A 126,892-nucleotide genomic window follows, 5' to 3' on the forward strand; every position below is an offset into this window, starting at 1 on the left:
CTGGGAAGGGAGTGGGATCTTTTGCCGAAGACACGATGAATGGGTGGAGGTAGAGAGGGGGCATGTTTGGGTCTCTCACTAACTGGGGTGATCCCCAAAAGCCCCAAAGTGGCCAGATCTCTCCCTCCCACCCCAACTGGGATAGTTCTGCAGTCATTTCATTGAAAGAGAGTGTGGGTGGGTGGGGTTTTTTTCCCACAGGGCCACCGGCACCGTTGGAAAGGAGGGGTGAGGAGTGCCGGCTGGGGGCAGACGGAGGTGGCGATAATTTTATATTGGACACTTTTTTCAGTATTTCAGGTTATTAAAGTGCAGAATTGCTCATGTCACCCTTTATAGTGTTTGCTGTTTGTTTCAGAAAAGTGGGCTGGGGGCGGGGAATTGGTGAAGGGGCACTGTGATGTGACTCCTTCATGTGACTTTTAAAACAAGCTCCTGATGGAATGTGGAAGGATCAAAAGCCGCTCAGCTCACACACCCACTGCAAGGCAAAAGTGGGCGTAGCTCCCGTGCCCCTCCCTAGGCCGACGCACGCATGGGAACTGAAACATGCCCTTGCCCGTCCAACCTGGGGGAGCTTCTTCCCTCCCCAAACTGCAACTGGGTCCTCTCCCAAGCGTTGGCTGCCCAAATCCACAGAATCTTCTTGAGAAAGACACTTTTCAGCCATGCAGGAGCTCCATCTTGGGTCCTCAAATCCACGACTGCTCTCCAGCCCCACCCAAGGACTGACTGCATCCCCGTGCTGGCGAAGAAGGGAGGGATTCTGGCATCAACAGCTGGGTATGTATGCCCATGCCACAGAAGAGTGAGAAGGCCTATTGTTCTGCACCTTCTGCCTCCCCCCCCCCCTGCAGGATCATAGTGTTCCCGCAGGATTGGGACAAACAGTGCCACTGGGCAGCCCCCACCTCCCCCAGCTGGTATGAAAGGCACCCTGTTTGGTGTGCTTTGGGTCACTCAGAGCACCCATACGTTTCCCCGCTCCCTGCAAGATGTGACCCTGACTGCGCATCTGGCACCAGGGCCTATCCTGAGCCGATGCCACGGGACGGCACGTTAGCATCACAGCCACTGAAGTGAGGAGCAACTGCACCCTGCCACTGCGAGCATGCCCCCTTCCTCTCCCCAAAATGGCCATGGATGCCACTATGGTGAGAATCACAGCATCCCATTAGAAGCCTCCGTCGAGGAAAACAACTCCAGGCAACTCAGCCGAACGAGTCAGGCCAGCCGTTGGCTGCCAGGCTGAATGGCCCATCCGACACAGAAGAAAATCCCTGCCTCACTCCGAATATGGCAATGAATGAGTGAGCGGGCCCCACCTGTTCCGAGTCTGGCCGAGGAAATGTGGTCAGGAAGATCCTGGGCTGCCCAGCTTGGGACCTCTGCAGACAACGCAGGCAGAATCCCAGCCAGCCTGGCGGTGCCCGCTTGCCAAGAGGATCTCGAGCATTTAAGACTGACAGATCTGCGCTGGAGACTTGGGCCCACAATACTTGGACCCTGGGGCTGCTCTTCTGCTGTGGGCCCATCTTCCACTGGGGCATGGAAGCTTCAAGTGCGTCTCCGGCAACCGCATCCTAGCAACCACCGACCTGCTCTGCATGCAGGTGGACATCATGGAGCTGTGGGGTTTCTCTCTGCTCTTGCTGGCGACAGTCTCAATGAATCAAGCCCAGCTGAAGCGGCAGAGGTTCAGGGAGGTGCTGCCCTTCCCTGGCTCTCCTGGGGCTGGAGAGCCCCAGTTTGCCAGTTGGGACCGGGACTGCCCCTTCCCGCTGCCGCTGTGGGCCCTCCTTGCGGGCCTCTCTGGCTCTGTGGCCCTTTATGTGCTGCGCTTCAGAGGGCGAAGGGTAAGCAAGACCAACGACCTGGCTGGGCCCAGTTCGTTCTCTCCAGCCGTTCATTCCCTCATGCTGACCCCTCCCTGGCTTGCCTCTCAAGCCAGTGACTGCGCTTCTTGCTTAGGCTCTGGATGTGTTTAATGTAGTCTCTTATAAACTATTTATACTGGCAGCCGCCACAACATCCCAAGGCAATGCAGCCTGTGGGTTAATTTACTTTGTCTAGAGAAGTGCTTCTCTTTATTTGTCTTTAAACCGCTGCATGCCAGTCTGAGTGGGTGACCCAACTGGTGTGTGGTTAGAGGCGGGCCGGAGACATTTGCAGGCTTCTTCCGTCTTCTGCCATGTCCTCCAGCAGACAAACCAAGCCAGGCACAAGTGTGTAAGCCTTTTTCCATAAGGAAGGGGGTCTTCATCTACCCCTACCCACCCACCCCGGCCTGATTATTTCCAGCATCCTTGCCTGAACCTTGCCTGGTTCTACCAGGTATTTTGTGGAGGCTAAAGTGTTTGGGTGTGAGAAGGGGGGGGAGTTAAAGACGAGGTCCCCTGCTTGCTTGTTTTGTCTTACACACCTGAAGAAACCTCTGCACCAGTCAGAATGGGGGCAGAGCCCCTGCTCACTGGGAGTTTAGGACTGCAACTTGTACAGGAAAACCTGGGAGGCGGAGATTGGCTAGAAAGGTCTTGCTCAAGTCTACCTGAAAAAGATTTTCCTCTGAATGTACTAGGTATGGCTGCTCAGTGCAGAAGGAAAGGCACTCTACACATGCTCAGGGGAACTCCCTTTGACGTGCCAGGACTGGTTCCTTACACTGGAGAATATGTTCTATGGCTGGACTTTGGCTCGGGTTCTCCCTTAGTGGGAAGGCAGAGGCACTCTGCAGCCGTTAAGTGATACAATCTCCTTTATCATTTCACGCATTCCTTGCATTTCTGACCCCCGGCTCAAAGACGTGCTTTTTGGGGCCCAAAGGTCTTTTCTGCCCACTGATCCCTGTACAACTCGTGACCCTGCTGCCCCCCGTGAACATTTTGTGGATGTTTGTGCTTCCGCTCGCAGGCAACGGCCCATGGCTCGGAGCCAGAGGCCCAGCTGGAAGAGGCCTTTCTGCGCGAAGTCTTCACAGTTCTCAGCATCATCCGAGACCGGCTGTCGCAGATAGTGCAGGACAGAAGGAAACGCCAGGTGTCTCCACACAAAAGCAGCGCAGAAGGCTCTTGAGATGTATCGTCCAGGCCTCTGGGCCAGAAATGTGGAGAGAAGGGAGCTGTGTGGGGAGAAGGTTCATGCTGATGGCGAATAAATGGAACTCAGAGCAAAACTGTCACGGCCTTTTATACAATGTGTGTGTGTTAGTGGCCTGAACACCCGCCCCCTACACACACACACACATAGTTGCTTGTGTTTCCTCCACCTGAGCATCCCTGGAGGCGTCACAGGCTATGTGGTGTGTTCTGGGAAGAATTCAAGATGATGTTTTTAACAAGCAGAGCCTCACCTGGCACCACTGTACTGAAGAAACGGCTCTTTGACCATGACCAGATGCATCATTACCTTCTCCCAGAAATATTTCACAGAGATTACATTGTACAGTGAATACCAGAAGGAAGGAACCCTTCTGCCTCTCTGGGCCAAGGTTTCTCCACATCACATTTCACCCCTTCTGCTGGGTTTTCTTCTATGGCACGCAGGTGGGCCACATGTTCGCCACAGGCCCTTGTTGTACACATGCCCCCGTCTTGTTTCTGCTGCCCATAGGAGAGGCCCTCTTTGGGTTGCAGCCCTTGGGACAGTCTCCTTTGCTTGACCGGGTCCTCCACGTGGGAGGTGGGGCCAGCTGCATTGGGCTTTCCCTCTGGGTGTCCCCCGCCCGTGCCTTTTTCTTCCCAAGATGCTAAAGAAGAAGCAGCAGAGTTGGTTTTTATATGCCAACTTTCTCTACCACCTAAGGGAGACTCAAACTGGCTTACAATCACCCTCCCTTCCACACAAGGAAGGGAAGATGCCCTGTGAAGTAGGTGGGGCAGACAGAGCTCCAAGAGAGCTGAGACTAGCCCAAGGTCACCCAGCTGGCTTCGTGTGGAGGAGTGGAAACAAATCCAGTCCCAAACCAGAGGCAAAAATGGATCAGATGCAAGGAAGCCCATTACTCCACCATGTTTCTACTTTGCGTATTTTGCACATATTTTAAAGTTGGGCCATCTATAAGTGTGCTGGTTTTTGGCCATAGGCAGCTGTGCTGCTTTTCAAAACATGGTAGATTTCAAGCCAAAGATAGGGAAGCCAGGCATGCTGCTGGAGAGGAGGGGGGAAGGGACAGCCCCCAAGTCAAATTGGGCAGCCGTCTCCACCTTGCAGCTGTGCGGCCTGGCTATTGGGGGCAAACAATACTCTCCGTGGCTGGCCCTGCTGTGGCTACCTTGGGTGGGTGGGGTTCCCACCAGAGTTTTGGTTTCCTCTCCTGTTTTAACCCTGCCTTCTGTTTTGTTAGCTGCCTGGAAAGCAGGGAGGCAGGCCAATGAATATTGTGGAACTCCCTACCCCAGGATGTGGTGATGGCTGCCAACTTGGAAGGCTTTAAGAGGGGAGTGGACATGTTCAGGGAGGATAGAGCTATCCACTGCTACTAGCCAAAACAGATGCTAGCCATGATACATGCCTATTCTCTCCAGGATTGGAGGAGGATGCCTGTTATATTAGGTGCTGTGGAACCCAGGCAGGATGGTGCTGCTGCTGTCGTCTTGTTTGTGGGCTTTCTAGAGGCACCTTGTTGGCCAGTGTGAACAGACTGCTGGACTTGATGGGCCTCCTGGGTATGATCCAGCAGGGCCTTTCTTGTGCTCTTATAGAGGATGGGGCTATCCATGGCTACTAGTCCAAATGGATACTAGTCATGATGCATAGCTATTCTCTCCAGTATGAGAGGAGCATGCCTATTATCTTAGGTGCTGTGGAATGCAGGCAGGATGGTGCTGCTGCAGTGACCTTGTTTGGGGGCTTCCTAGAGGCATCTGGCTGGCTGCTGTGTGCACAGACTGCTGGACTGGGTGGGCCTGGGTCTGACCCAGCAGGACTTTTCTTATGTTCTTATGTCCCTTCTCAGCAAAGGCGGAGGGAAGAAGCAGCCCTTTTTTTTGCAGAGATGAAGCTGGATGAGCAAATGAATCTGGGGGGTGGAGGTGGTCATTTGAGAGCTCCCCCCGCTCCCAGAAGGACAAGATGCGGCCATCTGGTTTTCACACAGGACCCCTCCTTCTAGCCAGGCAATTATTGCCACCTCTTCATTTGGATAATGTGGCTATTATTTTATTGTCACCTATTATGGATTATTGCTTTCATATTAATTGCCATTATTATAACGAGGTTAGTGTTATGATTGTTGTATAGGGATATATATTATTCCGCCATAATGATGTGAATCAGTGGTGGACTGGCCAGGGTGCCAGCTTGCCCGATGGGAAGTGGGCCTTGTGGGCCCCTGATGAAATGGGGGCCCTTAAACATTAGACAATATGTTTAAAATGTTAATGACCTTTTAGTAGCTTGAATCATAGAGTTGGGAGGGACCACCAGGGGTCATCTAGTCCAACCCCCTGCACAATGCAGGAAATTCACAACTACCCTCCCCCCCACAGACCCCCAGTGACCCCCGCCACTCCCTGCCCAGAAGACGGCCAAGGTGCCATAAAAGAAGTTCCAAAATATTACTGTATGCAACCTTTTTTCCACGTATGTGTTTTTTGAAAATTTTATCTATTTCTTATAAAAATTAAATGATAGCCTTATAGTTGTGGGTGGGCCCCTGGCAACCAATAGTTTTAGACCCAGTCCGCCACTGATGTGAATCCTAACCACATCAGCCCCTCCCTCAGCCCCTCAGGTGAGCCGCTTGAGGGGAAGGACTACATTTCCCATCACACCCCGCGCGGCCGGCTCTGCGCGGGAGGGCCTCTGAGCCGAGCTCGAAGAAGCGGCGCGTGCGCCCCGACGCCCTCTCGCGCCCCTTTCCCGGCAGCCCTCGGGAGGAATCCGTCTGACCGGGAAGAGCTGCGCGCTCTCGCCTGCCAACTGCCGCCGCGAGAGGACGGGGCCCGCGCGCCCGCCCGCCTGCCGCCATCCCCCCCCCTTAGAAGCCGTTCTCTTCGCCCCCCCTGCCCGCCCGTCTGTCTGTCTGTCTCCGCCTCTGGAAGACGCGCTTCTCGCCCCGCCCCTTTCTGCGAACCCCCCCTCCCCGCGCCGGGAGATGTGATGAGGGACCCAGAGCGGGTGAGTCACGGGCGAGGGGCGGGGCTTGGTGGCCTTTTTCCTGTCACGTGAGACCGATGATGCGTGGTGTGTCACCTGGGAGTAAACGGGGGGGGCGGTGGGCTGGTAGAGGCGGAGATGCCTTGTGGGGGTAGCGTGGACTGTACCACCTGCCTGTGTTGTTTTTTTAAACGTGTCACTGCTTGCAAGTAGAAAAGTAGCTCACAAGGGAGAAAGGATGAGTCCTTTTTATCCTAGCATGAGAATTTGAGGACTGGAGGCCATTTCGTCCTATGCATGAGAGCCAGTGTGGTGTAGTGGTTAGAGTGTAGAATTAGGATCTGGGAGACCCAGGTTCGAATCTCTGCTTCTGGCATGGAAGTTCACAGAGTGATCTTGGGCCAGTCACACACTCAGCCTAATCTACCTCACAGGGTTGTTGTGAGGACAAAATGGAGGAGAGGAGAATGATTTAAGCAGCTTTGGATCCCGATTGGGGAGAAAGATGGGGTATAAATGAAATAAATAACATAAATGAAATGTGTCATCATGACCCAACAGTTGCTTGCAGCCTTATGGAGCCAAAATCCAAAAACAAAGCTCAATTCACATAAGACCTTTAATTGGGACCAGCTACAGTGACCCAAAAGAGCGTGCAAACTTTTGAGCTTACACCTCTTCTTCAAGTTGGATGTCAACATGAATGATAAAAATAAGAACGGGGGAGAGACGAAGTTATTCCAGGCCTTGGCTTTAGAGGCCATCTGTCAATGACATATCTGGGCACGTGGATACACACTGATGCCTTTGACGCAAGATTGCATGTTAATTCCTCTGAGCAAGAGAGAGGGAAACGCAGTGATTCTTCCTGGAATTACAAAGGCCAGCAGCTTCCTTTGATCTTTCACACATATGCGCTTATATGAGCTAGGAGGAAAAAGCTCTTATTCAGGACACCTTTTAATTTCTTGCCTGTGTAGATTATACCACTTTGTGGAGCAAGAGGGTGCTTACAGTGCTGAGGGAAGGTTGCTGTTGCTTGCATGAATGTGGGGTAGGGTCCCAGCATGTCATGTTCTGCACATTTACCCAAAGAGAGGCTCTTGGTTCAAGTAGCAACACTTTACCTCAAGTATATTGCTTTAGAAGGAGGGGTTTGTAAGGGAACACCGAAGCATATTCCCCCCAAAAAATGTTATTGCACAAAGGAAAATAGCTCAGGTGAATACTCAGATGAGAAGCTCTGTTTCTTGAGGGTCAGAAGTCCACGATGTTCACATTCATATGTTCCTCCAAACCTGAAAAATGGCCCTCCATCCTTCCCTGTTTCATATTTGTAGCTGCTTGAATAGATCAGAACCACTACTTCACCTTCAAGCATGCCTTGAAAAGGTGGTGAAATAGTCAGCTCCCTGGCAACTGGTAAGCTGTCCGTCCCCCACTCAACCAGAGCAAAGAGGTAACTCTGCTTAGTTCTGAGTGGCTGAATGAGGTTCGTGGAGGCCTTTGCTCCGAGCGGTTGAAGCTGGAGGCTGGCCCTGATCCTGCCTTCTGGACAAGCCCCCCCACTTCTGCTTACTCACTGCTGCCCCCCTGCTATTCTTTCTCAGCATGTGTGACCCAATGCAGAATCTCCAGTTGTCTCCTTATTGTCCAAATGTTGCAACGGCTGCATTGAATTTTGCCTATCTGAGGGAAAGAGGCACAAACAGTACACGGTCTTTGTGCCCCAGCCCTGCACTCCAGGTTGCCCGTCTTCTTGGGCGGGCTGGAGCAGGATGGGGCAGGATGAGGCTCTTGTCTCCATCTGTGCGTGCCCCATCTCCACCTGGGAAGGTGCACAGGAACGTGCAGCAATAAATCAGGGTTTAATGGCTGGGCTGGGTCTCCGCAGATGTATTCGGCTGCCCTGGCAGGATGGGAGCAGCACGGTTTGCAAAAAAAGGCTCTTCTTACCCCTGAGGGCTGGACCACACAGCTGCCGAGGCTCCACCCCTCACAGAGCCTAGGATGTTCTCAGCCGCGCAGAAGTCAGTGAGGATTTTGACATGCTCTCGCTTGGTCTTAGGAGTGGTACATCAGAATTCCCAGGGAGGGCCGAGTCAGTCGGGGAGAATTTCATTTGCTAGTGTTCTGGACTGAGGCATGACACAGGCCAGATGTTTGTGGAGATGCGGGTCTCCCCAGAACATTCCTTGCAGGTTGCCCCGGAGTCGTCTTTGGGCTTGCCTCCTTCGAGCCTGAACAGGCCCCATGGTGTCTCAGTTGGGAAGGTCTGCCCAGGGCAGGAATACACCATCTTTCTTTCTTTTTGTCCCAGAACTTTCTGTAATTGTCATCTTTTCCTGGATTGTGCAGGGCACGGCAGAAAAGAACTCCTGGGAATCCAACCTAGCGGTTCAGGCTCCTGCCCAAACCTGCTAAGCCCCACCTTGCTTCTGAAGAACCCAGGAATCCCCACACTCAGCCCAGCCTGCTCTAACGCCCTGAGAACCCAGGTGTCCTGGCACTGGAAGAGAGGCTGGTTAGCTAAGCTCAGAGACCCGATGGGCTTCCCGCACCCAGCCCAAGCAAACTGCTGAAACTTTGCCCTGGAGGAAAACCGTTGGGGTGTAGATGAATGATAGCCCTTTGCCATTCCTGTGAGCAGGCTTCACCTGCTGGGTGGCTGGGTGGGTGGGGGTGAAACAGTTCCCCTCCGGGTAGAGGTGGGGAGCTTCCTCTGTGGTTCCTGTCCATATGTTGTTTGGGCTCAGTGAGTGCCCTTGGGGACACGAAGAAGGAGCAGGGCCTTTGCAAAGGAAGGAAAAAACCTCCTCGGATAGAGATGACTCCCTTCTCCCTCTCCCAGTTTGAGAACAGTGGGCAGGAGTCGAACCCCCACTGTTTCTGCCACGTGTCTTGGAGGAAAGGGCTCTGTGGTGAACCAACCACTGGTCTGGCTGGAGGGGCTGTTGGTAGGCAGCCTTGGGCATATCTTTAAGGATGGGGTTAGGAAAAAAGCCCTGGCATCTGATTGTCTAGGTCCTTGAAAAAACGTTAAGAATTTTTAAAGCTCTTCCAGCCCCATAGACACAAAATATTTGGGAGTTCTGGCTCTGCCTCCCCCGCTTCCCAAACCTTAGCGCTTACCCCAGGGGTCTAACTTTCCCAGCCCTGAGCAAGGCCAGGATCTAGGCACTGGAATGGTTTCTTCTCCAGTGGAACCAGTTCAACCTTCCTCCCCTCCTTCCCCAGGACTCCAGGGTCATTATGTTCCCCGGCTCCATCCAACCGACATCAGGCATTCTGACAACCAGCTTCCCCTCCCTGCCCCAGAGGCCATCTTGGCCCGGCTGCCCTGTCTCTGGCCTGTCCCTTCAAAGCCCCTCCTCTCCCCCTCTTGTCCATGGCGCAGGGATCTGGCCATCGAAATCAAGTCCATGTATGCAGAGAGCTTTCTGATGTGCTGGGAAATGCTCAGTGTTGCCTTGGACTTAGAGAAAAGGAGGTGCCTGTTTGTAAACTTTCCTCCTGGCAGCTGTAGGGAGTGGGATACAGCGGCTAGAGTAGGCTGGTTATAGGCTGAGCGAGAGCCAGGGAAGGGCTGGAAGCCAGGACACGTGCGCATTGTGTGTGTGTGTCCCCCCCCCCATGCACACACAGTTCCTTGCCACAACTTCAGGAAGCTTGAAACTGGATTGAGGGTTTTATTTGTTAAACAAACAAACAACTGATTAAACCTGCTCCTCTGGAAATATGAGTGCTACATCTCTCCCCCCACCCCCCAAAATGCATAAGCGTGAAATCCTTGGTTACTCACCTGGCCAGGAAGGGGGGGAGAATCACCAGGTGTGAGCACAGGTGAGGAGAAATGCAGCACATACAGATCTGCTTACTCTCGCCTTCAGGGTGTTGGGCAGGGCAGGGCCAGATCTGTAAGTTTGCTTTCTTGAGGGCCCGTGTTTACAGCAAACACCTTTCTTTTATTTACGCAAATAGATATACCCTGCATTTCTATCTTATATAGGCCTCCAAGAGGCTTATAAACAACCCATTACAATAAAAAAAGATTTTAGAAACCTGAGACTGGCAGCCAACAATAAAGAAACCACATATTTAAAGCAACGATCAGACGCCACCTAAGGATAGTTTTAAAATGTTTTCAGTTGTAACCTGAAGGTGAATAGAGTTGGACCCTGGAGAGATCCTTCCAGAGCCTGAGAGCATCCCAGTATAAAGTCCCTGCCTCCAGTGGCGCTTTGCCTGGCTCTGCACTTGGAGCTGGGCATCAGTGAAGGATTGGGATGCCTGAACAGATTTGAAGGGGGTCAGGCAGTCCCAAGAGCCCCGTGGCACAGAGTGGTAAGCTGTAGTACTGCAGTCAAAAGCTCTGCTCATGACCTGAGTTCGATCCCAACAGAAGTCGGTTTCAGGCAGCCGGCTCAAGGTCGACTCAGCCTTCCATCCTTCCGAGGTCAGTAAAATGAGTAGTCAGCTTGCTGGGGGTAAAGGGAAAGGCACTGGCAAACCACCTTGTAAACATAGTCTGCCTAGTAAATGTCGAGATGTGACGTCACCCCATGGGTCAGGAATAACCCGGTGCTTACACAGGGGACTGCCTGTACCTTTACCAGGCAGTCGTGGTTGTTTTAGGGCTTTGTAAGGCAGAACCTAGTCCAGCTTCCTGTCTCACACAGCAACCTCTGCAGGGTCAGCAACTGGGTGCGGAGGCCGAGGCCTTCCCCTGATGCTGCCTCCCAGCACTGGGATTCAGCGGTTCGCTGCCTCTGAATGAGGAAGTTCCCTTTAGTCACCATGGCTAGTAGCCACTGATAGATCTCTCTTCCATGACTTGCCTAACCCCCTTTTAAAGCCATCTGTGCTTGAAGTCCTGGTTCAACGTGGTACCCACCACACCGCAGTGACTCCTTGCATCTGCTGGGGCACCCATGGCAGCTTCAGTCTCTAGGGGTTGCCAGAAGAAGATCCAGGCCTGTGGGCAAGGCTAGAAGGGGCTGAGAGAGGCTGCCAGAGGCCTTTGGAGTGTGCTCGAGAATGCTGGAGCTGAGCTGACCGAATACGGGACCTCTCTCCTTGTATGACTGCTGCTGCCCAGACTTGAGACCTTTCTCTTCTGTTCCCTGCCTGCTGATGCTCACTGGCACACCTGGAAACTGGCAAGAGGACTTTTGGCTCCCTTGAGAAGAGGCTTGGCCGTCTCCTCGCTTCTCTCTGTCTCAGTTCTAAGCCTCTCCCCTTTTCTGTCTCTTCCCTCAGTTCCTGAGGAGGCTGCCCACCTCTCCGTCCTGGATGTGGCCGGTGGATCCAGGACCCTACAGCTGACACAGTGACAAAGTTTGCCGTAAGTTTGCTGCCAGGAGCAGCTCTGGATTCTCTCTGGGCACAGCTGACTCTGCAAGCAAAGCCCCCGCTGTCCTGTCCCGCCCCCCCTCCCAGGGCTGTTGCCTTAGCAAGGCCTTTGTGCGTGCAGCCACAGACTTGTGGTCGGGAGGCAGAAACCACACGGCGGAGGGGGCAACAGGGGATGGCATTCACAGCTGAAAATAGCTGCTCTCAAGGCAGCGGCTGAGGCTTGGTCGGCGCGTGGAGACGGACAGGCTGGGAGGGCTGTTTATCCTGGGGTGGGGGTGCTTCATGGGGGATGGGTAGGGAGGGGACACTTGTGCCACCCGAGAGGTGGCTGTTTTTGGCTGCGCTGACCCTGAATCCAGGGGAGAGTGTGTTGCCTTTCTGCCAGGAGGGGCCCAAGCATTTCCCCCTGGTGTGGCTGGGGGCACAGCAGACCACCCGCTGGAGCCAGGCGGTGCCCCTTAACACAGGCCTTTGCTCTCCCTTTCTCCTTTAGGAGCGTGGAGGTGGGGTAGGTGCGTAACCCACAGGAAGGAGACATGGAGAGAACGGCCGAGACGTACGTGAACCGCAACGAGGAAGATGAGATGGTCAGTTGGACTCAGGGCTCGGCATCTCCTTTCTAGACCCTGCTGCGGCCTGCGCTAGATGGGCTATTGGTCAGAGCTCAGTGGTAGCTGGGGAAGGGCCGTGGCCCAGTGGCAGAGCCCCTGCTTGGCATGCAGATGGTCTCAAGTTCAATCCCCAGCAACTCCCGTTAAAAGGACCAGGCAGCAGGTCACGTGAAAGACCTTTGTCTGCCTGAGACCCTGGAGAGCCGCTGCCAGTAGACAATATTTACTTTGATGGACCAAGGGTCTGACTCTGTATAAGGCAGCTTCGTGTGTCCCATGCGGCTCTTCATGTGAACCTGGGGCATGCCCCGTTGGCTGCTTGCTGACATTTTCCCTGTGTGCTTCACAGGAGGCTGTCAGCATGGAGCGGCCGGGATGGGGAAGCCCTTGGGGTTTGGGTCTGTGCTCTTCCTGAGCGGTCCCAGGCTGGGGCCCTGGAACTCCCGTGATATTCTTCTTTCTTGGGGCCTGACTCCCTCTGTTCCCCCATACAGGAGATCTCTGGCTACAGCCCCTGCTGCTGGAAACTGGTGCTGGTCTTGCTCGGCACAATCTGCAGCGGGGGCTTCCTCCTCCTCTTCCTCTACTGGCTGCCAGAGCTGAGTGTGAAGTGGACCTGTCGTGCTGTGCCGCTGCGGGATGCCCGGGTCGTGCTGCTGCAGACCACGGTAGGGACCCCGCAAAAATTTTAAAAGGCGCATGTTTCTCAGGTTGCCCAGCAGGGTCAGCGCCTCTCTCTCTCTCTCTCTCTCTCTCTCTCTGTCTCTCTCTCACACACACCCCTCAGCTCCCCCCCCACCTGCATAAGCAGTAGGTATAGTGCTTTCCCGCACCCCATTCTGCAAGCACATAGTCCAGAATTTTTGCTGATCAAGGGGAGAGAAGGAAGAACAGATGACAAGAAAAAGGAAAATAATGTTCCTCTTCATTTCCTCTTCCTTTGCTTGTGATGTGTTTTGAAGAGACCACCTGGCTTGTTTTGCAGCACAAAACGCCCAGCTGCACAGCTGGATCAGGAGTGCTCCTCCTGCTCTTTCCCAGCACCACCTCCCCCCCAGCAGTTACACTCACACAGAGGCTGGCAGGCCAGCCGGCCTTGGGTGCTCCCACAGCAGCTGTTCGGTAGGAAAGCCCAGACTTGAGCGGGATGGTCAGCCCTGGAGTGGCAGCCGTTCCTTCGTTCAGGGCCCAGCCTCTCCTCTGAAGACCCTTTGGGAAAAGACGCTGCCGGGGCCAGCCTCGATGGCCTGGCGCCAGAGACGGCGGTGACATTTGCTCCCTGCTGAGCTGCTGTGACTTCCGGCTGCTTCCTTCTCCTCCTCCAGGACGAGTTCCAGACTTGGTCCTGGGTCCGGGTGCGTTCCCTCTTTGCTCCCGGATCCCAGCCCCTGGGCTTCCCACAGCTGTCGGAGAGCAAGAGGCCCTTGTGCCAGGCCAGCCAGCTGGAGGACTGGGAGGGCCAGGAGGGGCTTCTTTCCCAGCTGGCCAGTGGAGAGCTGGCAGAGGTGAGCTGGCTTGGGAGAAGGGTGCAGAAGAGGGAGGGGCTGTGGCTCAGAGGGAGGGGCTGTGGCTTGGCATGCAGAAGGTCCCAGGCTCAACCCCAGGCATCTCCATTTAAAGAGAACAGGTGGTGGGCGATGTAAAAGACCTCTCTCTGCCTGAGACCCCAGAGAGCCGCTGCCGGTCTGAGTAGAAAGTACTGCCCTTGATGAACCAGTGGTCTGATTCACGCGTTCATGTGTGTAGAGGAGCGTCCGTGCATGCCGTGAGGGTATTCACAAAGAATATCCCTCCCCTTCAGATCCGCTTCTTCGTCCACCACCACATGCGCTACCTCTGGAGTGCCGAGTCCCAGTCTTTCCAGCGGCTGACAGCCCTGGATCTGGGGCTGCCCTGTGCCTCCTTGCACACCCTCCATGGGGCCGGTCTCCCGCGGAGCACCCAGGACTACAGGTGCGTACCGGCAGGTGGAAGGTTCTTGCGCTGAGGGGAGCGTCTGAGGTGAAAGGAACAGAAGGGAGGCTGATGCTGAGCCAGGACCCCTTCTGTGTGCCCAGAGTGGCTGTGGCTCCGTAGTTGGACACGTGGGTTGTGTTCAGGGTGGCTCTGGTTACGTCCCCGGTGGCATCTCTGGTTGCAGGAAGGACCTCTCAGCTTTAGTTGTTGGGAAAGGCCTGTCTCTGGCTGAGACCCTGGAGAGTCCCAGCCAGTGGGGATGGGACTACCATGGCTGCACGGTGCGCTGACTCTGCAGGCATCTGCTTCACATGGGCAGGAATCCCATGACTGGATGGGCACAGTGGAGAGGATGCATCCTCTGGGCATCCCTTCTGAGCACATGCACTCACACACCCTTTCTTCCTGCAGGAGGCTTTTTTATGGAGCCAACCAAATCGACGTGCAAGTGCCTTCCGTCCCCAAGCTCCTCATCAAGGAAGTAAGTTTGCCGGGGGGCCAGATGCCAGCAGCTGCCCTCCTTGGGCCGGCCCCCAGCAGTCTCCCCAAATGGGCCTTTGTCTCCTCCAGGTGCTGAACCCCTTCTACATTTTCCAAGTCTTCAGCATGGTGCTGTGGTCCCTCGACGATTATTACTTGTACGCCTCGGCCATCCTCTTCATGTCTCTTGTGTCCATTAGCTGCTCCCTCTACACTCTCCGGAAGGTATGGGGTGGGGGTGGGATGGGGGCAGCCCAAGAGGCTAGACTGAGCAGCTACCTGGAGGGGGAAGGGGCAGCCTGAAAGGGGCTCTGGGGTCTCTCGTGCCTGAAGGGTTTAAGGACATGGCTCGGGTCCGTGTTCCCTGTCTCCTGCAGCAATACATCCTTCTGCACGACATGGTTGCCGCTCACAACATCATCCGTGTGACCGTGTATCGGGGGCCCCATGGTGAGTGACCACGAGGATGAAGGGGACGGGGCATCTGGAGACCACCAGGCTTGCTTTCAGGAGGCAGAGAGAGAGAGGAGTGGGGAAAGGACCTGGGAGTCGCTGGGAGCCCTTCTGAGCTCCTCCACCAAGCAGACACCCTTTCGCTCTGAAATGCCCCCAAAAAGTGTTGTTGCTCTAAAACTGCCCCCAAAACCCCCAACCCGTGAAAAGCAACCCCCAGGCAGGGGGTCCACAGCCAGAGTCCTACTCAGGCCAGGCTGAGGTCACTGAACTTGGGCTAGTCATATCTGACCTTGTCTCATGGCAGAGCCAGCATGGTGTAGTGGTTAGAGCATTTGACTTGGAGTGTCACTCAGCCTCGCCCACCTGACAGGAAGACAGTTTTGGAGGGTATTCGTGTTGGTCTACCGTAGAACAGCTAGAATCGAGTCTCTAAGGTGCTACTGGCCTCGAATCTAGCTATTTTATCTCACAGGGTATCCTTGTGAGGATAAAATGCAGGCGGGGTGGTAGGCAGCTCTGAGGAAATGCCAATAGAATAGTGAGATAAAACAGGAGCGAACCGAGGCCATGTTGGAAACGGGTCGTGCTCGTGAGCTCATTACGTGTGCAGACCCAAGTTGGCTCCACCGCCAGTGCTCCAGGCCTGCTGGAGCTTGTGGAAGGAACCAGGAGTCTCTGGGAATCGGTGCCCCCGCAGAACACTTGAAGCTGGAAACTCTTGGGCGGTGTGGTGCAGGCCGTGTGATGCATGCTCCGCTCTTGCGCGGCTCCTTGTTTCCCTTACAGAGACGGAGGAGATCTTCTCCACAGAGCTGGTGCCAGGGGACGTGCTGCTGGTGCCTCCGGGAGGGCTCATGCTCCCGTGTGATGCGGTGCTTCTGAACGGCACAGCCATCGTCAACGAGAGCATGCTCACTGGTACGGGCAGGGCTGAGGGGCGCGTGGGTGGGTAGGTGGGACTCAAGGGTGGCCCTTCGGAGCTGAGCCCTTTCTTGCCCACAGGTGAGAGCGTCCCGGTCACCAAGACAGCTCTGCCGAAAACAACCCAAAGCGCCAACGGGCTACTCCGGGATCCGGTGTACAGTCCAGAAGAGCACAAGCGGCACACACTCTTCTGCGGCACTTGCGTCATCCAGACGCGGTACTACTCTGGGGAAGCGGTGCGGGCTCTGGTCATCCGGACAGGTAACAGCAGCCCCAGAATACAAAACAGGGGCCCCCGTTGCTCTCCAGGGGGAAGAAGGCAACCACTGTGGCTTCTTCTCTCCTCCAGGTTTCTCCAGTTCAAAGGGGCAGCTGGTTTGCTCTATCTTGTTCCCAAAGCCGACCGATTTCCGCCTGTACAGGGATGCCTGCAGGTTCCTCCTCTGCCTGGTGGGAGTCGCTGGGCTTGGAATGTTGTACTCGGTGATCCGCAGCATTCAGCAGGGGGTGAGTGTTCTTGGGAAGGGGGGTAGAAGTTGTGGAATGGAAGCTTTCAAGGAGTGGACTGGGCAGGGCCCTGACCCCCAAGGAACCCCTTCCTGGACCCGGAGCCAGCCCGGTTTGAGGGCTTCTGGGGACGGATTCCATACTGGCACGCTAGATTCAAGTCCAGGAGCACCTTAGAAACCGATGAGATTTTCATGGTCTGAACTTTCAAGAGTCAAGTTTCCCTTCGTCGGATACGCTTGGAAGTTCTGACTCAAGAACGTGTGCCCCCAAAGTTTTGTTGGTCTCTAAGCCCTGCTGGGCTCAAATCTGGCTGTTCTACTACAGTCTTAAGACAGCGACCTCCGAAGCAGATGGGCACAGAATTCTGAACTGGCATTTTAACGTATTCTGGGAGCAGGGCAGGCAGGTGAGGGTCAGGTGTGAGTCTTCCCATTCCCACCCGCCCTTTCTTGCCTCCTCTGGATCCAGGAGAGAGTGGGCCGCATCATCCTGGAATCCCTTGACATTTTAACCATCACTGTGCCGCCAGCGCTACCCGCAGCCATGACAGCAGGGGTGGTGTACGCCCAGCGGCGCCTACGCGGGAAGCAGATCTTCTCTATTAGCCCTCAGCGCATCAACATTTGTGGCCAGCTGAACTTGATGTGCTTTGATAAGGTACCTGCTCTCCTCCGTTCTTCCCACTCCACACGCACTCTAAAGAGAGGCCGGCCTTGTGTGTTCAAACTCGCACTCTGGTTTGCTTCTTGCAGACGGGGACCCTGACCGAGGATGGGCTGGACCTCTGGGGTTTTGTACAAGCACAGAATGGCAGGTGAGTGGGGATCTGCCCCCCCTTTCTTTCCCGCAGGCCACCAGAGCCTCCGGCTAGGAGATGCCGCTGTTATTTGTGTAGTTGTAGCAGAATTGCACTGTGTGCTAATGGCTTTTCTCAAGTGAGGGTCTCCCCCCTCGGATGTGGGCTTCTGCTGGGAAGTATGTTCTCTGTAGGGGCATAACCCTTCCGCAGTTTTTGGGGAGAGACAAGTGGAGAGGAGGGGCCATAGCTCAGTGGTAGAGCATCTGCCTGGCATGCAGAAGGTCTCAGGTTCAGTCCCCTGTCAAAACCAGTTAAAAGGACCAGGCAACAGGTGATATGAAAGACCCCCACCTGAGACCTTGGAGAGTTGCTTCTAGTTTGAGTAGACAGTTACTGACCTTGATGGACTGGGGGGCGGGGTCTGATTCACTATAAGGCAGCCTCATAGCTTCGTGTGACATTGCATTGCATGTTGAGAGACCCCCCCTCAGGTCCTGAATCCTTCGGCAGAGCATGGCCGTAAGGTTTGGAGAACCATTGAGGCCAGCACCATTACGCTCTAGGGCGTGGATGCACGGCAGCCCCTAGGGACTAATCTCTTTCCTCCAGACTGCTAGTTTTCCTTCCAAGCTGTAGGCCATCCCTTCCTGCAGCCAACCCTTCCTCCTCTTTCAGCTTCCTCCCAGTAGGGCAGGACGTCCGTGCCCCTGGTCTGTCCGGCTCTCCCTTGGTTGCTGCCATGGCTTCCTGCCACTCTCTCACCACTATTGGAGGGCGTCTCTCAGGGGACCCCCTCGACCTCAAGATGTTTGAAGCCACTGGATGGGTAAGGCATTGGGGACAGATGAGGGGAAGCAGGTGGGGTTGGGCAGGGTGTATAAGGGCCCATTTCTCATGCCTGCTGAAGCCAAGAGAGTCTCTGACCAGTTCTCCCCCAGTATTTCTTGGACTATATTGAGAAGGCCATTTTGCTGGTCTTACTGTCTCCTGGTCCCCTCTGATTTTTTTTAATCTCCTGCTGCTGGTTGTCACAGTTTTTTTATGGGATGTGTGTACCAATGGCTTGGGGCATCAGCAGCCACTGGCAGCTGGGAGCATTTGAAGAAGAAGAAAAGTTGGTTTTTATATGCGGACTTTCTCTACCACTTAAGGAAGAATCAAACTGGCTTACAATCACCTTCCCTTCCCCTCCCCACAACAGACACCCTGTGAGGTAGGTGGGGCTGAGAGAGCTCTGAGAGCTGTGACTAGCCCAAGGTCACCCAGCTAGCTTCATGTGGGGGAGTGGGGAAACCAACCCAGTTCACCAGATTAGAGTCCACCACTCCAAACCACCGCTCTTAACCAGTACACCATGCTGGCTTTGGTACTGGCGGCTGTCTGTCTTGGAGGGAGATGATGCCCGTGCCGCATTCTAGCCATGTCCCTGGCTTGATCTTCTCATCCTTGAACAGGTGTTGGAAGAGCCCACTCAGGAAGAGACAGCTCTGCATGACCAAATCCAGCCCACCGTTGTCCACCCTCCTGACCAGACCCCTCCAGAAATCCCGGAGGGAGCATCTGAGGATGAGGTGAGTGGAAGATATGGAACCTGGGAGCTCGAATTCTCCCATCTTCCCCTTGGACACCTGAAGCCCAGTTCCTGTCTGCTGCTGGAGCATCAGACCAACAAGGGTCCATCTTAAAATGTGGAATTTTTTCTCCCTCTCCCATAATACTAGAACACGGGGTCATCTGCTAAAGCTGGAGGGTGAGAGATTCAAAACAGATAAAAGGAAGTATTTTTTCACACAACACATAGTTAAATTGTGGAACTCCCTTCCCCAGGATGTGGTGATGGCTGCCAGCTTGGAGGGCTTTAAGAGGGGAGTGGATACATTCATGGAGGAGAGGGGTATTCATGGCTGTTAGTTAGAATGGATACTAGTCATGCTGCATACCTATTCTCTCTAGTATCAGAGGAGCATGCCTATTATTTTGGGTGCGGTGGAACACAGGCAGGATGGTGCTGCTGCACTTGTCTTGTTTGGGGGCTTCCTAGAGGCCCCTGGTTGGCCACTGTGTGAATGCTGGACTTAATGGGCCTTGGTCTGATCCAGCAGGGCCTTTCTTATGTTCTTATGAATTCGCTGCTGGAGGCTGTACCGATGGCCACAGGCAGAGATGGCCTTAAAAGGGGGTTAGGTGGTTTCATGGAGGGCAGGTCTGTCAGTGGGTTCTGGCATGGTGACTAAAGGGAACCTCCACATTCAGGGGCAGTCAACCTCTGAATATCGGTTCCAGGAGGCAACATCAAGGGGAGGCCTTGGACTCTGTGTTGGACAGGATGGTGGACTAGATGGACCCTCACTGGTCTGATCCAGCAGGGTTCTTCTGATGTTCTCACGTTCATCTAGTAGTCCAGCATCCTCTTTCACACTGCGGCCAACTAATTGCCCTGCAGGGCCAACCAACTGGGCTTCAAGACCAAGGCCTCCTCCTGGCTCTGACTCCGAGCACCGGGATGCAGAGATTTCCCCTTAGCACGGAAAGTCCGCATGGCTAACTCAAGTGGTGATGTGTGCTGAGAGGCATGACGATGGCTCTTTCTCTCTCTCTCTCTCTCTCTCTCTCTCTCTCTCTCTCTCTCTCTCTCTCTTTCTCAGGAGCTCATGGAATTGATGGTGAGTGGAGCCAGTCCGCCCCCAACTGGCCCCTGTTCCACCATTTGGAAAGCTCAGGCAGCCTGACCCAGCCCGCTTGTTGCCCTGCAGAAACTCTACCAGATTGGCATCTTGATGCAGTTCCCCTTCTCCTCGAGCTTGCAGCGCATGAGCGTTGTGACGCGTACCCTGGGGGAGAAGAAGCTGGTAGCCTATATGAAGGGGGCTCCAGAGACTGTGGGCAGCCTCTGCCGCAAGGAGACGGGTAAGGGGCTGGCGGGGATCACCCTTGACTGGAGGGTCATGGTGTGTGTATATGTGTCTGGTCTTGAGACTACAACCCCCAGCAGGCACTGCAAGGAAGGCAGTTGCTGTCTTGGGTAGGATTGTGAGCTAAAGCTACTAAAGTGAAAAAGGAAAGCCTTACATATTCAGCTAAGATGTGAAATCGTTGTGTTCCCAAATGCCCCAGGCCACTGCTTGCTGGGACAGGAGATAAAAGCTCTCTGTTAAAAGTCTTGCCTGTGTTTCACCCAATTGGTTACTTAAGTTTAATCATTCCTCTCCTGCAGTTTCAGCCAGACGGGCTACCCAGGTTTAACTGAGGCCCTTTTCTTTCTCATCTCATGGAGAGAGGTGTTTCATCAATGCATCTGTCGGGGGAGGGGAGGCTTCAAGGAGAGCCTACTCTGTTCCTCCTTGATTTGGGAGGGGCTGTTTGCTCCCTGGGAGCAGCCCAGCCACTTGATTAAGTGGAAAAGAGCTTTGGCAGATTCTCATATGATGATTCTTCCTCTTGTGTTGCGGGAACTGCCCTTCTCAACCAGAGAGTGCCTGTGAATCATGACTGAGAGTACAGCAATGCGCTTGCACATAACTCCTGTCGGGAACTGTCCCGCTTCTCTGTGATCGTGGCCTCGGTGTGAGGAGAAAGGGTGCAGGGACAGCCCAAGGGGTGGGTGAGGTGACACCGGGGCGAGGGAAGCCCGTCTTTCTAAGGCTTGCCGGGGCACAGCCTCCACCCTAACCCCCCCTCCTCCTGGCAGTTCCAGACAATTTCTCGGTTGTGCTGGAGTCGTACGCCCAGCAGGGCCTGAGGGTCATCGCCCTGGCGAGCCGGCGGCTGGAGAACAAGCATACCTGGCACAAGGTCCAGCATGTGAGCAGGCAAGTCTTCCACCTGTCTCTTCCCCCCACCACAACCACCTCCCGCCCCCCAGTGCCTCTGACTGCCTTTCCCCCCGCAGGGACATCATTGAGTGCCACATGGAGTTCTTGGGGCTTGTCATGCTGCAGAATAAGCTGAAGGCAGAGACGGTGCCCGTCTTGGCGGAGCTGCGCAGGGCGTGCATTCGTCCAGTCATGGTGACAGGTGGGCTGATCTGGGGGGGCTAGGGGGCTGTATTCTGTTGTGGGGAGGGAGGAGGCTAGCGTGAAGCTTTCCTGGGGAGGAGAAGGCAGCCAAGCCCATGAAGGGCTCTGTCTGGTTCAGCAACCGTCTCCTCCCCTCCTGTTTGCGGCCCAGGAGACAACTTGCTGACTGCTGTCTCTGTGGGCCGGGAGTGCGGCATCATCCCAGCCAAGGGGAAGGTGATTTTGACTGAAGCCCTGCCCCCCAGGGATGGGCAGCCAGCCACCATCAACTGGCAATACGCAGATGAGCTGCCTGCGGCCGAAGTCATGGAGAAGGCAAGCAAGGAGGTGAGGGCTGCCCTTTTGGAGGGGGGAGGGGCAAATGGTCCAGGCCTCCTTCTCCCCAGATTCATTCCCTTTTCTGTCTCTGCCTTCCAGGAGATCAAACTCATGCTGGATGAGGAAGAACCTCCCCCGGCAACCCGGCAAAATATTGCAGATACCAGTTACCACTTTGCTATTGGTGGGAAATCCTTTGCGGTCATCTTGGATCACTTCCCTGATCTGTTATCCAAGGTGGGTGTCCTGGGATGGGAGCCCCTTGGGGAGAGGTTTGGAGGTCTGTGGGTCAGAAGGTGGGGAGGCCTGGGAAACCAGGCGCCTTGTGTCCCGTGGCTGGCATGTGGCTGCAGTCACTGCCGCCCCTTGGCCTCTCTTGGGCGGGGCCGGGAAGCTTGACCTCTGGAGCCTTGCTGTCCTCTCTGTCTCCCTCAGCTGCTGCTTTGTGGCACAGTGTACGCCCGCATGGCCCCGGACCAAAAGACGCAGCTCATAGAAGCCCTGCAGCAGATGGAGTAAGTGTGCCCAGGCAGCTCAGGTGGGGACTGGCGGGCCGGCCCCCGCCCCTCCTGCCTATAACTCTGCTTCTGTCTTCCAGCTACTATGTGGGCATGTGTGGGGATGGAGCCAATGACTGTGGGGTAAGTTGGTCTCTCCCTGCCTGGTTACCACAACACCCCCCAAAGAAGTGGAGGCAGTGGGGAGGGGGGGGGGAGAAAAAAAGAGACATTTGGCTGCCAGTTGTGGAGTTGGGCTCCTCTGTGAAGGCCAAAGTGTGCTTGCTTTGTGGACTAGGAAGTTCCCTCGAAGCTTGGCCTCTGCTGGCCACGTAGCAGTGTGGCGTGGCACTGAGTCACGAGAGAGAGAAGCAAAGGATTCTGGGAGTGGCATCCAACACCTTTTAGGAGAGAGACCCAGGATTGACCAGGAGCGCATCAGTGCCTCTGATCTCTCTCTGTCTCTGTGTCTCTCCACCAGGCTTTGAAACGGGCTCATGCCGGCATCTCCCTTTCTGAGCTGGAGGCTTCCGTGGCTTCTCCCTTCACCTCAAAGACACCAAACATATCTTGCGTCCCAGACCTCATCCGGTAGGGATCTGGGCGTGCCGTCTGGAGTAAGCCTCCAGCTCCAGCGCCTGCCGGGCATCTCAGGGTTGGGGAAATCCCTGCTTGGATTCGAAGGCCAGGCAGTCACTGTTGTGGTACGGTTGCTGTTTCCCCAGGGAAGGCCGTGCCGCCCTCGTGACCTCCTTCTGCGTCTTCAAGTTTATGGCTCTGTACAGCATCATCCAGTATCTCAGCGTCCTTCTTCTCTACTCTGTGAGTGTTGGGGCAGGCTGGTCTGTGGACGTGCCTTTGGGGGTGGGTGGCGGCTGGGGCGTCAGGAGAGCCCCTGTGCTGATGGGGGTCGTGGGCCTCCTCTCCCCTCTGCCAGATTATGAGCAACCTGGGAGACGTGCAGTACCTCTTCATTGACGTGGCCATCATCCTGTCTCTGGCTTTCACCAGTAAGTCGACTGTGCACCAGATGTGTGCTGGGGCGAGAGGTCATGGGAAGGCTGTGTGTGCTGGAGGAGGGCAGATGATCAAGAGCAGGGCCTAAGAAGCCCCCAGAGAGAAGGAGCTACAGAAGTGTGGCGGGGTGGGCAGTGTGCAGCCCGGGAAAGGGAGCTGGCGTTTGCCTAGGTGGACCCTCACTGGTCCGCTCCAGCAGGGCTCTTCTGGTGTTCTGACGTTTTCTCAGCTGGCCTTTGGTTTGGGCTCCCTAGTTCACAAATGTACTATCCCAGCCCCAGGGGTCTCTCTGGAATGCAGAACGCCCCCCGCACCTTCTGTGTTCTTTGTTTCCATAGTGAGTCTGAACAGCGCCTGGCCTGAACTGGTCCCCCAGCGGCCGCCCACCGGCCTAGTGTCTCCTCAGCTCCTGCTCTCTGTGCTCACCCAGATCCTTCTGTCGATGGGCTTCCAGGTGGGGGCTTTTCTCCTCGTCCAGGGACAGCCATGGTACCGCCACAAGGAGGACTGGTAAGTGTGAGAGTGGGGTGCTGCTTCTGCGTGCTCCACGGTTGGCAAGCACGACAGGCAGGAGGACTGGGACTCGATTGCCCTGAATGTGGGGCTTCCCTCCTGCAGGCACTGCGGCCTCGTGGCCAACCTCACACTGGATTCCAACAGCACGCCCCCCAGGAATGTCACGGCAGGGCTGGATCCCGAGGAGGAAGGGGACGACGCCACCTCCGTGCGCAGCTTTGAGAACACCACCCTCTTCTACGTCTCCTGCTTCCAGTACGTGGCGGTGGCGCTGGCCTTTGCCAAGGGTCGGCCCTTCCGACAGCCCACTCATACCAATGGTGAGTGACCCCCCCCAGCTGTCCTGCAGGAGTCCAGATGTGTCCTGCCCTTGCTGCTTCTGCACACGCTCACTTTGCTTCAGCTCTGTGTACAGAGTGAGGGAAAGGTGGGGTGTAAATAAGTCAGAGGTTGACTGCGTCTGAACATGGAGGATCCCTTCAGTCCCCAGGGCTAGTAGCCACTAATAGACCTCTCTTCCATGGATCTGTCTAGTCCTCTTCTAAAGCCGTCTCTGCCTGTGGCCGTCACTCCATCCTCCAGTGGTGAATTCCACATTTTAATCACTCATTGTGTGAAGAAGGATTTTCTTTGGTCCGTCCTGAATCTTCTGCCCATCAGCTTCATTGGATGCCCTCCAGTGGAGTCCAGTCCTTGGTCCATCTCCCCTTGTTTGGCTGCCTCCACTTGGCAGTGGCTCTCCAGACTCTTCCCCACCAGCTGCCACCCAAGATCCCCCTGATGAGTCTGAAGCTGCCTGCAAAGCGGGGGTGTGAGTGTGGGGGGGCCCTCCTGTGCTCCCTCAAGCTCCTCTCTTCTTGCAGGTTTATTTCTGGCCTCCCTGGTGGCCATTTCCAGCTTCCTGTTGCTGCTTCTGCTGTGGCCGATCCCTGCCCTGGATGAGTTCCTGGAGGTACGTCGCCTGGCCCCGCCTTCTGCCGGGGTGCTTTTGGGCTTCAGGTGGCAAGAGAGGGCCAGTGGCCTCCTCTGAGCCAGCCTCTGCTTGGCGAGACGGGGGGGAGGAGCGGCTGTTGATGAGCCCCTTGCTTAGGAGATGCAGGTTCCAGCCCCTGCCTGGAGCTGGCCCTCTCTCTTGAGGCCTCCTTTTGGGGGCTGTACAGGTGGTAGGGAGCAGTCGCAGAGGGAAGGCTCTGGAGCCCTCAGCCGAGGCCCACCAAGCTGGGCCTGGTCGCTTCCAGCGGGCAGCGACTCTTCAGGGCGGTGGGCAGAGAAAGGTCCTTCCCAGCAGAACCTGTGAGCAGAGATCCTTTTGGGGAGAGCCGCTGCCGTGGGGTGAGCCTGGGCCCTTTGGCATAGCTGCCCCACGTCCGGTTCAGGGCCTGCTCCAGCTAAGAGTGGGACAAGCATCCCCTTTGGATTTCTTGCTGGGCTGTGTGCAGCTGTTGCCTGTGCCTCGCTGGAGAAGGCCAAAGGAGCAGGGAACGGAACTCCCTTTGTGGAAGCCTGCCCAGCCCCACTTCTCGGCTTCTCCACCCACAGGCCCTTCTCCACCCACAGGCCCTTCCCCGCCCACAGGCCCTTCTCCGCCCGCACTCCTTAGAAATCTCGGAGTACTTTGGGGGAAGGGGCCCTGCTCCGTGAAGGGTTGGGCTGGAGCACAACAGGTGATGCCGGTGGGGAGTGTGGTGGTAGAACCCTGGTGCAGTCTCAGAGGTTGCCCATTGGCCCGAGAGCGGCAGTCTTGTTTGGAAGGGTGTGGGGAGAGCTGCTTGGGAGACCCTTCGAAGGAGGCCTGAGAAACGCGCCCTGCTCTTTCCCCAGCTGGACTGCATCCCTTACGAGTGGAGACTGATACTGCTGGTTTTGACGCTGAGCAACCTGCTGCTCTCCCTGTCCCTGGAGGTGAGGCTCCCCGCCTGGGATTGCTGGGCCAGGGCTGGGGAGGGGGTGTCAGCTCCCCCTCCTTCGTCCAGGCGGCTGGGATACCCATCTTTCTGGGATGGGGGCTTTTGTCTTTGTGCATTCCCCCTGTGGTGCCAAAGCCCTTTCTCTCCCTCCCCAGAACTTTGTCTGCGACTGTGACATCCTGTGGCAACGGGTCTGCTACACGCAGCGGAAGTACGAACACCCGAACCAGGCCCCTTACCCTCAGGTAGCAGCAGAGCATTGCTGTGTGTGGGGTGGGGGGCTTCGAAAGCGGGAGAGCGTGCGGGAGAGCGTGCGGTGAGGCAGTGCGCAAGGGGGGGGATGCTGCCACACCCAGGGCCTTGCAGTAGGATGCTGACGGAGCGGTGGGGGGGGGGCAGATCTCCTGAACGCCTGAAGCCTTCCAGAGTGATGGCTTCGAAAGGAGGCATCCAGGAGGAGGAGGGTGCAGCGGTCAGAGAGGCAAAGCCAGGGTTCATGCCCTGAGTTCTGGGGGAGACAAGTTTCGCCCGGCTGCTGTTTGCTGTGGATTCTGCAATCTCGGCTCCTTCCTGCCCAGCTCCGTCAGCCATGGTTGGCCACTGTGTGAACAGACTGCTGGACTTGATGGGCCTTGGTCTGATCCAGCAGGGCCTTTCTTATAGTTCCAGAAGGTCCTCAGGATGCACAAGCAGCCAGTGACTCCACTCACAGCCCCTCGGCAAGCAGCCCTCAAGCTGGGGCTGGCCAGTCCACTGGCCATCAGGGCAGTGCAAGGCCGGTCTTTGCATGCCTGTGACCAGGAGAGCGGCCCTGGGGGCAGCTTCCTGTGCCAAGCAAGGGCAGCCGGAGGAATGAAGAGCGTAGCGCTGGGGAGAAGACAAGGCGGCCAGCAGTGAGGGGCTGCCCTCCAGTCAGGCCCTTGGTTACTGTAGAATATTGGCATGGGGTGGGGTGGGGGCTCATGTGGTCCCGTTCCTTGAGGCTTTGTGGAAGAGGGTCTGCAGAAGAGGCCCAGGCTGCCCAGAGTCCTGCCCTGGAAAGAGAGAATGAGGGAGGTTTAGGGCCGGTTAGTTCCACGGCGTAAAACCGAAACTGCTGCCGTTCCTCTTTCCCTGCAGCTGCAGCTGGATGAAATGGCCCCCGGCTACTCCTGCCGCCTGCACCCTCGCCCCCAGGCTAAGTACAAGCGCCTGGCCCAGGAGCTTCTCTTTGACCCCGACTGGCCTCCTCAGCCCAAGACCAGCACCAAGGCCCAGCTGCCCCCTGCTGAGAGCACCGCCTAGAGGCAGGCCCAGGCCCACGCTGCCCCAGGAAGGCTGCAGAAGTTGGAATAACGGCCGGAAACGCTCTTGCTCCTAGCAGGGGCCGCAGTCAGGAAGCAGAGAGCATCGTGGGACAACCCTGGTTTGCGCTGAGTCCAGCGGTGGGCAGCAGGGCCTCTCCCCCTCCTGCCACTCTTAGTCTTCTCCTTGACCGCATTCATCAATACCTTGGGAGGAGAAGTCAGTGAATTCCATTTCGCCGAAGATCCAGCGGTGTGGCAAGCTGTGCCCGGCGGATCTCTCCCACCTTGTTTGTACGAAGAAGAATCTGCCAGGAGGAGGATCTTGTCTCTTCCTGAGTTGAGGACCAGCAAGGGTGGTTATCAGTCTGCACAGGGCTTTTTACCCTTCTGGTTTGTCAACGACGAAAGATCATTCTAAGACTCTTTTAAATTATTGGCAGTTGTGGGAGCAGAAACACAAGCGGCTAGCTGCTTCTCCGCGCCCTTTCCCTTTGGTTTATCCTTCCTGTGTCTTCCTCAAATGTTTCCATCGCTCCATTCCAAGGTCCCCATCTGCAAGATCCTCTTCTGGTGTCCCCCCCCCCCGGAATATAATTAAATTCTTTCTATAATTATGGCTTGACAAATGCCCGTATGCATGCATGGACTCTGCTGGGCCTCATCCCAATAACGGTGGTAAGGTGAAGATGCACATCTCTCGTAGCCTTGCAAATTGTGATGGAATTAATAGTGTCAAACTAGGCTTAACAGAACCCATGTGGCTGGGGGGGCGGCTTTGGATACACCATGTGGGGGAGTGGTCCTGCTCTCTTGTGGGGTCTGCGGGTGCTGGTAGGAATGAGAGGAGAATGGGATTCACTGCTAGAGTGGGGCCCAGCCTAGTTGTTTGAGGGGGGGAATGTCTGAGCGTTCCATTAGAGGTTGGAGCCTGCCATCCCTTCCCAGAGCAAGGGGGACCGCTGTTGTGTCCCACACTTGCGAGAGACTCTGCATGCTCAAAGAGTGTGGGTTCCACACCTGAGCCTGGGCTGTGATGGGGACATTGTTCTCACTAGCCATATTGAAAGTGCCACTAAAGACCAGGGGGCCGTCAGCAGCCCTTCCTTTAATCTGGAGCTGCTTGCAAAAACTGGATTTTAGAAGCGCTACGGTAAGAACACGCAGCGCTACGGTAAGAACTACAGTAAGAACGCTGACATGTTCACTGTTATACCAAGGTTTAATGCCACAATCTCTTCCAACATACTTTGACTCCCTGAAAATTATTAATTCTAGATTGTTTATACAGATAGATTATCTATATCTATATATTTTCTTTTAGTCTTAGTGTGACACTGTTTAGAGCCAAATTGGCTGCATGAGCAGTATCATTATAGTAAAGAAAGCTGCCATTGCCTTGCGGTAGGGGGAGTCATGGGGGTTGCTTGGGGCAGAATTGTGGGGTAGGCAGAGAGGAAGTGGAGGGGGGTGGGTTGGAATTGTCCCAGAGCAGCCACAGCTAATGTAGTTTTAAAGGACGCAAAGCCCAGAGCAGCCTGGCAGGGCTTGTGGTTTGCAGGGGGTTGTCACTGCCGGGGGACTGGAGGACGGAGGAGCTGCCCACCTGCTTCAGCCGCAAGGGCCTTGTGCAAGGGCCCCTTGACTCCAACAACCCCCCCCACCTCTCTTCACAGCCATACACCTGGGCGGTGGGCAAAGCAAAGTGTCTCCCCTGCAGCTGCCTACCGAGGGGAGCCAGAAGGCAGAGAGAAGCGCTTCCAGTCCAGCTGAATCGCGAGCTCTCGACGCTCTTGCAGCAATGGTTTGCGAGTGGATTTTGCTCTTTCACACCGTCACAAGTGGGTTGGGAGCGTGCGATTCAAAGATGCCCTCCTCCTCCAGGTCCAGGGGGAGCTGCCTGAGGCTCAGCTGCACCTGGGATGGCTCCAAAGTAGGTGATGTGAAATACCTCTGCCTGAGACCAGGGAGAGCCGCTGCCGGTTGATACTGACTTTGATGGACCAAGGGTCTGATTCAGTATAAGGCAGCTTCATGTGTTGAGACAATCCAAAATGAAAAAAAGATGTAGTGCTGGAAGATGAGACCCCCAGGTCAGATGGCACTCAATCTGCTACTGGGGTAGAGCAGAGGACAAGGACAAGTAGCGCTGTTCTTAATGATGGGATTGGACTAAAGCCAAAAGGACGTTCAGTGGTTGACATGAATCGATGCAAAAGGAAAGTCCGAAGCTGAGATTGATTCAATAAAGGAAGCCACAGCCTTCAATTTGCAAGACCTGAGCAAGGCTGTCAAAGATAGGATATTTTGGAGGACTTTCATTCATAGGGTCGCCATGAGTTGGAAGTGACTTGACAGCACTTAACACACACACACACGCATGTGTTGGGGAGGGGCTGTGGCTCAGTGGCAGAGCCTCTGCTTGGCATGCAGGAGGTCCCAGGTTCAATCCCCAGGAGCATCTCCAGTAAAAGGGACCAGGCAAGTAGGTGATGGGAAAGACCCTGGAGAGCCGCTGCCGGTCTGAGTAGACAAGGCTGACGCGGCTGGACCAGGCTGCAGGAGGCGGCCTCGTGTGTTCCTGCGAAGAGCCTCCTCGTCCTGCGTTCTCAAGCGATGAGTGACGCGCACGGGGCTCTTCCGGCTGGATGAATGGCTCGCTGCGGCTCTCGCCGCCGGACCCGCGGCCCCCGCAGGGGAGCGGGAGGCCCGCGGCGCCGCTGGCCTTAGGAGACCCCTCCGCGCCTCCCGCTTCTCCGCCCCCTGCCGGGAAGGGCCGGAACTGCGCTGGGGGGGAGGCGAGGGCGCTGTGGGCAGAGGCCGGTATGGCGGCCTGCTAAGGAGCGTCGGAGAACTGGCGAGGCGACTGCGCCTGCGCGAGGAGCGAGCGGAGCCACGACACACCCCCTCCCCTCCCCTCCTGCGCGCCATGTCTGGGGTGCAGCGCATGAAAGCGGCCAACGAGCGGCGCAGCAAGGGCATCACGCGGGGGGGGGGGCTCCATCGGGCCCCGGTAGGGGAGGGGGGCATGGGGGGAGCTCTCGGGGGGGTGGGGGGAGGAAGTGTGTGTGTGTTAAGTGCCGTCAAGTCGCTTCCGACTCATGGCGACCCTATGAATGAAAGTCCTCCAAAATGTCCTATCTTTGAAAGCCTTGCTCAGGTCTTGCAAACTGAGGGCTGGGGCTTCCTTTATTGAGTCAGTCCGTCTCTTGTTGGGTCTTCCTCTTTTCCTGCTGCCCTCAACTTTTCCTAACGACGGTCTTTCCCAGTGACTCTTGTCGTCTCATGACGTGACCAAAATACGACAGCCTCAGTTTAGTCATTTTAGCTTCTAGGGTCAGTTCAGGCTTGATTTGATCTAGAACCCACTGATTTGTTTTTGTGGCAGTCCACGGAATCCGTAACACTCTCCTCCAACACCACGTTTCAAAGGAATCGATTTTCTTCCTATCAGCTTTCTTCACTGTCCAGCTTTCACACCCATCCATAGTAATAGGGAATACAATGGCATGAATTAATCTAGTCTTGGTGGCCAGTGACACATCCTTACACTTCAAAATCTTTTCTAGCTCCTTCATGGCTGCCCTTCCCAGTCTCAATCTCCTTCTGATTTCTTGGCTGCAGTCTCCCTTTTGGTTGATGGTGGAGCCAAGGAATAGAAAGTCTTCAACAATTTCAGTTTCCTCATTGTGGAAGGAAATTGTGGGGGAGGAAGAGGGTCTGACAAATGTAGTTGCATAACTAGTACATAAGTAGAGGTAAAAGCCATCCGCCCCCCCCATCGAACCCCCTTGCCCCCCCCGGTAAGGGCTTATTTTTTAATAAAAGGGCCACGTCTCTTGTAATAGGAAGCATTTTCTGACAGAGCGGTTCCTCAGTGGAACGAGGCTTACTCGGGAGGTGGTAAGCGCTCCTTCCCTGGAGGTTTTTAAGCAGAGTCTAGATGGCCATCTGTCAGCAAGGCTTATTCTATATCCTTAGGCAGATGATGAGAGGGAGGGCATCTTCTGGGCATGGACTAGGGGTCACTGGGGGTGTGGGGGGAGGCAGTTGTGAATTTCCTGCATTGTGCAGGGGGGTTGGACTAGATGACCCTGGTGGTCCCTTCCAACTCTATGATTCTATGAATTGAGGAGGACCAGCGTGGTGTAGTGGTTAGGAGTGGTGGTTTGGAGCAGTGGACTCTAATCTGGAGAACTGGGTTTGATTCCCCACTCCCCCATGTAAGCGACAAAGGCTAGTCTGGTGAACCAGGTTGGTTTCCCCACTCCTACACACAAAGCCAGCTGGGTGACCTTGGGCTAGTCACAGCTCTTGTAGAGTTCTCAGCCCCACCTACCTCACAGGGTGTCTTTTGTGGGGAGAGGAAGGGAAGGCAATTGTAAGCCGGTTTGAGTCTCCCTTAAGTGGTAGAGAAAGTTGGCGCATGAAAACCGACTCTTCTTCAAATAAATTTGCAGTCTAGTTCTATTTAGAGGGTTTTGGATGGCTCAGGCTGGCCGGATCTCATCAGATCTCAGAAGCTAAGAAGGGTCGGCCCTGGCTACTATTTGGATGGGAGAGCTCCAAGGAACACCAGAGTAGTGACGCGGAGGCAGGCAATGGCGAAGCACCTCTGAACATCCCTTGCCTAGAAAACCCTATGGGATCATCAGGTGTGATTTGATGGCAAAAATATATATCAAAATGCGGCATCCTGGAGGAGGGCGGCTTCGAGAACCACCTGGCTCTGCTGCTCCTTCCTGCCTGCACTTTGGGGATGTGGAAGGAAGCCACGTCGGAGGAAGGAGATCAACCTCTAGTTCTCTCCTTCTCCCCTTTAGACACCCCAGGAGGAAAAAGCCCCTGTCGGGCCTTGGCTCTTGGCTCTTTTCGTCTTTGTGGTCTGCGGATCAGGTAGGAGGAGGCAAAGCTCATGATGGGTCAGGATCATGGAGGGCCCAGGCCTAGGCCAGCGTCCTGCTTCCCAGGGTTGCCCAGCTCCTGGAATTCCAACTGGTCTCCGGATGATGGAGACTGGTTCCCCTGGAGAAAATGGCTGCCTTGGAGGGAGGACTATATGGCATTACACCCTGCTGAGGCCTTTCCCCATCTCAAACCACACCCTCCCCAGGCTCCACTCCCCAAACCTCCTTTAATTTCCAAGCCCGGAGTTGGCAAACCCTTATGTTTCCCACCGAACACAACCCAGATTCTCCCAGAAGGCCTACAAGTCTCCCTTGCTACTGCCCTTCAACAACTGATATTCAGGGGTACACTACTTCTGGCAATGGAGGTTCCATCTTGCCATCAGTGGGCCTATCTTCTTGTGAATTTGCCTACTCGCCTTTTAAAGCTACCTAAATCTGTGGCAGTGAGTTCCGCAAATCAGTTATAGATTTTATGAAGTAGGACTCTTCCCTTTGTCTTGTCCCAAATCTGCGGCCCACCATGTCCCATGAACACATGAAGCTGCATCATACTGAGTCAGACCCTCAGTCCATCGAGGACAGTATTGTCTACACAGACTGGCAGCCGCTCTCCAGGGTCTCAGGCTAAGGTCTTCCACATTATCTAGTCTAGTGGCTGGTCCTTTTAACTGGAGATGCTGCCAGGGATTGAACCTGGGACCTTCTGCATGCCAAGCAGAGGCTCTGCCACTGAGCCACAGCTCCTCCCCAGTCTTGCTTTTCTAAGGCTACTGGCCAGTATCTCATGGGGAAAGCAGGGGGGGGGCCTGCACAGAGACTGGGAGGGGGCATAATGGGGAGGGAGGGGAAGTATCTGATATGAACGGGTTGGATCCAGCTTTTCCACTCACTCAACCTTGCCCAATTCTGCTCCTTATTCCAGCTCCCATGCCCCATGGCTTTGTGTGTGCAGGGTCCCCAGCATAACCTTTGGCCACCCGTCTCTCTCTCTTCCCTTTTCACCAGCAGAAAAGCTGGTTGCATCCAACTGAATAGTTAGTATTTTGGGGTTGTTACACCCAGTATATTGTGGTCTGCACTACCACCCTGTCAGGTAGGCCAGTATTGTCCCCATTGTGGAGAGGAGAGACAGTGGCTGGCCTGAGGCTGCTGAGTGAGAGCTGGCAGAGACCAGACTGACGGGGGGGGGAGGAGCTTCATCGCTCGGCCCCTTGACCACCCCAGCTCCTGCCATCGAGGGGGTAGGCAGTGTAGCTGGCGGTTCTCCCTTCTGACACCTGAGATTCTCCTTCTGTTCTTTTCCCAGCCATCTTCCAGCTTATTCAGAGCATCCGACTTAGAGGCTGATGGGGGAAAGGAATAGGTTACCCCCCCCCCCACGCCTCCTCCTCTTCTCAAGAAACCATGGACTATTTTTGGTCCTCCCAGGGCCCCTCCGGGAGGCACTGACGACACTCTCTCTGTGTGTGCTGCCAAAGACTGACTGACTTCCCCCTCCGTGCTGCTGAAGCTGTGGTCTGTTCCTGTGGGTTCTGCACTGAAGAGGGAGTGAGGGCGGAGGCCTCCTCTCTGAGCCGGTCGACTGGGGCGGAGAGGATTGCAGCTTGGGGCTGTTTCCCAGTGTTAAGTCCGCGTGGGGAACACACAACGTCGGAGACGGCGTTCCAACAGCAACCGCTTTATTGTAGGAACAAGAACAGAACTACAGTGACCAGACCCCTGCTTATATGCCCTCTTGGCCACCTGCGGCCACTCCCCCCATAACTGTGATTGGGGGGGGGGGAACCCGTAGCCAATGGGAGCATACAGTGCAGGAGCCTTGGGGAACTCCAAGCTGCCCAGGGTTTCCCCTGATGCAATTACAAGGAGCTTCATTCCCTTGATTCAATCACAAACACCCAGGGGCCGTACAAAATGCTGAATTAGTACCGGCAGGCTTTGGGGAGTCCGTGAAATGGGCAGTTTGTTGTGCTCAACTCTCTTCTACAGCCCATCACAAGATTAAAAAATTTCCCTTTGCAAGATCCCAGGTCAGTCTGAATTCCTCTCAGCTGTGACGACTTGTCTCCTGCTGGGCAGGCCTCTGCTGTTGGTTGAGCAAAAGTAACACTTTTAGAGATGCGCTCCACAGGCCCAGAACACAACCCGCACGATAGACCTTTTGGAAGGAACAACCTAAGGGCACGTGAAAATATGCAAGTTTGGGCAGTCTTTTGGTCAGGCGGGATATTAAAAATAAAACAAAGAAGGCTCAGGGCATGATCCCGGCGTAGTCTGCGTTGCGCGCAGATGCCAGCCGCAGAGCTGGTGCTGGAATCGGGGGACACCCGGCCGTCTGCACGTGGCGCTCTGCCTCGCCCGAGCGACACCCTCCCTTCGGCACGTGGCCGCCGCCGCACGAGCGTTGGAGACAAACTTAAGACGTTGCGCGAGGTGTGACGTCACGTCAACCCAGCTCATGCAGCGTCGCCTCGTCGCGATCTCGCCTGGGGGAACCGGGTTGCCAACCTCCAGGTGCGACCTGGAGATCTCCCGGAGTCACCACGAGAGAAAATGGCTGCTTTGGCGAGTGGGTTCGATGGCATCCCATTCCCCCTTCCCCAGGCTCCGCCCCCAAAACCCCCCAGGAATTTGCCAGCCCAGACGTGACCCCCTCCCGGGGCTGCCCCCTCCCACAAAATGGGCCCCAACCCCGCCGCCCGAGGCTGACTCCCGCAGAAGCCGCTCTGCGCTTCATTTCTCTATGGTATTCCAGAGGCGGGCGCGCGGGAGGAAGCTTCCGGCCGGAAGCGCCTTTGTCTCGCCGGCGCCCCTCATCCGGGTCCTCGCAACTCCTCTCCGCCTGATTGGCGCTCCGAGCGGCGGGACGTGACGGCGGAGTGGAAACGCGACTTCCGGCGTGGGGAGAGCGCGAGCGGCGAAGGTGGGCTGCGAGGCCGCGCGCGATCCGCGCCGTGGGGAGGGGGCGGCTGGTGGGCCCCCATCCAGGCCCCGCTTCAGGTTGGGGGGGGTCGTGGAGGCGCCGAGGGGCAGGGGGCGGCCGAGTCGGGTCCCGCCGGGCCCCTCCTGCGTGTGGAGGAGTCGGGCGCTGCGGGTGGGGGCGGAGGTCCCGAACCCCCCCCTCCGCACTGCACATTAGGGTTGCCAACTCTGGGTTGTGAAATTCCTGGAGACGTTGAGGGTGGACCCTGGGGAGGGCGGGCCTTGGGGAGGGGCCTCCTCAGCAGGAATGTCACACCCCCGGGCAGGGGTCTCGAACTCATTTGTGAAGAGAGCCGGATAGGGCATAAATGTCACTTGGCCGGGCCGGGCCATGGGTAATATGACATTTAATGCCAGGGGCCAGAGGTACAAACTTTATAGAAGACACAGGCAGAGCCAATTAATTATATTTTTTACTTTAAAAAGCGAACGCGATTAAAACAACAACACTCTTACAGTATTTTCTTTTATTTAACACTCTTTTATCTTTGGCACCTTGGGACTAGGAGGGTGGCTGCCTTGGCTGGCTCAAGAGCCGGATAAGAGCTCTCAGGGGGCCCGATTGGGCCCCCTGGCTGCATGTTTGACACCCCTGCCCTAGAGCTCTCCCTTCAAAGCTGGCCTTTTCTCCAGGGGGACTGGACTCTGTAGTCTGAAGATCAGCGGTAGTTCCAGGAGATCTCCAGGCCCTACCTGGAGGTTGGTAATTCTACCTACCGACCCCTTAGAAAATCTAAAAAAAATCATCTAGTAGCCCTCTTTTTCTCTCCCCACCCCCATAAAGTAGGTCATACAAGATTTCCAAGCCTCCGTTCTGCCCTATTGCTAACTCTGGGTTGGAAAATCTGGGAGATAGTGGGATTTCCTACCTGCAGAGGGTGGGATTTCAGAGTGGGAGGGAGCTCAGCAGAGTCCACCTTCCAAAGCAGTCACTTTTCCCTGGGGAGCTGCCCTCTAGTCTGGAGATCAGTTGTAGTTCCTGGAGAGCTCCAGGCCCCACCTAGAGGCTGGCAAGCCTACTACTTATTTGTTTGAGCATGGTTTTGTTTTTAAATTATAAATCATTTATACCCCATCTTTCCTCGTGGTTCATCTCCTTATTTGCTGAGTTCCTCGGTGGGGCTGAGGTGTGTGACTCCTTGGTGGAGCGCAGGCTGTGCAGGCCCTGGTTCTGTCCCTGCCATTTTCCCTCGTATCAAGGAGAAATAAAAGGGCCAGTTGCAGGAGATAAAAAAGAGGCCAAGGCCAATGGTGCAAAATACAGTAAAAATATGTTATTACTCAGCTAAAATTCCCTACGTGTTTTGCCAAGATGATTCTTTAGGGGAATCTGTTAGTCTTGCGGTGATTTTCAAAAAAGAGTAGAAGATCAGTACTCAGAATTTTAACTGAGTAATACAATATATTTTTACATTATTTTGCACTGTCGGCCTTGGCCTTATATTTTGTCTCCGGCCATTTTATCCGCCATTTCAGTTCAGAGTGTTTTACTTTTTGTCTGTTTCTCTGCTTCTTGGTATGATGGGATCCTTGTTCCAGCAACTTGCCTCATAGGTGGTTGCATTGGATTAACTCTTTTTCTCTCATCTGCTTTGCAGTAGGTATCTTCTTGCCTCAATGGCAGACAGTGATGATGAATACGACCGCAGGCGCAGGGACAAATTCCGACGGGAGCGGAGCGACTATGACCGCTCTCGCGAACGCGATGACAGACGGCGAGATGACTGGAGTGACAGGTGGGCTTTAAGGATCAGGGCTGGTAATCAAGGAGAGGGGGGCTGAGTGAGCTGAAGAGAAGACTGAGAGGTGATATGATAACCATCTTCAAGTACTTGAAGGGCTGTCATATAAAGGTTGGTGCCTAGTGGTTTTCTGTTGCCCCAGAAGGTCGGACCAGAACCAATGGGTTGAAATTAAATCAAAAGAGTTTCCGTCTAGACATTAGGAAGAATTTTGTAACAGTTCCACTAGCGGTTTCCTCAGTGGGACAGGCTTCCTCGGGAGGTGGTGAGCTCTCCTTCCCTGGAGGGTTTTAAGCAGAGGCTAGATGGCCACCTGTCAGCAATGCTGATTCTATGGCCTTAGGCAGATGATGAGAGGGAGGGCATTTTGGCCATCTTCTGGGCATGGAGTAGGGGACGCTGGGTGTGGGGGGGGAGGTAGTTGTGAGTTTCCTGCATTGTGCAGGGGGTTGGACTAGATGACCCTGGTGTACCCTTCCAACTCTATGATTCTATGTTCTTTGTCTTGGGGGACCATTCCTGTGCTGTAGATTTACTCTGCAGCTGTGGGTAAGTCCTTTGTTCAGTTTTGGGGTCCTCATCTCTGTAATCAGCATGAGGGGCAATCTTGCAATTGTGGCTTGGGAGCATCAGCAGAATTAGAGCCATAAGAACCAAATAATTGCTGGAGTTGCTTTTTCACAGAGGGTAGAGAAAAAGAAGAGGTGGCCTGACAGGTTGTGCTTCGTATGATCTGTGTACCTCTTACTCTCAGGGAGTGGGATAGGGGCCGAGAGCGCCGGAGCAGAGGAGAGTACCGTGATTATGACCGGAACCGACGAGAGAGGTTCTCTCCCCCTCGCCATGATCTGAGCCCTCCGCAGAAGCGTATGCGGCGTGACTGGTAGGTGGCTCTGCCTCTCCACACCTTCCTTTCACCTGCATTAGGTGGCCCCAAATGGGAATTTCTCTGAAACAAGGAGGCAAAAGAAATGCTGCTTTGACATAGCCTAAAGGACCATGTAGTCTAGCAAGTGTGTGTGTGAGCCTGACAGCACTTGGACATCTGACCTTGACACACCCACGTGCAGAGCATGAGAGGAATATCTGTCCCTTGCTGTTGCCAATCAGAAACATACGTGTGCATGCTGCCTGTCAGCGGGGAGGTTCTGTTTTTCGGCAACTCTTGCTAGTTTACATTAACATTTTTTCAAGCCATGTGTCATTGTGGTCAGTTGTAACCTGTGCCAACAAATTCTGGAAGCTAATTATGTGCAGCACGAAGAAGGGCTTCCCAGCTCGTCCTAAAAACAGCAACAGCACACTATCAGTATCCTGGTTCTCTCCCAGTCCTCTTGAGGATGTTTTTCTGCCCCCTCCCCCAATTTCCACAGGGATGAGCACACAGCCGACCCTTATCACAGTGGCTACGAGATGCCCTATAGTGGGGTCTCCACTGGCCCCACCTATGGACCTCCCCAACCTTGGGCCCACCCTGAAATGCACGTGACACAGCATCACATCTTGCCTATCCAAGCCAGGTAAGCCAATTCCTCTCAGCCTGTTCCACGCAGTCTCCTGAGTATAATCCACCCAAAAGATTTGAGGCTGTGGTGTTGAGCCGCAAATGACATTGTGTTTGAAGGGTGGCAGTAGGCCACCTAAGAGCTCCAAATGGATGCATTTACAGGAGGGCCCCCGGGCTGTTGGCTCAATGGTTAAGCAGAAAAAATGTGTCTATGAGTGTATTTTCTCATTTGTTTGGTCTCCTGCTTAAGAGTTTCTGTTTTTAAAGAGCAGCTTATGTTACTTAGTGGTATATTGTTATTTATACGATTAGCATGCTAAGGCTTTAGGAGATAGCTGTCATAGGGTTTTAGTCCATAATATTTGCAATCTTATGACAATAACTTAAAGTTTCCAGATTACTTGGCTGGGCAAGGAGGGCTAAATTGTATATTAAACAGGGAGAGAAAGAGCAAGAGGCTGCAGTTATTTCACTTTTGAAGTCTTCGGGAGTGAGGAAAGCCACGTGATATAATACAAACAGCCAGGTTGATAGTCTGTGCTTCATAAAATCTCAGTTTTTCTGCTTTGTAGCTCCGTGCCAGGTGCCGACAACTCCTCCCCTCCATGCCCAAATAGAAAGTTCTCTCAAGCTTCAGTGTTGGCGGTTCCGCTGTTGTGCTTTCAGGGCCTTGGTCTTGGTCAGGGGAGGTGATTGTGAGGGGTTTTTTTGCTGGCATATCTCTAGCTGATTCCTGAGCACTTGGAAAGCAGCTGCAGAATTTTATTTGGAAGAAAAACTGCTTCCTCTTAAGAGGCATTGAAGGCTGAGCACATGTCTGCACTGTTCTCTTCCCAGGCTGGGGAACATCGCAGAGGTGGACCTGGGCATTGCCCCGCCTGTCATGAAGAGTTTCAAGGAGTTCCTCCTTTCCCTGGACGATTCTGTTGACGAGACGGAAGCTGTAAAGCGCTACAACGACTACAAACTGGACTTCCGGCGCCAGCAGATGCAAGACTTCTTCTTGGCCCACAAGGACGAAGAGTGGTACGTCTCCCGTGGGCTGGGCCTTCTGCTTTTGTGGAGGGAAGGGGCATGGAACTAGGGGAGGAGGGTGGGTTGGCGCCGCCTGTGCTGGTAGCTGAGCAGCTGGAAGTAGTGAAGCCCTCGGAGCAGAGGAGGTTTACAAACAGGTTGGTTGGTTTCTCATGGAACGAGCGCATGGCTGCCCCCTTCTCATCTTGAAATGGCGCTGCTGCTGCTGAGAACTTGAAAGATTGTGAGTTCTCTCTTGAAGTGAAAATGCCGCCCTCCAGCATGGCCAGAGGTTTCTGGCTTGGTTCATAATTGCAGGAAAAGTTTCTGTCTTTCCTTGTGTGGTTTGGGGCTCCTTGAAATTTCTGTGACTGGTAGATAACAGACATTGTGGAAGTAAGTGGAAATAATGGGGCACACGGAGGCTGTGATCCTGTGCATGCTTACAGGAGATTAAATCCCACAGTGCACAAAGGGGGCTAATTTCTGAGTAAATATACATGGAATTGCACTGTGAATTACATAAGCTAAATTACATAATTCTGGCATCCTCTGCTTGCTGGACCAGTATGTTGACATAATTCAGTTGTCTATGAGGTGACAAGCATGGGAATCCAATTCCCCTCACAAGCACAGCGCAATGTCTGACCACAACGGCTGTTGGAGGGCCACTCACGGATTGGATGGGGGTGGGAAATCATGTCAGAGATGTCATAGAGCAGGTCCATCCCCATTTTGAAAGATGGATCTTTACTAAATACGATCGCCTGCTCCTGTAGTTTGAGGCTTACCTTTGACCAGTCAACATACAGTGTCTGCATCTGTCTTATCAGATGTATATCCTCACAACTGCCCCATGATGTTAGAGACTGTCCAGCTGTTGCCTGGTAGACTTTAATGGCTGAATGGAGATGTGAAGCCCCATCTCTTCACTCCTAGCCCCACGTGGTAAGGACTGACCCTTCCCAAAATTATCAGCTCTTCCTAAATATTGGATCAGACTGACATTTCCGCGGGCGCGAGTATTGTCACTCATGGAGTGTGATTTCCCCCCCCCTTTCTGCATTGGCCTGGAATGCCTCCTGAAATTTTGTTCCTGGGGGGATCCCCTTCTCCACGATCTGGATCGCAGGAGGCATTTCAGGCTGCAGTGGGGGAGGTGGGAAAGGAGCTCACTGTGAGTGGAAATCCTTTGTGTCCATAGAAACATCTTGTCTGGCTCCAGCCTGGAAATTCCCAGAACAAAATTGTCCCATTCTCAGTTCTCCTCTCTTATCTGTCCTTCATCGTGATGCCCTTGAGCCATTCATTGCAAAAGCAACCCCTGCCTGCCAAGCTCACAGGTTTCTTTGGGGAGGGGCCTCTCCATATGTTTCAGAATCCAGTTGTGCAAACAGTGTGTTTAGAACTGTGAGTGTCACCTGTCTGGCTGCCATCATCATCACTGCAAACGTGCCCAGAACTTACGCTTCCTCCCCCACCCCCAAAAAAATTCTGACTAGCTCTCCTCCTATGTACCTTGATGGGTCACTTGAGTTACACAGCCAGCTGTGAGGGGCAGAAAGGAACAACTCCCTCTTCCTCTGCCTGGTTGTCTAGAGATGGTTCTTGCTTGCTCCAGGTGAGTGGCCTTTGACCCCCCCCCCCCGCCTCAACACAGAATATGACTGTTCAGCCATGTGGGTTGCTTCATAGGGGGCCCAAACTGCTTGCGGGGGAACTCGAGGGATCTCGGAGAGGACCTAAGATGAGAATACTAGTCAATGTATCTTATTCCCAGGCGGTCTTATTAATGGTATCCTAGATGCCATACAGATACTGTGGTGGGTGTGTTTTGAAGTGCTAGAACATGTGGATTGAGGTTCTAAAGGCAAAGCAGACTTGCCAGATGGGTTTCACATCCCATTGAATTTGAATTCTCCTTTCCCCACCACGCAGACTCTGAAACTGATTAGGTCTTAGGAGAGAAAGGGAGGGTGGGAGGCTGGAGAGGCATGGGTGGGAGCGCTCTGGGGGGTGCATTGGAGAAGAGAGGCGGACGGACCCTGAGAATGAAGGATAGCTGCTCAGCCTTCCTCTGCAGAGGAGCTGCTTTCCCTGAAGCTCTTAGTTTCTCCGGTTGCTGCCGTTTGAGTAGCTCTGTGGTTGAGTAAGCTGAAGTTCAGTCCTCTGCCTTGCCTGCTGGGAGGGAGCTGCTTGTGTGGACACTCCTTGGCAAGGGCAGTTGTGCTCAGCACCCCTGCAAAGCCCAGTCTTGTTTTCTTGGCTCCAACTGGACCAGGGCAGCTTGTTTCCCCTTTCTGCATGCCCTGAAAGACACAAGGCAGGCAATTGGTTCTCACATGAACAAGACGGGGGAGCCCATGTTCTCATACCAGTTGCCCCCTGGTCTGAGAGAGGGAGAAGGAGCCAGAGCATGACACCCTTCAAGGGACCCAGGTTGGCAGGCTCCCTGCATCGAGAAACCCAGCTTCCTTGCTGGCAGATGTGAAGGGGGGAAATCTGGGGTTGGGGGGGAACAGAACAACACAAGTCTTAGAAAAACTGGCAGTTCTGAGGAGCCCTCAAAAGAAGATTCCTGAAACAGTTTCTTTTTTGGGAGGAGGGAAACGCTTTTTAAGACAAGGTTGTACTCGTTCAGCATGTTTAGTACGAAGGTTGTCTTACATTAAAAAATCTGCACCATTCTTCTCGCAGCACATTTTAAGATATATTTAAATGTGACTGTTTTGTTTACAATGAATGTGAGTGTATAATATGAAGATATCGTCTGGCAGAGTTTTCAGTGTGTGTTTTTTCTTACCTGCCAGATAGCAAAAACTAAGATGTTCGTTCTTAGGTATTCCAGGGTGCAGCAGTTTGCAGCTCTCTTTCCTGTTGCCTGTGATTGTGTTTGGGCAAACAAAAGCATTTATACTTCTCTAAGTTTCCTAAATGTGTCCAGCACTAGAATAAGCTAAGCTATACATGATGCATTTTATGCTTTTATAGGAGTAAAATAAGCTTGAGCTTAATAAAGTATTGCATGTGTTTCCACGTTTGAGAAAATTCCTGTTTTTTCGCCATGACTTCAAAATTTCTGGAAACGTTACCTTTTTCCCACCTCACCTGCCCCAGGTCCCTGACAGCCAGGTACTTATATCTGAGAAAAACTGTTCACTGGGTATTTGTCATCCTTTCTGTCACAGCCTCAAGGCCTGATTTTGGCACCTGGGAAATGAGAGTTTTTCCCCTGCCCCAGGAAGGGGAACCTGGGTCACTCCTGCCTGTCAGAATGGGGTTCTCCCCTTCCTCAAAGTTTGGGGTGCCAAGGTGAAGGTTGCCAACCATGGAAGGGCGGGGTCCATTGGAAAAGGTTCCGGGGAAGGCAGGTTCTCCACGGCAGTGTGTGTCCCTGGGACTGAGGGGCTTTGGTGGGGGTCCCCCCTCTGGCAAGTGTTCTTGAGGCTACCGGGAGGGCTGATGCAGCTGTCACAATTTTTAACCATTTTGTTTTCCTTTTCTCGTTTTGTTTTGTTCTGGATGTTAACTGAAATAACGTGGCCTTTTCTCCCCTCCTCCCAAGAGCCTGTCACAGGAGACTCCAAAACTCAGCCGTCCTCAGCCTGGAGAATCCATAAATAAGCCAAACAAACCCGAGAGCCTTGGCTTCTTTTTTCCTTCCTCTCTCTGCTGGCGGTGACTTTTTGTTTTTCCTCCGGAGTTCAGGCAGCCAGGGCGTTCACTGTGCACAATGCAGTGACTAGCTGAATGTGTCTCGTCAGGAGGTAGCCAGGGCAGGGATGCCGCGGGCCCGCTTCCTTCTCTTTTGCCAGCCCTGCGGCCCAGCGGGAGAGAGAGGCCAGGCTTGGTAAATCTTTTTTTTTATTTTTTTCTTAAATACCCACTGAAGAAAACTCTTCGCTTGGAAGGCTTGGAGTGTGATCCCCCTCAGTGTATGTATGCCGTGTTCTGTCTTCTTAAATCAGAGCTGAGAAAAAAAAAAGAAATTCTAAACACGTATCTTGTGTTTTGCAAGATGAAATGGTGGAAGGCGTGTTTTGGCTTTTGTTGTGTTCATTCCCTTCCCTCTCAGAGCTGCTTTTACACCACCACCATCCCTGACATCTGCTGACACCCCCCCTCCTCCCGGGATCATGCAGGCCCTGTGGTATAGCTGGAAGGCTGCCCCCCCCTTGCCAGGAAACTGCCTGACTCCCCACCGTGTGTGACCTCTATGGGGTCAGTGACTCCAGGGGAACACGTCCCATCAGCCCACGGTTCTTGAGGCCCCGTGCTTGCACACACCCCTCGCAGAGTGGCCAGGCGGGTGCCAGGCCTGCCAGGCCTGCCTGCCTTACAGACAGGAGGGGTGTGCAACACAGCTGTGGCATGGGAGGCTTCTCGTCTCTACCAGGCAGAGGAGTCCTGGGAGGGGAGGCTAACAGAGGCTGGAGCAGCTCTGGAAAGCAGCCTGGCCTGGAGTCTCTGGAGGGCAGAGAGCAGGATGGGGTGAGGGGGCAAGGGAAGGCTTGCAGGTGATGCAGAGAGGGCATGAGCAAAAGAGGGGTCCAGCAGTGGGGTGTGGTTGGAGAACGGAGGGGGTCAGCCCTCCCCCTCCCAGTGTGCTCCTTACATTTCTCAGGTGGTCTCTCCCTTCCTGAATGGCATAGCCACCCCACCCCCGAATCAGGAGAAAAAGCTAAAAGGGAAGAGCTGCTGTGAAATGTCCCCTCCCCCCATTGACACCCCTAAGACCAGCCGCCCCTTTGGGCTGAGCGGGCAGAGCTCAGAAGGGCCTGGGGCCAGCCAGCCTTCTGACTGCTCCACTTCCGCCCGCCCGGCCAACAATACTCTTCTTCAGGCACGCCCCCTGGCCCATCTCCACAGAAGAAAGTGGAACCGGGGGTGTCTCCCCACCCCCCACCTCCCCGCTTTGCATGTGCGGATTTTCCACGGAGAGATCTGGACCTTCTGCTCTGTTTTGGGCTCACACCTCTCTTCCCTTCCTTTTTTTTGTGTGTTTCTCCCTCGCTCTCCCCACCCCGCCCTGGTTAATTTGGATTCCCTCCAGGTTCCGGTCCAAGTATCACCCAGACGAAGCCGGCAGGAGGAAGCAGGAAGCCCGCAACGGCCTCCAGAACCGGCTGAACGTCTTCCTGTATCTCATGGACAACGGCTGGTGTGAGAACTTGCAGCTGGACATCGACAAAGCCAGCGCCATCATCAAAGTCCTGGATGCTGGTAGGTGCTTGGCCCAGCCCTCTTTGGCCAACAAGGAGCCAACGTGCTCAGTGGTCCATCAAAGTCAGTATTGTCTACTCAGACCGGCAGCGGCTCTCCAGGGTCTCAGACAGAGGTCTTTCACCTACTTACCTGGTTCCTTTAACTGGAGATGCCACTGGAGATTGAACCTGGGACCTTCTGCATGCCAAGCAGATGCTCTAGCACTGAGCCACGGCCCCTCCCAATCGATGGGCTTAGGCGCAGACTGCTTCTGGTGCTGCTGGTGTGATTCTGCTGCCTTTGGCTGCTCAGCTCAGGGCCTCCTGCCACAGCTGCTGCTTGCCACGCAAAAAAGCCTTGGGGTGCTTTGAAGCAGTGCCGAGGGAGCAGCCAAGGTGCCCAGAGAGTCGCCCTGAGGCAAAGAGCCTGGTGTGGCATTGCCAAAATTCCCCGCTCAAGGGCTCGTAACTGCCAGGGAATCTCCATGGGAGCTAGGAATAGTACATTTTTGATTCAGGGGCTTCTGGCTGTCCCTGCTGGTGGTTCTTTGAGGTACCTGTTTATGAGCACGCCTGAAGCTGCCTTGTACTGAGCCCTCGAGGGTCAGTCTTGTCTTCTCAAGACTGGCAGCTGCACTCCTGGGGTATCAGGCCAGAGGTCTTCCACATCACCTCCTGCCTGGTCCTTTTGACTGGAGGTGCTGCCGGGGATCGAACCTGGGATCTTCTTCATGCAAAGCAGAGCTCTACCACTGAGCCACCGCCCCCTCCCAAGGGGACAAACAGGCGCGCTTCCCCTGGCCCTTTTCCTGCCTGCAGCCCCCAAGGGATCAGCCCCTAAGGGTGCCGGTCTTGTCTTGCCACAGCGGTCATTAAGATGGAAGGCGGGACAGAGACTGACCTGAAGATCCTGGATCAGGAGGAGGAGGAGGAGCGCCAGGAGAAGGCAGAGCCTGGGAAGAAGGAAGATGGCCGGCCGCCAGACCCCGAGCGCAAAGGGGCCGAGAAAGACGACAAGGAGGAGACCAAGAAGGTGCAGGCTGGGGGAAGGCGTGGGTGGGGGGCGGCAGAGCCTCCCCAGGCTTGCACCTTTCTTGTCGCAGCACTGAGAACTCTGCAAGCTACACCTCCTGGGGTGGGGGACTGTCAGGCGTTTGGCTCTCTTCCCATCATCCACCCTCTGCCTTGCCACTCTTCCAGGCGAGTGATGAAGAGGTCACGGAAGACAAAGCCAAGAAGTCCTCGGAAGAGGAGGAGAAAAAGACAGAGAAGAAAGAGGAGCCGGACAAAGAAGCCAAGAAGGTCTGCTTTGAGCCAGTCACCCTCTGGCTGGGCCTGGCCAGTGGGGCTCTGGGTGGGATTATGAGGGCGGAAAGAGCTGAAGGGGTCAGCTGCAGCTCTCCTGGCCAGACCCCATCGCTGAAATCAGTTCGGCAAAGTAAGCAAATATATATGCGTATCTGCTACTTATTTTGCGGGGTAGGAACTGATGGCATCCTGGGGGCCTCTTGTCGAGCGAGCGAGGGTATGCCCCGGCATCTGTCAGTCCTGAGAGGGGGCAGCGGGTGCTGTGGGTGGCTCTTGGCCAAGCCCTGCCACATTGCCAACCTTCCCTCTGCCAAAAACTTGCAGCTTAGCTGAGAGCATCCCTTGGGCCAAGTGGAAATCTGTCTGAGAGAGCGCACGCACTGCGCCAACGCAGCCAGTCCAGCCTAGTTGGCTGTGCCTGTAGTGGCTGGGCGCGGCAGGGAGGGTGAGGCTGACCCGACAGTCATTTCAGCCCCATGGGAAGTCCAGCAGGAAGGCAAGGGCCCTGCGTGCCAGTTGGGACAACGTGGTTCTCAGAGGGTGCTCAGAGAGGGCTTGGCTCTGGTGTGTGTGAAGGAGCTTCCTTGGCCCCCGCCTGGGAAAGCAGCCCGGCTTGTGTGACAGGAGCCCTTTGCTTCACAGACCAGCCACAAGCGGAAGCGGAAGCACAGCGGAGACGACAGCTACGACGAGGGCAGCGTCTCCGAGTCAGACACCGAGTCGGAGGGCCGGCACCCAGGAGAGGAGGACAAGGAGGGTGAGACGGGGAGGCGAGAGCCAGCTCGGGGAGGGGGGAGGCTTGTGCGGAGGCGGACCTACCCAGACGCCTTTTGCTGCCCGCAGATGAGAAGCCCAAGGAAGAGAAGGCCATCAAGGAAGGCGAGGAGTCCCCCAAGACCAAGGAGAAGGAGGGGGAGCCCAAGCCCCGCCCCTTGCACAAGACCTGCTCCCTCTTCATGCGCAACATCGCCCCCAACATCTCCCAGGCTGAGATCGTGGCGGTGAGTGGGGGAGGGGCGCTGGGGCTTCATCCGAGGCCAAGGGGCTGCCCAGGGGTGTGCATCCGGGCGTCCGGCTTTGTTGCACCATCCTGCTAATTGAGGGCTGCGTTCCCCACCCCTCAGCTGCCTGCGGGTTTCCTGCTTTCATTATGGCCAGCCACCAAGCGGTGATCTGGGAGCCCAGGTCGGTGGTCGTCTTCTGCCCGGCTGGCTTTGTGTCCAGTGGGTGTGTGTGTGACCTGGCCAATGCTGAGCTTGTTCTCTTTCCTCCCCAGCTGTGCAAAAGGTACCCTGGCTTCATGCGCGTGGCTCTCTCAGATCCCCAGCCAGAAAGAAGGTAACTGGGAGTCCATCTCCCCTCCCCCCCCTTGGTTGTAAGCCTTCCACACACGATGAGGCAGCCATGCTGGTTGCTGGCCCTTAGCCTACCCTTCTGCTTGGCTGCCCTTTGGCGGAGGCCCTCGGGGGCTGTCCAGGACCCAATTGGGTGTTGTTCATGATGCTCTCAGTGGCTGGCCACAGCATGGGGGGCATCCGTGATCATGGATAGGCCCTTGAGACAGGCAGATTGAAATCCATCCTGTCGTACATGGGAGTAGGCAGAAAAACTCAAATTTCATGTCCAGCACCATCTCTGGTCAGTTATTTGGCAGTCACTAAAGCAAGTTGACGTAGCCTACCTTGCAAGATTGTTGCGATGGTAAAATGAGAGAAGCTTCCATGAGCTGTGTCAGGGGCACGTGTGGCAGAAAACGGCCACGAGGAGCCCCACCTGATATCCGTCTCCAGCCTGGCAGCAGGAAGCCTAACTGGAGCCATTCCTGTTTCAGGTTTTTCCGAAGAGGATGGGTGACGTTTGATCGAAGTGTCAACATCAAGGAAATCTGCTGGAACCTCCAGAACATCAGGGTAAATCCTAGTGGAAAAACATACCTTTTCGCCCAATCCATTGAGACATTTGGCTAATGCTGTTAGAAACAACTTAAATACTAAAGGAACTCAAGTCCAGAAAATCAGTTTATTTGCAGATGAAACAATGCTATATCTAACAACTGAATTGTTACAGGGTTTGCAAAGTCTTGCAGGAATATGGGGGGAAATCTCAATGTGTAAATAAAAAGAAACAGGAGGTTCCAACCTCTATTCAAAGAGAAGCTGAATGCAAAAACATTACCAATTTTCAGTACAAATTAACCACCTGCAAATGGAAACATTCAGGGATTAATAATAACCACTATTCTTGAAGACTTAATAACAATTAATTTGAGCAGTTTAAAATAGGTAATTGAAAAATCTCACTGTTTGGAGTAAGATGAAATGCTGCCTAAATCGCTGTCTTTTTTTCCCAGAAGTTACTACTTCCCTTATCCCCTAAGTATACCACAGAATGGCAGAGGCTTCTAGATCATTTCATTTGCAACCAAAAGAAAGCCACTTTTCTTACATCTTTGGATATCCCCCAAAAGGGGAAGGTCGGGGGTTCCAAACCTATATGTTGCTCAGCATCTCATCTTAGAAATAGCCAGCGTGGTGTAGTGGTTAAGAGCGGTGGTTTAGAGTGGTGGAGTCTGATCTGGAGAACCGGGTTTGATTCCCCACTCCTCCACATGAGCGGCGGACGCTAATCTGGTAAACTGGATTTGTTTCCTCACTCCTACACACGAAGCCAGCTGGGTGACCTTGGGCTAATCACAGCTCTCTCAGTCCCGCCTACCTCACAGGGTGTCTGTTGTGGGGAGGGGAAGGGAAGGTGATTGTAAGCCATTTTGATTCTCCCTTAAGTGGCAGAGAAAGTCGGCATATAAAAACCAACTCTTCTGCTTCTTTCTATATGTTTCTGGGAACTGGTAAATCATGGCTTAATATTGAAGAATCATATTGCAGCCAGTATACTTTAGAAGAGATTTACCTGGATGCAATATAAGTACCCTCTCAATGTTAAATAATCCTTTTCTAACTGAAGCTCTGAAAAAAGCAGGGCTCTAAATTGCTCCAGGAATTTCTCCAATACAAGCATTTCTAGGACGAGAATTATTCCATCCAGGAAGAGACCAAAGTTCCTTTCCAGTCTGGAGAACAATTTACAAAGGTTAAACAATATATTTAAAAAGCGACTATTGGTGCCAAAACAGAACTGTCTAATACTTGGGTTTCAGCACCCCCAGGTTCAACGTTGGATGAATACCCCAGGCATTGTACGGCAGCAAGAGAACTCCCCTAATTTGAGAATTTTGTTGTTTTTATATCATGTTGCTGAAATTATGGCAGTTGACTTTCCTAAATTGTGACAGATCTGGCATATTATTTCAACACAGCCCATAATTAACCCGTTGAAATAAAATTTTGTAATAAGGGGTAAAAGCCCCTCCGAGCCCAGTCTTGGCTGGGGCGAGCCGGATATAAGCTTGAAAATAAATAAATAAATACACATTTTAAAATCCTGGCAGGGAAGAGGTGGCTGTCACCTGAGGGGCAGGAATTTGTTTCTCCTCCCAAATGTGTCCTGAGCCTGATTCAGTTGTAGTACCTGAGGGGAGGGGAGATCCGTTGGAATCAGTTCCCTTGGTCTTGTCTTCCAGCTGCGGGAATGCGAACTGAGCCCCGGGGTGAATCGCGACCTCACTCGGCGCGTCCGCAACGTGAATGGCATCACACAGCACAAGCAGATCTTGCGCAACGACATCAAGCTGGCAGCCAAGCTGATCCACACACTGGACGACCGGACCCAGCTGTGGGGGGCCGGGGAGCCCCGCCCTGCCGCTGAAGTCTCGGTCAGTTGGGAACCCGCCTTGGGGGAGGGGGCACCTGCCCATACCGTGGCCTACTTATAAGCTTTTCCCAACCTCAGATTTGTTTAGAGGACCTCCAGGGGGTAAACTTGTGGGCTGGGACTTCTTGACTGGCCTCTCCCAGCAGAGTGGGTCGTAAGCCTGCAATGCCCCCTTCTGGTGGGTTGAGCTCTGAGTTCCGCAGGGAAATGCAGCTGCCTGCAGATGACATAGGAGCGCGGCACCAGTTGACTGAGCAGAGCTTGTAGCCGAAGAAATGGGTTGATCTGTGTGTTTCTCTTGAGCCACACGTAATCACTCCGTCTGGCTCACTCCATCTCCTCCCCACCGGCCCCAGAGCTTACCATCCCAGAACCCAATCCTCAAGAACATCACGGACTATCTGATCGAGGAGGTGAGCGCGGAAGAGGAGGAACTGCTGGGCAAAAGCGGGGAGCCCTCAGAAGAGCCCCCCAAGGAAGGGAATCCTGCAGAGATCAACGTGGAGAGAGACGAGAAACTTGTCAAGGTGACCACATCTCTGTGTGTGTATGTGTGTGCTGCCCTCATCCCTAACCTGGGCAGGAGGGGACCCGCTGGCTGGGGTGGAGAGGCCTCGTGCTGGGCCCGTCTGGATACCTCACCCTGGCTTTCTCCTGACAGGTGCTGGACAAGCTGCTCCTGTACCTCCGGATCGTCCACTCTGTGGACTACTACAATACCTCTGAATACATCAACGAGGACGAGATGCCCAACCGCTGCGGGATCATCCATGTACGGGGGCCCATCCCCCCCAACCGTGTCACCCATGGGGAAGGTAAGAGAGAGAGAACGAGAGAAGCATGGGCCCCTCTTTCCTCCTCAGCTAGCTGCTGGGCCCTCACCCATTCCACAGACCCTCTAGCGAGGGGGGCAGGGCAGTTGGTGGCTTGCGGAGACCTTGGCGCTGGCCAGTTCATCTTCTGTCTTCGGTGCAGCCCCACATGTGGGACTGCGCCTGCGCACAGGCCTACCACCGGAAAAAACTTTAATAGCCTTAAGCCTCAGACTGGGAATGCCCCTCCCACCACAGGCGGGGCCGGTCTTCGCGCTGGAATCGCCCGCATGCTGCTGGGCGGGGCATCCCCCTCCCTCAGTTCCTTTTTTGCGGCCGCCAAGTTAGGAGCTTTTCACCTTACCTCAGCTTTGTCAGTTCTACAAGTTTGTAAGTCTTGGTTGCCGTCTGGGCCCGCCTGGCCGGCTTCCTCCTTCCCCGTTATTCGTCGATCCTCAAAATAAATAAATAAATAAATATAAAATAAAATATTTGAAACTAAAGGATGTAAAAGGAAGAATATTAAATAAACGGAGAGCCCTTCTCTATCCCGGTCCTCTCGTCTGTGCACCGAGAGCCGCGATGGCCCCCAAGACCCCGTTTAAACTTTGCACAAAATGCTCTGCAAAGATGCCACATTCCGACCAGCATCAGCTTTGCCTAAGCTGTTTGGGTGAGGGGCACAACATCTCAAAATGTGCGATTTGTCAAGGCTTCTCCACCCGCTCCCGCAATGCTCGCGCGGACCGGCTGAGCACCGAACTTTGGAAGAAGGCTCTATTTGCCCCTCCCCATCTGTGGGCTCCAGAACCCCGGGAGGCGCGCACTCCATTCGCTCGGCACCGACACCCGGTCCCAGCTCTGCACCGAAGTCTCCGGATCCAACCCTCTCGGATCCGACCCACGTGTCAAAAAAGCACAAACACAAGACCAAGCACCACGACAAGCCCTCCGGATCCAGCCGCTCGGCGCCTAAGAAGCCCGTGTCCGCCAAAAAGACCCCGGATCCGAGCCTCCAACCCTTGGTACCACTGGTACCGAGGACACCATCCTTTCACTCCGGCTCCCCCCTCCAGTGTTTCTCCGACCTGGAACTGGATCCCGCGGAGGACCCCCTCCTTATCTTGGATCCGACACTCCCTGATCCAACGATCTTGGTACCGAGCCCGTCGGTACCGCAGCAAATCCTCCAACCTGCGCCTTTGGCCTCCGCTCCCTCCATCTCTCCGGAGCTAGTCAAAGACTGGATAGAATTCTGCAGGTTCAGACAGATGACTGCGCAGGGAGAGCCGGTTGTCCTGAGAACACCTCAACTTCCCCCTCATTTTACTCCACTGTCTCAGAGATCCCCCAGACCTGAATCAGAACGGGGCGACTCAGAAACCAGAGGCTCCCCCGGGAGCTCTGAGGAGGCCTACGAGCCATCCCCTGATGAACTAGTAGGCGACACAGAGGCCATATCTCCATCAGAGGACCTAAAGCTCAGAACGGAACAGATGATCAGGATGGCTGAGGCCCTTGATATTAACATCTCTACTGCAGACAATAAGCCGAAGGATAAAATCCCCAGCCGCCTTTACCCCAACTCTCCCAGGATCGCTGCCTTCCCAGTCCTGGAGGGCCTCTCTGAGATTGCTAGCTCAATATGGAAGAAGCCTGCATCATCACCCGCGTCTTCAAAAAAGATTGAAAATCTTTACAGGATAAAACCGGAAGCAGCTGAATTTCTCTTGGTTCACCCCCCCTCCTTCCTCCATAGTAGCGAGCGAAATGCAATCCAAGCAAACACAGGGCCTGCACTCTACACCCGCAGACAAGGAGAGCAAACGTTTGGATCAACTGGGTAGGAGAACCTACACCTCTTCAGCCCTAAGCTTCCGCATCGCTAACTATCAAACTATTATGGGGGGGTACCAACTCTTCCTATGGGAAAAGGCAGCCCCTCACATCGAGCTTCTCCCAGAAGAATCCAGAAATGCCCTGCGTCTAATCCAATCTGAGGCTACTCACCTATCAAGACGAGATAAATGCAGGCAAGCATTCTGCAGATGTAGCAGCCAGAACCATGGCTTCAGCCATTACTTTAAGAAGACATGCATGGCTCCTCTCCACAGCTATTCCAATGGACACATGATCCCTCATCGAGGATCTCCCCTTTGAAGGCGACACACTCTTTGCGTCCTCCACCAACAAGTTCCTCACTAACCTGAAAAAAGATCGCCAGACTGCTAGATCCTTGGGAGTAGCTCAACCCTTCCAATTCCAGCAATGGGTCAGGGCTCAGTTCCGTCAGCAGACCTTCGGGTTCTCTTTCCCCAGATACCAACGATACCAGAGGTTCCAGCCGTATCCTCCACAGGGAAAATTTCATCAGACCAGTCAGCAAGGTCAACGCAAGCAGTCCTTCAAACCTCAGCCCAGCCCCAATGTCCAACACAAGGATCAGAGACAATCTGGTCAAAAATTCTGACTATCTCCCCAGGCCTGCCTGGAAGAGCTGCCTTTCCTGGACAGGCTGGCTAAGTTTCAGGAGGCCTGGAGTGCCATATGCTCAGACTCCTGGGTTCTAAAAGTTATCTCTGAAGGCTACCACCTGGAGTTCAAGTTTACCCCAGTTTGTTCTCCTTCCTCGTTAGCAGGCTATAACCCGTTTCCCGAGTTTGCACCCCAACTAGAGGAACTCCTCCAGAAGGGTACAGTCCAAAGAGTTGTTCCACCCTGTTCCGGTTTCTTCTCAAGAATCTTCATGGTCGAGAAAAAGGATGGGGGGTCCAGACCCATCATTGACCTCAGGTTGTTAAATAAATGTTTAAGAATTTCAAAGTTCAGGATGGTCTCCCTACCCTCTGTTATGGAGCTTATCACACCCAACACTTGGTTTGCGGTTTTAGACCTTAAGGACGCATACTTTCACGTGTCCATTCACCCTGACCATAGAAGATTCCTCATGTTCCGTTATGGTTCAGAATTTTTTCAATACACAGTCCTCCCCTTCGGTCTTGCAACAGCCTCCAGGGTCTTCACAAAGTGCATTGCAGTGGTCATGTCTTACTTCAGGAACCAGGGTTGTACTATCTACCCTTACCTCGATGACTGGCTCCTCACAGCCGCTGACCCAGATACCCTCTTCACCAATTTACAACTGATCCTGACCACTTGTGACAAACTGGGTCTCAAGGTCAACCTAAAAAAGTCAAGGTTGGACCCCTCCCCCAAAGCCCAGTTCATTGGGGCGGTATTAGACTCCCCTGCAGGTAGAGCGTTTCTCCCCCAGGAGAGGGTGATGGCCATCAAGAATCTAGCTCACCACTTGATGCGGTGCAGACATCAACCGATAGTCTCTATCCAGAGATTGCTAGGACTCATGGCGTCAACCACAGCGGTCACCCCTTTCGCTCGGCTACACATGAGAGATTTACAAAATTGGTTTATAAGGGCATACGACTACTCCCGTCACTCTAAGTGGCACAGACTTTCTGTCCCGAGAACGATCCTGAGGTCGTTAGAGTGGTGACTCTCTGAACCTAACCTTTTGAGGGCGTACCCCTGGGCTATTGGACTCCAGAGTTTACCCTCACAACTGATGCCTCCTTGGAGGGCTGGGGGGGGGTCACTGTGGGTGCCATTCCATCCAGGGAAGATGGAGTGATAGAGAAGCATCCCTGCATATTAACATGCTGGAACTAAGAGCTGTGCGTTACGTGCTTACCTCCTTTACAGATATCCTCCATGGCTCCAGAACACTCCTGCAGTCAGACAATTCCTGTACGGTGTTTTACATCAACAAGCAAGGGGGTACAGGCTCCATCCCCCTTTGCAGAGAAGCCCAGAGGGTCTGGGGGTTAGCCCTAGCGAACGACATACATTTAAGAGCCATCCACATAGCTGGAATACACAACACATGGGCAGATTCCCTCAGCAGGGAATTTCTTACCAATCACGAGTGGGAACTACAGGACATTTTCCTCCAGCCCATCTTTCAAACTTGGGGTGTCCCTCAAATCGACCTCTTTGCCACCAGAGACAACAAGAAGGCGGAAAGGTTTTGCTCTCTGGCAAGGAGAGATCCGGATTCCTTGGGAGATGCCTTCCAGATCACCTGGACCAACTCCCTGTTCTATTCCTTCCCTCCATTCCCTCTACTAGCGAGAGGTTTAGGGAAATTGATAGCGGACAACACCGACTGCATCTTAATAGCCCCTCGGTGGCCGCGACAGATCTGGTTTACCCAGCTGACACACCTAGCCAAGGGGAATTGCAGGACTCTGCCTTGCCACCCGAACCTCCTTCGCTGGGGCGAGCTAGCACACCACGATGTAGAGAGGCTCCATCTTACAGCATGGAGGATCATTCCCACTCGCATGTAGGCCTTTCCCCATCTGTTCAAGAGGTTATCTTACAGGCTCGGAGGCCCTCTACTCGCTACTCTTATGATATAAAGTGGGAGAGATTTTGGACCTGGTCAGAGACAAAGGGTTATTCACTCTTTCTGTGCCCACTCCCCAAGGTCCTCGACTACCTTTTAGAGTTGACCACGAGAGGCCTCTCGGTCTCCTCGGTGCGGGTCCATCTCGCAGCCATTTCAGCCTTCCACGACAGGATAGAGGGCTGTACTACCTTCTCTCACCCCTTGTCCAAGCGGTTCTTAAAGGGCCTAACTAACTTGTTCCCCCCAACTCCCAAGTTAACCCCCCAATTGTCTTTGGTATTAGCGAAGTTTATGTTGAGCCCCTTTGAACCCATAAGCCAGGTTCATTTATCGTTCCTATCGGCCAAGGTAGCCTTCCTGGTTGCGGTCACCTCAACTAGGAGAGTGGGGGAGTTAGCGGCCTTACGTGTTGATGACCCTTTCCTCAGAGTCTATAGACTCTATACGGACAAAATTGTCCTTCACCCCAGTATCAGGTTGAAACCTAAAGTCATTTCTGCTTTTCATTTAGCTCAGGATTTGATTCTACCGGTCTTTTTTCCCTCCCCAACTTCCCGGGCGGAAAAGACACTTCACACATTGGATTTGAAAAGAGCCATTCTTTATTATATTGACAGAACCAAACACTTTAGAAAGTCCAAAGCACTGTTTGTCTGTTATCAAGGCCCCCAAAAAGGCTCCCCAGCATCTGCCCAATCCATAGCACGATGGGTGGTCTCTGCAATCAAGATTGCCTACCGTCAAGCACAACTCCCATGTCCCCTAGAGATCAGGGCTCATTCCACTAGGGCACAGGGTTCGTCTGCCGCTTTCCACAGAAGGATCCCGGTTGGTGAGATCTGTAAAGCAGCCACGTGGGCGAGCGAAGATACATTTGTGGAGCACTACGCACTCGACCTGCAGGCCAGAAAGGATGCAGCAGTGGGCAGAGCAGTTCTTCAGTCGTTATTCTCATAGTCGACCCCACCTCCTAATGGGTAAGCTAATCAAAATCCCACATGTGGGGCTGCACCGAAGACAGAAGTTGAAAACAGAGTTGCACTTACCTGTAACTGCTGTTCATTGATGTCTTCGGTGCAGACACACATCCCTCCCTTCTGACCCCGCTGTCGACCTAAAAAAAAAAAAAATGTTAGTATAAGTTCACCTTACTTACCTGCTTCAGCTTTGGTCGGCGGCGGGCAAGGAACTGAGGAGGGAGGGGGATGCCCCGCCCAGCAGCATGCGGGCGATTCCGGCGCGAAGACCGGCCCCGCCTGTGGTGGGAGGGGCATCCCCAGTCTGAGACTTAAGGCTAATAAAGTTTTTTCCAGTGGTAGGCCTGCACGCAGGCGCAGTCCCACATGTGTGTCTGCACCGAAGACATCAATGTACAGCAATTACAGGTAAGTGCAACTCTGTTTTCCGGGCCCCTCGCCTGCCAAAGCAAAAAGGCCCCTTGCGGGGCCAGGAGGGTCAACGTGTTGGTCCTGGCGGCAGCTCTTGGAGGCTGGCAAAGCGGGCTCCGTCCTGTGCAATTTCCCACAGCAGGCAAGAAGTGCCACCTCCTGGTGTTGCCCCAGCTTTCCAGCAGCTCCTTTGGTGGAGAGGTTTGGAAGCCTGTCAGGGCCTTTGGGGCAGCACAGTGGGGCCCAGCCAGCTTTTCCTGTTCCTTGGCTGTGGGGTGGAGGAAGAGCCCATAGTGTGCCTTGCGTTTGTCTCTGTCACTCAGGTCTTCTTGGGTGTCCAGTTGCTCATCCCTGGGGGTGTGGAGAAGGGAGCCTGGGGTGTCCATGGCTGGGCTTCCTCCCTGCGGTGGATCTTTTGGAACATTTTCTGTGCTGTGGGTGGGGGCTGTCCTTGTTACTGTCACCAGAGGCTTCTGGGAGGGGAGGAGGCTCTTGTTGGACCCCTGGGTGTCCTGCCTCCCAGCCTTCTCCATCCACTTTGCCCTTCTCCCTTCAGTGGCCGAGTGGGAGAAGACTTTTGAGGAGAAACTGACTCCCTTGTTCAGCGTCCGGGAATCCCTCTCGGAGGAAGAGGCCCAGAAGATGGGCAAGAAGGACCCGGAGCAGGAGGTGGAGAAGTTTGTGACTGCCAACACCCAGGAGTTGGGCAAGGACAAGTGGCAGTGCCCGCTCAGCGGGAAGAAGTTCAAGGTAAGTCCCCACCCCCAGCCTTGTTTCTCCCAGGAAGAGAAGCCGAGTTCCCTGAGCACCTTTATATAAACACAAGAACATAAGAAAGGCCCTGCTGAATCAGACCAAGGCCCATCAAGTCCAGCAGTCTGTTCACACAGTGGCCAACCAGGGGCCTCTAGGAAGCCACTAACAAGACGAGTGCAGCAGCACCATCCTGCCTGTGTTCGATCGCACCCAAAATAATAGGCATGCTCCTCTGATACTAGAGAGAATAGGTATGCAGCATGACTAGTATCCATTCTAACTAACAGCCATGAATACCCCTCTCCTCCATGAATATGTCCACTCCCCTCTTAAAGCCCTCCAAGCTGGCAGCCATCACCACATCCTGGGGCAGGGAGTTCCACAATTTAACTATGCGTTGTGTGAAAAAATACTTCCTTTTATCTGTTTTGAATCTCTCACCCTCCAGCTTTAGCAGATGACCCCGGGTTCTAGTATTATGAGAGAGGGAGAAAAACTTCTCCCTGTCCACTCTCTCCAAACCATGCATAATTTTATAGACCTCTATCATGTCTCCCCTCAGCCACCTTCTTTCCAAGCTAAACAGCCCTAAGCGTCTTAACCGCTCCCCATAGGACAGTTGCTCTAGTCCCCTAATCATTTTGGTTGCTCTTTTCTGCACCTTCTCAAGCTCTGTAATATCTTTTTTTAGGTGTGGTGACCAGAACTGTACACAGTATTCCAAGGGTAGTCTCACCATAGATTTGTACAAGGGCAGTATGATATTAGCAGTTTTATTCTCTATTCCTCGTCTTAATTATGGCCAGCATGGAATTTGCCTTTTTTACAGCAGCCGCACACTGGGTTGACATCTTTATTGAGCTATCCACTACCACCCCAGGATCCCTTTCTTGGTCTGTTGCCGCCAGCACAGATCCCATCAGTGTATATGTGAAGTTGGGATTTTTTGCCCCAATATGCATCACTTTACACTTACTCTCATTGAATCTCATTTGCCATTTTAATGCCCATTCTTCCAGTATGCAGAGATCATTCTGGAGCTCTTCACAGTCCAGTTTTGTTTTAACCACCCTAAATAATTTGGTGTCATCTGCAAACTTGGCTACTTCACTGTTTAACCCCAACTCCAGGTCATTGATGAACAGGTTGAAAAGCTCCGGTCCCAACACAGATCCTTGAGGCCCCCCACTGCTCACATCCCGCCATTGGGAGAACTGACCATTGATTCCTACTCTCTGTTTCCTATTTTTCAGCCAGCTCTCAATCCATAAGAGGACTTGTCTTCTTATCCCATGACTATGAAGTTTGCTTAGCAGTCTTTGGTGGGGGACGTTGTCAAAAGCTTTTTGGAAATCGAAATACACAATATCCACAGGCTCATTCCTGTCCACATGCTTATTGACGCTTTCAAAAAACTCTAATAGGTTAGTGAGACAGGACCTACCCTTACAGAAGCCATGTTGGGTTTTGCCCAGCAGACCTTGCCCTTCTATATGCTTGACAATTCTATCTTTAATAATGCTTTCCACTAATTTACCCGGAACAGACGTTAAGCTAACTGGCCTGTAATTTCCTGGGTCCCCCCTGGAACCTTTTTTATAAATGGGTGTTACATTGGTCATTCTCCAGTCCTCTGGTACAGAGGCTGATCGAAGGGACATATTACATATCTTTGTTAGAAGTTCATCAATTTCCCATTTGAGTTCTTAAAGAACTCTAGGATGAATACCGCCTGGTCCCTGTGACTTGTTAGTTTTCAGTTTGTCTAGACGTTCTAGGACTTCCTGCCTTGTTACCACTATTTGCCTCAGTCCCTCATTTTCCCCTCTCCAAAATCTCTGTTCAGGAGAAGGAATCTGCCCTGTATCTTAAACAGTGAAGACAGATGAGAAGAATTCATTTAGTTTTTCAACAATCGCTTTATCCTCCCGTAGAGATTTTTTACTCCCATTGTCATCCAGTGGTCCAACCGCTTCCCTAGCTGGTTTCCTACTCCTAATATACTTAAAGAATTTCTTATTGTTTGTTTTGATGTGTTTAGCAATATGCCCCTCAAAATCTTTTTTTGCATCTCTAATTGTCTGCTTGCATTTCCTTTGTGCAAGTTTGTGTTTGCTTCTGTTCACCTCGTTTTGGCAAACCTTCCAGTCTCTGAAGGAAGACATTTTTTCTCTAATTGCTTCCTTCATCTTACCCATTAGCCATGGTGGTGACCTTTTGGACGTATTACTACCTTTCCTGACCTGCGGTATACAGGTTAGCTGAGCCTCTAGTAATGTGGACTTGAGTAACCCCCAACCTTTTCTCTGGGGAGGGGGCATGGCTCAGGGGTGGAACATCTGCTTGGCCTGCAGAAGGTCCCAGGTTCAATCCCCGGCATCTCCAGTTAAAAGGACTAGGCAGGTAGGTGGTGTGAAAGACCCCTGCCTGAGACCCTGGAGAGGCGCTGCCAGTCTGAGTAGACAATACTGACTTTGATGGACTGAGGGTCTGATTCAGTAGAAGGCAGCTTTGTGTGTTCAATATTATTTGGGGAGGAGCCATGGCTCAGTGGTAGAACATCTACTTAGCATGCAGAAGGTCCCAGGTTCAGTCCCCGGCATCTCCAGTTAAAGGGACTAGGCGAGTAGGTGATGTGAAAGACCTCTGCCTGAGACCCTGGAGAGCTGCTGCTAGTCTGAGTAGACAGTACTGACTTCGATGGACCCAATGGTCTGATTCAGTAGAAGGCAGCTTCATGTGTTCCCCTAGGGCCCTGAGTTCGTGCGCAAGCACATCTTCAACAAGCATGCCGAGAAGATCGAGGAGGTGAAGAAGGAGGTGGCATTTTTCAACAACTTTCTGATGGACGCCAAGAGGCCTGCGCTGCCTGAACTCAAGCCCAACCAGCCACCAGCCCTGGGACAGGGTCAGTGGGAATGGTACAGGGAGGGAGGGAGACGTGGGTCTGGACAGCGGTAGAAGCCTCAGACCTGCCTTCCAGTTCCCAGACACGAGCACACCTAGCAGATCCCTCCCCCCATGTCAGTGATGGCCAGCTGGGGTGGGGGAGCACAGCCTGATTTCAGTCCTCCGGCCATTCTCAAGGTCATGACCCGACCCCCCAAATCTGCACCAACTGCTCCCAGCATCCATCCTCAGTCGGTGCTTTCTTTTCCCTCTGCAGGCCTGGCCCCAGGGTTGCCCTATCCCCCCCAGGCCCCCCAAGGCTTGATGCCCTACGGACAGCCCCGCCCACCCATCCTGGGCTATGCAGGTATGTAGGCGCCGACTGCCAGGAATGGTCTTGACTTGGCATCTGGGCAGACTCCTCCAACCTGCAGGCAGATTAACCTCCGTGAACCTGGAGGCCTCGCTGGCCCCCTTCTAGGGCTGAAACAGACCTGGGGAGAGAGCTGTGCTGATTTCCAGCACACATTCTGGAAAGGTAGAAGGGTTAAGGTGTTTGTAGATGTTATTGCAGAGAAAGAAAGGGGCCCTTCCGTGCCTGCTGACTCTTGTCCTTGGTGCTGGAGGTGACCTTTAGAAATATGGCCGGGGGTGGGAATGGGTCTGAAGAGGGTCAGCAGTATGCTGCCAGAAACTGCCAGTGCCTTTTTTTGGGGAAGAAAACTGGCATCTGGATGGAGAGCTGTCTTGGGGGTGGGAGGGTGCATTTGTGTCACTGCCTGCTGGCCAGCGTTGACATCAGGGAAGCCCCACTGCAGAAAGTCTGTTGACTGCAGAATGCTCCTTGGGTGTTGATCATGCTGACACGGTTGCCTCTCTGTGCAGGGGCCCCTCCCTACCCGCCAGCCCCTTACGCAGCCACCAGGGGGAACTACGACACCTTTAGAGGGCAGGGTGGATACCTGAACAAGCCGCGGAACAGGTTGGTACTGACTGTACTTGGGGCAGAGGCTGCTGTAAGCCAGGGCTGGGCAACCTTTTATAATCAAAAGAGCCAAACGACGACAACATTCAGAGCAAGACATCAACCAGGAGCCAGGAGAAAAAAGTCCATTTGCATAACTTCAACCATACAACTTCACATTACTCGTAATTAACATGTTGATTAGTAATCTAAACCTTGCATAGCCTGAACTCTGGTTTTGTTGCGAGTCTTTTATTGGGAAGCAGCACACAGGAGGCCTCACCATAAGGAAGAAATATATCCAGGAGCACCATGCAGGATTGTTTTAGTGCATCAGCATAAACCTGTGCATGGCTCACACTTGGATTCCTGGCAGCTCTTCTCCCCCCCCTTGCATTACCCTCCCCATCAAGCATCTCCAAGAAGCCCTTCAGTCCCATACAAATCTTGGCCAGCTGTTCCCTTCATATACTAGTTATTCTAGCATCCCATCTGCTCCTCCAATGTATCTTCACTTAAAGGTGGCCTTTTCTTCTTTAAAGAGCCCGTTCTGGGCTGAGCCCCGTCTGGCTCTTTAGCCTCAGGCCTCCGACCCCCTTGAGCAAGGCCGGGGGGTCCTCTTCATCAGAAACATTCAGAGAAAAGTCTCAGCTCCCAACTAATTTCCACTTCTCTCCACAGGATGGTTCGAAGAGACCCACGTGCAATTGTGGAGTACAGAGACCTGGATGCCCCAGAAGATGTGGATTTCTTCTAAGTGAGAAAACACCCCCACCCCCGACCATTTCCTCCCAGGTTGGGTTTTTTAAAAATATGGCTCTTTTGACTCTGTGTGTTAATTTCCCTTTCCCTCTGTGTCTTTTTTGTTTTTGTTTTTTGTACATTTCATTTTCTCAGTTCCAAATAAATTTCAATAAACTCCCATTTGGACACCATTTTGAAGACTTGGCTGTCTTTAAACACTCACAGACAGGCCCCATGTGAATTTGCACACTGGTTCTGCGCAGCCCCTTTTTTCCTCCCTCCAGTTCCATTTTGCTGTTCATGTGGCAAGCCTTGGGGGGCTGGGAGGACCTCTGTTTCTCCTCTCCCCCCACCCCTTGCCCCTGCAAGCTGCCAGACAGGTCTGACCAGCTCACTTAGCCTGTGTGTGAACTGGGTAGATTTTGCTTCTGACACAAGGGATGCGGGAAAGAGCCTGGAGGTAATCTTGGGAAACTGTGCTGTCACCACACTCTGGAGGCCTGTTTGGCCCTGTCGGACTCTCACACGTACTGTCCGGCACCTAGCAGGGTTTGTCTGGGTGCTTCTCGCCCTACATGAATGCAGCACAACCTTCGTCAAGTCCCCTGAATTTGTTTTTGCTCTGGGGTTTGAGAGCTGGGGGTGCACAGATCTTCCTGAGAAAAACGTTGCCGGTCAGAGTTGGTGAAGAACTGGAGGAACATGAGCAGAATCGGGATGGTCCCCTACCGCTGTTCCGGTCAGCAGGGCCTCAGAACAGAGATGCTGGAGTTTTTTCTTCTGAGAAGAAATAAGGGCACGCTGCCCAGCTGAATAGTCAGTCTGCAGAGAGCAGGAGAGGGGGGTCCTCTTTTCTGGGGGAGTTGGAGGGCGCTCCTGTTTTGCTCAGCCCTCCTTCCCTTGGTGGGAGCCCCAGAGGCCTGTCCACACCTCCTCCATCCTCTCCAGGCTGACCCTGTGAATAACGAAAGACTCCCGGTACACCTCGAGTGTGTCCCTGGACACTCCCCAAACCCTGAAGCGCTGGTCGTGGTTGAAGGACAGGCGGGCGGCCAGAACCAGGAACCCGAAGTACACGTCGTCGAGGGGGAAGACCGGCAGCCGCAGCGACGTCTGGTAGAGAGCAGGGATCATGGAGCCGGGCACGATGAACCCCCCACCGGAAGCAAAGCAGGGGTAGCGGTTCTGAGGGTAGAGGGTGGTAGAGATGTCATACTTCCCGAACCTCATCACTGGTGAATGGCACTGGATGTTGCCGTGGATGAAGCGGGCTGCGTCGGGCCTCTGCTGGAGGTATCCAACCAGGGCCCTTGGGTTCATAAAGAGATCATCATCCCCTGCAAAGGACAATGACATTTGGTTTAGAGGCATTCTGGGGTTGAGAGATGAGCTTACAGGGAAGGGGCTGTGGCTCAGTGGAAGAGCCTCTGCTTGGCATGCAGAAGGTCCCAGGTTCAGTTCCTGGCATCTCCAGTTAAAAGGGACCAGGTGGTAGGTGATGTGGAAGACCCTTTTCTTCCTGAGACCCTGGGGAGCAGCTGCCAGTCAGTAGACAATACTGACCTTGATGGACTGAGAGTCTAATTCAGTATAAGGCAACTTTGTGTGTGTGTACTACTTGAGGTAGAGGTGAGTCAAAGTCTGGCAGTTCCTGCCAGCCTCCGATGTGTTTATTTATTTTTACTGTACAAAACGGACATCCTACCTTTCTGCCCTCACAAGAGCAACCAAGCCACGGATCTTTGTCACCTGGCATTTCTCTGGCTACCTGTACACGGCTCGGAACAGAACCAGTGCAGGTGGTGTGCTTGGCAGGCGGGGGCCAGGCTTTGGCGAAAGGCGTGCGTGAGCCAGCCAAGGAGCGGAGGGGCCTGAGCAGCCGCAGGGTGTGGCCAGGCCAAGGGTCCGGGAGAACCAGCCTATACTTCCCACTTGGCCCGGACCCTTTCTGAGTGACCTGAGACCACTCGCTCAGGAGCATTGTGAAGATAAAAGTTAAGGAGGAGAGAATGTCTGCCACCCTGACCTTTCAGGAAGGAGGGTGTGAAAAAAATGGGCTGAACGGATAGAAGAGGCACGGAGGAGACAAATGATTTCAAGAAAGTGGGGGCTAGAACCAGTCATTCCCCCCTCCCGTTTCCCTTTGAGCAGCACTGCTCCAAGCCCCCAACACCCACGCTGGTCTTGGCTCTACTCCCACCCTTCCTGGGCTCCCTCTGGTGAAGAGAATGCGGCTTCTGCTTCACAAGGCTGTTGTGAGGGCAGAGGACATAAGAACATAAGAAAGGCCCTGCTGGATCAGACCCAGGCCCATCAAGTCCAGCAGTCTGTTCACACAGCGGCCAGCCAGGTGCCTCTCGGAAGCCCCCAAACAAGATGATTGCAACAGCACCATCCTGCCTGTTCCTCAGTACCTATTATAATAGGCCTGCTCCTCTGATCCTAGAGAGAACAGGCATGCATCATGACCAGCATCCATCTCTACTAGTAGCCATGAATACCCCTCTCCTCCATGAACATGTCCGCTCCCCTCTTAAAGCCTTCCAAGTGGGCAGCCATCACCCCATCCTGGGGCAGGACAATGCATCTTGGCATGCTTGAAATGCAAAATTCAACTGAGGCATGCAGGGTTGTGGTGGTGCAAAAAAGCACATCCCCCCCTTCCATCCACTATAGTCACGGCTTTTTCTGCTGTGTCGTCCCCCCCCCCTCGTTTTTACCTTTGAAGACGAATGTCACTTGCTGGCAGTGGCTGTGGAGCCACTGGAGGAAGCAGTGTTCTTTGAGGGACAGGTTGTGATGAGATTCGGCAAAATCCCACAGCACCACGTCTCCGAAGCTGCTGCTCTCCTCCTGCACCAGGTTGAGGTATCTGATGTTGGAGGCCATTGCCACCAGGAAAAGGGGCTGCAGCCAATAGCCCCCCACCTCCCCCGGCCGGGCCCAGGTGCGTCGCAAGGCAGCCCTTCTGCTGCTGGAGGCAGGGTGGGATTTTACTCCCACGAGGAACAATGGGGCCCCTTGTGCCCGCTGGCACAAGCCGGCCTCGGCAATCACCGGGTGGCAGGAGGGGTGCTGCAGGTGGGGGAACTCGGCTTCGTGGCAGCTCAAGTTGAGGTGGAAGGTGATGGTGCCGTCGCTCAAGTTGACAGACTGGCGGTGGGGGAGGAGGGTTGTCCAAAGGGGGGGAGGAGGCCCCTGCTGGACCTGCAGGCTGTGGTGGGCGGAGTACAGGAAGATGGAGACCAGGACCCCCGCCAGGACACAAAAGCACCAGTTCCGCTGCCTCCTCTGTAGCATCCTGGCAAGCAGAAAATGGCAGTGATTGTGTGTGTGTGTGGGGGGGTGTCCTTGCCCCCTTCCTCCTTCCGAGGCTGTAGCCCAAAGTCTCAGTAGAGGGTTCAGGAGTCCTTGATCTGGCCCCCACTCCGCTGCTCCCCCAGGAGCCCTTCTCCCAGCTGCTCCAGCAGAGCTCTGGTCCTCCCTCCCCCTGGGAGGCCTGTATGACTTCTCCGGCTTCTGCTCCTCCCAGTTCTTTAGGCTGTGGGTGGTTCTTACTTGAAGGACTGCTCTGGGGCATCTCTGCATGCTCTGGGGCATCAATGGCAGGCGGGAGGGGGCTGCTGAAGCAAGGAACTCTTTCTTTGAATGGGGACCACATAGCGCAACAGGTTAGCAGCCAAGCACAACAGGACATTGCCCCTGACGCGCTGGCAAAGCAAGCCAGATAAAACAAAAATTATTAGGGATATATATGCCTGCCAAAGGCGGCAATTACGTCCTTAAGTGAGCTTAACTGATCCTTGTGCCTACTATGTTGAAATAGTATCCAACCTGCAAGTTTCTTGGCAGTTAAGGGCCAATGGGGCATCTCGGTGCTCCCAGAGGGTGGTTATCAGTCATTAAAAATGCTAACATCCAACTCGCCAGGAGTTCTTGGACACAAATGCACAGAAATGGAGAGCGTTAAGTGGCCCCGGGCGGTGACACACACACACCCCCCCCCGCCGTGGCTTCCGAAATCCATCTTCATTTCACCTTGGTTGCTATTGGAGGTGAGAGTTGATTTCAGTAAAACCCTAGACCCCATTCTGGATTGAGATATCTCTTCCTGTGGAGGTCATGCCAAGCCCGGAGACAACCTTGCCCCCAGCCCTCCTCTGCTGAACTCCTCCACTCCCCACCCCACCCCGCCCAAACCAATGGGGTGTTCTGGACCCTCGGCTCTGATGTTACTTCTTGTCACTGGGTGCAATTTCTTTTTTAAGGAAAATATCCCATTGACCATGGGGTGGGGAGAGAATAAGAAAGGAGGCCTGAGTGGACCCACACATCAGCCATTAAATTGTCTCTGACTGTAGTGAATTTTACACAGTTACGAATTCAACTATAATTCTGCTTATGCTGCTGCACCTTGTTTGCCATATGTCAGAACATAGTTAATGATTATAGTTGGCTAGATGTAAAGTTCACTATAGCCCACTGGTTCCTAACCAGGGGTCCGCAAGAACTAAATTAAGGTCCGCGAAACAAAGTTATAAACCCATAATAAATTAATATTTTCAATTAAAAATTCTCTATTATAAAAATATATATTCAAATATTAGTTTAATGTTTAACTAACAATTATGATTAAAGTTTATTTTCAAATTCTCTGAATTTTTATTTTGAACCTTGGGGTCCCTGCACCGAACAAAAAAGTCCTAGTGGTCCCTGGTCAAAAAAAGGTTGGGAACCACTGAGACAATTTAATGGGCGCAGTTTGGTTCACTCAGGCCTGCTTCTCAGGCCGACTCTCTTCTTCTCCTCCCACACCATCACTTGCAAACTGTAATTGTGCAATCGACTCTCACAACCTGGGAATGAATGGGCTTTTGTTTCCCTTGCGTCAGATGTGTCTGCAGTGCAGACAAGTGTAGCTATAAAGCTGAAAGCAGGCCGCCTGTTCTCTCTGCTTGGAGTTGGGAGGGCTCAGGTGCCGACAAACCTTTGCAAGCCAGGTCACAAAGTCCTCAAGACGTAAAAGAGGAGAAATGCACGGGGGCGGGGGAAAGGCTGGATTGATTTCAGGTTGTCTGCAGGAGGGTTTTTTTCATTCAAAAAAACGGGGGGGGGGAGAGAACAAGGGACAAAAAAACCCTCTTAAAATCCAGCAAATAAATAAGACTTTTAAAAAGAAAAATACATAAAGACAAAAATATAACAACAGTGATGGCGGATCTAGACATAAATTTCGATGAATGGTTTCCAAATAACTAAAAATAAGTCCATGAACAATTGCTGAATATATGCCGTGCATTTAAATACTGATCGAGTTCTAAGATCCTCAATCCACTGATTTACTGGAGGTCAGCTTTTGTCTTTCCAGCATTGTAATATGAGTCTTTTAGTCGTGGTCAGGGCATGGAGGATCAATTTTTGTGGACCATCAGTTAGCCTCCAAGAGACGGCAGATAGTTTAAAAGTACATGGATATCCTCAAAAATCAGTGAACATTCTAATACAAAACTGAATGTTCGCTGATTTTTGTAATCTGCGAAAAACCAAATGACTGGACACACCCAAAGCATATGTTTAGGGGACATGTCCTGTGAGTTACAATACCAACATTTAGACAATGTAGGAAGGGATCAACTTTAACAGGGAAGGATAATCAGTGCAAATAATCTGGTCATTTGTAGCCTGATTTGCCTTTTGTGTTCCTGTGTTTTTCCTTGTCTGTTTCACCTGATAAAGAGACCTATGAAACTCAGAAGCTGGTGTGGTTAAGCAAAATATTGTCTGCTTTACATTAGACAGAAAATATACAAAAGGCACAATCTTTTGGTTATACCACACTCTATGTCAGACTCAGCGATCCTGCAATATTGTGACACATCTTGAGATCCTAGGGGAAAAGACAGACCTAATGTTGCAAATCAGAAGTGAGAAAGTGTGCCAAGGAGCCACAGGAAACTGCAAAGATTGGCCTGCTTTCACAGCTGCGTGGTGAATTGAACCCAGGTCTTCTCAGGCCTAGTTGAACCATTACTCCCTGTTGCTCTCGCACTTTCTCCCCGAACATTCCCCCAGTATTTGTCTAGCACAGCTGCTGGGATAGGGCACAGCCCCTCCAAGCCCTCAGCCCGTCCCCATCCAAGCCCTTGGTTTGTGCATCTCCACTGATGAGTGGAAGCAGAATCAGTGGGGACACATGGTGGCCCCTGGAGTGGCCCCAAGATCAAATGCCTTTGAGTGACTGTGCAGACGTATTCTTGCTGAATTGGTTGGCAATCACATAATTAGACTGAGCCTGATGATAAGAGCCACCACCTGGCAATTATTTGGGGGCTAGGGTTTAGATCTCTATCCGTTTTCAAACGGTTTCCACTTTTTAACAAACTGCCCGGGAGTGGCAGAGCCACTCCTACTTCTTGCTGAACCTTGTCCAGGGATTCATTGTTTCCTGGTTCGCAGGCTCACTTTCTCACATCCTGTGGACAGACCTGAAGCGGTGCCAGCACATGGTTCCTCGAGGGGGAGGGGGGCGAAATCACATAATTACCAGCTTCTGTAATGGGAGCTTCATTACCCGTTCACCTTTGTTCTCACAACTCCCAGAAATCCAGTGGGGAAATCCATTTGGAAGGGACCAAGTCCTATGAGGAAAGGTTGAAGGACCTGGGTATGTTTAGCCTGAAGAGGAGAAGACCGAGAGATGATAACCATCTTCAAGTACTTGAAAGGCTGTCATAGAGAGGAGGGGACCGAGTTGTTTTCTGTTGCCCCAGAAGGTTGGACCAGAACCAACGGGTGGAAATTAAATCAAAGGAGTTTCTGTCAAGACATAAGGAAGAATTTTCTAACAGCGGTTCCTCAGTGGAACAGGCTTCCTTGGGAGGTGGTGAGCTCTCCTTCCCTGGAGGTTTTTAAGAGGAGGGCACCTTGGCCATCTTCTGGGCATGGAGTATGGGTTACTTGGGAGTGTGTGTGGGGGAGGTAGTTGTGAAATTCCTGTATTGTGCAGGGGGTTGGACTACATGACCCTGGTGGTCCCCTCCAACTCTATGAATCTATGGGTCCCAACGGCTCCCTTCCAAGGTATTATCTGCTTGTGTGCACAAATGACCCCAATCTGCAGACAACTCTCCACCAAGGATTCTCCTGCGATCGTGCATTTCACACAGGGTGCTCTCCTGTCCTGGCTTGGGGCAAGCAGAGATTGTAAAAGGAGCCGCCTTCAAAGAAACTAAGCTCCCTCCAACATACCCACCCCCCACCTTGAAGTTCATCCTGCGTCAGGGACCCTGCTGGCCCATAATAGTGAGGATCAAGAACCAGGAGACGGGGTCCTTTGGGGCCAGAGCAAAAGCCTATCAAGGCCTTGGCGGAGTGGTCTCTGTCTCCGCCCACCATAACAGGGCCCCCGCCTCCCTGGAAATGGGCACACAAGGACTCCAGTTCCTTTTCCAAGTCTCTGCCCCGGCGAACGTGGATAAGCTTGCCCGGCACGGAATAAAAGTGGTCCATGCAGAGAGCTGCTTCGACGGTGCCAATCCACTCCCGGGATCCGGAAAACGAAGGAGGTTTGTCCCCCATCTCCACCAGCGCGTGCTGGATCTCCCTCAGGGAAGGGACAGGCCGGGATACAACCCCTTCCAGGCCAGCCTCCGCTAGCCAGGAGAACACTGTCTGCAGTGTACGGTAGCCGCAACCCCAACCGCGATCATCCACGCCGTCACAGCCATAGTGGTAATAGTGGTAGGAGCCAGAGATGATGGCCAGCTGATCCGGAGGGACAGGCAAGGGCAGGCCCAGATGTACATCAGAGAGCAACGGCATCCTAGACAGGCAGGCCTGTGGACAAAGAGCAAGGGTGAGAGGAGGGACTCGCAGCGCCCCCAACTTGGTGCCTGTGGGGGGCAGCATGGTGCCCGCCAACCCCTCTCTTAGGGCCCAGGGAGTACTCTTAGAAAGTGGGCGGGGCTGTTGCCCAGCAGGGCTTCTGATTGGCCACTGCGGTGCAGATTAAGCTTCGGTGGCAGCTCCACCACCCAACTCGCCAGGGGTTTCTGAACCTGGAGCTGGCAACACACACACACACACACACCCCACCTCCCTGCCGGGGGCAACTCCCATCTGCAGAACCGCTGCCTCAGCAAGAGTGCCCCCCCGCCCCGCCCCGCCCCCGGGCAACTGCCCCCCCCCATTCATCTAGGCCCGCCTTCGGCTAGATCCACTCTGTCCCATAGAGTTGCCAACCTCCAGGACCAGAATCACGAGTGATCTCCACGTGGGGTTGCCAGGTCCCTCTTTGCCACCAGCAGGAGGTTTGGGGGCGGAGCCCGAGGAGGGCGGGGTTTGGGGAAGGGCTTCAGTGCCATAGAGTCCAATTGCCACAGCAGCCAGGGGAACTGACCTCTCGCCTGGAGATCGGTTGGCCAAGCAGGAGAGCTCCAGCTGGTACCTGGAGGTTGGCATCCCTACCAGTCCCCCTGGAGAAAACCGGCTGCTTCGGAGGGCGGGCTCTATGCCATTGCGCCCCGCCCCTCCCAGGCCCCCCACCCAGAGGGGGCAACGCGGAGTAGACCCGAAGGAGGCGACCCCGCCCAACCCGGAAGTGCTGCTCCTTCTCAGGGGAGACTCGCTCGCTTTTCCAAACTCCGTGGCGAGAGGAAGGGCACACGAGGCGCAGCTGAAGGCGGGTCGGCCATCTCGCGTGCGGGCAAGCGCACTTCCGGTTCCCCTCTCGCTGGGCGAGACTCTCTCTCTCTCTCTCTCTCTTTCTCACACACACACACACACGGCCATAGAGGCACAAAGGGCTAGAGCGACGCGCTCCCTCGTGCGTCCCCTCCCCCCCTCAGCCACGTGCCCCGTCGCACCCGGAGTGACAGGCCTGAGGGGCGGGGCTTGCTTGCTGCTCTGGGCCCCGTGTTTCACCGCCGGGGAGGGGCGAAGTAGGCGCCGTTGCTAGGAGACGGGGAGGCTGTTCGAACCCTGGGCCGGCCGTGCAGGTGCCCGAGAGGGGCTGGCCACAACAGCCCTGCAGGGAGGCCGCTGCTCGGGTTTCCAACTCTGGCTGCAGAAACCCCCGGGGACTGAGGCGGGCAGGGAGCTCCGCGGGGGTGTGACGGCGCAGAGCCAGCCCTGGAGATCCGGTGGCGATTCCAGGAGAACTCCAGGCACCCCCTGGAGGCTGGCAACTAGGGTTGCCAACCTCCAGGGGGTGGCTGGAGATCTCCCGCTATTACAACTGCTCTCCAGCCGATAGAGATCAGTTCACCTGGAGAAAAGGGCTTCTTTGGCCATTGGATTCTATGGCACTGAAGTCTCTCCCTTCCCCAAACCCCGCACTCCTCAGGCTCCACCCCCCAAAATTTTCCTCTGATTTTCGGTTCACACTACAGCATTTTTCTAATTGTGGTACCAGCAAAGTGATTTACGCAGTAACCTCCTTTGTACATTGGCAGCACCGTGAGACAGGTGCGTCTCCGTATCGGAGAACACCGCTCACGCATACGCGCCCGCAATCTTGAGGCACCACTAACTAGCCACTTCTTAGAAAAAAAGCATAGCGAGAACGATTTGAGATTCTTCGTCTTGTGGGTATACAAGGACCATCCACATAATGTCAATGATGTTCAAAAAGTTCTCTTACAACATGAGAAGCGTTTCATATTTCTCTTTAATTCTCTTGCCCCTTATGGACTCAACACTGAGTTTGATTTGTCTTGCTTTTTATGGATGGCTCCTTTAAAAATGAAAACGAGGCTTTGTAGAAAAACCTTTTTATTCACACCCCGCCTCATTACATGAACAACTAACAATGAAATAGCCCAATTTGGGAGTGGGAAAATTTGATGTTGTAAGCTATATTGCATATTTGAAGGTAAGATATAAACTCTTAGTTTTATATAATCTTAGGTAGTCTATAAGTAAGTTATTTCTACAGTTAACTTTGCATTTTATGGCGAAAGCGCTGTTGTATATCCGGAAAGGCATTTCCTCCGATTTACCTGGCTCAAAAAATTAACATGTTTACCTTTTCTAATGCAGAGAGAGAGAAGTTATTGAAAGCTTTACCTCCGTTAAGCAACACAGACTACTGAAACTATTGATTGTAACAAACTTATGCAATTGTTGAAAAAGAAAGCTCGCATTGAGCTTCATGGTTCTTCTTTGACTGATAATGCCCGCAATAACATCATACCCAGGGGGCTTCGTATACAAAAAGGTCCTGCCCTATTTTTTGATAATGTTGCTTTTAAAGAGAAATGGGCTGCGGTTTTCAATCGGTGCTCGATGGACCTTATGCTCCCTGTCATTGAGCAAGCCATAGTTGAACGATACTTTTACCAAAGAAATTGACGTTGTGAAAACTGAAATTAAAAAGGGTGCAGGGGTGGGCAGGGCCAGGCCCCCCACACATGCCCTGACACCTCGGTCCCACTCCTGGCGCAAGGCAGCTTTCTGGGCCTCCTTCTGGGCCTCCTTCCCGAGGCTCTGCTTTGCGCCTCACACATGCACAGCCCAAGGGGGGGGGGAGGGCTGCTCTCCTGCCAGGGAACCCAGGAATTTTGGCTCCTCCCCTTTCCTGAATAACCACACGTGACCCTCCATCACTTCCTGCAAGTGTCTTTTTTATTGCACACGTTCATTACAAAAGTTGAGTTCCCACATCTCCCCCTCCCCACCATTAATGTTAATTCCCAAAGCCCAGTGTTAAATCCCCAAAGAAGCTTCAGTTAGATAGTGGCTGTTCCCCCACCCCCAGTGGTCACCCACCCAAAGAGGCACCTTAACTAAAATTTAAGTAATCCCATTAGATTAGTACAAGCACCTTTTGGGAAGGGGGGCACGTGCAATGAAGGGGGTTAGAACATTGTTTTTTTTGCATGAAGGGCAATAATCCCCTGCTGAGTTAGGGAATACCCCTCCTCCAATTGCTTGCAATTAAGGTTAGCAGAGTCAATGGGTGAGGGGACAAAAGAGGCCCCAGGCTGCGTGGGGAATGTAGTAAAGGCACCCTCTACTCACACTCTCTCACACACACACTTTTCGAAGGAAGCATTCTAAAAATATTCGCAAAAAACTAACCTTAGGCAGATGATGAAAGGTGAGGGCATCTTGGCCATCTTCTGGACATGGAGTGGGGGTCACTGGGGGTGTAGGGAGGAGGTTGTTGTGGGTTTCCTGCATTGTGAAGGGTTGGACTAGATGACCCTGGTGGTCCCTTCCAACTCTATGATTCTATAACCAGGTAGCCACAAAGGGCTTTCCCAAACTATGGGAAAATTCCATGACTTGGAACATGGCAAGGAGGAGGCAGCCTGGAACTTCCTGCCACCCCCACTCCCCTACACCCCCAGCCTACCTCTGGCAAAGCTTTAACCTTGGACAGACACACATTTCATTCACTCCGTTCCCTGAAGGCACCTCTGTTCGGGAAGGCACCTTTTCTCAGCCTCTCTTTTCCACCCACCGGTCCCCATCTGGGATCCCTCAAAGCTCAGTGCAGGTGACGGGTGTCAGCCCGTGGATTAGTAATGTGGGCCCCAGGCCTGTGGTCAAGATCTCCAGCTGTTCCAGGTAGCGCTCGTACTGAGAGGTATCCGCCGGAGGGCGTGGGAGGTAGAGGAACCGCACGGCCGTTTGGCCCCCTTGCCTGAGCAGCAAGCTGTTGACAGAGGTCAAGTACTCGTCTGTCACATGGAAGGTGGCCGTGTTCAGGAAGGCCTCCCTTGCCCCCTGCCCAGGGGGAGATGGAGGCAGCTGATCTGCCGCAGAGGTTGGTCCCTCATTGTCCTGAGACATTCCATCCGCCTGCTGGTGACCTTGGAGGGCTGCTGCTTGATCCCAGGTGACAATCTTGATGGTCGCTTTGATCCTCAGCTTGGTCAGCAGCTCCTTCAGCTTCTCTTCCTTGCTGACCCAGCCCACATCCCCAGACTCCACGCAAAGGAAGATACGGAGCCGGGCAGCTTTCCAGGAGCTGACCATGGTCAGGATGCAGGCCATCTGGAGGAGGAACAGGCTGCAGATGTCCACGTAGGTGGGTGTGTCTGGGCGCAAGAGGTTAAGAGGCCAGACGTCGATGTAGTACACCTCCGAGCGCCTCTTGGAAGACGAGGAGGGAGGGTCCTTCTCCAGAAGATGGAAGTAGCGGGCCAGGCACACGTTTTTGTGCATCTTGACAGCGTCTGAGATGATGGCCACGTACTCTGCTGGACTCAATGCCCTCTGGCCATCCCCTTCCCTCACGGGCAGGAAGTGCGCTTGCAGAGCAGTCAGGTCCACCCCAAACTCATCATTCTCCCGTGCTTGGCTAAAGGCTGGGTCTTGCAGGAAGTAATCCTCGGGGACACAATTGTCATAGAAACCAAGGACCAAGGTATTGGGTTTCATCCCTCCTGGAAAGGAAAAGAGACAAGCACCCCAGTAACTGAAGGCAGTTTTGTAGGTGCAAAGAAAACCCTAGAGAAGATTGGGAAGAACCTTCTCAAACTGTCAAGGGTCCCATCTCTTATAAGGCACTACGGTGCTACCCCTTCTCCATTCCTTTGGGGGCCTCAGGAGTTGCCCCCAATAAAGGCAATAAGGCGAGTGCTACCATAATATTTCTGCAAGGATTTTGACTTACTTGCTGTAGTCAGATAGAGCTAAATTTGCTCAGCAGGAGCAAAGTTCACCTGCTCTGGTACTTGTGGCTGCTCTGTGGTTTGGCTTGGGTGGGTGACTGGTGCAGATTGCTCTCTGGCCCCTTCCTCACTCGAGGACTGCCTGCCAGCCCCCAACCCCCATCCGGAAGTGCTCACCACACACACATTTTCTTCTCTCCCCATCCCTCACCTAAGCCAGTGATCCGTAGCAGATGCTGCGTTCCCTGACGAACTGAGGGAGACAAAGTCAAGTCCACAAACGCTTTCACATTCAGCTTATCCACCAGGCTCAGCCAGAAGTTGTAGTGGGCTTGGATGGGGTCAGAGGGCATCGTGTCTGCAGGGGAAGTACCAAGAGGCAAGCATCCAATCAAAAGCACACACGGACAATGGCTGCTCCCACAACCAGAGCCGAAAACAAAACCTGTGGAACCAGCAGATGGGACTTCCAGGCCAGCTGGAGAGTCTTTCTAGCATCACAGACCCTCTAGGTCAACGGGGATGGAAGAAAGAGGGTGATGGGCAGCCAGTGACTCCAGGGGTGACCAGGTGGGGGAATGCTTAGAACATCAGAAAAGCCCTGCTGGGTCAGACCAAGGCCCATCCAGTCCAGCAGTCTGTCCACACAGTGGTCAAGCAGGTGCCTCCAGAAAGCCCACAAGCAAGACAACAGCAGCAGCATCGACCTGCCTGTGTTCCACAGCATCTAATGTTAAGGACGTTAAGGAGCATTCCTGGCTTGTTTGCAGGATAGGGCCAATTTCCCTAATCGAGATGAGCAAAGAACATCCCAGGCTGGCCAGGGATGGCAGCCTCTGGTTGGGAATCCCCCAAAAATGACAGATCATCTCTAGGCTAGAGAGGTCTGTTCCCCTGGAGAAAATGGAAGCTTTGGGTGCCCATGTGACATGGCAGGTGTAACTTCCCTTTGGAGTGTGGGGCACAGCTCTTCCTGCCCCCCACCCAGTGCATTGGGTTCTTTGTTCCCTCCCTGTCGCTATAGTTCTTCCACTCATGTTTGCCCTGTGGTGGGGTGGGGTCCCGGCCCCAGGAGAAAGGCTGGTCTGGGCAGTCCCTTACCCAGATCTCCGATTTCCACGTGGCCCAGCACAAAGAGGCCCCCTTTCTTGAGGTGGTTGATGAACCTGATGAGCTGAGATCCGCCCCGGGGATTGGCCACCATGAGGAGGATCTGGGGCCGCCAGAACTTGACATGATCCTTCCGGATGTCGAGGAGAAGCAAATACTTCCGGACCTGTTTTTATTGGGAGGGAGGAGGAAGACGGCGGAGAGCAATGAAGACCAAGAAGACCAGGTTACAATGAGAGGGCTCTTGATTCCCCCCCCCCACCCTGCCCCATGTTAGAGGCCATTCTGGGGCAACTAGGCAGGCTGTGCCTTCGAATGCCCCCCCCCCGTTCCATTTGGATGCCCCCTCCCGCACCTCCTGTTCCAAGCTGCCCCCTTTAAGGTGTCCGTATGGCCTCATTTCTTGTGGGTTCTCCCCAGCTCCAGCCCACCATGTCCAGCAGGGCCCGGCAGTGTTGCTGGACTAGTGTCTGAGAGACTGAGGTTCGAATCCCCACTCGTGTCACAGAACCTTGCTGGGTGACCTTGGGCCAGTCACAGTCAGCATAACTAACCCCACAAGGTTGTTGTGAGGATAAAATGGAGGAGAAGAGAATGACGTAAGCCGCTTTGGGTCCCCGTTGGGGAGGAAGGCAGGGTATAAATGAACGGATTAAATAAATAAATAACGGACCCCTCCACACCCCCAAATCCATTTTGCTCTGCCCTGCTCCCTAACCCAAGCAGCTCCTTCTGCTCTGCCGGGCACAGGTGCCCTCTCCTCCACACTGCCCACGACTACCCGCCCCACAGGAAGGCGCGGGGCTCCTCCCCAGCCACACCTGGTGGAAAATGAGGGCCTGGCTGATGTAGCCCCAGGATGAAGCGGCCGAACGGAGGTGGATGAAGCCCAGCAGCAGCAGCATGAGGCCCAGGCTGCCTGAGGCACCCGCCGGGCTGATGAGGAACATCATCACCAGACACGAGGCGATGCCCAGGAGGCAGGTGTGCCACGAGAAGACCTGGAAGGTGGGGCTGGCGAGGAAGAGAGACACAAGCTGCACCTGAGGAACTGCAGTCCGCAAGGGACCCCTGCCTGGAACGCGCTCCCCCAGCCTCGCACACCCTTTTACCCACCGGAAATTAGGCGCAGACGCCCACTCTAGAGCCAGGCAGGCCAGGTCCACGGCAGCGTAGGCCACGAGGTAGAAGACGGTGACGATGCCGGCGATGGTGTTCAGCTTCCCGACCAGGAGCACCAGCTGAGGGGGTGGAGGGGGAGGAGTCAAGGACACACAGGGAGGGGGCTCCCTTTGTGGGTGGAGGCAGGAGGCCAATCCCCCTAGCACGGTGCTTGAGGGGCTGCTTTGCGCTCTCTGGCCAGGCATCTCCAGAAGCAGGGGCTGGCCAAGGCCTGCTGCCAGTCAGAAGGGAAGAGAGCCAGAGGGAGGAGGGCGAGGGCCGTGCCTGGCATGCAGGAGGTCCAGGGTTTGATCCCAGCTCAAAGAGCTCAGGTGCTGGGTGGGGAAGTCCTTGCCCCTGCCCGAGACCCTGGAGAGGAGCTGCCCTTCAGAGGAGACAGAGCTGAGCTTGAGGGACTGGTGGGGGGCTGCTGGTGGTGTTGAACTTGGCACCTTTGAACTGCGGCTGGCACTGAAGGTACTGCCTGAAGGCAAAGCCAGCCCTCTCAGTTAAATGTCTGAATGAACACAAACTGGACAATTTCTGTCTTTTCTTCCCCGCCCCCCCTTTTACATTTGGCACATATGCCACTCTGGAGAGGGGGGGGGGAGAGAGAGAGAGAGAGAGAGAGAGAGAGCAGACGGTACCTGCACCAGGGCCCAGGTGTAGAGGACGGCCACCCAGGGGTTGCCCCCTTTGGAAACTCTCTTTGCCGGAGCCAGGACAATCCCTGTGGGGAAAGCGAGAGAAAGCGACAGCTGCCCACATGTGGGGCTCGGGGCTTGAGAGGGGGACTCGCAACAGCCGGGAGAGCAACTCGGCCTCACCAAACAGGTCGTCCTTGGCCAAGGCGTGGAGGATCCGCGACGCGCCGATGAGGTTGCTCATGGAGGCCGAGAGCGAGGCTGCGTAGATGCCGATCAGCACAAAGGGCGGCCAGATGTTGATAGAGCGGAAGAAGCCGTAGTCGCCCTTCAGCAGTGCCCTGCGGGGAAGCCACATGCCCACTGACTCCCTCTTCTGCAGCTCCAGCTCCTAGCAAGATCCCCCCCACCAGTTCAGCTAACCTCCACTCCGCCCATCGCTCGAACGCCAGCTTCAGTGCCCTCACCGTCCTCCATGCCTACACTGTTCCGTGTGCTGTGAGGTCGCCAGTCAAATCGCTGTGCCTCTTGCCTGAGTCGCTTGCCAGGGGAATCAGAATGCTCCCCCCTCCCCCGTGGCACTGCGCTGGCCTGACCTGCCCCCACTCCCACCCCCGACTCACCGCTCACAGGTGAAGCTGGTCATGAAGAAGAGGAGGAAGTAGATGACGAAGGTGTAGACCACGGCCACGATGGTCCCCTTCGGGATGGAGCTGCTGGCATTTTTTAGTTCCCCTTTGCAGGAGGAATGGAACAGGAGGACCGCTGTGAGACCCTGCAAGCCCCCTCCCCACCCCGTTCCTTCACCAGAGGCACGGCTGCCCCACTCCCGAGCCTCACCTGACATGTTGGAGCCTGCCATGATGCCTGTGCAGCCGTTGAACATCACGGCGAAGACGGTGGCAAAGGACATCATATTGGTGGTGGTGTAGTCGCGAGAGTACATGGCTGGGAAGGCGGGAGGGGGGGAGAGAGGATGGGGCTGGGTCACTCAGGCCTCATGCGGACAAGAGTCTTGCTTCTTGCATGCAAGCCCACAGACCCATCATCATCCCTTCCAGCCCTTCTCTGCATTTTTTGCAAAGAACAACTTGGGCAGTTTTCTCCCCAGCTTACAGTTGTCATTTGCAGTCACACCCCACACCTCTAACTAGGGTTGCCAACCTCCAGGTGGTGGCTGGGGATCTCCCACTATTACAACTGGTCTCCAGGAGACACAGATCAGTTCACCTGGAGAAAATGGGCCACTTCGGAAGGTCCCTACCATACATGTTGTCCCTCAGGGTGGAGATGTTGAACCCCGTGAAGGACGCATTGAAGCTCTGGTTGCCACCTCGGGAAACAACAACTTCGCGGTGGGAGACGGCAAAAAAGCTGGCGAAGATGGTGATGAGGACAACGTTGACCACCAGGAAGATGAAGAAGGCAGCTTTGGAGTAAATCTGGGCCCCCACCAGACACACCACGAGGCATAGCAGGAGCACGAGGGAGCCGTAGAAGAAGCTGTACAGGTAGCCCTGAGGGAGGGTCTTCATGCCAGGAGACTCTGTCCCGTCTGGAGGGGCAGGAGAACCGGGAGGTTAGGATGGTGGGCTCTGAAGAAGCCAGCACCCCCCACTTCCCTCTCTTGTGCAAAACAGACCTCCACGGGCATCTGGGGGACCCCCCTCTGTTACCCCCCTCCCCCAGGGCTCCTGGCACTCACTTGCTCCAAAGACATCCAAGATGGCTTCCACCAGGCCGAGAACATAGACGCCGCAAGCACAGACATTGGCCAAGAAGAACATGAGGCCAATGCTCCCGCCAAATTCAGGGCCCAGAGTCCGGCTGATCATGACTGAAGCAGGGAGGAGAGAGCAGTTAAGGTGACACCTGAGAGGGACAGAGCAGGGAAGAGACACCTGTCTCCAAAGCACGGAGGGCACCGCTAGCAACAGCTGCCTGGCTTGATTGCTCCGTGTGCTGGAGGGGCTGTGGCTCAGTGGTAAAAGCCTCTGCTTGGCACGCAGAAGGTCCCCGGTTCAATCCCCAGTATGTCCGGTTAAAAGGACCAGACCGTAGGGGATGTGGAAGATCTCTGCCTGAAACCCTGGGGAGCCTCTGCCAGTTTCACATGTCCATCTGCATGAGGCTCCACCAAGGGCATCTGGAACATCACAGTCAGAGACCAAGTGGCTGGAGAGAGAGCCTGTCGTGCCCCAACCTGGCCCCCAGGAGAATCCCTCTTCTGCCCTTGACTTGAAGCTTCTGTCCTGAAAACTCAGCCACTGCAGTTTCTCAGCAGTGAGACACTTTGCACAAGTTCAGGAGCACTCTTTTCACTAGTTCTATGGCGTTGAAAGGTGCTGTGGCTAAGCCTTGCCCCAAAGAAAACCCTTCTTTCTGTACTCAAAGCCAAAAGGCAGCAGGGGGAGCCACCCTTGCCAGGAGTCCTGCACCCCCACGTAACTTTTTCAGCCCCTTTCCAGGAAACACAGGACTCCCAACCGGCTCCTCACCCAATTCTCAAAACCCCCAATTTTATCACCACTTCTTTCTGGTGTCTTGAATCATTCCCTATCACACACACCAATTACAAGTTTTTCCCACTCTTTCCAACACTCTTTCCAACAGACTCAGGTGGTGTATGTGGTTCTCCTCTCCTCCATTTCCACCCTCACAACAACCCTGTGAGGTAGGTTAGCTTGAGAGAGTGTGCGTGACTGGCCAAAAGTCACCCGATGCTTTTAGTGACTGGGTAGACACTGGAACCCGGGTCTCCCCGCCCCGAGAAGTCCAAAGCCAGCCATTGGCTAAAAAGGATACAGTAAGCCCCGCCTGCTTGGACTGCCCCATTGGTGGAGATGGCGCAGACGGACAGCACAGTCAGCGAGATAATGAGGTAGGCGACAACCAGCATGAGGAGGGACTGCAGGAAACCAGCGTGGCCCACCACGAACCCTGGGGGGGGAGAGAGAGCAAGGGGGGTCACTTGGGGGGCCGCAATCCGGGAGCCAGGAGGGAAGAGCTCTGGAATCCGAGTCGGTTTTCACCTGGCCGGTCGCCCCATTCTTTGGTTGGCCATTAAGGGAAGCTTTGCAAGACAGCTAAGTCCTTCTTGGGGCTGCCCTTTGCACAGCCTGAGCTGCCAGAGCCAAGCCTGAGCTGCCCACGGGACGGAAGCGCTTTTGCATGTTTAAGGCGCAAGCCTACTAAGCTCAAGCTGCTAAGCCGTCCAGGCTGGGGGGTCTCGCAAGCAACGCTTCCCTCAGTTGCAAGCTTGAAGAGAGAAAGACACGCATTAGAATCAGCACACAGAAGGAGAAGAATTCTGTCAACTCCAAGAGCGGTGGGTCTACGTCTGGACACGTGCGCCTCCTTGGCCACAAGCCCCACCCCCGGCTCATAAATCAGACCTCCCTGCTTTATATATGACTGGAGCGGACCCTCATCTAAACATCCCCCGGCTGCCAGTCATGTGTATTTTGGGGGACTTTTCAGTGGAGAAGAGCCAGTGTGTGAGTGGGGGCAGATGGCTCTAACACCCCCCAGTTCTCTCGGCAGGCACTCTGCCCCATGTTTTAAAGCCGCCCCAGTAAGTGACAAGGCTGCACACATGGCCTTGGGGCCTCAATGTTTGGCACATGGCAGACCAGGGATGCATTACGGAGTTGGGTCAGGTCAGGAACACCCAGGGGGGAGCTGCAAAGTGAGGCCAGGAGGCCCAGCTCACCAGAGACTCACCGATGCGCATGAAGACAACGATGCTAAACATGGACAGAACCGTTGGCACGATGACCCCGAAGAAGGTGGACAGCTGCCGGGCTGGATCGGGGTGGGGCCCCCCGGAGGCCATACCCCCAACCCCCACAACCAGGGGCGCCTCTTCCTGGGTGGCCCCCGGCATCTCGGCTTCACCTGCTACTCGGAAGAGCCGGTAACTGAGCAAGGGGGAGCTCTCTGTAGACATGGCCCGGGGAGGCAGGAAGGGGTCCGATTCACCTGTGGGGGCGAAAACAAGAAGGGGAGGAAATAGATTTGCTATCTGCCCCACTTGCTGCAGCCACGAGAACCCTGCCTGCCCCCCACCCCCCACCTAATCATCTCTGCTCTCTCATCTGTATGCGCATCCCACGGAAATCTGTGGAACACAGGAGTTATCTGATATTGGACACACACACCCCTGTCCCCTCCCACCATACTACCAGGGAAGGAGCCCTGGCTCAGTGGCAGAGCATCTGCTTGGCATGCAGAAGGTCCCAGGTTCAATCCCCAGCAGCATCTCCAGTTTAAAAGGACCAGGCGGTGGGAGATGGGAAAGACCTCTAGCTGATACCCAGGAGAGCGGCTGCCGGTCACAGTAGACAAGGCTGACTTCGAAGTACCGATGGTCTGATACTGTATCAGGGGGTTATGTGTGAACCCCCAAGGCTGCATGGGGAGTGTGTGTTCCGGGAGAGGAGGGAGATACAGGGACCCATCCCAGGCTGAAAGCAAAGAAGGGCTGCCCCACATACATGGCCACAGACGCATCTGTGCCCACTGCAGGTGTGCCCTAGAGACCACCAAGGCCCACCAGCATTGGGAAAGTCCTCTTTTACCAGTCCAAGGGGAGGGGGCTTCAGTCATGGCTTAATGGGGGGGGTGAGAGCTAGGGGGGTGAGAGCTAGGATTTCCAGATACTTGGGCAAGAGGGGGAACTTGGTTGGAAAGGTGCTGGGGCTCACATCTGCTTGGAAGCCACCTCTCCCCCCCCCCGCCCACAGACTAGCCTGTCAATCCCAGAAGAGTGCGCCTCACCCTGAACCACTCAGCAATGAGCTGGGAGAGCAGTGGGGCTCTGTGCATGCTCAGAGGCACCTCGTCCTTACACAAATAGGTACTTGCACTTAGGAAGGGCATTAAGGAAGCAAAGGGTGGGTTGGGGGGACCGAATTACGAAGAAACGGGGCATTTAGGTGGGGTGGGGACATGCAAAGAAAACATCGGGGGGGGGGTCTTAACAGTTCCCCAGCTCTTAGGCCACAAATCCATCCATCCGCACGCCTGGAGATCCCGTTTCCTGGGGGCTGGGCGAGGGGAAGGAGGACAGGAGAAGAGGACACCCCCTTCGCTAGCATCACCCAAGCCTTGCGGGGGCAGGGGGGCTAAGCACAGCCCCGGACCACCAGCACAAATCCCCCATGGCAAGGGGGGAGGGGAAGGAAAGAGATGGATTCCCCCCCCCATCAATTGTTAGGGGCGGGGGAGGGGAGCAACCCGGGAGGCGGCGGCCCGCCTCGCTGGCGCAGCAGCATCTCCGCGCGGAGCCGGCAGTCCGGCCTCGGCCGCCGCCCCAGCCCAGACCCCGGGCGGGGGGCCCAGGCGTCCTGCCCCCCCACCCCCCGACAGACCTGGCCGCGGCGGAGAGGCGCCCCGGAACCGGCGCGGGGTCGTCACGGGCTCTTCATGTGACCCACCGCCCACCGCCCCTCGGCGGCGGCAGCTGCGAAGCCGGCAGCCGGGATGTGACTTCAGCGGCCGCCGCCGTGAGCTCAGATCCTGCCGGGGAGGAGCAGCCGTGTCCGCCTCTTCGGACGCAGACAAAGGGGCCCGGCGGAGCGGGCCCAGGGGACGCCGCCGCTCGCCTCTGTTCTGCCTGCGGGAGCAGAGAAAGCATCGGATGGCGGCTCGGGGGGGGGGGGCAGGGACTCGACCGCGGCCTCTCCACCCCCACCCCACCCCCCGTTAATATGCCCCTTGGTTTGGCTGGGCTTGGCCCGCTGGAAAAAGGGCTGGCTCTCAATTGCGGGGGGGGGGGTTCGCGCTGGTTGCGCCCCGGCACTTCCTCTCCCGAAGTTGCGCTGTTTGTTAACATCCTACTGCTGACAGCTCCCCACCCCCGGCGACCACCATCATCACGGCTGCTTAGGTGGTGGGGGTGTGCGTGGAACACATGAAGCTGCCTTCTTCTGAATCAGACCCCCCTGGGTCCCTCGAAGTCAGTACCGTCCGTCTGCTCAGACCGGCAGTGGCTCTCCGGGGTCTCAGGCAGAAAAGGGTCTTCTGCATCACCTGCTTGCTTGGTCCCTTTTAACTGGAGATGCCAGGGATTGAACCTGGGACCTTCTGCATGCCAAGCACAGGCTCTACCACCGAGCCACGGCTTCCAGGGTAGCAGATGCCCTTTGGCCTCTCTGGGGCGGCTCTCACAGGCAGAAGCAGATGCCGCATCCACCAAGGGAGGCCTTTTGGCCCCCTCGCCCAAACCCAGTCCAGCCTCCAGCCTCCCGAGGCCCCGCTGGGGCTCAGTGCACCCCCAAGCTGCCCATCACAGGCACAGAAGGGGGGGCATCCCCTCCAGCCCTCCCCCCAGCTGGGTCTAAGGCATGTCCCTGGCATGGAACATAGCGTGTGGTGGGGGGGTTCCTTGTTCGAGCTGACAAAGTACCTTGAGACAAGCCCTGTTCGTGGGGGGGGGGATGCAGCCCATCGGAACCTGCCCTTGAACACCCTGGGCCCATCCTTGGATGACAGGAAGGGGTTAATGGGACTGCCAGGCATGGATCCAGGCCTCCGGAAGGCGAGCTGCATTGCCTGACTCCCCCCCATGTACGCCTAAAGTGCATCCCAAACAACAGACATCCATGGGGGGGGGGTTGGGCAAAATCTGGCATTTGTTCTTAATCCCCTTTGCAAGGGGGTCAGTGAAGGAGTTCCAGGGTTAGCAGGCATGACACAGGCTACCCTCCCCTGCCCAGTGGCACAGGATTCAGGATGCAGTGACACCCCCCACCCCAAGGCCATTTCTTGCAATGTTGCTGCCTCTGCCTAAGAAAGTTTGCCTGGCATTAAAACAACCACACACGCCCCGGAGCCTCACTGATAACATACCCAGATAACCCCACAGCCAGATAACGGCCCCCTCGATAACCCCGCAGCCTCTGATAAAGCCAAGATGTGGCACGCAGACTCTGCCAATCGGATCGATCGACTGCGGAGGTAGTGCCCCCCCTGTCTGGGTTGTGGCTCCCAACCCACCCAAGGAAATCTAGCCGAGACCCCAGGCATTTGCCTCTGGTTTCAGGCCAATCTTTTTGACATCCGTGTGGGAGCAGAAGATCCGGCAGCTTATCTTATCTCCTTGATGGCCTCTACTCAGCTCCTTTTATGGCTTGGGCATGGTGTGGGTTGGCCCCCTTCCCTGCCTTCCTCTCTGATCTTGGACCTATGCCAGCTTCCAGGTGCAAAGGCTGGAGTTAGCCCAGGAAAACTTAACGGCTTGGGTCCAAAGTCCCCGGAGGAACACCTCCAGCTGCTCAGGCCCTGGCACGGTGCCAGGTAGCTGGTGCCTGCCGAGGTGTTGGCAGCTGAAACCCACCTACCCCAGACAGCCTCAGAGAGAAGCAGCTCGTTTTTATACCTGGCATTTTAGTGCTTCCTCAAACGACAAGTGCTATAATTCGTTTGATTTTCACATGGTGCTGTACTCCACATTTCTTTTGCATGGCAGGCCTTACAGGCAGGAATTCTCTAAAATAGACAGGCACTCCATAATGGCAGACACGTGGAGCAGGCAGGAGGAAAAGGCCTTTACTGTATGCTCAGGGGCACTCTCTCCTTCCTTGTCACATTCCAAAGCAGAAGAAGAGTCTGTATTTGTACCCCACTTTTCTCTGCCTTAAGGAGCCTCAAAGCGGCTTACAATCACCTTTCCTTCCCACCCCCAACAACAGGCACCTTGTGAGGTAGGTGGGGCTGGGAGAGTTCTGAGAAAACTGTGACTGGCCCAAGGTTGCTCAGCAGGGGAGCATCACTCAGCTCAAAACTGCTGGTGGGTGTGCGCACATGTGACTAACTGCAGAAAAAAACCTCTCTTAAAATAATTTCTCCTGTACTTTTGAAATCACAGCTTTGTGGCTGCAGGGAGGGGAGGGGAGGCAGAAGACAACTCTGCAGGAACAACCCACAGGGCCCAATTCACATATAAGCCCTGCTGAAACAGAGATGCCCACACACACGCCCCGCCCCATATGTGATAATTTCAGTGGGGCTTGTGGAGGAGAACATCCCGCTTGTTGGAAGTTTGCACTGTCTCTTAGAGGGGGACTAGAGAGAGGGGGTAACCATACTTTGTATTCCCAGCGATGTATTAAGAGTTTGAAAATGTTGTAAAAAACATCGCTTTCAAAGGGTTTTTGGATACCACGGCTTATAAATGGTTGGAAGATGTCTTCACAGCTAAAGGGGCCAAACAAAGTGCGAACAGTATTTTTTATAACATTTTCAAACTCTTAATACATCGCTGGGAATACATAGAAAGTGCAAAAAGTATTTTTTATAACATTTTCAAACTCTTAATACATCGCTGGGAATACTAGTGCGGTAACAGCCAGAGTCAGAGAGAGAGAGAGAGAGAGAGAGGTCAGAACCCTGAACACCCTTCTTTCCTGCTGCTCTACTGCTCTACCTTTGATGTGTAGATTGCTACTCTCAGGGAATCTTCCTTCCTTCCTGCTGACACCTTCTCTCCCCACATGTCTCCATCTTGGCACCATGAGGGCAGGCCGTGCCTCCTGCATCTCTATCCATCCTAGCTAGCTAGACTAGATTAGAATCCTGTCTCTATCCTGTTTAGAATGGAATTCCTTATGATAAGCCAGCGGGGTGTAGTGTGTCAGGTCTTTGCTACCTTTGGAATAGGAGTTTGGCAATTGCAGGCCAGAGGCTGGCTTCCTGTCAAGGCCAGGTTCTGGCTGCTAGTCAAGGTTTTGTTCTCATGCTGCAAATCCTGTGCAACCTTTTAAGCAACCTTAAAAAAGGTAGAGAAAATTGTGGTATAAGAGCCTTCTTCTAAAGGACTCATATGAGTTTTGCAAAGAGTCTCCGTGTGCAACTTTGTTTCTGAGCAGCGCACACAAACCAGACAGACTCCGCAGAGGGTGTGCCTAGAGCATTTTGCTAGCCTGACATTCCTCCACCGCTGAAGCGGACTCCACGTTAGCTAGTGCTGGAGGAGGGACTTCTGTGGAGTTTTTGCTGCAGGCAGCCCAAGAGAGTGCTCCTTCGGTCCTGCACGGGGAAACAGCCAGAGAACGAAGGCAGCTCAGGGTTCATCTGTGGCCTGGGGCCACACCGGCTTCCGTGTTCTGGGCGCCACCTGGCTGCTGCGGGAGTTGAATATGGATTGCTAAACAGAAAAGTTTGCACTTCATAACTTTGCAGCCAGCTTAGTAGCTCAGACAGATCATTGGCCAGTAAGGTAAGCCCAGATTTAGTAGCATTAATTTATTCCTTTGTCTTAATTTTTTGAAGCATTAGACACACACACAAAAATCCAGCATGTCATGTGGGGGGGGGGGAGAGATAGGGTGGCATTTAGAAACAGCAGCAGCTGGCTACGGAGGGGAAGCCAAAAACCCAGGTCTCCCTGCGTGGCACCCAAGAACCTGTCAGGGGTGAGCAGATCCCAGGTGAAATGGTGCCTGCTGCACCACAGGTGAACCAGATGGACTGGGTATTTGTGCGTTTGTCTCCAGGCTCCTCCTGCTTCTTCCTCCCAGCCAATTGGGTTCCAGAAAGCAAAGGCAAGGATGTCCCATCTTTAGGACAACTAAAGGTTCTCTTCCTGCACCACACTCAACAATACACCATTAAAAAAAAACCCAAAGTCTCAAGGTCTCTGACTTGGAGTGTGCAAGGAAGTTGGACTTCATGCTAGGCTGGGAAACTCACAAATGAGCAACGCTTTTGCTAGATGGGAAGGGATCTCTTCTTGGATCTGAAAAGGAAACAGAAAAGCAATGAATACAAGTAGCAAGGTCTTGATGCATGGTAGGAAAATTTAGAGTGGGCAACATAAAATCCGCCAGGGCTGCAGAGGCAGCGGTGCCTGGGTCAAGCCAGAAGCCAGCGGTTTAGACAGAGGCCCCCCCCATCCCTCTTTTACCTCTTTACGTGAAGAGGTCCTGCAGAGTTTTCTTTCTGACTGGAGGAGGCCTGGATAAGAAAGACAGAATCACTCTCCTGGGGAACTGCTGCTGAGAGGGTTTTACTTCAGATGTGGAATAGGAAAAGGGTTCGCAAGGAATGCCCTGCTGGGCCAGACAGGTTGAAAGGCCTGGCCCCCCTCAGCATCCTGGCAAGCCAAGCATGATGGGAATATCTTGTCCCTGGTGCTTAGACACAGGCAATCAGGGCAGCACCAGGATCCTGCCTTTGCAGATGGAGGCAGCCCTTCCAACTGGCACGGAGGGGCTTGGCATTCTTGTGTTTCCATGAAACCTTTTAAAAAACCGTTCATGCCAGCAGCAATGAGTTTCAGAGGCTTATTATTGTGCACTGCGTGAAAAAAAGCACTCATTTGGGTCTTAAATCTACTCTCAATTTTTTTCCTGTTCAATTTCACTCCATTCCATTTAGGAACCTAAAAAGGCCTGTTTTGCAAATACTGTGGACTGCCAAAAAGAGAAATCAGTGGGTTCGAGATCAAATCAATCCTGAATTCTCCCTAGAAGCTAAAATGACCAAACTGAGGCTCATACTTTGGTCATATTATGAGAAGACAAGAGTCACTGGAAAAGCCAATCATGCTAGGAAAAGTGGAAGGCAGCAGGAAAAGAGTTTGCAAGACATGAGTGCGGCTGTTATCGATAGGACAATTTGGAGGTTGTTCATTCATAGGGTCGCCATAGTCAGAAGCAACTTGATAGCACTTAACACACACAGCCCTGTCACCCCTCCCCTCCTGGTCAGGACAAGGAAGCCCACCCCACCCCCAGTTCTCAGGAGATGGGTCATCTCTGCCACCCCAGCACCTGCAGCCATATCAAAGGGGGGGAGACCTCCTGATCCCATTTCACAGGCTCTCCCCCCTCCAAGATCATATCTGTTCCTCCATAGATAGATGCAGAAAGCTGTCCCAACAATTAGGATTATTCCGACTGGAACGAGGACCCCAGCAAGGATGGCAGTCAGGTGGTCTGTTTTGTCTGCTTGGGAGAGGGCAGGAAAGGGTAAAGGGGGGGGGGCTTAATTAGCGGCCTGGAGAAAGAACTCCAAAGAGAAAAGAGGGCAGGACAATGCAAGAGATCCAGTACCTGGTAAGGGAGAAGGGGGAGATGTGGGGGTCGGTGGGGTGGGGGTTGGTGGGGTAGTTGCATCGGGCACAACTCATTCGCAGCGGAGCCCCATGTAGCCATCTGAGCAGATGCACGTGTACCCAGGTGAGAGATCTGCGCACGTGCCCCCGTTCATACAAGGGTTGCTAAGGCAGGCAGAGGCTGCAAAGGAAGATGCCCAGTCCGTCAGTCCACCCCTCCCAGAGAATCCAGAGTCCTGGACCCCCAGAAGAGACTTCCCCCAGCAGAATGTGGGGGGCTCCACATTTCGTATGTTTTGTTTATCAGATTTATACCCTGCCCTCCCCCAGCAGAATGCACTCTGTGCCAGAGGAAGAGTCCCAGCAGGATCTTGTTGGTTTGGCCCTGCCTCCTACCTATATGTCAGAGGTGGATGAACAGTAACAGGGAAATGGTAAGCAGAAGCACCCGTAGGCCTCAGCTCTCATGCTGGTGGGCCAAGGCACACCTGCCCCGCAGAGGGGTCTGAATCATGCCTACTCTTCTGTGCGATTCTGGAGTTCAGAGCACATCAAGGCTTATTCCACAGGACCAATGGGGGGGACGACACGTGCCCAGCCACCTCCTTCCTCTCCGTCAAGTGCCTTCACCTCGGAAGCAGCCACGGGTGTAATTTGCCACGGTGCATATCAGCCCGCCAGAACATCTGATCTGCTCACACACCAGCACCCCCGTGCCCTGGCAGGTACAGAGCTGGGAGCAATCCTCTGTCAAGAATGTGTCATTGATCTGTGGGAGGGAAGGGCGTCAGCAGTTGGCCAGGAAAGGATGAGCAGCCCTTTGCCTGACCCACTGAACTCCCTGCCCACTCAATGCTTGGACCTGAGGCTACTGAAAGAATCCCGGAACACCCCTCCCCAGCTGACCCCCTTTCAGTGAACCCAGGAGTCCTGCCTTCCAGAATCTCTCATTCCACAGGGGCAGCCCCAGATGTTTGCTGCAGTGGTCACGAAGGAAGAGCCCAGCGACACCTGAAAGACCAACACCTTTGTTGTGGCAGAAGCCTTCCTGGGCGACTGCCCGCTTTAAGGCAAGTTGGATCCTGTGGACACGTACTGCTAGTGAAGAGGTTTTCTCCAGTGGAAAGAACCCTCCTGTGAGGGGAAGGTATCTTACACTGGAGAAAACATCTCTGCTGGTGGAAGGATTAAGCCAAGAGTATCCCTGCAGAGTCTCTTAGGCTGCTCTAACTGGTTGACAGATCGCACCCAAAGGGTGCTTGTTAATGGCTCTTCATCCACTTGGAGAGGAGTGACTAGTGGAGTGCCTCAGGGATCTGTGCTGGGCCTTGTGTTGTTCAACATCTTTATAAATGGTTTGGATTGAGGAACAGATGGGATGCTTATTAAATCTGCAGATGATACTAAATTGGGAGGGGTAGCAAATATGGTAGAAGACAGAACCAGGATACAGGATGATCGTGACAGGGTGGAAAACTGGGCTAAAACTAATAAAATGCACTTCAACAGAGATAAATGTAAAGTTCTGGATTTAGGTAGGAAAAATCAAATGCATAATTATAGGATGGGGGAGACTTGTCTTAGCAGTAGTGTGTGAGAAAAGGATCTTGGGGTCTTAGTAGACCAAACACTGAACATGAGTCAGCAGTGTGATGCAGTAGATAAAAAGGCAAATGTGATCTTGGGCTGTATCAACAGAAGTATAGTGTTGAGATCACGTGAAGTGATGGTATCACTTTGCTCTGGTTAGACTTCACCTAGAGTATTGTGTTCACTGTCCAGAGGAGGGCAACAAGGATGGTGAGAGGTCTGGAGACCAAGTCCTATGAGGAAAGGTTGAAGGAGCTGGGTATGTTTAGCCTGAAGAGGAGAAGGCTGAGAGGGGACATGATAACCATCTTCAAGTACTTGAAGGGCTGTCATATAGAGGAGGGTGCCGAATTGTTTTCTGTTGCCCCCAGAAGGTCGGACCAGAAACAACTGGTTGAAATTAATTCAAAAGAGATTCCGTCTTGACATTAGGAAGAACTTTCTAACTGTTAGAGTGGTTCCTCAGTGGAACAGGCTTCTCTGGGAGGTGGTAAGCTCTCCTTCCCTGGAGGTTTTTAAGAAGAGGTTAGATGGCCATCTGTCAGCAATGCTGATTCTGTGACCTTAAGAAGGTGATGAGAGGGAGGGCATCTTCGCCATCTTCTGGGCATGGAGTAGGGGTCATGGGGTGTGTGGGGGATAGGTAGTTGTGAGTTTCCTGCATTGTGCAGGGGGTTGGACTAGATGACCCTGGTGGTCTCTTCCAACTCTATGATCCTATGCTTCTCCCCCCCAACCCCCCTGGTAACCCACTCAATTATCTTAATCTCTGTCTGCTCCTCCTCCCCGGGGTTCCTACCTGGTAATACTGGCTATGGTTGGTGCAGCCACACTGGTCAAAGGGGACGCTCTCCAGCCCACTAAGGATATACCCAGGGTTGCTTGCACAGCCTTCTACGCACGGCACATCACAGTCTGACAGCGCACCCATGTTGGTGCAAGTGGCAGGGCAGGCAGTCATGCAAGGGCTGTAGGTGGTATGAGGCAGACATGACATCTCTGGGGAGGGAGGGGAGGCAGTATTGAAGAAGAAGAAGAAATTAAATCAAAAGAGTTGAATTAAGAATTGAAATCAAAAGGTTGAAATTAAATCAAAAGGCAGGGCCTGGTAGGAATGGGCTGGGACCCCCTCCTTTATGATGAGATGTGGGTCTCACCGCAGCCAGTCTTCTGCTGCCACGGTCCCAGTTCCAACCCCTCCTCCTGGCACAGCTGGGCATAGGCTGCGTAGCCTTGGCACAGAAGTTCCGTATAATTGACGAGGGCGCAAAGGTCATACACGCAACTCCTGGCACGTCAGAGAGAGAGGAGAGCGGCTGCAGAGGCCCAGGCTGGTGGGACCGCACCCCCCAACATTCGCCCAGCCATTTCGAGCAGGGCACACTCACTCTTGGAAGGTGCTGGATGGCAGGATGCTGTGGCAGGCAGCAAACGGTCCCCGGGGGTTGGAGAGGGTGCTGCAGACCTCCGTTCCGTTCATCAGCGCCAGCTCCTCTGGGCTGCAGGGCCCCCCCTCAAATCCAGAGTCTGCCTCCTCTGCCTGCACCTCCTCATGCCTGGGGGGGGGGGAGGCAAAGGTCAGCAAATCTGCCTGTAGCAGGGCAGGGAGGTAAACACCCCCCAAAAATTTTTTGCTTCAAACTCCCACACAGAGCCCAAAAGGATATGACCAACTAACACTAGAAAGAGCACCTTGGGGAATGTGCAAGTGCCAAACCGCTGTACGGGCCGTGCAGACGGCACAGAGCGGAACCTGCGAGCCAGGAGGACTCAACGAGCCGTTTCTCCTTGAGTGTGGAAACACACAGCAGAGCCATGGGGGGAAAGGTTGGACGGTCCAGGTGGGCCTGCTGCACAGTTGACAGCTGCAGTCCAGTGGCACCTGTTCCAGCCCCCAGGGGCAACCAGGAATTTGTCCCCCTGTCCCCCTAGTGTCTTTCTTGCTCACCTGCTCCCTGTATCCCACCCCGGATTCTTCTCCCACCACTGCCCCGGCCTTGGCCCAGACTCCCACTCTCCCTCTGTCCTTCAGCCCGGTCCTCCCAGGCCCCTCTCCTGGGCACCCCTCATCTGCCCTCCCTGGCCTCCTCCCCTTCCCCTGCCCCATCTCCCTCGCTCCCTGGCCTCTTTAGGGACGATCCAGCCCTTCGCATGATACGCTGGCAGCCGAGGAGCAGCCCGAGGCCTCTCACCACCAGCTGGCACCCCTGCATCAGGGTGATGCGACAGCTGTACACTGAGACGTAGACCCCCTGCAGGAAGGAGACTCGGCGGGAGGGGGAGGGGGCCCAGTTCCTGCCTGCCACCCAGAGGGGCTCGAGGGCCTCCGGCAGCCGGCCCAGAGTGCGGACCAAGGTGTAGGTGGCCCGGCCTTGGAAGTGGTGGACGAAGTGGTCAAAGGTGCGGTCGTGCGGGTCACCGGAAATCACACACCGGTGGAATTCTGGAAAGAGAGAGAGGAAAGCTGCAGAGCTGACGTGGAGAGGGGTCTCTGAAGGACAGCCTTTGGCACATGCTCAGAAGCACTATCGTCCTTCGTTCCCCCCTGCAGAGCTGCGCCATTTGAAACAGCCCGGAGCGCCCCACCATCCCGTTCTCCTCCTCCCCTGTCTGGGAGCATTCCTCCCTTTGCCCTCACCCCCCCTGCCTGTGCCCCAGAGGAGGAGGAGGCCTCAGCACCAGCTCAGCACCCTGAAGGAAGGGCCTTTCCACACGGGAAGTGAGACAGGATGCAAAGGGCTGGGGTGGGGGGGGGTAAGCCCCCTGGCACTCCCACGAGAAAGGCCTGTGTGGTCCGTGCGCAGAGAAGTTGGGGGACGCTCTGTCCTCGCACTTGGATGAGGCCCTTGATGTTCATTTACTTTCTTTATGCTACACTTTTCACTCCAAAGCAGCTGGCGTCGTTCCCCAACGCTCCATTTTATCTTCACAACATAGGCTGAGATGGTGCCACCGGCCCAAGGTCACCCAGCCAGCTTCCACAGCTGAGCAGGGATTTGAACCTGGGCCTCCCAGTTCCTAGCCTGACACTCCAACCACGACACCTCTCTGGCTCCTGCACGCCCCCACCCCTGCCGCCACTCACCAAGTGGCTGGCAGTAGTGAAGGCCTGCGGGGCTGAGACCACAGCGGGATCCTGATGGGCAGCGGAAGGGGCTGCAGCTGGTCGATTCCCTGTGGCAGCTCTCTTGGTGCTGGACAGGGGGAGAGAGACAGAGCTTGGCCCAGGACCCCAGCCCTCCTCTGCCTCCTCTGCCCTGACTGGACATCCCAACTGCCGGTTTTGCTTTTCTCACCCCCTCCCCACTGTGGCTCATTCTAAGCATGAGACTCCTCCTGGAGCACAGTTTGCCCCAGAGATTGCAGTTCTGCTTTCTTGCACACAGGAAGCTGCCTTATGCTGACTCAGCCCCTCGGTCCATCAAGGTCCGTCTTGTCCACTCAGACTGGCAGCGGCTCTCCAGAGACGCAGGCGGAGAAAGGTCTTTCCCGTCACCTCCTGCCTGGTCCTTTTTGCTGGAAATGCCGGGGATTGAACCTGGGACCTTCTGCATACAGGACAGACATTCTGCCAATGAGCCACGGTCCCTTTTCACCATGGGATTGTGTGTTTGAGACAGCTCTTACTGAATAGGCATGACAAAAAGGGGTGGTCTGCCCTTGCCGGCCTCTGCCTATTGCCCCTGGACCTCCTTGGCTGTCTCCCATCCAAATGCCAACCAGGGCAAAGCTTGCTTCATTTCCGAGATCTGACAAGATCGAGCTATGCTGGGCTATCCAGGTCAGGGCTAGATGACCTCGAAGGCCCCTTCCCACTCTCAGACTCAATGCCTCAGTAATAAGTATCTGGGTCTTGAAGGTGCTACCAGCTGGCCTATTTCTCTTTGCTACTGCAGGCTGTTGTCTCTCCCCCCCACCCCCCAATTCTATAGGTGGAGTTCTTTAGGATTTCGGCTCTGCCTCTGTTCTGTTTTTTTTGGGGGGGGTTGTACATGTGTGTGCGTGTGTGCCTTCCAGTCCTTCCCTTCATCCGGGCCCCAGCTGCACTTACGATGTGGTAATCGGACGTGCTCCCCAGACACCCGCACTCCTGCATCGGAACATAGCGGTCGTCGCTCCGGTTGCAGTTCCGGTCGCAGGCGCAACCCTCCACACACGCTGTGGGGCTCTGGCAGCTGAGTGGGGCAAAGGGGTCGAGGCAGGTGGCCGGGCAGAGAGGTAGGCATTCGACATAATGGCTGTGCAGGGGGCACGTTGGAGCTGGAGGGGGGGAGGAGGAGGAGAGCAGGGAGCGGTCAGTCTTCAAGACTAACTGAATTCCTGGCAGGGTAGGAGCTTTCGTTAGCCCCAGCTCACTCCTTCAGATAGCTGGAAGAAGCAAGCTGTGACTCACGAAAGCTCCTACCCTGCCAGGAATTCTGTTAGTCTTGCTCTTTTCTACTGCTACAGACCGACTAACACGGCTGCCCATTGTGATCGACCCCTGGCTGGAGAGAGACGGCCATCTCGCCCGAGCCACAGAAGTCTCTCTGCCCGGCCTCCTCCCGCGCTCCTCCTCTCTGGCCTCCACCATTCCTGCCCAGCCGGGCACTTACCGCAGAAGGTGCCGCTCCTCCAGGAGAGGCTGCCCACGCCGCGGGTCCGGCAAGCCTCCGCATAGGCAGAGCACGGAGGCCAGGCCCTTGAACCGGCACATGTCGTAGAGGCAGTTCTGGAGGAAGGGCAGTGGGTCGAGAATGGCGTGGCAGGGTTGGAACTTGGGGGCCAGGATCTCCTGGCACAAGAGGCCCAGGCGGTCCATCTCCTGCAGGGAGCAGCCGGGACCCTCGTCTTGTCGTTTGTCTGGCTGGCAGCTGAGGGTGGACAGGGAGAGAGAACGAAGGCGAGGCTGAAGGGGCAGAGGGCCACACGCTGAATCGCGGGCAAGGGGCTGGGAACCTGGGCTCACCAACCTCCAGGTACAGCCTGGAGATCTTTGAGAATTACAGGTGTAATGGCTGCTTAGAAGAGCAGATTGTGTGGTATCACACCGCAGTGAAGTCCTTCCCCTCCTCAAACCTGCCCCTTCCAGGCTCCACCCCCAAATCTCCAGGAATTTCCCCACCTGGAGTTGGCAACCCTAGACCCACCACAGCTCAACCAGGCCCTGGGGAGGCTTCTGCATTCAGAAACTTTCTTTTGGAACAAAACACCAAATTCCCAGCTCTCAAGAATGCCGGTCTTCACACAAATAAGCAAGGATCTTAAAGACTAACAGAATTGTGTTCTGGCACAAGGTTTTGTGAGCTGAACCATCTTTAAGGTGCCGTAAGACTCTTGCTTCTTTTTGCTGCAAGAAATTTCACATGGCTTCTCCTCTGGAATTCTGAACATTGCCATGTGGGGCAGCACTAGCCCAATCAGAACATGCAGGTAAGTACGCATATTTGAATATATCACATTTTGGGGCAATTCTGGTAGCAGGACTTGGAGAAGACTCCATGCCAAATCTGTTTTTCCCCCCCTTTCTTTCTCAGAGTGCAAATCCTGCTACGGAGGCACCCGGCAGAAGCTGTCATTTGGTTCTCCATCCTAAGACTGTCCCTCACCGACTCTCTATTCCGCCTCAGAGGAGTCCTTCTGGCATTCCACAGCCGTGCCTCCTGCCGAGGCCTCACCTTGAGTCTCCGTTGCCAGGGACTCTCCAGCTGTTCCCAAACTGGCTGGCGTTGGCAGCCATCTGTCCATCAGGCATCAGAAGGTCATCCTGGCTCTGGTTATTGAAGTTCCCACAAAGGCCACATACCTAGAGGGGAGGGGAGCTGGAAGTCAAGTTTTTTTGTGGGGCAGGTAGATCAGGTAATGGAGGGGTCAAGGTCAGGACTGTGAGGGGTGGTAGGAACCCAGACAGTGTCTTGGGGTTAGAATGAAAACAAGGCGGCCACAGGTCAGCCAGAAAAAGGTTGCGCCAGCTATAGAAGGATGGCTTTTGAATACCATGTGACCACGCACACGATCGAATATGAAGAGCTGTCAGGCACGCGGCATCGCCTGCAGAGGCCCATGCTGATCGAGAAGAGGGAAGTGGGGCCCGAGGTCGAGAGCTGCATGGAGCAGTCCTGGCCAGGAGGCAGATTCAGGGGGCCCCAACGGATCAGGCGTGTCGCTTGGGAGTTACCTGGCCAAAGTACGTTCCCGGCAGCTGAATCTCCAGGAGGTGGTTTCCATCAAACTTCACCACCAGCCCCAAACTGGTCTCCAGGATAACGTAGATGCCGCTGGTGGTGACTGTGACCCCGAGAACCTGCCCCTCCACAGGCGTTCGTACACGCCTGTCATTGAGCTGTGGTCAGAAAGGATGAGGAGAGGGTGTTGAGAATGCCAGGACGCTACTTTCGGGGGGGGGGGGCTCTCCTGGGGCTGGAGGAAGGCCCTGCCCTTAGCTGAGCAGGACAGCTGGAGACAGCCCAGCAGGGCCCGAAGCTCCAGCCTTCCTTTCCGTCCCTTTGACTTTTCAGGTGAGGCAGGTGGGCCAAGAGGGACAGAGCCTTTGGGGTGGCTTCTTCCCCCTGACGATGCCATGCCTTCCCCCATTCCCTGCCTTCCCCCATTCCCTGCCTCTCCACGATTCCTCCCTCTGGAGGTCTTTTGGGACCAAGCCACTGCCTTTGCCTGAGCATCTGGTATGTTCCCCCTTTCTTCCTTTGGTGGGCCTCTGTGTAGGCCCATAGGGAGTTGCAGGTGGCCCGTGGGGTTCATTTTCAATGTCACGCTGCTGGAGCTGGTTGGGAGCCGAGCTGTCTTTGAGTAATCCTTATTTTGAGTAAAGGCTTATTTTGCACAAACACTTATGGTGCATGGGGGGGGCCGTCACTCGCTACCCTGAGCGCTTAGATGGAGCAGTGGCGCACAAATATTTCAAAAACACAAATAAATGGACCACTTTGAAACCACGATGGCTTCTCCCAAGGGACTATGGGAAATGTAGTTCTGTAAGGATGCTGGGGATTCCTCTGTCAAGGATCCCCTTCTCAGAGCAGGCGAGACCACCTTCTCACTTTGCTGAACCTGAGATGCCAGATGCCATTTTCTGCAGAAAACAGGCTGATGGATAGAGACTAGTTTATGCCTGTGATATAGACATACCTTTTATGTAACTACAAATCTTCCAAAGAATTGTGAAAGTTGTAGGTCTTTTTAAGGAAGCCCTGTAACAGATCACAGATCCCCCTCCCACATGTATCTGACACCGGGAGCTTTGACTCTCGAAAGCTCACATCCCCCAAAATCCTGCTTATCTCTAAGGAAGCTCACTGGGTGACCTTGAGCCATTCACCCACTCTCAGCCTAGCCCACCTCACAGGGCTATTGCGAGGTGGGCTAGCCTGGCAGAGGGCGGCAGACCTCAGACAGCAGGTAGGTGCAGTTGCCCATGAAATTGAAGAGGTGGCTGTCGTAGGTCTTATAGTGGGGTTCTCCAGAGACAACACAGCTCTCCCAGACTGCAGGGAGGGTGAGGAGAGAGGTAAGGTGGGCGGAGCAGCATTTCCAGCTCACCTGGCGGGAGGGGGGACGGCTTTGCCAACAGCTCTGACCAGCGTGGCCTCACGTACCTCAGCCCTCAAATGTACAAAGGATTACAGAAGAGAGTATCTCGAGCCACGTGCAGAGTAACTGTCCCTCACCACAGCCAGTATTGAGGCTGAGCTCTTCCCAGCAACTCGCACCCTTTCCCTCTTACCACTCTTGGGGGTAGGGTTGGGGGGCTGCCTATCGCTCTCCAGCGGCAGGCAGTCTTTTCTCTGACATTACAGTCCAAGGAGCCCAGAAATCTGGTCTCTTTGTCCTTCTTGTCTCCCAGCTAACCCATCTCCTTTTCCAGAGCCCCCATCCCACGGAAGCCGTATCTCCCTTTCCCGCCTGGAGAACCCAGGGGTCTCGGCTCCCCCTCACTCTACCTCGGCCTCTCCTCTCTCCTTCTCCTGGCACAATGAAGCTCCAGAACCCCTTTAGCGGGCGGGGGCACCAGAGCCTCCACATCGTCTCCTGCCCCTGCAGAGGCCTCAGCTGCGGAGGCTGGTCAAGAGCATCAGGACCGCCCTGCCGGATCAGGCCGGCGGTCCTTCTAGTCGCCTGTTTCACAAAGCAGCCAACCAGCTGCCCTGGAGGGCCAGGGAGCAGGGAGTGGAGGTTGAGGCCTTCCCCTGGTGTTGCCTTCCAGCACTGAGATTGACTGCCTCTGAATGTGGAGGTTTTCTTTACCCACCATGGCTAAACCAATGATGGATCTTTAAAACTGTCTATGCTCATGGCTATCACTACCTCCACTGGCAGCGAACCCCACGTTTTAATCACTCGCTGTGTAAAGAATTATTTCCTTTTGTCTGTTCTGAATTTACTGCCCATCATCTTCATTGGATGCCCTCGAGTTCTAGTATTTTGGAAGAGGGAGAAAAAAAAACCCTCCATCCAGTCTCTCTCTGCCCCACCATCCTCCACGAATCCCCTTCTAAAGCTGTGTGGCCCCCGGCGGTGGGGCTGGGCTGGCCATTGCTCGTGGGGTTGGCGGGTCAGGTGGGAGAGCAGGCTGGGGGGGGGGTCAGATTCGGGGGGGGGAAGCATCACTTACATGGCATGGCCAAGAGGTGGGGGGATGACTCAATGCCCGGGAAGTCACTGCCCCTGAAAGGGAAACTAGGTGAGAGAGGGTCCTTGCTGGTTGGTGTCTCAGAAAGGAGGGCTTTGCTGCTTGCAAACTCCCGTTTCACGTGCCCCCCCCCCCCAGTTGCCTCTTTCCTAAACTGAAAAGTTCCAGGCTCTTCAGCCTTTCCTCACAGGAAAGGTGCTCCAGCCCCTCTTCTGCATGTTTTCCCAGCTGTCCAACGTTTTTTGAGATACAGGCACCAGAACTGCATGTGGTTTTCCAAATAAGAGCACACCCTAGATCTATGTGCGCATACGTGTAAAGCGGCATCAAGTCGCAGCTGATTTCTGGCAACCCCAGCAAGGGGCTTTCAAGGCCAGTGAGAAGCCGAGGTGGTTGGCCATTGCCCCCCGCCCCCCGCAGAGTCTTCCTTGGCGGTCTCCCTTCCAAGTACTAACCCTGCTTAGCATCCGAGATCCAACGAGACAGGGCTAGACGATGCCGCCTCCCCCCCCACCCCCAATTGGTCTATACAGGAGCATCATAATGACAGCCATTTCATTTTCAGTCCATTTCCTCATAACAATAATTCTCTCTTTAATAGTTTCCGCTAATTTATCTGGGACTGATGTTCGGATGCCTGGCCTGTAATGTCCTGGATCTGGTACTTGTTGAAAATTTGCGCCTTTCCATGGCACAAAGGCCAGTTTTACAGACAAGTTATGTGTGCCGGTGATGCAGATCAACAATTTCACGTCTGCGTTCCTTAAGAAGCCGGGGTGTGCGTGTGTGTGTGTGCCGATCAGGCTTGCTCGTTTTCAGTCTGCTCAGTCCTAGGAAGTTCCTAGCCCTCAATTGTCAAGGGAAACCCTCATAGGTCACTGGCTGGTACTTCTCTGCCCCTTCCTTCCTTTTCAGGAATACCTCCCCTCCCCTACACACACATCCAAATATTACTTTTGGTTCTGCCAGCATATTCATTGCTGATACCCTCCCCGCAACAGCCCACAGCGGCACACACGGCTTTCCTCTCCATTTTATTCTCACAACCACAACCCCATGAGGCAGGAGGGGCTGAAAGAGAAGATGTCTACTCTGTGGGGTAACAAGCCACCTGGCCGAGTGGGGATTTGAACCTCGAATCCTGGTCTACCCACTATACCACACTGGCTGTCAGACAGAGACGAGGGTTTCTCCTTTACCACCCCATCCCCACTTGGCCCCTTCCTGTCTGCCGCTCACCCAAAGGATCCGTTCAAGGCACGGTGCGCCACCGCAGCAGCCTCTAGTCCCAGGAGCAATGCCAGCAGGTGTGCCATGCCAGCGTTCGGCGCGAGGGACCCCAGAGCAAAGAGGTGGACAGGATTGCGGTGTCCGGTAGATGTACCTCGGCTCCCGCCCCATCCATTCGCCAGAGGTCAAAGAGCAACGCAATTATCGCTTTGGGCCTTTCCCCCAGAGCATGGACCTTTGTACGCTGCCACCCCACCCCACTGATCGATGCCCAGATCTTCTGAGGTGGAGCGCTGGGGAGGGGGCAGAGGCAGTCCAGCTAGCAAAAGAATACGTCCAGTGCCCGTCTTCTGTGTGGCAAAGGTGCGTGCAATCAGCCTTGGGGAAGAACCCAGGGGAAGGCAGATAAAGGAGAGCACAGCAAGAAGCTCCACGCCATCTTGGCAGCGCCACTCAAGCCATAAAGCCGGCTGATAAACTGCTCCGCCCCACTGGCTCCATCCTTCTACACCCACATTCCCTGGGGCAGCAGCAGCATCTCCCACTGGCCAAGAGGCCCAGAAGCTCACCAACCTGTCACCCTTGCACTGGCTTGGCCAGGCTCCCATGCGCCATCACGAAGGGCGCTTGGCAGAGAAAGCCCCACCTCCCTGAGCTTTGCCAGGGCCTCCCACAGCCTCCTCCCTGCCTGATCCACTCCTTGGCTCTGCCAGGCCTGTGAGTGAGAAAGTGATGGACCGGGCTGGGGCTTCTTCTGCCATGCTCTCTGCAGAGAGGCTCTTGATGCTCACAACCCTGTAAGGCAGACTCAGAGGCCGTCTGGCCCAAGGCTGCCATGCCTGGCACCGTCCTGTTTGCTTGGGGGGAGCTGGTGGAGGGGCACTCTGCATATACTCAGAGGAGTTCTTTGATTGAGTGATGGCACCACGGGGTGGGCTAAGAAGGGTCAAGGTCATGCCCACACAGGGTAGCAGCTCTTCAGGGTTGCCGCCCTCCTCCTCTTGCTGGGGATCTTCCGGAATCTCCACTGAACTCCACCAGCAGAGACCAGCCCCCAGCTTTGGAAAGGCCCATCCCTAGGGTTGCCGGGTCCCTTTGCCACCCGCAGGAGGTTTTTGGAGTGGAGTGTTGTGCCTGAGCCTGAGGAGGGCGGGGTTTGGGGGAGGGCTTCAATACCATAGAGTCCAATTGCCAAAGCGGCCATTTTCTCCAGGTGAACTGTGTACTTTACCTGTTGAATTGGCAACCTGTATGTTGTTTGCTTAATTTAAAAGATATAAACTTAGCGTGGGCTTTTGCAGATTTGATATTTTTAGTATTCCCCCTTGCATTCATTGTTTGTACTACCTGGAGGTTGGCAACCCTGTCCATGCCCTGCCCAGGCTCCACCCCCAATTCATCGTGATTCCACCTCCCCCGTCATTTAGACCGATGACGCCACCTGGTGACGAGAACACGTCACATCCTAAATGCTCTACGTCACGAGGCCCAAGTCAAGCTGGGAATGTGTGACGAGCGAGGGCGTGGCCCGAGGAATCACGTGACGCGCTGCCGAGCCCGCTCTCTTCCCTTTAAGCCCCCCCTCCAGAGGGGGCGTGGGGAAGGTCACGCGGCAGCCTCGCGCGTGCGCGAACAGGAGCACGGACGCAGGGCGCCGGTCCCAGCACGCAGACGTCCTCTCCGCGCGCGGCGCACGCGGCGACGCTTCCCCCGCCCCCTTCCTCGACACGTGACTTGCCCCCCGCCCCGTCCTTCTCGCCCGCGTCACGTGACCGGGAGGAGGGCGGCCATCTTGGTTACAAACACAAACAAGCGGCGAGAGGAGGACGGAGCGAGAGAGACGCGGAGCCGGAGACGCCGCCGCGGCCTCCTCCCCCCTCCCGGCCCCCCTCTCCTCCTCCTCTCCCCCGCCCGGAGCAGCCGGTAAGAGGCGCGCGGGGGGCCCCCTCCGTCGCCATGGGCACCGGGAGACCCCGCCCCTTCCTGCGGGGCCCCGCCCCCCTCCGTCGCCATGGAGACCGGGCCCCCGGGGGCCTCGCCGCCCCGAGGGAGCCAAGGCCCGCCGCCGCGGGGCCCGGCCGCTCCCGCTCAAGGCCGCCGAGGCTTCGGCCCGCCTCGCCCGCCAGTGGAGCGCGCGAAACCCCCGCGCGGGCCAAGGGGTCCCCGCCAGGCAGGGACGGGGGGGGGGGCGTCGGAGCCGCCTCCGCCGCTGCCTCTTCGGCCGAGAGGGGCGGCCCCAGACCAGGGCCCGGCCGGCCGGGCGGGCCTCTCTTTCGCTACTGCCGCTCGCGCTCCCGGGGCTGCAGAGCGGGCCCAAGGCCGTGCCCAGGCCGCCCCTGGCGGGGGGAGGGGAAGCTGGCGCCGGGGTCTCGTGGCCTCGAGGGAGGGGCCGTTGGGGGACCCTCCCTGTCCCCCCTCCCCCCGTGGAAGCCGCCTGGGCGCGCGGGCCTGCCTGCCTGCCTGGGCCGAGGGTGGCTTCCCCAGCCGGGGGGCTCCTCCAGCCAAGCCGCCTTGCTCGGGGGCCCGCCTGCCCTGAATCTGCGCCCCCCCCCCCGAGTGCTGCTGGTCCTGCCGCTTTCTTCATCCCGGGGGGGGGGAGTTTAATATATTTATGTTGCGTCCCCCTCTAAGCCACCTTTACTTTGAACTGAGAAGCGCCAAACGCGTTTGTTTTCTCTCTCACGTGGGAGCTGCTGTGAATAATGCCCCTTGCAAACAAGCCCCCCAGCCCTGGAGAGCCCGCTCTCTTTTCTAGGTCGGCTGCCCTCAACAGTCATTTGGGGTCATTTAGTCCAGGATCAGAGGAGCAGGCCTGTTCTATTTAGGTGCTTTGGAACACGGGCAGGATGGTGCTGCTGCGGTTGTCTTGCTTGTGGGCTTCCTAGAGGCACCTGGTTGGCCACTGTGTGAACAAACTGCTGGACTTGATGGGCCTCCTGGGTATGATCCAGCAGCGCCTTTCTTATGTTCTTATGCGTGTAAATTTTAACAAAGCCTTTTGCTGCCTGGGGGGGGGTCAATCTTAGAGAGGCTGCCCCAAAGCCTGGCGTTAATTCGTTAGGGGCATATTTTGTGAAACGTGTGGTTGATCCGTGGTATGCACTGCCGTGGGATAGCCTAGCAGTGGATCCTGGCGTGGAAGGGTTCCTAGTCGATAGGTCCGTCGGTGGCTGTTGCAGCTGCTGCTGTGTACGGAGACACTCCACGAGATGGCTCGCGTAATGCGATTTGTCGTAATGGAAAAGAGTCTGGCGGGCAGCGATCCCTGGGCTTCATTTGTATGGCTCAGTTATGAAAGATTTTCACCAGAATCTGTACTTTGTGGGTATTTAGGAACCGCAGCCTGGTTTGCTGTCTTTTCTATGACCCGGCAGGGGCCGTGGCTCAGTGGCGGCAGAGCATCTGCTTGGCATGCAGAAAGTCCCAGGTTGAATCCCCAGCATTTCCAGTTAGAAGGGTCATCTCATGGGTGATGTGAAAGGCCTTGGCCTGAGATCCTGGAAAGCTGCTGCCAGTCCCAAGTAGGCAATACTGGTTGTGATGGAGCAATGGTCTGATTCCATACATTGCAGCTTTGTGTTTTTGGGATTTCAGTTCTGGCCTGTTGAGAAGAGAACAAACTTTGTGGTTCCTGCTTAACCCCAAATGATGCTTTCACTTGAAAATGTAGGTCTCTCTTCATGGAGGACATGAGAGGGTACATGAATCCTGGGATCCCCAGGTTCTTTGTCATGCTGACAGACCCTTGTCTCTTTGTATGTGGGAGCTGAACGTGCCTGTTGGCCCCCCAGCATTTGAGAATCAAGACACCAGTTGACTGCCTTGTGCACTAGCAGCACAGTCCTATGGTTCTTCTGGGCTGGTCGGCATAAACGTCAAGGTCTTCGTTTGCTCACTGAAGCAGAGAATGAAACAGCAAGTGTCATTTTTCTCCTTTGGTATCGTGGGATGGGTTTCCATTGCCCTTTTTTAAAAAATGGGCTTGATTGTTCCTTGGTGTGGCGGAGCTGCGTTGACTTGAATTAACTGAAAAGGTGGGAGGGCTGGGACGCGTCCTTCTGATTCTGTGGAACAAGGTGTGGAATTTGGAGGCCTCCATCCAAGAGAGGCAATACATCCTTCGATTGGCTGGTTTATTAGTTACGTTTCCCCAGTGGTTGTTTTAGTATCAATATAAATGTTTAATAGAAACCAAGAAGAGCAGCCAGTGGTTCCTGCACCCCTCTGTTGGGGATTGCCTTGTCAGGCTCCTGGGATGTTTCCCTCCTGGAGGTGGATTCTTCTGGCTCGTTTCTCTCAGCAGCCGTCTTGAGTGTTTGGGGGCACATTTTTTGTGTGTGAATGATGCCCTTAGTAAGTGTGAGCTTGGCTCTTAAGTGAGGTGCTTGCAGAGGGGTTGCTGCCCTGGTCACCCTGCAGGAGTCCAGCATGGGGCCATTTGTGGGCACAGTTTTTATGCAATGTATGGAAGGTTGTGGTCCAGGCTTATCCCCATCTCTTCAGATCTTGGAAGCTAAGCAGCCCTGGCTAGTCCTTGGATGGGAGACCACAGAGGAAGTCCAGGGTTGCTATGCAGCGGCAGGGAATGGCAAGCCACCTCTGTTCTTCTCTTTCCTTGAAAACCTTATCAGTTTACCACCTGCTACTTGATGGCACTTTCTTCCACCACCAACTCGCAGGTTATGAGTGCCGGCATTTGCTAACAGGGTCCCACTCCTTCTGCACCCCTTGGTTGTGCCCTGACTGCACATAGTTGTGTAGGAAGGCACAGTGGCAAAAGACTTGGCAGCAAGAAAGCACAGGGGACACTCACCTGCTGTCTTTCAAAATTGCCAGTTGCCGGAGGATTGTAGAATATAAGGCTCTTCCTTTACTAGCTTGTCTCTGTGAACTGGGTTGGGCTTTTACTTGCTTTGTCTAGCCCAATATTGTCAATTCAGACAGCCAAAGGTTAGGGGAAGGTCCGTGGGAGGGCATCTGCTTGGCGTGCAGAAGAACAAGAAGACTGGTTCGACCCCCAGTCTGAAGGATCAGTTTGTAGGTTATGTGAAAGAATTCCGCCTGAGAACCTGGAGGGCTGCTGCCAGTGCCAGTAGACAATGCCGACTTTGATGGACCAATGGCTTGATTCAGTTAGAGGCCCTTCTGACTGCAGACTGGACCGGGCCTTTGGGGCCTGCCCAGCAGGACCTGCCTTTCCAGATGGCCGCCCTTGTCCAGGCTGACTGTTGCTCTGCAGGTATCTGTGTACCAGCCCCACTAGCCTGATCCAGGCTTAATGCAGGTGACCTGACGTGGAAGCCCCAAAAGGTCATTTGGAACTGACGTTCCCGTCTGTGGAGAGATCCCAAGCCCCGGTCTCACTGAACAAAAATCCCATTATCGACCCAAGCTTGGAAAAATCTCTGAGTTCCATGCCAGCATTAAATTTCTGTATTTTTAGGAGGCCATTGGTTTTTCAGCTGCTTCCAGCATTTGCCTGCCAAGAAAGGTGACTTGCCTATATTTGTAGAACTTGTAGAATTCCTACAAGTTTGGAGTGTTAGGATGGATGCAATTAGTTGGATAATACGTATTTGAAGTAATTATGTAGTTGACAAGGACGATACGAAATCTGAGATAATGTATTGGATCAATTGTACGTATTTCTTAGAGGTTTAGTTAATTGCTTTTAAACATTGCTACTTTTTGAAATCTTTGTTGTTTTTATTGAACTAAATATTGTAAAAACAAGATATTTCTAGTTTGAAGGGTGCTTTTTGTGAGAAAGAAATGAGATCTCCAGTTAACTGCAGGCGCTGGGTGAACTGAGGAAAGGCATGCTGAGTGGCAGTGTTTCTCTCCTGCACTTGGAATTCAGGAGGCTTGAGGTGGGAAGTTGTTCCCAGCCCAGCTCCTGTGTGGGGCCACCCCACTGCCCTGCGCACTCCTCTCCTCTCTTATTTAGAGAAGCTCAGGAGGCAAGTAAATTAGTTGATCTTGAAGGCACTGCAGGATTCTTGATCCGTCACCCTGACTGCAGGGATGCGGCTGCTCTTTGGGAATCCCTTGTCTTGGCTTTTTCGCTTCTTGAGTGATTTTTTCCCCTTTTGATGCTTCAGCAAAGGAGGATTGGTCTGAAATTGTAATGTGGCATTTGCCTCTTTCATCTCCCCCCTACTTTGTCGACCTGCCTTTTATCCTCTGGTGTCCCTCGACCCGTGTGGATATTTACTGGCCCTGTCTTAGCGTGGGCATCTGATGATGAAGGCTCTTGCCTGCAGCATCTCTAAGGGGCCTCCAGACTTTCTGCCGGGGGTTGTTCTTGCAAGGAGCTTGAGGATTCCCTCCTCCAACTGGTGTAGTGTAGTGGCTGAATTGTCAGTCTAAGCAGGGAGAGTCAGGTTCGAATAATTCCCACTTTACCATGGAAGCTTCCCCAGGTGATTCTGGGCCAGTCACACACACCCAGCCTCATCTACCTCACAGGGTTGTTGTGAGGACAAAATGGAAAAGAGACCGATGTAAGCAGTTTTGGATTCCCACTGTGGGGGAAAGGCAGGGTATAAATTAAGTAAATAAATAAGCCTCACACTAGTTCTGTGGCAGGTTAGGCTAAGAGATGGCGACTGGCCCGCGACCCCCTCCCCGAGCAAATTCCATAGCTGAGGGCTGTTTGGACCCCGCTCTCTGTCTCCCCAACTAAGCGCTGCACCACAAGGGCTACAGGAAACCCACAAACTGCAGTCCTCCTCCTGGTTGGTCCATGGCCACTTAGGAGATAAGCCGCGTCTCAATAAGGGGGTTCCATCATGGCAAACAGCCATTAGTAGACCTCTCTCGCCTGGTGAATTTCTCAAATCCCTGTGAAAGCCCTCTAAACTGACAGATGTTGCCTCGTCCTGTGGCAGAAAATTTCACAGATTTTGTGTGTATTAGAGGAGTTTTCTCTTGGCGCCGAATCTGTTATTCTTCACTGGTTACATTGGGTGTCCGTTGCAAGGGTATAACCCAGTGCAATGTTTTAGTGTTACGGCAGGGTGGAGAAAATGCTCCCCACCGCTTGCTTCCATGAGCCTTTTCCTCCTCCTGGAAGCGCGACAAGCCCTAAGCCAATGGCCTAGCAGCAGCAGGGGGCCCTGGGTGCAGTCAGCCTAGAAGAGAAGATCCCGGGGCTGCGAGTAGTGCTGCTGGTGGTGCCGTCCTGCCTTTCTCTGGGTTTTCTTGGCAGGACGGGGTAGCTTCCCTGGATGTCGTCTTGTTTTCTAATGCAAAAGTCTGAGCCTCAGAGTAGCGTTTGTTCCTGCTTCCCGTAACTGCCGGGGGCAAGGTGTGGATTGAGGAGAGAGCATTCTGTATGTGTTCAGAAGCACTCCCACCCCCCCCCCGCCTGGGGTAGTCCTCACTGAAGACGTGAGTGGCGAGAAAGGCAGAGTAAAGCAAGGCTGAAGCTAGCTGTTGCAGAACGGGAGTTACCCTTTGGGGCAGGAATCGCGGGGTTCGGTTGTCACTCAATGGCAGAGCATCTGGGTGACACGTAGAAGGTCCTGGGTTCAATCCCTGGCATCTCCAGTTAAAAGGACCAGGCAGTAGGTGATGGGAAGGACCTTTCTCTGCCTGAGACCCTGGAGAGTAGGCAAGTGTGACCTCGATGGACCGAGGGCCTGATTCAGTATAAGCCAACTTTATGTGTACATATGTAACCGCGAGCACTGTGTACCAATTCCCCAATGGGGTGCTGCAACTTGAACTCCTGTCTTGTCTCTTCCAGAGTTTCTCCTCTTGAATTAAGCCCCAGACTCTGCTGTGGGGTCCTTCTGGGAAGTCGCCTGTTGCCTTGGGGCAGGCTGGGCTCCAATAGCAGCCTCTCCCCTGAGCACACGCGTTGGAGGCTGGCTTGTCCTTCCTTTGCTGCCTGCCGTTCTCTTCCCCCCTCCCCTCCCGGTCATCGTCCTCTTTGGTGGCTCTAAAGGGAGCAGGACGTCGTGAGGGGCAGCCCTTGAGGTGAGTGACTCTCCCTGTATCCTGGAGGATAAAGGCGGCCTGGCCTCTTCTCTAGACTCCCCGTTTGGCAGTTTGGCAGCTCGCTTCTTTTCGTTTTACACCTGGGTTTTACACCTGGCTTCGGAGGAAACAAGTCTGCCAGCAGGCCCCCTTGTGAACGTGCCTAAGAGGTGTGACGGGAGCGCTACTCTGAGGCTCACTTTCTCGGTATGGGGCCATGTAGCAGGACAGTGGGAAGAGCTGGGGGTGGGGGGCTGGGACTCAGAGCCTCTGCATGTCACACCGAAAGCCCCCAATTCAACCTCCGGCATCTCCAGTTGAAAAAAGGACCAGGCAGTAGGTGATGTGAAAGACCTTTATCTTCCTGAGACCCTGGAGAGCTGCTGCCAGTCTGAGTAGACAGTGCTGACCTTGACGGATATGCGGCAGCTTCACGTGCTCCTGAAATGGGTTGGGGGAGTGAAAGGCCTCCATGGGTGGCTGGGAAGGGCAGGGCCTGGCATTGCAGGCGGTGGTCCGGACTCCCTTGGCTCTTTGGTTTGTGGCTGATGGGGAAGACTTGGTTCTTAGGATGCTGGCTGGCTGCCTGTCAGGCTGAGGCCAGGGGTGCCGCATGGCTGTAATGAAGTTGGTGTCATTTGTGGCACTGGGCATCCCTCACAGAACTCTGGGTCTTGCTGTGCCCGGGCCAGCCTGGCTCAGAGCTGCAAAGAAGAGCCCCCACCCCGCCCCCGAGAGCTCCTGGCCAGTCAGCCCGCAGCTGCCGCTTCCTGGGGAGCCTTTTCTCACTCCTTCCTTTTGCTGAAGGCAAGCTTTACTGTTGCCGTCTCTGGGCATCACCGTCTGTTGTCTTTGTGCAGGTTTCTCTGTTATTGACGCCGGCCCCCAACTGGGAAGAGTGATCCTGAGCGCAGATTGTTGAGGATACGAAATAGGTGGGCAGCATGTCTTAAAAAAACCCTTTCCTTTGATCTCCTCGGACTTTTCTTCTCTCTATCCCAGACGCCCGGTTGCAAGAACCTCCCTGTGGCGTACTCTAGAGAACATGGGGATCTGTTTTCCTTCTTTCTCCTTCTTGCTTTAAGAGGCTTTGCTTTGGTTGGCGATCGCTTGCTGTGGCTGGCTTTGAATTTCCTCTGTCTCCAAGGTCATTGCAGAAGAGAAGCAAGAAAGAGAAGACGGTCGCCAGCGAGGACGTTGCCAAGGAGGATGGCAGCCGAGACGCTGAATTTTGGTCCAGAGTGGTGCGTATGGTCGTCTCTCGGTTGGGCCCTGGGCAGGTGCGGATTGGTCTGAGGGCTCCAGCCTATCAGCAGTGGGGTGAGAGGTGGACTTCTGCAGCCTGAATAGATGAACGTGGTGTCAGATAGGGCTTCTGACAGCTCCGTCCTCAAACAAGATGGTTCCCCCGCAAACAAGATGGAGTTCTCCGTGCACTCCTTCCCCCCCCCCCTGTTTTGCACACGAGCTCCGGCCAGAGATTTACAATTGTATTGGGACCCGCCTGTGTAAATCTTCGATCTGATATCGGGTCCCGTGCACAAAGCCGAAAGCTCGGCCATTTCCTCCATTGATTGCTCATGATTGTTTCTGTTTCAGTTTTACTTAAGTCGTTACCGGCAGGAAACGACTACATTGTCTCTTTGTTTCTGTAACCCTATTGTATCAGCCCTATAAATGTATCCCCACTCCCCCTGTCATGTATTCCAACCTTGCGTGTCTCTTACTGAAATCACTGACTTCTGAAATAAATTTGAATCGCTGCTCTGCCTGGATTGAAGGTCTATTGCTGAAACACTGTGAATTTGCTGGAGCCTGACACGTGGTCCCTTTGTTGAACTGACTCTTGTCTTTTGGGAGGAGCTCTGCGGAGCATACCTCTCTCTGATTGGCTAGCTGTCCTCTCCGTGGCTTCTGGGACTTCATGGGTCATGGCCTCTATAAACCTGGGTCTAGAAACTTGACGTCAGAGCCTGCTGGGTCAGATAAGTGTTCCATCTAGTCCATCCTGTTTCACCCAGTGGCCAATTAGCTGCTCTGGAGGGCTAAACAAACAGGGTGTGGATGTCAGAGGCTTCCCCGATGTTGCCTTCTGGGACTGGCCCCCTGAATTTGTCCAGTTCCCTTTAAAGCTGCCTATGCTTGCGGCCATCGCAGCATCCTCCGGCTGTGAATTCTTCATTTTAATCATTTGTTGTCCACCCTGAAACTGTTGCTTATCAACTTCATTGGGTGCCTCCCAGGGATGGGAGAGGGAGAAAAAGCTCGATCCACTTGCTTTACCACATGCATAATTTTATAAGCCTCTAAGAATGTCAGAAGAGCCCTCCTGGATCAGGCCAGTGAGGGTCCATCCAGTCCAGCTTCCCGTCTCACACAGGGGGCACAAACACTTCCTCTGGAGGCCCAGCAACAGGGCAGAGAGGCCGAGGACTTCCCCTGCTGTTGCCTCCTGGCACTGGGATTCAGAGGTTGACTCCCTCTGAACATGGAGGTTCCCTGTAGTCACCATGGCTAGTAGCCACCATTGGACCTCTGCTCCATGAGTCTCATCAGTCTGATCCTGCAGGGCTCTTCTGATGTTCTAAGGGATGAGACGTGGGCCAGGGGCTGCCCCCTGCTGAAGAAGAAAGTGTTCCTCTTCTTGGCTGTGGACTGGGGGAGGGGGGGGGACAAGGATGGCGTGGCCAGCCCAGTGGTCTGACGCGTGTCCCTCTTCCTTTCCCTAGGCTTCGTGCGCTCTCGGGTGGTGGGAGCGTCACTTCCCCTCCGCCTTCTCCTGCCATGCCAAAGTACAAACTAGCCGAGTACCGATATGGGCGGGAAGAGATGTTAGCACTTTACGTCAAGGACAACAAGGCAAGTGCTGCCCGGCTGCCTGCCGATCTGGGTGTGCTCAGCCCCACGAGAGGGTGGTCAGGCCCGGCTTCTGGAGGCACCCCCCCCCCGTTCTGCACTGGCCGCAACTTGTGCCGGGAAGGGATTTGCCTCAGTTGGTGGTCTCCAGATTGCACCTTGAGGGCACCGTGGGAGGGCAGAGAAGCCCCCTGGACACTTTGCCTGCCTCCTTGTTTGAGACCTCTTTAACCTTGTCCCCCCACCCACCCCAGTTGCAGCGCTTGCAAGGGGGGAGGTCAGGGATTGTTGGGGGACGAGGGGTGAGGGTTTCCAAGCCACTGACAGCACCTCTCTCGCCCCACCTGAGCAGGTCCCAGAGGAAATCCAAGATAAAGAGTTCTCTGCTGTCCTTCAGGATGACCCTCTGCAACCGCTGGCGTTGGTACCATTAACGGAGGAAGAGCAGGTGGGCCTGGTGTGCGTTTGTCTGGGGTGGGTGAGGTGCAGGTCGCAGGGGCTTCTCTCCATTTTATCTGGCTTTCTCTCCTTTTCTGTCTCCCCAGAGGAATTTCTCCATTTCTGTGAACAGTGTTGCAGTGCTGAGGCTGATGGGAAAGGGGGGCGGGGCTACCCCAGCGGGCGTCTCCCGTGGGAGAGGCAGCACACGGAGCCGAGGTACAGAGCTGTGGTTGACGTTCCCCCCCCCAGAGGGGCCTACGCCTGTTATCCCCACCCCCACCCCGCCCCCTCACAATTGGGACAGTGAGTGGCTTTCTGTTTAGTGTTGCTGGGTAGTGACGCTTCCCCCGCTCAATAGGCCGAGGCCGGGGCGAGAGTGGCTTTTACCAAAGAAGCGTGGAGGAGGCAGAAGGAGCATTTGCCCGTGGCAACGGCCGGGAGATACACCGCAGCCAGAGTTGGGATGACCGGTGAGTTTGGAAAGGGTGCAACGGTGGGACCGCTGGGGGCATCTGCTGCCCCCTTTCTCTCCTCTGAATCCCCCTCCCCCTTTTCTTCTCTCTTGCAGAGGAGAACGGAGATTCGAGAAGCCCATCCGCCGGGAAGGAGGTACAGTTGAGGAATCCTGAGGGACACAGGGCTGCTGGGGGGTGGGCTTTCAAAGTGCTTTCCGTGAAGCATCTCTACAGCCAAACACATGCTTGCAGTCTAACGGGCCTTCCCCTCTGAACGCTCGCTCTTAGCTCGGGCCCCATTCGAAGAGGTAGCTCCCCCGGGCCGTAAAGACTTTGCCCGCTCAGACAGTGACAACTGGCGCACTCTGCGGGAGGAGCATGAGGGTGAAGAGGAGAGCGCTGCGGCCGTTGCTGTGGGCTCAGGGGGCAGCTGGCGGCAGAGTGGAGGAGCCCGGCGGGAGAGTGAGCGCTGGCGGTCGGCCAGCCCAGGTGAGGTGCTCCAGCGTACGTGGCCAGACCTGTCCAGCCTTGGGGGGAGGCGGCAGAGCTTCTGTGTCGCGAGGGCCAGGCACAGACAGGGCTATTCTGACTTCCCCGCCGCTCTGCAGATGGAGCACCTCGGTCGGCCGGGTGGCGAGAACACGGTGGAGAAGGGCGCCGGCGGAAGTTTGACTTTGACTTCCGGGATCGCGAGGACGAGCCCCGGAGCGGCCGCCGCCACCGGCACAACAGCGACAGCTTTGAGGAGGACAAGGACGGCCTGCCCGAGTGGTGCCTGGAAGACGAGGAGGAGGAAATGGGGACTTTCGACTCCTCTGGGGCCTTCATGCCCCTCAAGGTGCGTAGAGGGGCTTCCCTCCTGTCCCACCCACCGGCCATCTCCCAGCACAAACAGTGGAAATCCCTAAGAGCCCCTCTTCTCCCCCAGACGGGGAGATCCTGGCAGAGGCTAGCATGGCCCTCCTGCTTGGCAGGGAGCTGCCCCCCTCCTCCCCAGGGGTGCAGCCTCTCCTGCCTGTCCTCATTGGCAGAAATCTGGGGCAGTCAGAATCCCTCAGTCTGGAGCTTCTCCTCCTGTTGCATCTTCTGAGCAGGAACGTGCTTGTGTGTGTGTGGGGGTGCTTAGCTTGCCTTGCAAAGCTCACATTGTCCGTCTGTCCGTCCTCGCTGCTTCTGCAGAAGAGTCCCAAAGAGCCCATTCCGGAGGAGCAGGAGCTGAGTTTCCTTCCCCTGCAAGAAGAGGAGGAGGAGGAGGACCGGCCGGAGGCCAAGGACGGTGAGCAGGGGGAGAGTGGCAACAGCCCTGTTGCCCCCATGGCCAAGGAAGGGGCAGAAAGAGGTACGAAGCTGAAGGGGGGGGGTCTCTGGAAGGGAGGGGGGAGAGGACATCTGGTGGGCAAGAAGAGGTTGGGTGATACCTGCTCTGCCTCCCTCAGAGCGGATGGAGCTCCAGCTGGTGCCTGACGAGAAGCCCACAGCGCCTCCAGGGGCCCCGTGGCGCTCCGGCCCCCCTTTCTCCGCGGCTGCTGATGCTGCCCCCATTGGTGGATGTGAGAGTGCCGTGCCAGGGGCTGCCTCCAAAGCAGAGGGGTCGGTGATGGCGGCCGGATGCATTAAAGACGTGGAAACTGCAAATGGTATGTACCTGGGGGGGTGTTGTTCAGCTCCTCCTTTTGCCGGCCTCCCCCCCACTGTCCTGTCAAGGCTGAAGGGGGGGGGGCTTTTAGTATCCACTGACTTGGAGGGAAACCTTGGTACAGTGGCGGGGAGAGTGGCTCATCATGTTTCCACCAGCCTCGCCTCCTTATTGTCACAAGGTGACCACATCACCTCAGTGGTCTTTCAGTGGCTGCCTGGCCCTCCCCCCCCCGAAGGGTCTGTGCGGTGGAACTGACCCTGCCCCCTTCTCTCTGCCACTTTGACCAGGGGCTCCGGGCATGCTGAGCCACCCGACTCGGATCAACCCTGCGGCAGGCTCAGCCCTTTCCTCATCCGCTGCTGCTGCTCCTGAATTCACAGTTGGGGACAACGAGGACGAGGATGGGATGAAGCACCTGCAGCAGGTGAGGGGGGGCACGGCTGAGCTGAGTGGATCAGCGCCTTCCTTGGCTGGAGGGGCCTTTGGGGGCCTCCCCAGGCCGCTCTCCTGCCCTCCTCCTTGGTGGCTTACCAGGAAGCGAGGGAGGGACGTAAAACTTGTGGGAATATTGAAGCCGTGCTGAGGTTTTCTGATTTTCAGGAAATATTGAAATATATGTCACAATAATTTCTCTATGTTTTCTATTTTACTGTGTCAGAAGTATAAATGTGTATTTTTTTAGCATATAAAATTGCATTGTTTGGCACGTTCGTGGGATTTAGAAATGAAGATGACTTAATTTCCATTAACATAAATAGCAAATATGTACTCTACTTGAGAGAGGGGGCTGCCAAGCGCTGCCCCGTTACGCTGCCCTGGCACACGCGCTTGAGTTGATGCCATCTGGGTGGTAGGGGAAAAAACAGAGTTGAATTTAAGAAACAATACTTGTAGCCAACAAAAGAGAATGTGTTACTTAAGTAGAAACGAACCTTAAGGGAGACAACTACCATAGCCGGATATGAAGCTAAACATGGATTTCTTTGATATTATACGGTATTATCATCAATCATGTTATAGGATGGCTGGAAAAATTTTCAGACGTATACAAGAAATATCTGCTGCTGTAGAGGATTACATAAAGTTTCCCTACTAAAAATGTTGAGTGGATAAAACCTTGTCTTAGAAAGAACTTCGCTCTCTAGATTTCCCAGTTCTTATGCTGGCAAAACTGCAAAAAAGTCATTGGGGGCCATTGTTGTTTTTGCTTCTGGGTCTTTTCAGAAAGGGAGCTTTACAGCTGCCTCTCCTGAACTGCACCGGGCCATCCCAACGTTGTGGCTTTGCCAGTGAAAAGCCACGTTTCTGCCTTCCATCTCGGTCAGTCCCTGTTCAGATTCAGACATCCAGGGATGTGAGCCGTTGGTGCCGGTTTGGCCAAGCTGCAGCAGAGGCGTCCCTGATTTCCTCCCCTTCCTGTTTCTTGCTGCCTTTAGGAAGCAGAGAAGATGGTGGCTTCCCTACAAGACAGCTCCCTGGAGGAGGAACACTTCACACAGGCCATCGGGGACCACCGCAACACTGCCGCGGCCCTACCCCTCTCTCACGAAGCCGCCATGAAGTGGTTCTACAAGGATCCCCAAGGGGAGATCCAAGGTAAGCTTTGCCTCAGTTGCCCCGGAGGGCGGAGGGGGGGAACCTCGTGGACGAGCAGGCATAAGAAATAAGGAAGGCCGTGCTGGGTCAGACCCAGGCCCATCGAGTCCAGCAGTCTGTTCACACGGGCCAACCTGGGGCCTCTAGTAAGCCCACAAGCAAGACAACTGCAGCAGCACCATCCCGCTTGTGTTCCATGACACCTAATATAACAGGCCTGCTCCTCTGTTCCTGGGGAGGCCCTCGCCCCGGGTGACCAGCCTCTTCTCCCCGCCAGGCCCCTTCACGACCCAAGAGATGGCTGAGTGGTTCCAGGCCGGCTACTTCACCATGTCCCTGCTGGTGAAGCGAGGCTGTGACGAGGGCTTCCAGCCACTGGGTGAAGTCATAAAGATGTGGGGAAGAGTGCCTTTCGCTCCAGGCCCATCGCCGCCCCCATTACTGGTGAGAAGGGAGAGGGCCGCGGGGGTGCTGAAGGTGTTTGCAGAGGGACGGGCACCAGACCGGGCAAAGCCGGGGCTGGCCCACCTGCGCCCACACCACAAGCGCCCGTTTGGAGCAGCACTGAAGCAGGATGTGACACGTGAGGTGCGCCACTGGGTCTGTTGCCCTGTTGGGGGGGTGGGAAGGGGTGGGCAGGGGCTTGGCTGCGTGTCCGGCAGGAAGGTTCTGGCTCTCCTCCTTTCACATCCTTGGGAAAGCTCTTTCTAGCCTTTGAGGGGTTCTCTCCCCAAGATGCCAAGGGGGTTTCTCCCTCCCTCCCTCCCTCCCTCCCTCCCTCCCTCCCTCCCTCCCTCCCTCCCTCTTTGATGGCATGGTGGCCCTGACAGTGGGAGTCCTCTGCCTGGGGTTGCCTCTTGGCCCCTGTTTCTGGAGGAGAGGGGGAATCCCTGCTTGCCCAGCTCCGCCACTCCTTGCTGCCTGGGGGCTTCCCTCTGTTGCTCTGCTGCGGACCCTTGTGGCTTGGGGGCTTTTTGCCGCTCTCTGTGGCCCCTGGTCCGGGCCCCCTCAGAGGTGCCTGCTCCGCGGGGCTCTCTGTCGCGCACCCCCTTCCTCCCCCCCCCCCAGTGCTGGGCTTGTCATCGGGATTGTGTGTGCTCCTTCCTCCCTCCTGCACAGGGAAACATGGACCAGGAGCGCCTGAAGAAGCAGCAGGAGCTGGCGGCCGCCACCCTCTACCAGCAGCTCCAGCACCAGCAGCTGCTCCAGCTGGCCAACAGGTAGGAGGGGTTGTGCTGCTGGAGGCCGGGCTGTTGCGTCGGCCCTGGGGTGGCTGGCGGCTGTGCTGGCGCGCCTGCCCCAAAGCGAGCAATCCGCGGGGGAGGGGAGTGACACTATCTCCGCGGGCCCATCTGCTGGGTTCCTGCAACTTGGCCCGCTTCCTCTCCCAGCAGGCAGCAGTATGCCCAGTGTGCCCTCCAGCAGAAGGTGGCGACGGGGGACCTGACGCAGCAGCAGCTGGCCACCTTCCTGCAGCAGCTGCAGGCTCTCAAGCCGAGGTGAGGCTGAAACCACAAGGAATCCCCCCGCCCCCCCACAGGCTTTCTGGCCTGTGCTGTCTACTGGGGGCTTCAGAGGGGGAAGGCGGGCATCTTTGGCCTGGTCTCCTGGCCGCAATTTGTACTTGCCCCAGACAAATTAAGTTTTGTCCAACCATCCTTCGCTGGGCCCAGGTTGTTGGGGGGTGGGGGTGGGCACCTAGGAGCCTGGGTTCTCCCAGAGGGCTGAAGAGAACCAGCTGGGTGCCAGGCCTGTGAGAGCTACAGGGTGGGTGGCTAGGTGAGTGACGGGGTCTCCTTGTCCTTCTCTTGTAGGTCCGGGGAGCAGGGCATGATTCCTTCTCTGAACCGATCGATATCTGTGCCAGACACCGGGTCCCTGTGGGACACGCATACCTCAGCCTCATCACAAGCAGGTCACGTTGTGTGGTGGGGAGGGTCGGAGGTTTTCTGGAGAGCTGGGCAGCGGAGTCCCTTGGCTGCATTTCTGGACTCCCGTGTGGTTTCATGTCACTTCTTGGACCTGTGTAAAATGGAAATACTAGTGTCCTGCTCTCCAGGCTGGTTGGGAAGACGTAAGAATTGCAAGTAAAGCCGTCAAGCAGACCTTCATCCTGGGGTCTGGTAGGCTTTTGACTTGAGAAAGCTAGACATAGCTTTTGGGTTGTGTGAGGCAGGTCCCTAGAGCTTGCAGCTGGAAAGCGCCGCACCGAGGCTTTTTGGGAAGCTGCCTCGGGGTTCCTGATGTCTGGCCGGCCTCTGCTGGCAAGCCTCTCCTTTCGGCGTTTTCCGGCAGAGAGCCGTTTCCAGGCAGCTGATTTACTTGTTCATTAAAACATTTATATCTGGCCTTTCCTCATGGTTCAAGGCTGCGTACCTCTGAGCTGTTTCTGTGGCCCTGATCCAAGGCCCGAGTGGGACTCTTCCCTTTTTTTACACGCTCGCGTGCTGCATTTCCTCCCCGTACCTGGCACAGCCCAGACGTGGTCTTCTCTGTGGGCATCTCGTCCCCTTGAGAGTTGCTGAATGCTCTCCCATTGTGCTTGCAGGTGGTGAAGCCAACTTATGGGATATTCCCATTAGTTCTTCAACTCAGGGTCCAATCTTAGAACAACTTCAACTGCAGCATAAAGTGAGTGGCGGGACCATGGAGGGCTGGAGGGGGGAGGTCAGGGGCCGCGGCCCGCCTGTGTTTGACCAGCCAGCTGTGCTCTTCCAACCCCCAGCTACAAGAGCGGAGAGGCGCTGAACTCAGAGCTAAGCGCGACGAGGATGAGCGCAAACGGCGCCGTGAGGAAGAGGAGCTGTTCAGGCGCAAGCAGGTAAGGGGGGGCTTCTGCGGAGGCTTTGTGGGCATAGCAAGGGCTCCTTTGCGAAAGGGGTGCCCAGCAGCTGGCGGGCGCCTTGGGAATGCTGACATAGTGTGGTGGGCGCGGCCACAAAACGGCTGCCACTGCTGACCTTCCGTCATACAGCGACAATCCTTGTGCTGTGGTGGCAGCCGCTGCCAAAGCAACATTTTATAAAAACTTGCCCAGCTGATCAAAGTGGCCATTCAGAAACACCCCTGGGCAAAACCTCACTTGGCCCCACCTACTTTCTAAGAATCCTTGGTGGGAGCCAGGGAAGGGGTTGGCAGGCGCTGCGGGCACGTGCACTCTGTGCTGACCCTCCCTTTGCCCCCTAGCTGCCATCTTCCTCATCCTGGGGCCAGCAATCAGTGAACAGCGCCTCCACCCAGAATAGCTTCAGCATGGCCGACATTCAGAAGCTAGGAGATGCCCGAGCATGCCGAGAGCTACGGGAGGAGGTAAGCCCGGTCACGGAGGTGGGAGTTGGGGGGGGGGGGGAGAAAGAGAGCTGCGCTCCCCCCAAGGAGGGGAAGGGCTTGGCCTCCGGGCCTCATAGCTGTTCTCACTGTCCCCCTCCAGTGCCGTCAGCAGGAGCTGTTGCTTAAATTGCTGCAGCAGCAGAATTCGCACCCTCTCTGGGGGGGTTTGGCCAAACAGAATGTCTCCATGAAGGCTCTGCTGGAGCTGCAGCAAGAGACAGAGCGGCACATGCAGAAGCAGCAGCGGGCCCAGCAGAGAGCTGTGAGTGGACCCTCCCCCCATACCCCACTTCCCGTCTGTCCCAGCCTTATCAGGGTGGGTAGGGGGTAGAGGCAACTGTTAAGGAATACCCCCGTTTAAACAAGAGGGGTCCAGAGGTCCAGAGGTCCTGGGTAGAGATGCAAGATCGTTCTCTGCTCCTCATCTCAGAACTTCTGCATTCCTGGGCATTGACCAGAACACCCATGATGTGGTGAGGCTGCTGCCCCTCCCCACTTCCGGTCACTTCCTCCTCTCCCTTGAGAGGAGCTTGGCTCCCTTTCCCACTTGGACAGCTGCAGCAAAGGCAGGCTTATTCTGGAACCTTTGGAGGAGAGGCAGAAAGCCAACATTTTAAATAAATACCTTTGACCCTCAAGTTCCCCCCCCCCCCGCGTGGAAGGAGATGGTTGAGGGAACTTGGTTTCCCTGTTCCAGTTCTTGGCTGGCCACACCAGGAACTGCTGCAATACAGCCTTCCTCGTGTACCAGCGGTGCCAAATCTGGACGTTCAGCTGTTGGCCTCTGTTCTTCCTCCAAAGCCTCCCACTCTGTACATGTGGCAGTTGGGCCTGAGACTAGACCAGGGGTCCCCAGCCCTTCCCGGGCCTGTGGGCACATTTGGCATTCTGGCACCTGGTGTGGTGTGCGCAGCCACAGGAGGTGGAGCCACACACACAGGGGAAGCCCAGGTGCAGGGGAGAGGAGGGGGTTGTGATGTAGTGGTAAAGAGCGGTGGTTTGGAGTGGTGGACTCTGATCTGGAGAACCGGGTTTGATTCCCCACTCCTCCACATGAGCAGTGGAGGCTAATCTGGTGAACCGGGTTGGTTTCCCCACTCCTCCACAGGAAGCCAGCTGGGTGACCTTGGCCTAGTCACAGCTCTCTCAGCCCCTCACAGGGTGTCTGTTGTGGGGAGGGGAAAGGAAGGTGATTGTAAGCCGGTTTGATTCTCGCCCACTTTCTTAAAGCACTTGGTGGGCACCAAGAAAGGTGTTGGCAAGTGCTGTTGTGCCCTTGGGTACCATGTCAGGGATCCATGGACTAGATGGGGTAGCTCTTTCAAACTCTTAACTTTCTCCCCCTCTCTCTTTTGGTAGCATGGGGGCCACAACCTAAACAGCCTGCCCTCTCAGTGGGGGGTGGACTCAAGCCCGCTGTGGGGTGGGCACGAGAAGAGCAGCTCCATCAGCCTCTGGGAGGAGAGCATGAAGAACTCCAGCCCCCTTGCCCGGAGCCTCGGCTTAAAGAACAGCCGCAGCAGCCCTTCGTTGGGGTAAGTATGGTGGACTGGGGTGGGGGGGGGAAGGGCCGTGGCTCAGTGAAAGAGCCTCTTCTTTAACACGCAGGTCCCAGGTTCAATCCCCAGCATCTCTAGTTAAAAGAGCCAGGCAGCAGTTGATGGGAAAGACCTCTGTCTGCCTGAGACCTTGGAGAGCCGCTGCCAGTCTGAGTAGGCATTACTGATCATGATGGACCAAGGGCAGGCAGCTTCCTGTGTTTGTTCACCTTGGCTCCACTGCCCTCTTCTCTCCCCGGCCCAGGGACACGTACAGTGCCTCTTGTCGGCAGAGCAGGAAGAAGACGGACGAGGAGGAGAAGCTCTTGAAACTGCTTCAGGGACTCCACAAGCCCCAGGACGGCTTCACGCAGTGGTGCGAGCAGATGCTCCACGCCCTCAATACCTCCAGCAGCCTTGATGGTAGGGGTCTGGAGTGGGGGGAGGGGAGCCAGGCCGCCTGATGAAACAGAACTTACTGATTGGACTTGGGGTGAATAAGGAGGGCTCCCAAGTATCGGAAGCCTCGTTCTACCAGGCAGTGAAACCCTTGGTGTGTTGGCCTTCCCTGAGGGCTTTTGGTGGAAGGGTGTGGGTTTTTCCTCCTCCTGTTCCCCCGGGGGTCACGGGGAGGGTGGACGTGTGGGGCCTGACGCGTGTGCCTTGTCCTTCTGGCCCAGTGCCCACGGTGGTGGCGTTCCTGAAGGAGGTGGAGTCCCCCTACGACGTCCATGACTGCATCCGCTCCTACCTGGGGGACACCGTGGAAGCCAAAGAGTTCGCAAAGCAGTTCCTGGAGCGCCGTGCCAAGCAGAGAGCCAATCAGCAGCGCCAGCAGCAGCAGGTGGGTGGGGAGTGGGGCAGCAGGGCAGCCTGCGTGTGACCTGGGTGGTTCCTCTCCCTCTTGTCAGAGGAGGCCTGACTTGGCAGCGACTCGGATTCCTCTCCTGCCCCATCTGGTCTGTTCTTTCTCCCCTGACTTGGTTGACGTTCCCACTCCTGTACCCTGCGGGCGACCAGCCTTTCCTGACCTGCATTGTGCAGGGGGTTGGACTTGATGGCCCTGGTGGTCCCTTCCAACTCTATGATTCTATCTCTTAGCAGCATTGCCCGTGACTGGGAGGTGGCTCTCTGGTGGCAGGCAGGCAGCCCCTGTGGGGCTGGTGTCTCTTGTGGTTCTGGGGCAGTGCTGGGCAAGGGATTCTGGCAGTACTTTTGTGTCCTGAGTTTGGCATCAGGAGAATCTCTGCTTTTCACCTTTCCCTGTGTGGCATTTGAGCCCTTCTGGCTGAGCAGGGCTTTCTCCCGTCACTGCCAGAAGCAAGAGGGGCCCTCCAGGCCTGAATTCCGGGCTTGGCCTTGCTCTCCTCCTTACTTCTGCTGGAGGCAAGCCTTCAGCCTTGTGGGCCGAGGGGCGTCTGCTGCCGGCCAGTCCCCCCCCCCACATTTGTGACGCAGCTAGTTCTACTTTCTCTTCACCCCCCCAAACAGGAAGCCCCCTGGCTGAGCTCCAGCAGTCTGCAGTCCATATTCCAGTCCAACCACCACCCCAAGCAACCCTCGTTCGAGAACAGCCAAGCCGTGAAGATCAAGAGGCGCCCAATGATGCTCCACGCCGACCCCAGCATCCTGGGTTAGAGGAAGGGGGAGCAGCAGGGGCCGGGAGCTCGGCCTTGCCATGGGGGTGGGAAGGGGTCCCCTGCAGGCCCGGCGGGTAGATGCGGGTTACCAGGCTGACGTGCCCTGTTTTCCTTCCAGGCTATGCTCTTCATGGCTCCGCGAGTGAACTGGAACCAGTGGAGGACTACTGACCCCACCCCCTTCAGCAATAGGAACCCTCTCCCTGTGTCTCCTCTCTGCCACCGCTGCCTTGATTTCACCAATTTCGGTTGGGGGTGAAAGTGCCCTGCAGGAGAGAGATGGTCTGGTGCCCTCCACAGCCCCCTGGGCAGGGGCAGGAGGAGGTAGCACGGTGGAGTGGTCCGTGGCAACGAGGGTCAGTTGGCTGGACAAGGAGGATGTTTAGCACTGCTTCTTTCCTTACAAAGCACCTTAATGAACAAACAAACAAAAACCTTTTCTGCCATGCACTTTATCAAGACTTTTTTTTTACAGTGACTTGTTACAAATTCCCAAAAAAGGAAAAAAAAATACAAGTTTTTTTTTGAGATTCTGGAAGACTTTTTTTTTAAAAAAAACATGAAAACCTACAAAAAAGTTTATCTTTAAAAGAAAACACTTATTTTTCACATGGGGATAAGTTTAAAATGTGAACTGCAATTTCACAAAGGCTTGATATATTAAAAAAAAGATTTATAAGACAAAAAACTTGAAGAAATGCACTTAAAAAAAGAACTTTTTTTCCCCTCCTTTGGATAATTATATACCTACATGGGTGTAAATACTGTTCAGAGACTCTAGCCCCGCACAGTATATTTTCTCTTACAAAGAGGCCATTTTATATAAGACTTTTTCTTTTTTTAAAAAAGATTGCACAAAAATGCCTACCCTCGTTCTCTTCTATGTTTTTTTTGGTGATTTTGTTGTTGGTTTTTTTGCCCCTCTGGATGTATGTTTGTTTTGTCTAACAACAACAAAAAAAAGCTCTACAAAAAAGAAAAGAAAAAAGAATCTACACTAACGATGAAGCGGGTTTTGCTCACAGGCCAATCCCAGATTCCTCTTGGCAGCTTCTTCCTGGAATCTCGTGAAGCTCCGCCCCCTTTTTATAGCTACTCCCATAAGTTCGTCATCTTCGGGCTACCAGGTTTGTTACCACCCCGTGACACGCACACCTTCACGTTTCTTGCGGCAGTGTCCTCAGCAAATCTTTTCTCTGTGCGTGTCTATGAGATGCACTTTTTTTATAAGCTCCTGAGCGTTGTGACTTTTTATTGCCTCTTTTTCACACACCCCCTTCCATTTTTTTGTGTGTGTTACTTGGATACAGATGAGAATCAAATTGTACTGAGAAGTGTTCCTAAGGGGGAAAGCATCGGCAGTGGCACGAGCCACACACTCAAAGCAGAATTGAATGTATCTGACTTGGGCGACGGTGGAGTTGTGGAGCCATGCGCTTGCCCTTCTCCCCCCCACCCCTGCTGTGGCATCTCTGGCAGTGGCAACCACCACTGGGCAGAGGGCCCGTGGTTGGGTGGCTGTTGAGTATGGAGGGAGGGGGAGATTTAAAAAATTATAAGGAAGCCGTTAATTGTCTTTGGCCTGGATTGGGGCTCTGGGTTGTGGTTGTTTTTTATCGTAACCCCCCCCCATTTTGGGGAAATGTTCCATGTATACTTTTGTGCATATGTGGGTATGTATATAGAAAATCTTTACAGATAACCTTATTATGATTTTGCTTGAATTAGGTGGGGGGGAGTTGTTTTGCTCACAAGGAAACTATTTCTTTTTTGTTTACAATCCAAAAGGAGTCCCGTGTTGGTGTGGGGGGGGGCAGAGTTGCACACAGGGTACTCTTAAGTCTGCTTTGGGGGGATACGTGTGGCATTGAGAGTCAGTCACCCCTGCCCTCGAAAAAATATGAAGTTGTCCAGAAGCGAGAAAAGGTGGGGCGGCAGAGATCCAGGTGGTGGCATTTTCTTGCTCCTTCTTCCCACGTGAAGGTGATGGAAGGAGATCTGTGACCTCTGCCTTTTCCCAGTCGAGCACCTGTGGAAGACGCAAATCCTGTTCTCTTGGCTAGTTTGGTTGGTTGCGAATTCCATGCTGAGAACGCTCGACGTCAGAAAGGACTCGGAAGCCACCGATGCCCCACGTCCCATCCCTCTCAAGTTGACAAAAGAAGAGTGTCGATCAAGTGCAGCTTTTGAGCAAAAAAACCCCCAACCTTAAAACCATTTTTTACGTTCATGACCAAACTGGTGAAGACTGCCCGGTATGTGTGTTGGTTTTTTTTTTTTTTTTGTAATGTCCACTTCTAGAAGACCACAGACTTCTGCATGAAGGATTGTGGAGCTGTGATGGTGTTTTATATATCATTTTGCTAGTCCTTGTAATGAATACTGTGATGTTTTAACGGTTACTGTGTGACAAGGCAGGATGAGGCCTTGAAGGGAATGGGGGAGGATCTTCCCCCAACGTGTTTGTGTCTCTCCCCCCCACCCCAAAAAAAGAGACTGCAGACTTGGCTGCCTGACACCTTCAAGGAGGTCTTTGGCTTCCTGCCCCTCCTGTTCCTTTTGGTCAGTATTGGTCCACAGAGAAGACCCAGCAGAGTCTGTGCCAGAAAGGACCCCCAGCATTCGGGCTGCAGGCGGACGGACATGGTCTCCGGTGATGGCTTGGCCTTGGAGCCGGCTCTTTGGGCGTCCCTCTCCTGCCGGTGCCTTCCAATAGGGGATGTGGGGGTGGGGAGGTGTTTCTGGGAGATCGCGATGGAGGGGCGACCGTCTTGGAGACCGGTACTGATCGCTTTCACCCCCCCACCCCCCGGGACGTTGCCTCAAGAATGTATTTGGAAAAGCTGCTTCCCGGCCTGCTTCTATCCAAGGGCTGTATTTTTTTTTACGTTGAATCTTCGTTACCAATCATTTGCTTTGGTTGTGAAAAGGGCTGGGGGGTGTTGTTCCTCTCCACCCTTCTGCCATGTTTTTCCCCCATATTTTTGTTTGCACCAAAACTTTGGGGGGGGGTTTGAACTAAAATAATCCTAAGACTTTATCAAGGTACGGGCAAAGTTTACACAAGAGAGCTGCCTCCGAAATGACTCCACTCCCTACAGATTGGGGCGGGTGTGTGTGTGTCAGCCGGTAGACGCGGCTTCTCCCCTCCGGCTGGAGGCAAACCCAGGTCAGCTCTGGAAGGTTATTTTTAGGTCTTTACGTGTGCGAAGTTGGGTTTTTGTTTATAAAACTTCCTTCTGTGTTTTGGTCTCCCCCCTCCCCCAGTCTCTGAATAATGTGTGATTTCTTCCACCTACAGGATAAAAGGGGGGGAGCTTTTGCGTGTGCAAAGTTTGCCTTATCAGTTTTATAAAATAAATTCCAGGGGGAAGGATGTTATGGGGAGGGGGGAAAAGACCTTTAATGTATGTGTTTCTCCCCCCAGTATTATTTTTAAATGCCTAGCAATAAGGAAAAAATAACCAAGCTTCAGTGGGAATCTGTTGTAGCACATGAAGTGGCTGGAGAGACTTTTCGATTGCGGCTGCCCTGGTGTGTGAGGACTCTGGGGTGGACGATACTCGTGGGGGGGGGCATCTCAGTGGGGATGCAGACAGAATCCATCCCATGCCCATTATGAAGGTGGCAAAATGGGGGGGGGGAGAAAATTCCCCTGGCTCCAGGGCCATTTTCATGAACTTCTAGACTGTTGGTGCTGCGACGCCCCCCCCCCCTTTTGAGTGTTGTGTTTTCCGGTGCCAGCGTCTTCTTCAACAGGACGACTTGGCGTTGGAGCCAGGGGTTTTGTTTTTTCCTGTAGGAATGTTTTAATTTTGTTTTGTTTTTTCTTTGTTGCAACCGTTTGGAATGTGACGATGAATGTAAAATGGGGTCAGGCTCCATCTTTCTCGGCAAGGGGGTGGGGGCAGCTCTCTCCCCTCCCCATTTGTGCTTTCTGCTTGCCAGAAGGACGGGCGGCGTGCTGCGTGTTCAAAGGGAATTTAGTTAGGAACAGCTACAGAATTTTAAGTGAAGGAGGACATTTAAGCTCTATGCAGCAGTTGTGTGTGAGGTTTGACGTTGATCACTTTGGTGGCCGCTTCTCTTTCCTGCGCCTCCCCCCCCCCCACCTGCAGCAGGGTTGGACAGAGGCCAGACTGCCTTGCAGGTGACGGGCAGGATCCGTTCCAGCTCAGCTCTCGTGTGTTCCCAAACTAGTGACTGTTTTGTGGGTTTTGTTCTTTGGTTTTCCTAATGCCTTAAATTGTACACATGTCGCTTGGGGTGGGGGGGCGGAGCATCCTTTTTTAATCATTGGGATGAAAGATGCTTGGAGGGAGGCAGGTGTGGAGGGAAGTCATGGGCAAAGGGTAGAACTGCTGTGAGGCGCACCGTGTGTTTGGGGCGGGGCTGCTGGCGTGAGTTAAGTTGCAACAGCTTTTTCAGTGTGGAAGGAAGTTTGGGGCGACACTTGGAACCGCTGCTGCTGGCTGGGCTGTGTGAGGGCTGCCGTGTGGCAGGGGCCCCTGGAGTCGACAGGGCTCATCTGCTTCAACGTTGGGAGGGGGTCTGCCCCCTTCCCACCCAGACTCAGTGAGGATTCTGCTCGATTTCCAACTTCTAGCCATCCTCTGCCAAGCAGGGGCTAGAAGCGCATCTACCTCCCCCTGCTGACACTGTCTGCACAGAGGCAAAACACCCTTCCCTGGAGTATTACAAGAAACTGTGACGGGGAGGCCCGGAAGCGGCAGAGAACGCGGACTCCCGGCTCCTCCTGAGAGTGGAAACATGTTTACAGACTTCACCTTTTTCTGGTGCAAATTGGCAGACCTTTGGGGCTGGGGCGAAAGGGCGGCGCTCCCGTCCTTCCAGGCTGCTGGATGTGTACGGTGGACTTCAGCAGAGGGGACACAAGCTCCCCCCTCTCCAGGATGGGGGGCAGACTGCCTGCAGGACTCCCTGGGAAGAGCCGGGCAGCGTTTGGGCCTGCTGGAGCCGCAGCGGCAGTAGCTGCCGCCACCTTTTGCTGATGCGTGGAAGAGGCAGCGGCAGGCCGTCTTGGAAACTGGACCGTGGATAGTGACTGCCCCCAGGTGCGAAAGGGGGCTGCTTCCCCCTCTGCTTCAGGTGTGGGGCGGCAGGACTGTTGAGATTCTGTTCCTGCACCTATAGGGGCAGGGGGGGTTGTCTCTGCTGTATATACTGCACCCTTCTTTGCTTGCCTCTCCTCCAGAATATGTAGGAACCAACTGTTTGGCTTTCAATATAGTATGTGTATAGCCCTAGGTGTAAGATGCCAAATCTCTCCCTCCACCCTTTTCCCCAGCTGTACTATATTTTTCTCACACGCATCCCCATAAATAGCCTCTCGCTTCCACCCTGCAAGCTTGCAAGAAAATAAAAGTTTAGATGATTTTTGGAGTTGTCTTGCCTTTTTTAAAAAAAAGGGGTTGGGTGGGTACGTAGGACACCCCAGAGGCTCATCAACGGTGGGTTACTCTCAGGGGCGGGGAGGGTAGATTTTCGAGCGCTGTGACTTCTGTGGTGACTCTAGGGCACGTTGGGCCATCCTCCAGACTGACTGCTGGCGGCATCAGAGGCCAACCTGCAGGGGGGGTGCTCAGCGGGGGGGTCCATCCCCTGCAGCGAAGGTGTGGCTCGGTCTTTCCGTCTGCCAGGCCAGCTGATGCTCTGCTGTCTGCTCCCTCCACAAGGAAGCCCACTTGCCAAGACCTCCTGCTTCTGCCCAGGGACCAAGAGGAGGCCTGGGTGGCCTTCCACCTGGCATTTAAACCCTCCTGCTGGAATGAAAGGGGGGGTGCAAAGGCGGCAGTGTTCCCTCCCCCCTTCTTCAGGGGTTCCATTTTCCCAACCCTTCCGTCCCTGCCATTAGTTCAGGCAGCCTTCCTTTTGGCACTTCTGGACTTGTCATCTTTCTCCCCCCGCTATGTGCGGTTTAAACATGTTGCCTTTCAACTGAAGAGCCCCAACTCCCCTCTCAGCCCCTTGGCCATCACCCTTCTCCAACGGGCCCTTGCTGTGGCTGTCCTTGCTGCCTCCTACGTGGCACAGTGTGCCAGGAGCAGGAGGTAAAATAGCTTCTTTTTAAACCTACCGTGCACAGTAAACACTCCCCTGCCGTCAACTTTGCAGAAGCAGCAGCTGACACCAACCTCCTCATGTGTAAAAAGGCTTTTTAAAATTTTGGCCCAGTTTTCTCTGATGTGTCGG

At 54.6% G+C, this 126,892-nt stretch overlaps 7 protein-coding genes across 7 annotated transcripts; 4 read left to right on the forward strand and 3 right to left on the reverse strand.

The window, feature by feature from the left end:
- The first annotated feature begins 6,072 nt into the window (after window positions 1-6,072).
- Window positions 6,073-26,784, forward strand: LOC130489449 (polyamine-transporting ATPase 13A3-like). The gene is made up of 33 exons (XM_056863170.1): window positions 6,073-6,117; window positions 11,356-11,440; window positions 11,945-12,038; window positions 12,557-12,730; window positions 13,388-13,567; window positions 13,864-14,015; window positions 14,430-14,499; window positions 14,589-14,723; window positions 14,876-14,948; window positions 15,741-15,872; window positions 15,957-16,139; window positions 16,228-16,385; window positions 16,857-17,045; window positions 17,141-17,202; window positions 17,863-18,013; window positions 18,642-18,758; window positions 19,833-19,850; window positions 19,941-20,094; window positions 20,876-20,996; window positions 21,077-21,201; window positions 21,355-21,530; window positions 21,621-21,758; window positions 21,957-22,036; window positions 22,120-22,162; window positions 22,500-22,609; window positions 22,744-22,840; window positions 22,956-23,028; window positions 23,374-23,545; window positions 23,654-23,871; window positions 24,415-24,503; window positions 25,373-25,453; window positions 25,614-25,703; window positions 26,578-26,784. Exons 3-33 carry the CDS (start codon window positions 11,988-11,990, stop codon window positions 26,740-26,742), a joined length of 3,777 nt encoding a protein of 1,258 aa, XP_056719148.1. The 5' UTR covers window positions 6,073-6,117; window positions 11,356-11,440; window positions 11,945-11,987; the 3' UTR covers window positions 26,743-26,784.
- A 2,877-nt stretch (window positions 26,785-29,661) lies between these two features.
- LOC130489447 (stress-associated endoplasmic reticulum protein 2-like) lies at window positions 29,662-33,011 on the forward strand. The gene is made up of 3 exons (XM_056863169.1): window positions 29,662-29,754; window positions 31,565-31,637; window positions 32,958-33,011. Exons 1-3 carry the CDS (start codon window positions 29,671-29,673, stop codon window positions 32,996-32,998), a joined length of 198 nt encoding a protein of 65 aa, XP_056719147.1. The 5' UTR covers window positions 29,662-29,670; the 3' UTR covers window positions 32,999-33,011.
- A 3,222-nt stretch (window positions 33,012-36,233) lies between these two features.
- SRRT (serrate, RNA effector molecule) lies at window positions 36,234-61,196 on the forward strand. Its single transcript, XM_056863172.1, has 19 exons — window positions 36,234-36,369; window positions 37,130-37,258; window positions 37,749-37,895; window positions 38,720-38,908; window positions 43,950-44,119; window positions 44,967-45,133; window positions 45,301-45,402; window positions 46,051-46,165; window positions 46,252-46,409; window positions 46,685-46,746; window positions 47,240-47,318; window positions 48,989-49,180; window positions 49,536-49,706; window positions 49,841-49,994; window positions 56,365-56,558; window positions 59,316-59,472; window positions 59,731-59,820; window positions 60,339-60,435; window positions 61,099-61,196. Exons 1-19 carry the CDS (start codon window positions 36,251-36,253, stop codon window positions 61,172-61,174), a joined length of 2,568 nt encoding a protein of 855 aa, XP_056719150.1. The 5' UTR covers window positions 36,234-36,250; the 3' UTR covers window positions 61,175-61,196.
- Window positions 61,197-62,046: 850 nt separating this feature from the next.
- Window positions 62,047-64,461, reverse strand: LOC130489806 (N-acetyllactosaminide beta-1,3-N-acetylglucosaminyltransferase 3-like). Its single transcript, XM_056863601.1, has 2 exons — window positions 63,882-64,461; window positions 62,047-62,498 (listed from the first exon to the last, which is right to left on the reverse strand). The coding sequence occupies exons 1-2, from the start codon at window positions 64,459-64,461 to the stop codon at window positions 62,047-62,049; spliced, it is 1,032 nt and encodes a 343-aa protein (XP_056719579.1).
- A 3,858-nt stretch (window positions 64,462-68,319) lies between these two features.
- Window positions 68,320-69,854, reverse strand: UFSP1 (UFM1 specific peptidase 1 (inactive)). Its single transcript, XM_056863602.1, has 2 exons — window positions 69,789-69,854; window positions 68,320-68,997 (listed from the first exon to the last, which is right to left on the reverse strand). Exons 1-2 carry the CDS (start codon window positions 69,852-69,854, stop codon window positions 68,320-68,322), a joined length of 744 nt encoding a protein of 247 aa, XP_056719580.1.
- Window positions 69,855-72,645: 2,791 nt separating this feature from the next.
- On the reverse strand, window positions 72,646-80,665 carry SLC12A9 (solute carrier family 12 member 9). Its single transcript, XM_056863163.1, has 13 exons — window positions 80,420-80,665; window positions 79,502-79,636; window positions 78,402-78,533; window positions 77,961-78,251; window positions 77,537-77,644; window positions 77,320-77,431; window positions 76,880-77,037; window positions 76,700-76,782; window positions 76,008-76,132; window positions 75,713-75,905; window positions 74,883-75,057; window positions 73,993-74,139; window positions 72,646-73,553 (listed from the first exon to the last, which is right to left on the reverse strand). The coding sequence occupies exons 1-13, from the start codon at window positions 80,643-80,645 to the stop codon at window positions 72,646-72,648; spliced, it is 2,793 nt and encodes a 930-aa protein (XP_056719141.1). The 5' UTR covers window positions 80,646-80,665.
- A 27,727-nt stretch (window positions 80,666-108,392) lies between these two features.
- On the forward strand, window positions 108,393-121,198 carry GIGYF1 (GRB10 interacting GYF protein 1). Its single transcript, XM_056863171.1, has 25 exons — window positions 108,393-108,428; window positions 109,914-110,043; window positions 110,393-110,488; window positions 110,586-110,697; window positions 110,840-110,951; window positions 111,050-111,090; window positions 111,225-111,425; window positions 111,545-111,774; window positions 112,116-112,275; window positions 112,373-112,573; window positions 112,863-112,999; window positions 114,012-114,171; window positions 114,449-114,759; window positions 115,291-115,391; window positions 115,563-115,670; window positions 115,986-116,086; window positions 116,720-116,802; window positions 116,897-116,992; window positions 117,358-117,480; window positions 117,602-117,763; window positions 118,861-119,036; window positions 119,305-119,462; window positions 119,720-119,883; window positions 120,531-120,672; window positions 120,798-121,198. The coding sequence occupies exons 1-25, from the start codon at window positions 108,394-108,396 to the stop codon at window positions 120,848-120,850; spliced, it is 3,393 nt and encodes a 1,130-aa protein (XP_056719149.1). The 5' UTR covers window position 108,393; the 3' UTR covers window positions 120,851-121,198.
- The last annotated feature ends 5,694 nt before the right edge of the window (window positions 121,199-126,892 follow it).

Source organism: Euleptes europaea, chromosome 18, assembly GCF_029931775.1.
Source record: "Euleptes europaea isolate rEulEur1 chromosome 18, rEulEur1.hap1, whole genome shotgun sequence".
NCBI classification, from domain to species: Eukaryota; Metazoa; Chordata; class Lepidosauria; order Squamata; family Sphaerodactylidae; genus Euleptes; species Euleptes europaea.

Excerpts from the sequence above, each read along its gene's own strand:
- LOC130489449 (XM_056863170.1), top strand. The coding sequence starts at position 11,988 with ATGGAGAGAACGGCCGAGACGTACGTGAACCGCAACGAGGAAGATGAG. Across the intron at positions 22,610-22,743 it reads TGCGTCCCAGACCTCATCCG|GGAAGGCCGTGCCGCCCTCG; the intron begins GTAGGGATCTGG and ends CTGTTTCCCCAG. Across the intron at positions 23,872-24,414 it reads ACAGCCCACTCATACCAATG|GTTTATTTCTGGCCTCCCTG; the intron begins GTGAGTGACCCC and ends CTCTTCTTGCAG.
- LOC130489447 (XM_056863169.1), top strand. The coding sequence starts at position 29,671 with ATGTCTGGGGTGCAGCGCATGAAAGCGGCCAACGAGCGGCGCAGCAAG. Across the intron at positions 29,755-31,564 it reads GGGGGCTCCATCGGGCCCCG|ACACCCCAGGAGGAAAAAGC; the intron begins GTAGGGGAGGGG and ends TCTCCCCTTTAG. Across the intron at positions 31,638-32,957 it reads CTTTGTGGTCTGCGGATCAG|CCATCTTCCAGCTTATTCAG; the intron begins GTAGGAGGAGGC and ends TTCTTTTCCCAG.
- SRRT (XM_056863172.1), top strand. The coding sequence starts at position 36,251 with ATGGCAGACAGTGATGATGAATACGACCGCAGGCGCAGGGACAAATTC. Across the intron at positions 45,403-46,050 it reads CGGACAAAGAAGCCAAGAAG|ACCAGCCACAAGCGGAAGCG; the intron begins GTCTGCTTTGAG and ends TTTGCTTCACAG. Across the intron at positions 49,181-49,535 it reads GCCCTGCCGCTGAAGTCTCG|AGCTTACCATCCCAGAACCC; the intron begins GTCAGTTGGGAA and ends CACCGGCCCCAG.
- LOC130489806 (XM_056863601.1), bottom strand. The coding sequence starts at position 64,461 with ATGCTACAGAGGAGGCAGCGGAACTGGTGCTTTTGTGTCCTGGCGGGG. Across the intron at positions 62,499-63,881 it reads AGTGACATTCGTCTTCAAAG|GGGATGATGATCTCTTTATG; the intron begins GTAAAAACGAGG and ends TGTCCTTTGCAG.
- UFSP1 (XM_056863602.1), bottom strand. The coding sequence starts at position 69,854 with ATGGCCGACCCGCCTTCAGCTGCGCCTCGTGTGCCCTTCCTCTCGCCA. Across the intron at positions 68,998-69,788 it reads CACGGAGTTTGGAAAAGCGA|GCCTGCCTGTCTAGGATGCC; the intron begins GCGAGTCTCCCC and ends CTTTGTCCACAG.
- SLC12A9 (XM_056863163.1), bottom strand. The coding sequence starts at position 80,645 with ATGTCTACAGAGAGCTCCCCCTTGCTCAGTTACCGGCTCTTCCGAGTA. Across the intron at positions 77,645-77,960 it reads CCTGAGGGACAACATGTATG|CCATGTACTCTCGCGACTAC; the intron begins GTAGGGACCTTC and ends CCGCCTTCCCAG. Across the intron at positions 76,783-76,879 it reads GGCCAAGGACGACCTGTTTG|GGATTGTCCTGGCTCCGGCA; the intron begins GTGAGGCCGAGT and ends CTTTCCCCACAG.
- GIGYF1 (XM_056863171.1), top strand. The coding sequence starts at position 108,394 with ATGGCAGCCGAGACGCTGAATTTTGGTCCAGAGTG. Across the intron at positions 108,429-109,913 it reads CTGAATTTTGGTCCAGAGTG|GCTTCGTGCGCTCTCGGGTG; the intron begins GTGCGTATGGTC and ends TCCTTTCCCTAG. Across the intron at positions 111,775-112,115 it reads GGGCCTTCATGCCCCTCAAG|AAGAGTCCCAAAGAGCCCAT; the intron begins GTGCGTAGAGGG and ends CTGCTTCTGCAG.